Source organism: Rattus norvegicus, chromosome 9 (genome assembly GCF_021556685.1).
Source record: "Rattus norvegicus strain SHRSP/BbbUtx chromosome 9, alternate assembly SHRSP_T2T, whole genome shotgun sequence".
Taxonomy (NCBI): domain Eukaryota; kingdom Metazoa; phylum Chordata; class Mammalia; order Rodentia; family Muridae; genus Rattus; species Rattus norvegicus.
In genome coordinates this window covers 22,223,193-22,367,371 of record NC_141542.1, presented here as the reverse complement: position 1 = coordinate 22,367,371, position 144,179 = coordinate 22,223,193, and the positions used below count along the sequence as shown (strand labels likewise).

Below are 144,179 nucleotides of genomic sequence, written 5' to 3'. Positions count from 1 at the left end.
CAGGCCAGGAAAGAAGTCAGCCATCATTAGTAAAAGAGCAAGGGAAAAATTACATAGGAAAAACAAGTGGCTTAATCAGTAGAAAAGATCCTCAACTTCTAAGGCCCGCACATCTACACCCCTCTCTTCTGAGCTTTGTATAGTGATGTTGTATAACTCCAGATGGTAGTAAAAGGCAGAGTTCTTCCCAGAAAGGTCAGACATGATTTTCACTCTTACATCTCTGAGGTTGGGTGGCATTATAGCATTCAGGTGGGATTATAAAACCTAGGATAAGAAGACAGAATCCACATATCACAATGCCAAATGGACTCCCTCCAGAACTTATCGACCCATTGACAAAACCACTGCCTCTTGTGTACCATCTGGATGAAGTACCAAGTTCACAGACAGTTCTTCACAAACTTCTCAAAGCCAGCAAACTGGAGCATGAAGAAAGCCAAGTCCAAGGCATTCAAAACCAGCATCCTCACGAATGCACCCAGGAAAGGCTTTGTTAAAAGAAGGGAGGTACTGAGACAGTTGGCCCTCATACACTCAGAGAAGACTGTGCCAGGAGAATTGGGGAAGGATTGTGGGAGAGTAATCAGGTATCAGTAGTCAAGAAAAAGAAAAAAAATAGAAATAGAAATAAAAAAAGGTCTTTAACAAAATGGGACATAATGTATTGCTGAACTAACTCTACTCTGTTTACACTTGCACATGCTTTAACATCTACAGTCATTTACATATACTATGTATACAGCAAAGATTAATGTAGAAGAGAACAGGCAGATCAAAGATCCATTGTTCCCTCACATCTATGTGGCTCTGCTTCCCTTTATCAGGACTGTGGAGGCCTCTGCTCATCCAGGTCTCAGGGCTCAACCAAAATGCAGTCCCCTATGATCTCTGGCCAAGTGCTCTTCTGTTCCCAGTAGAACTCTGCCTCAGGCTGCAGAGGCACTGAAGGGTTCACCTTCAAGGTACAACCACTCTTTCAGTCTTTCCAGGCTCTCTGTTACTCAACTGGAGGCTTCAGCAGAGGCCTTTCATCTCAATAACAGAAGCTTACCTGATCCAAAACATTGGGAAGCCATCCTACACTCCTGATTGGCTGGTTACCTGAGACCAAACAACATAGCTCTCTTCTGTATGCCTGTTTTCCTGATTTGAAAGTAAATATTGTGTGCATCTGTGGTGTTATGGTAAGAAAAAATCCTTAACATGAATAACAGGACCATGCAGAGCATGGCTTTACATTCTATGTACAAATTGAATAGCTAGATGGAATTACCAAAGAAAACAATAAGAATCCTAACAACAATTACAGAAATAATGAAATGAAATAAAACAAAAACAAAAGCAAAAACAACAATACTTTGTGGGTGCTGGAATTTAAGGCACGTATTAATTTTGACCAGCTTTGTAGGTATTTCCAATAAAAAGCAAACAAACAAACAAACAGCCTTATTAAAAGTGCTGCAGGTGCAGGAGAGAAAGCTGGGAGATGTCCAGTGCTGCTGCCCCCATGCTGTGATTCTGCAGCAACAACTTCCTTGGGAATAGGAACCTGTATGCAGTGGGATCCCTTGCTGGGCCTGTCATCTCAAAAAGAGGGGCTTCCCTAATCCCAAACCTTGGAATCCAGTTGACTTCAGGCCAGGAATGAAGTCAACCATCATTAGGGAAAGAGCAGGGGAAAAATTACATAGGAAAAAATATGTGCCTTAATCAGAAATGATCCTCAACTTCTAAGGCCTCCACAATCTCCACCCCTCTCTTCTGAGCTGTGCATAGTGATGTTGTATAGCTCCAGATGGTAGTAAAAGGCAGAGTTCTTCCCAGAAAAGTCATACATGATTTTCACCCTGACATCTGTGAGGTGAGGTGGCATCGTATCACAGAGTCAGCACACCCGGGATAAGGACACAGAAGGCACAGATGACAATGCCAAATGGACTCCCTCCTGAACTTATGGACCCATTAAAATTGAGGTTTAGCCTAACCTTAGGCCATTCCACTCCCTGCCCATCCACCTGATTTTTATGTTTGCTCTGAGTAAAATATCAGCATGTAGCCCCAAATATCCTCAGGATTGGACTTGGAAATTCAGGAAGAACGATATTGGAGAAGGGATGGCTATGTGGTTACAATGTGGTAACACAAGGTCCAGGTTGACGTTTGCTCGCTGATGTCCGATTTCACTGTCTTGTTATATTTGAGAAAGGGAGGATGTCCAACTTAATATATAAAAGGTACAGAAATTTATTATTTTATATATGCCCTGTAGTTGATCCCTATGTTTCAAGAAAAAAGGAGTTTTTATTCTAAAAAAAATAAGATAATAGACCATTGATTTTGTGAAATACATGGATATGTAAATAAAAACAATGTCAACTGTCAAGACTGCACAGTAAGCAAATATTTCCAGGTTTTATACACTCAGAGGTCTAGAAGAAACATATTGGCCTCCATAAAAAGGAAAACCTTAGGAATCGAAATGTGTGTCACATGCATTGTCTCGAGTAGTAGATTTACTTTTAAGAAAAAACTTGGGGCTGGGGATTTAGCTCAGTGGTAGAGCGCTTACCTAGGAAGCGCAAGGCCCTGGGTTCGGTCCCCAGCTCCGAAAAAAAAAAAGAACCAAAAAAAAAAAAAAAAAAAACTCCCTCTTCCTTGGTCCCTAGAGATTTGGGTGCTAAGAAAAATCTGTTCTCTCATTCAGGTTGTAAGCAACCCTCCCCAGCAAAAGCACTGTTGAGTTCTAATGATGCACAGAGAAACATCTAGCTTAGCAATAGAGGTTGCCAAATGGTATTCCCAGTGATGTATGAGAGACTGGAGGAAAGGGTCCGCACAGAAATTGATCAATTTTTGGAGAGCTAGTTAGCAGGTAGGTCATAGAACTTCCCAGTGGCATCATCAGTAAGCCCTTCACTGGACAATCTATTGTATCTAAGAGATCCCTAGAATCTTCTGTGATGTCACCAGTGTTGTGGTGACACCAACTGCCTTTGGGATATTCCTTCAGTTCCCTTTGGGTTCACAAACAGGCATGTTTCGCCAGCCGCTCAGGCTATTTCAGAAGGAAAGTGTTGATCAAGGAGAGACCACACCAAGGCTGAAGGAAGATGACCTCCTCTCATCTTCCTTGGAAGGAAGGAAATCATTCTGGGGAAGGCTTGGTGAGTCCTGGGCAGAGTTGGGGAACATCCTCAAGGAGGTATGTTTGAGATGTGCCTTCTAAGATTAGGCCTTACAAGCAGGAGCCTTGGGATTTCTCAAAGGCAAACCAAGAGTCAGGAGTTCCTGATCTTTAATTTGAGAGAAAGCCAGAAAGTGGTAAGCCTTCAGTTTCTTTTCTGGAAGCGTTTTAATTGTGAGTGTCAATGCATGGCAGGAGGAGGCACAGTGAGATTAAAAATGTGACCATCCATGGTTGGGAGTTGAAGCATTTCTTCCTCTAGATTACTGTAGGTTACATAAGTCTCTGATGGTGAGAATAAGGAAGGATGCACCCTGAGAAATGAATTGAGTTCTCAGACACTTTGGGTGGAACACACATGATTAGAGCCTGATGGTGCTAAGCAGTATGAACTCCAGGATTAAATGAAACACATCTGATATGAGATAACAACGTCCCAGATGTTTATGTATCAGTCAGGTTATACTATTCAGGGTGAGGGGTCCTGTAATAGTGAATGTGGCACGTGTATGCCATTAGAGGTTGGGAAGAGGGACATAGCTTAAGAATCCACCTATAAGGGGATGGTGGATTTAGCTCAGTGGTAGAGTGCTTGCCTAGGAAGCGCCAGGCCCTGGGTTCGGTCCCCAGCTCCGAAAAAAAAAAAAAAATAAAAGAATCCACCTTTAAGAAAGCTTTTCTGTTCTTTAAGGGATTCACCCAGTCTCTACCATTTCCCCTTCCTCACCTCCTTTTCGGATTCAGAATGATCTTTTCTGCCCATGGGCCACCAAATATGCAAATTCACTTGGGTTTATCTATTTACAGGTTTTGGTAGGAAGGCATCATCCCAAAATGTCATCAGTAAGCAAGAGGAGTGTTTAAAGGAACTGGAGGAACTCAAATTTGAAATCCAGAAGTGTCAATTCGAGAGGGATGAATTTTATCAAATCCTGGACCTTTATATCTATGATGATTGGGACCACAGGTAGTCATTATGGCCAGTAACCTGTTCACTGTCTTGTGCTTTCTCTCTGCTAACCCAAGATTTCCTCTTAGCACAAGAGAGGTTTACCTCTCATCCTGGATTTTAAGGAGATTTGGAAGGCATTTGCTTGTGAGACAAGCTAGGTCCTGTGTGTTTAGGGTCAACCTCTTTTGTACTTGACCCTGAGCTCCTTGGATTAGCATTGGTTCTGTCAACAGCTAGAAGGACCTGGTCACACTTGCCGCCTCTAAGTGAGGGGATGAAATGCCTGCACGTCATCCCTCTTTTCCTCTAATTTTTTTCATTATACACTGATTCTATGGCACCTCCATGCATGTAGTTGGGATTCTGCTTGTGTTTGTATATTGATTGGTATGTAAGTATGTGAAAGTGTTTGTGGGTATTAAGCTCTCGGTCAGGGAGTCTGGGGAGTTTCGTGGGATCTTAGGATATGTCTGATGGACAGTTTGCAGGTCATGATAGTGGGGATGCCCACATTGATCAACTGAGCACTTTGCATCTTCTGTTTACTTAGGTGGTAGATAGGACCCTCCTGAGGGAAGGAGGGGTTACAAATCCTCTACCCTGTCAAAGTAGTTATTCCCTCTGGGAATTCATGGAACAATAGGAAACAAGGTTTGAGAATCCCTGTTTTCAAAACAAAAGAAATATCATCACAACTATCTGTTAGACCCAAGCCACTGCAGTACAGGTGGTCTTGGGGGAACCATATCTCCACAGTCTTAGAAAATGTCAGTATTTCAAAATAACTCTTTGCTGATTTGCGTAGAAATATTTCCTTGAAAGAATTGTTGTTGGAGTCTCACTGTTGTGTTTTTGCTCTGGTCTTTGTGTTTGCCACATTCTTCCCTCCCCCCACATTTCTTAAATTTCAATTTTTTATTGGGTTTTTTTAATTTACAATTCACTTAATTCTGAAATCCTGAGTTCAGATGGTTAATTTTTCTTGGGCCATGCCCCACAACAGGCTGGATGTCGAATTGCCAATACTTCAATCCGAACATGAGATGAGAATGATGGCTATGCAAATGATGACCAGTTCAATAAGTGAGGCCATGGAGAGGTACAAGGAGCTCATACAAGTGAACAGTTCCTACCGGTGAGTCGCTGACAGAGATGAGAACCCAGCACTAGGCAGGGAATGCTCCTGTCCTGTATGACATTGAACCAAAGTCAGGGCACTGGTTCTGTAGTGTCTGACTTTTAACAAGAAGCCTGCCTCCTGGCAAGGGTCTTATGTTTGTAGCTCTTGGACTCAGTTGTCCTACATGTGAAGGCTATAGAAGACCCTCCAATTGTTATTTTCCCCATTAAGGATCCTCTAGATAGAAAGTTTTGTACCGTGATGGGAATATCAATCAACTCTGAATCTCTAGGACTCTGACAGAAGATTTAAAGATCTGTGATCCATGAGAAACACATGGAAAGATTGTATAGCTATTGGGACTTCAATTACCCATCAATGTAACTGTCTATTGACTGATCCATGTCCTGACCTAGGTCTCATCCAAGTGTTCATTCATGTGATGGTTTACAAGGCTTTCTGTGGAGATAGCCCCTCTTCAGGAAACTGCATGTTTGGAAAGCGAATGTTCCTGCTCTTCGAGAATCTGCAGTTTATTAAGGGAGATGGGTTGATCACATATCACAGCACTACATGCCATGTGTGTGGAGGGTGCTATGTGGGAGCCCCTCTTTAGACTAGAACAGGGCTTTGAGGGATGAAGCAAAAGCCTGGAGCTCATTTTCGTTACAGGGATCTTGTGAGACTCAGGAAGTAAGTAGTTTTCAAGGAGGAGAGGCTGGTGGAAATGGCAAAGAACCGGTTCTCATTGTCATTTGTGGTGGCTTTTGTTCTTCCTCCCCTCTTCTCCCTGTATATGAAGATGGTGTCTTCATGCTTCATAGATCTTGGGTAACTACAGAGCCTGAGGAGCAGCATGTCAGTCCTGTCTTATTTGAGTGCTCCTGGAGAGTTCATATGTGGGCCTTACAATCTGAAGCTGGATAGAAGACCAAGGATGTGGAAAAGGTTTCTCAAAGGCTGAGGGTTGGCATGAGAGATTTGAGACTTCAAGAACAAAGTTACCCATATATACCCCCAATTCTCACCAAGAAAGGTGCATTGCTGTGCTGATCTGCATCTTAGGAAGCATGTGGGGAGGCCAGTTAATGACAAGCAATTTTGTCCAGTCATTATCCAACTTTGTCCTTTAAGCCTAGGTCTCTCAACAAACATGAAGCTTCCTTTTTTTGTGCTGTCCAGCAGTCTTTGCATCACCGGTCCAGTTCCAGGTGGAGCCCTGTCTCTTATTTGTCTCAACACATTCTTAAACCATTCAACTATTTTCAAAATAAGGATTAGATTTCTTCACTTTACCTGAACAGAGGTATCCCCCGGGAAGATTCTTGATTGTCTTATTGGCTTCACCATGATCTTGCATGGAATCCTAGAGTGCATCCCTCTGCTGACATTGCTTTGCTGACTATATCATGGGCATGGCATTCTTTAAGGATAGATTCCCTCTCAATACTGTACACAGTGCTGCATTTCAGAAAAGTCAGGGTATGTTATTTCTTTAGCCTCCTTCTGACTGACATTGAGGTTGTTTTAACATCACATGAACTCTAATGTGATGAAAAGTTCCTGGTAAATGACCATGAGTCCCTGTCTTCTCTGATGGTTCCAAGGTCTTCTATGAAGGAAACAGGGTAGTTTTAGTGAGGGGCCTATGATGAGTCAACATAGAGCTTGATGGAGTCTTTTCCTAGAATCTCTCTCTTGGGAATTTGATGTTGTATTGTTTAGGCTATCTGTGCAGAACATGTAACTTACTAGTAAAACCAACAAGTATCTGCATAGAAAGGTTTCCTGAAGTGGAAATGAGTACAGGCCAGGGCAGCACAGCCTGCTTGAGTCTAAGAGACTTGTACACAGCATAGCTCCCACTAATTCCTCACTCAACAGGAAATGTGCTGCACAAGATCAAAGTTTTCATTTGTGCGTGCAAGTGAGTATCTGTGTATTTCTGTGTGTTTGTGTGTGTTTGTGTTTGCAGTAGTGAATGTGTTTCCCTCTATTTCCAAGTTTCATGAGAAAAGTACTCTAAGAGTTCACTTTACATCCATGAAACATGAAATACAGCTGCCCAGTCATTTGGCATCTCCATCCAGCTCTGTACAGCAAAAGGACACTTAAGGTATTAATTTATTCTGTTTTCAAAAATACCGTAACAGAATTATCTCGTGAAGTCTGGGGGAGGAGTGGGAAATATGTTCAAGTGAGTCGTGTTTCACAGTGGTAACAAATGGTACAGGCCTGGAGCTTTCAGGTCCCTTTTAGTTATGGTGTAAAAGAAGGACAATAAAGTCCTGTAGAAATGCAACCCCCCAAAAAGAGGACACAAAAACACCTGTAAAGTTAGATTTTCAAGTGATTAGGGGTAAAACTACTGGTCTGCATTGAAATCCTTTGGAGCACATCAAAGGAAAGGAGTACAGGGAGGTAAGGGGGGCTTCTCTCTAAAATCCATGAGTTTATGTGGCTTCTCTGTTCTTTGTGAATGGTGAAAGCCCACTGGAAGGGTGTGTCACTCACTGTGTCTTCTCCAAGGTTGCTTTCCACATGGCCTGCTACCATTTCTCTCCAGCTACCTTGGCACACTACAGCTTCCGCTGGGAGTTTGGCTTGGATTTTATTCATTGAGAATTTGAGTTGCTTGGAGTTGTATTGTCATCCAGCAAAAGCCCCATAGCTATGCTGTGGTGCAAGAACAGGGCAGTGTCAGGAGCCCCTTTAGGTGCACAGATAATCTAAAGCGCTCCCCTATGTTATCTGTGTAGCATTCTGCAAGTGCTGTCAATCAACATCATTTTCTCTCCCTTAATTTCAGCCTCAATGGAGTTAGGAGAAATGATGAATTTCAGATGGGTCTGGGAGTGTAAGAACAGGTAGCCCTATGAGAAGCCATGTTCAGAAAGTGGAACAGAAGGTTTAGTTAACCCAGTGATTCCACAACAAGGAGTAGGTGTTGCCATTGCAACTAGGGCACATCAGTGTTGTAGTGGTCCCAGAGTAGCCCTGAAGGAGAATCTATCCAGACATCCATCAGCCAAGGAGTGAAAGTGTACCATAGGGTGGAGCCCTTGCATAGATTCTGATTCAGTCTTAGAAAATCCATGCAAGCTTTTACGTACTTACTCAAAATATCTGTGGCACAATCACATTACGGGGAGAAAAATTGTTGATTTGGATCCTGGTTATGGAGATTTCCTATGATTCAAGCTTTGGGCATGAAGTCACTCAGGCTATGGTAAAGACAGCTCAGATTAGAAGAAGCTGCACACTTTGGGGAAAGTCTGAAACAGTGAACAAGAACAAGAGTCTAGTACACCACCAACATATGATCCTTTGCTGGGGAACAAGACTGCTCTACACAGCCCTGGGAACTTGCAAAGCAAGATTGTTAATAGGGAAAGAACCCTGAGTCTATGTTGGTTAATGAGAGGACAGCACATCACTGACTGAGCTATCTATAGGCTCTATTCACTATGTACATATCCCACTCAACATTTGTTTTTATGCCTCCAGCGTATACTGGGGAGTCTTTACATTAAGCATTAATGTTCAGGTAGGAACACAGGCTGGAAGAAGCCATTTGAATATCCTTCCCTATATAAATACCCGTTTTGGGTGAATGACCACCTACATGGATTTCAGCCTCAGGCAGCTAAAGAGCTACTCAGAGTATAGTTCTGGTACAGTTCATGTGAATTTTGCCCATGAAACAATATATATGATCCTCTGGATTTCTTGCTATGTTCTACTCCTTTCTTCCTGTGATCTCTCTGGAAAAATTGAGGACATTTTCTCTTCTGTCCTCTCACAAATTGCCTTACACTAGCCATAGACTTACAGGGGTGCTGGTGTGTTTCTACATCACAATCACTTTTAATGTCCGTGTATACGCTGGGAAGATTTGCATGGAGCACATTCTCAGTGATTACAGGATCCATGCAATTCCCATGGATTTGATGTGAGATGGCTTCTCTGTGCATTTGCAGGTACAGTGCTTAAAATGGAACCTAGGCAGGTTCCTTCACTGCAAACATAATCAGAACTTTCACCTCAATTCTAGGCATCTTCTCCAGAAGGCATCCACATGGTATTCTAGGTTGCTCATCCCTCTCTTGAACTCAGATTCAGACATAGGTACAATGTTATTATTCAACATAATATATCTGGACCAGTGGAAAAATACGCTCATTTTTCTCTAAATTCCAATACAGTGTATAGTCCACAGTTCAAATTCTAGCAGTTTTAAAAGCTGAGATACAAATCCAAGAGCAGTTACTCTATGACACTTGGGGATGCAGGGACTGACCTCAGCTGACAGGTCATGCTGGATTGTCCAACTGAATAGAGCTGATGTAAGAGGGAGAGTTGAAAGACTGAACCCCCAGTGAACTAGACTGTGGGGGGGAGGGCAGCAATGGGGGGAGGGTTGGGAGGGGAACACCCATAAGGAATGGGATGGGGGAGGGGGATGTTTGCCCGGAAACCGGGAAAGGGAATAACACTCGAAATGTATATAAGAAATACTCAAGTTAATAAAAAAAAAAAAAAAAAGAGGGAGAGCTGAATTGAAAACCACTCACTAAACCTTTATTCCCTTGCTCTGCTAGGTCTGAAATTCTCCAGGAGAAACTCGAACAAGACACAAACCAGGGCAAGATCTCCCTTGGAGAGAAGTGCTACAGGAGGAGAACTAAGTGTGCACAGCAAATACACCACTATTGCATCTCATCTGTAATGTCCATAGCAATTGTGGACTGCATTTTCCTCCTTTAGTTTTATTTCTTTGGATTGAATAGGCCGTACTTTCACCTCCCCACCCTCCAGCAAGTGTAAACTTTTGGAGGGACTCAGAGAAGTGCTGATGCACATCAATCAAGAGGTGCTGGTCATCCAGAAAGACTGTGCAAGTGTAAATGTGTACTTGTCCTGGTGGGTCATCCAGAAGAGTTTCATGGAGATCAGTTCACAACATTGGAAAGACTTTGAGATAAAGTCTGTAACATCATTTCTACTCAGTATTGGATGGCTTTGTTCTTAATACCCCCACTCCAACAAAACAGACCTACTTCCACTCTTCTTGAAAAGATTATTACCATCAGTAACTGCTTGTCTACTGTGTCTCCAAGGAAAGACACAGGCTATAAATCTATTCTGCAAAAGGAGCAGCAAAAAATGCTTAGCGCAGCTCCTCTATTTAAAGTGTGGCTGAGTTTTGATTATTTTGGTTATTTGGTTTTCCTCCTATTCATTTGAAGTTTTGTTATTTATTTGTTGTTGTTTTGTTCATTTGGTTTTCTATTTTGATAAGGATATAGACTGTATATATTGACTACCTGCATCTGGTTACTATCATGTAAATTGGATGTATCCTGGTGAAAAAAAAGAGTAATCTCAAACTCTTCACTCTTAAGAACCTTCTTTATTGATCATTAGTGTCAACATCTGAAGTCCCACAGCTATCAGGGAGGGATGGATCTCTGCATTCTCATGGGGACTGGGCATCAAAATCACTTCCCAGTCAGACTGAGATTCAAAGGCAATTATACAGTCACTGTTCACTGTGTTCCAAACTCTGTGAATTTCAACTTCATATTGCATATATTACCCACTGTGTATGCTTACTGTCAAATATATAGTTACCTCTAAATTATACTCTGTGGATGAGAGTGTTGAACAAATTAATGGGATAAACATTAATTTCTCTGTAATATCTCCCAGGACATATAAACGTGGCATAAGGGAGTTTAAAGCAATCAGGAAGCCTGCACCCAAATCCCGTGGTGGAGAGTGCTGAACACCCAGGAATGCAGATACTCCTGATGCCACAGGACAGAAAGCCATTTCTGCCCAACTTTGCCCACATCTCTTGCCCAATATTAATCTGCATGATGCCTCTGGAAACAGGAATATAGGAGCAGTCAGTGGCAGGAACCTGCTTGGTTCAGCCTGGGCCCAGAACCAACCCAGGCCCTGAGCATATTTGAAGAAAACCAGAGGCATACAATTCTGTTTCCTGATTGTGGCTTTTTTTTATTTGAAGTTCTAAACACCATTTTGTTGTTTTTGAATTTTAATTGGATATTTTTCATTATGAATTCAAATGTTATTCCTTCCTTGTTTTCCAGAAATAAGTCTGAATACCATCGCCCTCCCCCTCTTCTATAAAGGTGTTCCGTTCACCATCCATCCACTTTCCCAGCCTAGGCAGGACCAAGGGCTGCTCATTCCATTTGTGCCCAAGAGGACCATCCTCTGATACACATGCAGATGGAGCCATGGCACAGTCCCTGTATAGTGATTGGGTAGTGGTTTAGTCTCTGGGAACTCTGCTTGGCAGGCATGGTTGTTCTTATGGGGTTGTTAGTCCATTCAGCTCTTCCAATCTTTCTGTAATTCCTCCAACTGAGGTCCAGTTCTCAGTTCAATGGTTTGCTGCTAGCATTCTCCACTGTATTTGACATGCTCTGGCTGTGCCTCTCAGGAGACATCTATATCCAGTTCCTGTCAGCCTGCACCTCTTAGCTTCATCCACCTTATCTAGTTTGAAGGCTGTATGTGTATAGGTCACTCGTGGGGTAGACTCTGAATGGCCATTCCTCCAGGCTCTGTTTTAAACTTTGTCTCCCTATCCCTTCAATAGGGATTCTTCTTCTCTTTTAAAGGAAGAAGTGAAGCATCAGTATTTTGGTCATCCTTCCTGAATTTGATTTGGTCTGTGAATCTTGGGGAATTCCAGCATTTGGGCTAATATCCACTTATCAATGAGTGCATACCATGTGTGTGTTTCTGTGATTGGGTTAACTCACTCAGGATGATATGTTTTAGTTCATTCTATTTGCCTATGAAATTCATGAAGTCATTGTTTTTGATATCGCTGTAGTACTCCATTGTGTAGATGTACCACACTTTCTGTTTCCATTCCTCTGTTGAAGGGCATCTGGGATCTTTTCATTTTCTGACTATTATAAATATGGCCGCTATGAACATAGTGGAGCATGTGCCCTCTTGTATGTTGGAGTATCTTGTGGGAATATGTGCAAGAGAGGTATAACTGGGTCGTCAGCTAGTGCAATGTCTAATTTTCTGAGGAACCTCCAGACTGATATCCAGAATGGTTGTACCAGTCTGCAATCTCACCAACAATGGAGGAGTGTTCCTCTTTCTCATATCCATGCAAGCATCTTCTGTTGCCTGAGTATTTGATCTTAGGCATTCAGACAGTTGTGAGGTGGAATCTCAGGGTTGTTTTGATTTGCATTTGCCTTATAACTAAAGATGTTGAACATTTCTTTTGGTGCATCTCAGCCACTCCATATTCCTCAGCTCTGAATTCTTTGTTTAGCTCTGAACTGCAATTTTTATTAGGGTTATTAGTCTCCCTACAGTCCAACTTCATGAGTTCTTTGTATATTTTGGATATTAGCCCTCTATCAGTTGTAGGATTAGTAAAGGTCTTTTCCCAATCTGTTTGTTGCTGTTTAGTCTTAACCACAGTGTCCTTTGCCTTACAGAAACTTTGTACCTTTATGAGGTCCCATTTGTCTACTCTTGATCTTAGAGCATAAGCCATTCATGTTTTGTTCAGGAAATTTTTTCCAGTATCCTTGTGTTCAAGATTCTTCTCCACTTTTGCTTCTCTTCGTTTGAGTGTATCTGGTTTGATGTAGAGGTCCTTGATCCACCTGGACTTAAGCTTTGTCCAGGGCAATTAGCAGGGGATGATTTGTACTCCTCCATATGCTGACCTCCAGTGGAACCAGCACCATTTGCTGAAAAAGCTATCTTTTTTCTACTGGATGGTTTTGTCTCCTTTGTCGAAAATCAAGTGCCCATAGCTGTGTGGGTTCATTTCTGGGTCTGCAATTCTATTCCACTGGTCTATCTTCCTGTCTCTGTACCAACACCATACAGTTTTTATCACTAATGCTCTGTAAACTGCTTGAGTTCAGGGATGGTGATTCCCAGGGAAGTCCTTTATTGTTGGGGATGGTTTTAGTGATCCTGTGTTCTTTTGTTATTCCAAGTGAATTTGTAAATTGTTCTGTCTAACCCTATGAAGAATTGGATTGGAATTTTGATGGGGATTGCATTGAATCTGTAGGTCACTTTGGGTAAAATGGCCATTTTTACTATCTTCATCCTGCCAACCCAGCATGGGTTGATCTTTCCATTTTCATCCTGCCAATCCAGCATGGGAGATCTTTCCATTTTCTGAGATCTTCTTCAATTTCTTTCTTCAGATCATGAAGTTCTTGTCACACAGATCTTTCACTTGTTTGATAAAAGTCACACTGTGGTATTTTTATATTATTTGGGACTGTTATGAAAAGTGTCATTTCCCTAATTTCTTTCTCAGCTTCTTTATCTTTTGTGTAGAGGAAGGCTACTGATTTGTTTGAGTTAATTTTATACCCAGGCACTTGCTGAAGTTGTTTATCAGGCTTAGGATTTCTCTGGTGTAACTTTTGGGGTGAATCAATTGTACTCTTCTGTCATCCGCAATAGTGATATTTTGACATCTTCCTTTCCAATCTGTATCCCTTTGACCTCCTCTTGTTGTCTGATTGCTCTAGCTAATGCTGGGGACAACATACAATGACAGGGACTGCAGGCAGTAGGCCGGGATGGAGACATCTCAGAAGCCTGCAGCAGCTCCTTGTAAAGTAGGGTGGCTTCTGGAACCCTGAGAAGCAGGAGACACATCTCTCCATGAACCCACCATCTGAAATAAGAGGCTGCCTGCAGCAGTCCGGGATGGAGACATCTCAGTAGCCCGCAGTAGCTCTTTTTAAAAACTGGTTGTTTCCATTTCTCCAAACCTTATCCCTGGACAAGGGCTGTATAGATTTCATTTGTGTGTGACTGCCTATCAGGTGGCCTTGGTGTGCACAATTATTCTATTATGTCTGACTTTCCTACGTCTTTCTACTTCTGCTCTGGTGAATTCTGTGAAACTAGATGTTCCTTGAGGTTATGATTCTTAGACAATTGGAAATTGATGCATAGGGGCACAGCACAGCATATCCCTAGCGGCCCAGGTGCATATTGTGTATTCTCATCTTGGAAAATATGTAATAACTGCACAATTGAAGTTCCAGATTAAGGTTTGACTTGCAAAGACAGCTTGAAGGAAATAAGAGAAAATGAATTAGAGTCAACAATCGGGCGCTAGGAAAGGAAAAGGTTATTGAAGTTAGGAAATAAGTCGTATATAATATTACAGACTAGTTAAGGAAATATAGAATATATAAAATTATATACTAGTAAACTAAGTCAAACTACTGGAACTCTTATGAGAGTCATTGTGTGCAAGGAACAGAAAGCTAGTGGAATTACTGTGCTAAGGGTTACCTTGATTCTTTCTGGCCACTGCCTGGCAGTTTTGCCCATGTCATTTATCATTAGAGAGTCTCAGGAAAATGCAATTAGCTGACCTCGGAGCTTTGGACTCTGAAGTATAAAAGTAAAGAATTAAAGTTTAAATAATGATAAGTTTACAATTATTATTATATTGGCCACAGGCCTGGGTATAGGGGAAGCCTGAAACTTTGGGGAACAGTTGCAATTCTTAGATCTTGGTGGGATGTAGTCATTCTTTGCATCTGATTTGGCAATGATTAAAAAATGTCATTTTTCTACCCGCTTTTGCATCATGAATAAAGGACTGGGGCAAGAGAAAGGCTACAGAACATGTGAAGAGTAAATGAGAGAGAGCATGCGGGAGTGAATGAGAGAGTAAATGACAGAGCAAATGTAAGAACAAATGTGAGAGCGAATGAGAGAGCATGAGAAGAGCATGTGAAGAGTGAGTGGAGTGAGAATGTGAAGAGTGAATGAGGGAGCTAATGAGGGAGCTAATGAGGGAGCAAGTCTGAGAACAAATGTGAGAGCCAGGGAGAGAGCATGAGGAGAGCATGTGAGAATGAGTGAGGAGAGAATGTGAGGTGTGTATGAAGATTGTGTGTGTGCGTGACAGGAGAGTGCATGTGGTGTGTGTGAGATATGTGTGAGGTGTGTATGAAGATTGTGTGTGTGCGTGACAGGAGAGTGCATGTGCTGTGTGTGAGATATGTATGAGGTGTGTATGAAGATTGTGTGTGTGCGTGACAGGAGAGTGCATGTGGTGTGTGTGAGATATGTGTGAGGTGTGTATGAAGACTGTGTATGTGCGTGACAGGAGAGTGCATGTGGTATGTGTGAGATATGTATGAGGTGTGTGTGAAGATTGTGTGTGTGCGTGACAGGAGAGTGCATGTGGTGTGTGTGAGATATGTGTGAGGTGTGTATGAAGACTGTGTATGTGCGTGACAGGAGAGTGCATGTGGTATGTGTGAGATATGTATGAGGTGTGCGTGAAGATTGTGTGTGTGCGTGACAGGAGAGTGCATGTGGTGTGTGTGAGATATGTATGAGGTGTATATGAAGATTCTGTGTGTGCGTGACAGGAGAGTGCATGTGGTGTGTGTGAGATATGTATGAGGTGTGCATGAAGAGTGTTTGTGTAAGTGACAGGAGAGTGCATGTGGTGTGTGTGAGATATGTATGAGGTGTGTATGAAGATTGTGTGTGTGCGTGACAGGAGAGTGCATGTGGTGTGTGTGCGATATGTGTGAGGTGTGTATGAAGACTGTGTGTGTGTGTGACAGGAGAGTGCATGTGGTGTGTGTGAGATATGTATGAGGTGTGTATGAAGATTGTGTGTGTGCGTGACAGGAGAGTGCATGTGGTATGTGTGAGATATGTATGAGGTGTGTATGAAGAGTGTGTGTGAGAATGAAAGGGTAATGAACAGACGTGTGCATGATCGTGGGAGTATGAGAAAAGAAAATTGCAATTAAAAAGGCAGAGTGCACAAAAGAATGTTAAGTGTGTGTAGCCACAAAATGTGTGTGTGTGTGTGTGTGTGTGAGAGAGAGAGAGACAGAGAGAGAGACAGAGAGAAAGACAGAGAGACAGAGAGAGAGACAGAAACAGAGAGAGAGAGAGAATGACTTTAAGCCTTGAAGTTGCCTGTCATTTTGTACCCAAAGAGTAGTCTGTGGATATGTATTATGTGCCTTCCAGATATTCCTGCTTCCAGGTGAGAACTCTGATCCTGTGAGAGGCCAGGAAGGGCTGAAAGAATGGCTGCAACCCTGAGGCCAGAGGATAAAACTTTTTGGCCTAGAACTCCTAATTTATCTTTTCATCTGAAGCCTTAATATTAAAATTTTCTTACTGGGAAAAGACTATGATCCTGGTGAGCGTCTTGTCTCTTGGATGCTCAAGCAGTTATTTGTTGTCACAGACTGTTTGAGCTTACTCCAGTCACTGGGACTTATTCACACCTTCAAATTTGGTGAACTTTTCAGATATCTAACATTTGTGGCAAACTGAGTGACAAATGCAATGAATGTTGAGCACTTCGCTGGGGTCCAGTGCATATGGAGCTATGGGTGTATGGATATAGTAAGTCCCTATGAGTTACTCTAAGAAAGTAGGACTGTGCTATTAGGACCTGTCCTGCGTGCGACTTTTCGCCAGCAAGGAGCACGCGGACATTTAGAAATCCTTACTGTGACCACTTTATTAATCTTAGAAGAGGAAAAACCATGCCGCGCCAACATGGCGCGCTTATAAAACCCTAGTGCGGCGCACCCACACCTGGTTGGTTGTTACCCATGATCTCATAAGGCACGCCCCGAGTGGGCAAAGACCTGGCACAAAGGCACTCTTGCACATGCGCACAGTTAACTTCCTGAAAGGGGGCCGGCTGGTGCGGCGAAGGCTGGCGCCATCTTGCAATGGCAGAGTCTATCCTAGCCTACCACCTGGGGCGCAGTGGAAGCCAGCGCCATCTAGTGCTGGCGAATGTTATTGCAGCCCTCTACATCTCACCCTTATAATTTATATAATTTATAGCAGTCATGATCACCCTATCGCGTGCAATGAGGAAACCTCAGCGATGTGCAAGGGCTGATCAAAGGAACACTGAGTCTCTCTCAATCCCAGTGCAATGGATCCACAGATCCATGGGGTGCAGGAGCAGAGAACTCAGATACAGTGAGAGTCCCTCTTCTCCCAGTGCAATGGACCCACAGATCCATGGGGTGCAGGAGAAGGGAACTCAGATACAGAGTAAATCCTGAACAAGATAACCAAATTCCAGGTGAGGCCCTTTGTACAATGGCCACAAGTGCTTGAGTGATAACGGCCTTGTCACGTTACTGTTGAGATCTGAGTTTGCAAACCAACCATGGTATGAATACTGATCCACAGCATAGGGCTGCATCAAACAGAGCCACTCCCGATAAGTAGTGGGCACCTCATATGGTCCTCCTCAGCTGTTACCAACAAGGACCGTAGTCAAGCCACTCCTATAAAATTTAGAACTCCCAATTGTTAGTAACTACTCCAGAAAGTTCACCCACTGTACTTGTCTAACAATAGATTGGGGGAGGATAACTCCAGACACTGCAGACACAATGTCTGTAGCAGTAAAGGCTGCTACAATAGCAGCGAAAGTGTCAAGGTCTTTTCCAGGACAGAGTTCTCCAGTCACTGTAGCTTTACACAGGTGGCTTTCTGTGAAGCTACAATCTGTAAAATGACAACACCAGTTACCAGTTAAGGCAGCAAGAGTCACCAGAGAAATGAAGGGACAGGGGTAACAGTTGGAGTCAGCAAGCAGCAGTGTACAGAGTCTGAGCGTAGGCCACAGTGGGACGGGAACACACGCAGCGGTAACACTGACTGCAGCAACGGCAAAATCTCTGTGATGACAAAGGATGAAGGGGAATCTTCTATCTTCCTCTCAGGGCAGAGGAATGACTCCAGGGACCTGAACCAGGAGACCTGAATAACCAGGATCAGCAAGTCTCAGCAACCACTCAGGCAGCTGGCACACTCTTGTAGCATCCTGTAGAAAAAACACAAACATTCCCTCTTCCCCATATAAAATATCTGGACAGGAACATGTCAATAAGTGGATCTCTCTATTTCACCTAGGCAGAAGTATGCCTAGTTGTAGGGTGCCATAAACTTTGGCATCCAAAATTTTAAAATTGAAATAAAAGGAGCATTATTTAGCATACAGGGATAACTCCTTCTTTTATTTATTAAGATATAGTAAAGATATTATTTATTAAGGTAAGTCCTCGAGGATTAAATTGAGGACACTGAGCACTTGTATTTATAAATTGACCTGTATACCAAATTATTGTCTCCAGCATAATTGTATTGGATATATAAAGAATGAGATTTTTTTACTAATTGTTCTTATGTAAGGACTATAATCTGTCTGGTATCTGTCCTCCCTTGCTAAAGAGCCCAGGCAATCCAGTTTGAGTTCTTAAATGTCCTATAAAGGAACAGTATTTAGTGCTCTTAACCACTAAGCCATTTCTCTAGCACCTCACAAACTTTATTTACCTAAACATAAGCATTAATTAGAAATGTCAAATCTTGTAAATATTGTCCAGATTCAGTCTTACTAGAAATCCCTGAGCTGGCAGGGTGAAGCTGGGAGTTGAAAGTAAGCAAATGTAGTCTTCCTCTTTTCGTGAGGGTGTGTTAGCAATTCTATTACCATTTTTAAAGTGCTGGGTCTATGGTTTTGTTTAGTTGTCTGAGCCAGAGCACTGAAGGGACAGTGAGTTGTCAGACATTTACACTGAAATCACTCACTGATTTCATGTAGAAAACTTGTCTCTAATAAAGCATTAAGTAATTGAAATCAATTGTAAACCACAAACCACACATTGGCTATCAGTATATGAATTGAAAGCTTGATTTTTTAACATTTTAAAAACAGCGGCTAAAGCATGGAATTTAATAATCTGTGCTGAAGCAGCAGAAACTCAAGAGAATAAACAAGTGATCTAATCATATATGTAGCCTTTTCATTAGATGAACCACCTATAAATGCACTAAGCGCATTTCCTATGGGTTGTACGCACAAATATGCAGGAAGTACAAAAGCATGTAAAGAGTAAAATTATCAATTTTGCCTGAAAAAGTTGTATATGTAATAGGCCAAATATCAGTATTTAGTAGTAACCAATTAACTGTTGTTTGGAATAAGATATGTTTTACCAGGTTTCTATTCAAAATACTTCCATGACTCTAGTCCACAACTCTGTACTAACACAGCTGAAGCTTTATCTCCAATGTGCATAACAAAGACCTAAGTCCTCTGGTAAGGTGAGGTACTTAGCCAATTGACATATCTTTAGAAGCTAAAATTAGCTTCAAATATTCTTATCTGGAGTAGTGTGACAGCTACTCCCCAAATATTAAAGCTCATTTTAAGAGCAAAGGTTTGTAGTAAAAATTACTATATACATTGAAAGATTTAAGTTCTAACTTCTTACACTGAAGAAGCAACAAAATTATCTAACATGAGGCTGTTAGCAATCCTCTAAATCTATCCAGAAATGGCAGTTGGAGTAAGTAAACTGGCTGTAATGCTCTCACAAGTTCCAAAACCTCATCAGTCCTTCGTAAATCTTGTAACAATCTCTACCTGTATGATTTTTCCTTAATTAAAAATATGTTTGAGTTAGTCAATGTAACACTGGCAATCTTAAATCACAATCTTTAAGTTCTCTTTGTAACACCAGAACACAGCCAGGAGGTCACCTGAGTTCTGAGTACGGGACTAGGCAGCTGTTCTCTGGGCAGTGGAAATTAGCATTAGAATACGGATAACTTCAGGGCAAGCCACAACTTTGGAAAGCAAAACTCAACCTCCAACAAACAATCTAGTCTCCAAGGCACCCCAGGTCTATCTATTATGTTACAACGTTTGACTGTCAATTCTTACATTTGGACGCACAATGGTGCGGTCTCCAATACCTCAAGGGACAATGTCCTAAATTCTTTTAGAAGCCTGGTTTCTAGGATAAGAGTTCCATAAAAATATTACCTCAATTTAGACCTGTTTCCCTAGGTTGGCTCATGTCACCTGTTATCTAGAATGACTCCATCCAGATTACCAGCTTTATGTCAACTTTCTGTTACCAATATTATACCTTTTTAACCGTATCCAATAACTTGAAAGCCAATAGTCCATAACCAAGGCAAGTAGAGCATATTTATACATTTAAAACCAATGAGAAACAAAATTGAAGTGGCTACACCTATCTTTAATATATAGACCAAACACCATTTTTACCCTTTTGTTATGATTTTAAGAGAAGCACCTTGTCACCTGTTGAGTCAATTAATCAGTCAGGGATTTTTCTAAGAGAAACAGCTATCAACTCTTGTATGAAGAAGCTGTTGGCGCTTTTAAGATCAGCTCCTGTAGACGCTTAGCTTCTGGGCAGCTTCTCTAGCTAATCTAGACACCTGGCTCTAGGCACAGGGCTTCAAAGACCTGATTAAAACTGTTTTTTATTCATTGTTCCCTTCTTGAAGCTAGTTAAAACCAAGTCAAGGTGCGCACGACCGGCAGATAAAGTTTTTACCATTTTTTTCTTTTGAACATGAAACATAAAACTTTTAGACAACGAGAAACAAAAACCACATACATACACTGACAGACATGGGGACATCCTGGTGTACCAGAGACAAACAATAGAGAAAGAGGGGAAAAAGCCAGATGGTGTTCACGGTGACTATCCATCGAGTGGAGCTGATATGGGCGATGGATTGTCTCAATTCCTGGACTAGTCCACCAACGTGTTGAAACCCAATTCTGTAAGACACTGAGAGATATCTGAGCAGTACGACCGATATTCGCCAATGGTATGGAAGTGAAACACAGCCCTGAGTATCTTTACTCACAACCCAATTACATTAACTCTATCAGGCTGTGCACGGGCACTGAGATGTCCTTTTGTTTGATTCTCCTGAATAAATTTTCAGGCGGTCTGCCTCTATCAAATCTGATCAGTATGACTCTGTAAAGCTGTCGCGTCAGCGCCCGGACGCCGCAGCGTCCCCAGAGTCGGCGCGGGAGCCTAATTACACATTTCATAAGCACTAAGACAAAGTTTTTCTCCCAAAATACTGTGTTCTGTTTATCTCCTTCCTTGTTCTCTCCCGGGGCGTTTTTTCCCCACTCTCTCTCTCCCTCGGATCTAAAGTCCTCGAGAGGGTCTCTTTTCTTAAGTGCACTTTTTCCCTTAAAACTCTTTAATTCGTTCTCTAACTCTGTTTCTGACGCACTGTCTCTCCCTGTCCCCAACGCTCTCCGCTTTGCTGTTACAGCTGGGCAGTTCCCACGCGACCTCTGACGCCGTTTGGTGGTAGCTAGAAACTCAAAGGTCAATAGAAAAAGCCCGAGGGTTGCCAGAGCAACCACAGCGGCACCTGCCGCGTCCGGCAGGGGACTGAGTTGGAGCAGATCAAGGCTAGCCATGGTCTCTCAGAGTTTTTTACCTGTATTCCATAGCTTCTGAATTTCTTCCGTGAAACGGAGGCCTCTCGTAGCACCAGCGATGTTTTTGTCCCGGGTTTCTCGGCACCAAATGTCCCACGCGAGACTTTCCGCCGGCAAGAAGCACGCGAGACATAGAAATTCTTGCTATGAGTGATACTTTATTCCTATCTCATGGAGAAGCCCCGCGCGTCGGCCAGGCACGCCTATTTAACCCTCGAGCACGCATCCACACCTGATTGGTTGCTTACTCATGATCTCATCAGGCACGCCCCGGAATGGGCAAAGACCTGGCAGGAAGGCACTCTTGCACATGCGCACAGTTAACTACCTGAAAGGGGGGGCCGGCTGGCGCAGCGAAGGTTGGAGCCATCTTGCAATGGCAGAGTCTATCCTGACCTACCACGTGGGGCGCAGTGGAAGACAGCGCCAACTAGTGGTGGCGAACGTATTGCAGCCCTCTACACAGAGCTTTGGACTCTGAAGTATAAAAGTAAAGAGTTAAAGTTTAAATAATGATAAGTTTACAATTATTATTATTATATTGGCTACAGGCCTGGGTATAGGGCAAGCCTGAAACCTTGGAGAACAGTTGTAATTCTTAGTTCTTGATGAAATGTAGTCATTCTTTGCATTTGATTTGGCAATGATTATAAATATCTTTTTTCTACCCACTTTTGGATTATTAATAAAGGACTGGGGCAAGAGAAAGGCTACAGAATATGTGAAGACTAAATGAGAGAGCATGAGGGAGTGAATGAGAGAGGAAATGACAGAGCTAATGTAAGAACAAATGTGAGAGCGAATGAGAGAGCATGACAAGAGCATGTGAAGAGTGAGTGGAAAGAGAATGTGAAGAAGGAATGAGGGAGCTAATGAGGGAGCGAGTCTGAGAACAAATGTGAGAGCCAGGGAGAGAGCATGAGGAGAGCATTTGAGAATGAGTGAGGAGAGAATGTGAGGTGTGTGTGAAGACTGTGTGTGTGCGTGACAGGAGAGTGCATGTGGTGTGTGTGAGATATGTGTGAGGTGTGTGTGAAGATTGTGTGTGTGCATGACAGGAGAGTGCATGTGGTGTGTGTGAGATATGTATGAGGTGTGTATGAAGACTGTGTGTGTACGTGACAGGAGAGTGCATGTGGTGTGTGTGAGATATGTGTGAGGTGTGTATAAAGAGTGTGTGTGAGAATGAAAGGGTAATGAACAGACGTGTGCATGATTGTGGGAGTTTGAGAAAAGAAAACTGCAATAAAAAAAGTGGAGTGCACAAAAGAATGCAGCGTGTGTGCAGCCTCAAGCTGAGAGAGAGAGAGAGAGAGAGAGAGAGAGAGAGAGAGAGAGAGAGAGAATGACTTTAAGCCTTGAAGTTGCCTATCAGTTTGTACCCAAAGAGGAGTCTGTGGATATGTATTATGTGCCTTCCAGATAACCCTGCTTCCAGGTGAGAACTCTGATCCTGTGTGAGGGCCAGCAAAGGCTGACAGAATGGCTGCTCCCCTGAGGGCAAAGGATAAAACTTTTAGGTCTATGACCTCCTAATTTATCTTTTCACCTGAAGACTTATTATTCAAATTTTCTTACTGGGATAAAACTATGATCCTGGTGAGGGTCTTGTCTCTTGGATGCTCAATCAGTTCTTTGTTGTCACAGACTGTTTGAGCTTACTCCAGTCACTGGGACTTATTCACACCTTCAATTTTCCTGAACTTTTCAGATTTCTAACGTTTGTGGCAAACTGAGTGGCAAAAGCAATGAATGTTGAGCACTTCCCTGGGGTCCAGTGCATATGGAGCTACGGGTGTATGGATATGGTAAATGTATGGCTAGCCTGCTGGATGTGGGCTCACAGCCAGGTCAGGATGCCTTCAGGTGAGGACAGCAGGTGGTGGCTTGCCCCTGCTGAGCCTGCCTAGGAGAGTGGCAACCACAATAGCCATGCCCAAGCATCCAGCCTGGGGCACCTGGAAGATCCGGAGGCTTTGGCCGCGGTTAGGTCACGGTGGGCCTGGGGGCCTCAGAAGCAGCCCTGGGCCTCCGCAGAGCCCTGAGGGGGACTGACAGGCCTGGGCACAGCCGGGAGCTAGGCACCAGGCGCCTCCGCGGGTCGCACTTCAGCGTGTTGCCTGCACCACGCAGTGGGCACACGTGTCCTTCCCACCCCGCCATTCGACCGCGCCCGAGCCGGGCCTCAGGGCACGCGGAGCTCGTGGGTGAGCGCGGGGCCTGAGGGGACGGGGAACGCGCGTTATATTTGGCGCCGGCAGCAGCGCGTGTGCCTGGGCGAGTTTTCCTTCCGCAGGTGCCAGCAGCCGGGGCGCCGCCGCCCAAGCTGACTCCTCTCTCTCCCTCTCTGACCCCGGCAGGGCCCAGAGGTGATTCTGCCTGCACGATGTCCTCCTTCCTGGAGCTCTTCGCAGGCGCCACGTCGCGAACAAAAAGAGAGAGAAAAAAAGAAAAGAAAAAGCAGAAGAAGAGACCAGGGAAGCGGGCCTTAGCGGCCTTGGGGTCACCTCGGCCCCGGGAGGGCGCGCTATGACAGCGGCGGTGTTTCCAACGGAGACTGCAGCCTCTCAGTGTCCAGGAAAGAAGCCCAGGCCAGGGGACCTCGAGGCGTGGAGCTCGCGCTGACCCTAGCCCGACCTCCGGTCTGGTCCCCAGGGACAGCAAGCAGCAAGCAGGGCGGGCTGCACCGCCAGAGCAACAGAATCAAGGTAGGTAGGAGACCCGCGTCTGTCCTTGGCTGGTTCTGGCCCCGCCCCCTCCCCTCCCCTCCCTCCCCTTCCCCCTGTCCTGGGAAAGCAGTGGCAGAAGGAGGCAGGGTAGGGGAAGGGAGGGTTCAGGGATGTATGGAGAGCTGAAGTAGGGATTGGAAAGCCCAAGGCATTGGGAAAGAATGGAGAGGTAATCTGGAGTGTGCTGTTAATGGACGGGGATCCTGGGAAAATATTTTCTTAAAACCTCAGGCAATGAATGTATTATTTAATAGATTTTTTCTGATCTACTTTGAAATTGGTTGCCCCTTGCAAGAGATTGTATTTGGAGGATGTAAAATACCCTCCTTCAATTACTCGGAGAAAGGGAACATAAACAGATTTCCTCTTTTTTAGCCTCCAGAGCTCTGAGAGATTACAGTTCTGCATAATTTAATTCTTTCCTGCCTGCCATGAGCAGGCCTCCAGATCAGCAAGTTCCTTTGGAATGGTTTTGCTTGTTTTTGTTTATTTTCCATGGTGCTGATTAGAAAGCCATGAATTGTTTTGTGAATTTTAAATTTCAAGAGGTGACACCCAGAGTTTATGGTGGTTTCCTTCACACATTGCAGTGTAGTTGCAGCATAAAAAAAATACTTCTTGTGACAAGAAGTGGAAAAAGAAAGTTGATGTGCTAAGAAAAGTAGAGCCTTGAGCCAGATCAACCATTTGGCTTCCTCAAATATGGAGCAAGCATGGAATGTGGCTTTTTCAGAATCGAGGGGGTTTTTAGGATAGGGCAGTGAATGCTGTCTGGTGCTAACCCGTCCCTTTTGTGGCTGACAACCCTTAGGAGAAGGTCAGAATGTGCCTACAGCACAGAGTGGGCACTGGTGGTGTTTGAACTCAGAAGTGCTCAGGAACTGTGAAAGTTTCTCTGTTATCACCCTGGAGCCATCTAGTGAAATAGACCACTGTGATGCTGTGTAAGAGGCCATTGTGAGGACTGGAGAGATGGCTCAGTGGGTAAGAGCACCAAGTGTTCTTCCAGAGGTCCTGAGTTCAAATGCCAGCAACCACATGGTGATTCACAACCATCTGTAATGAGTACTGATGCCCTCTTCTGGTGTGTCTGAAGACAGCTGCATTGTCTGACATATAAATAAATAAATCTTACAAAAGATTGTCATCTACTGCAGTTTCTATGTGGACAGGGCTTAAAGATCAAGTACATTGCCTGTCTTTAAAGATCAAGTGTATCACCTAACTTTCAAACCAAGAAATGTAGTGTCTTTTTTGCTGCTTGTGGAGCTTTTAGTGATGTATCTTTTCTCCTATTACGTCGTTTGTTTCCATGATAGTTGTTTTCAAGTGAATGTGATTATTGATCCTATTTGCAGAGCTATTCAATGTTTCTGTTTGAATCGGTTAAATATTTGTGGTGAATTTGCTTTGTGATATCAGTAAAATGTATGTGAAAATTTTAGAGAGTATATTGTTTGGGTAATTATAATAACTTTCCCCTCAAGTGGTGGCCTGTTTACACATTGAAAAGACTGGAATGTATTACCATCCATAGTAGGATTGATAGGGAAGCACAATGGACAGCGACAGTGTTGTTCCCTTTGACAGTTGTGGGAGCCAAGAATGAAGTGTGAGTTGCCTATTTGTGTCTTACAAAATTGAGACTGAGTATCATTACTGTAGAAGCCCATGGAAAAAATGATGAAGTTTTCAGAAATCACCAGTTAAAGAAATGGTGATATTGCTTATATTGAACTCTGAGTTTCAAAGTTATGTTTCATTTCTCTTTATTCCATAATGAAGCTTTTTATTAATTTTTTTATTCACCATTGCACCCTTAGATGCACAGGGCTAGGATTGTAGTAGGTGCTCAATAAATCTCTGACCATTTGGGAGGAGGAATGATAAGAAAGGATGTATTTTCTGTAAGTTCTGTTACTTTCGGGAACAGGTGGTTTTCGGCTTACCATTCATAGCTTGGTATCTTGTCCCACATACGACAACTTGTCAGAATCCCCTTTCTGGCCATTATGTTCAACTTATTTTTCTCTTAATCATTCTTGAAAATCATGGAAGTAGTGTGGAAACTTGATTGTACCTGCAGTATAGCAAAAGAGGCCAGTCTAGATAGGTAAGCAGTTAAGTTTCTCCATGAGGTGATGTCTTAAAACATCTAGACTTTAGGAATATAGTGTTGCGTTTTCTAAAGATACATCATACAGTACACAGATAACATGGTAATAGAATAAATGAATCTTTTGATTTAGCCTCAAATTCCATAAAGTAATGACTACTGCACAGTTCTCTTGGCCATATGAATAGCGGAAATTATATTTCACTTTTTTAAAAAAATAATGAAAGTACTTAATCTTAAGCAAAGCCCATGGGAAAAGTTTGCTGTGGTGTTTCTCTTTGGTTTCTTGTGCCCTTTCTAGAGGACGACTTTAAGAAGTCAGGGCGGTCAGGTGGTCAGCGTGGTCAGGCAGTCATGAGTAGATAGTTAAGCAATGTGCTAGGGCCCCATAGGCCAGTGAGCCAGGCTGAAGAGCAGAAGCTAGCCAGTGAGCCTGACTGAAGAGCAGAGGCTAGCCAGTGAGCCTGACTGAAGAGCAGAGGCTAGCCAGTGAGCCTGACTGAAGAGCAGAAGCTAGCCAGTGAGCCTGACTGAAGAGCAGAGGCTAGTCAGTGAGCCAGGCTGAAGAGCATAAGCTAGCCAGTGAGCCTGACTGAAGAGCAGAGGCTAGCCAGTGAGCCAGGCTGAAGAGCAGAGGCTAGCCAGTGAACCTGACTGAAGAGCAGAAGCTAGCCAGTGAGCCTGACTGAAGAGCAGAGGCTAGCCAGTGAGCCTGACTGAAGAGCAGAGGCTAGGCAGTGAGCCTGACTGAAGAGCAGAAGCTAGCCAGTGAGCCTGACTGAAGAGCAGAGGCTAGCCAGTGAGCCAGGCTGAAGAGCAGAGGCTAGTCAGTGAACCTGACTGAAGAGCAGAAGCTAGCCAGTGAGCCTGACTGAAGAGCACAGGCTAGCCAGTGAGCCAGGCTGAAGGCTGAAGAGCAGTGATTTTAACCTTTATTTCTAAGTTCTTCAGTTTTCCTAAAAGTTTCTACAAAGTTTTGCCTCCATAAAGTTTGGCTTAAAAGGTTCTCCTTGCTCTCTTCTTCTGATCTCCTTTCCTCTTGCTCTATGTCACAATAATTTCCTTACTCTCAATGCCTTACTCTCAACGCTATGCCTTTACTTCTAAGTTCTTCTTGAGTTCTGTCCTGTTCTGTTCTGTTCAGTTCTGTCTAAAAAGCTTTCTCTCTCTTTGTCCTCAGCATTTGTATATCTTTCTGAACACAGCATCACATGGTGAAAAGTTCACCACAAGTTTGCACAGGAATTCAAATCATAAGTTGGATAATCAGTTTACGACAGGGAATGTTTACATGCATATCCATGAAGAGTAATCATCAGGATAAACCATCACCATCTGTCACTAGTTCTGCACGTTCATGGAGAGTTAAAAGCTGTAATTTTTATGAGAAAAGAATAAGTGAAATTACATATAGGCAAATCCAGTCAATTATGTTAAGTCCTTGTACCTATAGGAAATCATTAGTTCTCTTTTTATGAACTTTGGTTAATTGGTTTACACCCTCTTAGGATGGGCTATAATTTGTAGATGCCTGCTTGGTATTGCAGAAGCAATTCACTCATGACACTTTAAGAATAGAAGAGATTTCAATGCAATTTTGATTATCAGATAAAACATAATAGCAGTCCTATTATAAAAGCTTAAAATTACTAATCTAATTTTAGGAATTCTTATAGAACCATCATAAGAATTAAGAAATCATCTATTTGTCTGTACATCATCACGCCAAGACAATACATCTTCGTTGCTCTGTGGTGATCTGCTCAAAAGAGTGGGGTAAAGAGCATGACAAATACAGAGGCAGATGCTTGCAGCCAACAATTCAGCTGAGATCAGGGTCCCCAATGGAGAAGTAAGAGAAAGAATTGAGGGAGCTGAAGGGCTGTACAGCCCCATAAGAACAACAGTAAGAAACAACCAGAGCTCCCAGGGCTGAAATCACCATCCAAAGAGTACACATGGACAGACCCATGGCTACAACTGCATATGTAGAAGAGGATGGCCTTCTTGGGTACAAATGGGAGGAGAAGCCCTTAGTCTTGTCAAGGCTTGATGGCCCAGCATAGGGGAAAACAGAACAGGGAGGCAGGTAGGCCTCGGTGTTTGGGTGGGTGTGGTAACACCCTCATAGTAGAAGGGGGAGGCATGTTATAAGGGGTTTTGTGGATGGGATACCAGGAAAAGGGATAACATTTGAAATGTAACAAAAGCACTCTCTGGGGGATGGACTGCGGCTAAGGTGCTCTGAGCCCCTACTTCCCTGCTGCCTCCCTTTGATCACGACTCTGGTGCCAGATGTCAGCCTGGGACACTCCATGGGCTGCTGCTGGCACTGGTCTTGGCGTTCAGGGCCAAAAGCATGATGGGCAAGGAGCACTTCGTTTGTCCCGATTCAGAGCAGGGCTAGTGGCCACCAGAGAACAAGCACAGCTTCCTGTACGATCATGAGGTCTTCCTGGGCAAGGAGGACTCCAAGACCTATGATAGCTAATCCTGGACGAGAGCAGGAGAGGCTGGGGAAAATTGTTGATCCAATTGACAGTGATGGAGGCGGCCTTGTTACTACTGAAGACCTGAAAGTTTGGGTCAAACAGGTACAGAAAAGATACATCTACCATAATGTGGCTAAACTCTGGAAGAATTATGATAGGGACATAGAGGAAAAGATCTCCTGGTAAGAATACAAGCAGCCACCTATGGCTACTACCTCGGAAACCTTGCTGAATTCCAAGATAGCTCTGATCATCACAACTTTAAAAAGATGCCTCCAGGGGAATCACTATCCCTGAATTCAAGCAGTATTACAGAGCAATAGTGATAAAAACTGCATGGTATTGGTACAGAGACAGACAGATAGACCAATGGAATAGAATTGAAGACCAAGAAATGAACCCACACACCTATGGTCACTTGATTTTTGACAAAGGAGCCAAAACCATCCAATGGAAAAAAGATAGCATTTTCAGCAAATGGTGCTGGTTCAACTGGAGGTCAACATGTAGAAGAATGCAGATTGATCCATGCTTATCACTCTGTACAAAGCTTAAGTCCAAGTGGATCAAGGACCTCCACATCAAACCTGATACACTCAAACTAATAGAAGAAAAACTAGGGAAGCATCTGGAACACATGGGCACTGGAAAAAATTTCCTGAACAAAACACCAATGGCTTATGCTCTGAGATCAAGAATCGACAAATGGGATCTCATAAAACTGCAAAGCTTCTGTAAGGCAAAGGACACTGTGGTTAGGACAAAACGGCAACCAACAGATTGGGAAAAGATCTTTACCAATCCTACAACATATAGAGGCCTTATATCCAAAATATACAAAGAACTCAAGAAGTTAGACCGCAGGGAGACAAATAACCCTATTAAAAAATGGGGTTCAGAGCTAAACAAAGAATTCACAGCTGAGGAATGCCGAATGTCTGAGAAACACCTAAAGAAATGTTCAACATCTTTAGTCATAAGGGAAATGTAAATCAAAACAACCCTGAGATTTCACCTCACACCAGTCAGAATGGCTAAGATCAAAAACTCAGGTGACAGCAGATGCTGGCGAGGATGTGGAGAAAGAGGAACACTCCTCCATTGTTGGTGGGATTGCAGACTGGTAAAACCATTCTGGAAATCAGTCTGGAGGTTCCTCAGAAAATTGGACATTGAACTGCCTGGGGATCCAGCTATACCTCTCTTGGGCATATACCCAAAAGATGCCCCAACATATAAACAAGACACGTGCTCCACTATGTTCATCGCAGCCTTATTTATAATAGCCAGAAGCTGGAAAGAACCCAGATGCCCTTCAACAGAGGAATGGATACAGAAAATGTGGTACATCTATACAATGGAATATTACTCAGCTATCAAAAACAACGGCTTTATGAAATTCGTAGGCAAATGGTTGGAACTGGAAAATATCATCCTGAGTGAGCTAACCCTATCACAGAAAGACATACATGGTATGCACTCACTGATAAGTGGCTATTAGCCCAAATGCTTGAATTACCCTAGATGCCTAGAACAAATGAAACGCAAGACGGATGATCAAAATGTGAATGCTTCACTCCTTCTCTAAAAGGGGAACAAGAATACCCTTGGCAGGGAAGAGAGAGGCAAAGATTAAAACAGAGACTGAAGGAACTCCCATTCAGAGCCTGACCCACATGTGGCCCATACATATACAGCCACCCAATTATACAAGATGGATGAAACAAAGAAGTGCAGACCGACAGGAGCCGGATGTAGATCGCTCCTGAGAGACACAGCCAGAATACAGCAAATACAGAGGCGAATGCCAGCAGCAAACCACTGAACTGAGAATAGGACCCCCGTTGAAGGAATCAGAGAAAGAACTGGAAGAGCTTGAAGGGGCTCGAGATCCCATATGTACAACAATGCCAAGCAACCAGAGCTTCCAGGGACTAAGCCACTACCTAAAGACTATACATGGACTGACCCTGGACTCTGACCTCATAGGTAGCAATGAATATCCTAGTAAGAGCACCAGTGGAAGGGGAAGCCCTGGGTCCTGCTAAGACTGAACCCCCAGTGAACTAGACTGTTGGGGGGAGGGCGGCAATGGGGGGAGGGTTGGGAGGGGAACACCCATAAGGCAGGGGAGGGGGAGGGGGATGTTTGCCCGGAAACCAAAGAATTATTATTAAGTATTAAATAAATTAAAAAAAACTGAAAACAACAAAAAATGTAAGTTAAAATTACCAATAAAAAGATTCAAAGCCAAAAAAAAAAAAAAAAGGTGCCTCCACGAGATGAAATGAGAGGAGGTTTAAGGCCTTGACGGTGACCTGACAGCTACTCAGGTCGGGTTCATTGCTTTTCTACACTAAGAGGATTTAAAGCATATGAAGGAGATTGTAGTTCTGGAAACCCTGGAGGATATCGACAAGAACGGGGATGGTTTTGTGGACCAGGATGAGTACATTTTGGACATCTTTTTCCCATGTGGACAATTCCCCTATGACAGACTGGGTTTTGTCTGGGGAGCAGTTCAATGATTTCCTAGATCTGAACAAGGATGGGAAACTGGATTAGGATGAGATTCACCATTGGATCCTCCCTCAGGACTATGACCATGCACAGGCTGAGGCCTGGCATCTGGTATATGAGTCTGACAAAAACAAGGATGAGATGCTAACCAAGGAGGAGATTCTAGACAACTGGCCCATGTTTATGGGAAGCCAAGCCACCAATTATGCGGAAGATCTTACCAAAAATCATGATGAACTTTGAAAGACATTCATCTTCGTGTGGCCAATGGTCACAGGCTTCCTGCGGATGTTCTGGGTTATTGCTATATTTGTAAAGTATATAGCAGTTGTGTCCCTAAACAATGAGAAACCTTTCTAAAGCTCAAAAAAAATCATATATTGCACCACAAACAATAATATTTGGAGATTTAAACACACCACTTTCATCAATGGACAGATCAAGGGAACAGAAATTAAACAGAGACATAGAAAGACTAACAGAAGTTATGAAACAAATGGATTTAACTTATATTTATAGAACATTCCATACTAAAACAAAAGGATATACCTTCTTCTCAGCATCTCATGGAACCTATTCCAAAATTGACCATATAATCAGTCACAAAACAAGCCTCAACAGGTACAGGAAGATAGAAGTAATCCCATGCATTTATCAAAAAACCACAGACTAAGGCTGCTGATCAATAACAACAAATAGGACAGAAAGCCCACATATACATGGAAGTTGAAGTCAATAACAACTTGTTCATTGGAGACATAAGAAAGAAATTAAAGACTTCTTAGAACTTAATGAAAGTGAAGATATAACATACTCAAACTTATGGGACACAATAAAAGCAGTGCAAATAGGAAAACTCACAGCTCTGAGTGCCTGCAAAAAGAAACAGGAGAGAGCATCTGTCATCAGCTTGACGGCACACCTAAAAGCACTAGAAAAAAATTAAATAAACCCTAGAGGAGTAGAAGGCAGGAAATAATCAAACTCAGGGCTGAAATCAAACAAGAAGAAACAAAACTGAGTATCAAAAGAATCAGCAAACCCAGGAACTGGTTCTTTGAGAAAATCAACAAGATAAATAAACACTTAGCCATACTAACCAGAGGTCACAGAGTGTATCCAAATTAATAAAATCAGAAATAAAAGGGAGACATACAACAAAATCTGAAGAAATTAAAAAGATCATCAGATCCTACTACAAAAACATATATTCAACAAAACTGGAAAATGTGAAGGAAATGGACAATTTTCTATACAGATACCAGGTACCACAGTTAAATCAGGAACAAATAAACCATCTAAACAACCCCATAACTCCTAAAGAAATAGAAACTGCTATTAAACATCTCCCATCCAAAAGGAGCCCAGGACCAGATGGATTTAGTGCAGAATTCTATCAGACCTTCCTAGAAGAGTTCATACCAATACTGTCCAAAATACTCCGCAAAATACAAACAGACAGAGCACTACCAAATTCCTTCCATGAAGCCACAATTACTCTTATACCTAAACCACCCAAAGATACAACAAACATAAAGAAAATCAGATCAGTTTGCTTCATGAATATTGATGCAAAAATGCTCAATAAAATTCTTGCAAATTGAATCCAAGAACACATCCAAATGATCATCCATCATGATCAAGTAGGCCTCATGGCAAGGATGCAGGGATGGTTTAATATACAGAAATCCATCAACGAAATTCACCATATAAACAAACTCAAAGGAAAAAAAACACATGATCATTTCATTAGATGCTGAGAAATCATTTGACAAAATTCATTACCCTTTCATTAATAAAGTCCTGGAAAGATCAGGAATTAAAGGCCCATATCTAAATATAGGAAAATGCAAAATACATCAAACCAGTACCTAACATCAAACTAAACTGAGAAAATTGAAGGAATCCCACTAAACCAGGAACTAGACACGGCTGACCACTCTTTCCCTACTTTTTCAATATGGTACTTAAAGTCCTAGCCATAGCAATCAAACAATGAAAGTAGGTCAAAGGGAAAAAATTAGAAGGGATGAAGTCAAAATACTAATATTTGAAGATGATATGATAGTCTACATAAGCACCACCAAAATTCCACCAGAGAATTACTTAACCTGATCAACAATTTCAGCAAACTGTCCGGGTATAAAATTAACTCAAACAATTCAGTACTCTTCCTCTACTCAAAGGGTAAACAGGCTGAGAAAGAAATTAGGGAAATGACAGCCTTCACAATAGTCCCAAATAATGTAAAATAACTTGCTGTTACTTGAACCAAGCAAGTAAAAAATCTGTATGACAAGAACTTCAAGTCTCTGAAGAAATTGAAGAAGATCTCAGAAGATGGAAAGATCTCCCATGCTCATAGATTGGCAGGATGAATATGGTAAAAAATGGCTATTTTGCCAAAAGCAATATACAGATTCAATGCCATCACCATCAATATTCCTACTCAATTCTTTATAAAGGTAGAAAGTGCAATTTGCCATCATTTGGTATACCATAAAACCCAGGATAGCAAAAACTATACTCAACAATAAAAGAACTTCTGGGGGAATCACCATCTCTGACCTCAAGCAGTATTACAGAGCAATAGTTTGTATGGTATTGGCATACAGACAGGCAGATCAGTGGAACATAATTGAAGACACAGAAATGAACCCACACACCTATGGTCATTTGATCTTTGACAAAGGAGTTAAATCATTAAATGGAAGAAACATAGCATTTTTAACAAGTGGTGCTTGTTCAACTGGAGGTAAGCATGTAGAAGAATGTAAGTTGACCCATCCTTATTGCCCTGGACAAAGATTAAGTCCAAGTGGATCAAGGGCCTCCACATCAAACCAGATACACTAAAATTAATCGAAAAAAAGTAGGGAAGAGTCCCGAAGACATAAGAACTAAGGAAAATTTCCTGAACAAAATACCAATAGCTTATGCTTTAAGATCAAGAATCGACAAATGGGCCCTCATAAAACTGAAAAGCTTCTGTAAGGCAAAGGACAGTGTCATTAGGACAAAAAGGCAACCTACAGATTGGGAAAAAATCTTGACCAATCCTGCATCTGATAGAGGACTAATATCCAAAGTATACACAAAACACAAGAAGTTAGAGTACAGAGAGCCAAACACCCCTGTTAATAAATGGGGTTCGGAGCTGAAGAAAACATTCTCAGCTGAGGAATATCGAACAGCTGAAAAGCACATAAAGAAATGCTCAACATCCTTAGTCATCAGGGAAATGCAAATCAAAACAACCCTAAGAATCCACCTCACACCAGTCAGGATGTCTAAGATCAAAAACTCAGGTGACAACAGATGCTGGCGAGGATGTGGAGAAAGAGGAACACTCGTCCATTGTTGCTGGGATTGCAAACTGGTACAAGCACTCTGGAAATCAGTCTGAAGGTTCCTCAGAAAATTGGACATTCCACTACCTGAGCACACAGCTATACCTGTCCTGGGCATATACTCAATAGATGCTCCAACATACAACAACAAACATGCTGCACTAAGTTCATAGCAGCCTTATTCATAATAGCCAGAAGCTGGAATGAACCCAGATGCCCTTCAACAGAGGAATGGATTTGAAAAATGTGGTACATCTACACAATGGAGTACCACTCAGCTATCAAAAACAATGACTACGTTCAATTCATAGGCAAATGGAAAGAACTAGAAAATATCATCCACAGTGAGGTAATCCAATCACAGAAAAACACACTTGGTATGCTGTTGGGAGCAATGGCCTTGAAGCCCTCCATTATTGATGTTATTATTATGGTTAGCATTAAGTATGACTGGGTTCATGGAAAATCCACAGCCACCTCAGAAGACTAATACAAATGTGGTGGTCAAGATGAATAATCATATGATAATGTGTGATGTTAAGATACCCAATGTCATGACCTGTAACCTTTCTGAAAAACCAACAGCCTGCTGACTAATAGATATGACAAACCTGTGATCTTTCTGACATCCTGTCAACATCAGCCAATTCCCTGACCACACGAATATTGTGTCCTTGGCGTGCGTAAATGTTTCTTACTTCACCCCTCTCTCTCTTACCTTTTTATGGTACAAATTCATCCTTGGGGAAAAATAAAATTGTCACCTTGATCAGACTCTTGTCTTGGCGTCCTTCTTCGCGTCTCTTGTCCCTCATTCTCTTCCAGGTACTCAGCACCCCTCATTGACAATATGCACTCATTGATAAGTGGATATTGACCAAAACCTCAAATTACCCAAGATGCAATCTACAGATCTCAGAAAACTCAAGAAGAAGGATGACCAAAGTGCAGATGCTCCCACTCCTTCTTAAAATGGGGAACAAAAATATCCACAGGAGGCCAAATCTAAAGCAGAGACCGAAGGAACAGCCATTCAGAGCCTGCCCCACATGTGGCCCATATATATACAGCCACCAAAACTAGGTAAGATTGATGAAGCTAAAAAGTGCTTACTGAAAGGGACCGGATATACATCTCCCCTGAGAGACACATCCAGAGCATGACAAATAAAGAGGTCAGTGCTGGCAGTAAACTACTGAACTGAGAACAGGACGCCCTTTATGGGAATTAGTGGAAGGATTCAAAGAGCTGAAGGGCTTGCAACCCCATATGAACAGCAATGCCAACCAAATAAACCACTAGCAAAAGACTATACATGGACTGACCCAGTGGTCCAACTGCATATGTAGGAGAGAATAGCCTTGTTGGGGCACCTGTGGAAGTGGAAGCCCTTGTTCTTAACAAGGTGGGACCCTCAGTGCAGGGGATTGTCCGGGAAGGGGTTTCTAAGTGGCGTGGATTGGGGGACCATACATATGGGAGAGGGCACGGCAGGGGGGCTTAAGGACCAAAAGCTGCAAAACGGAATAAGTTTTGAATAAAAAATGTATATATATTTAAAAAACTAAAATTTTAAATAATGATAATAATACTAAGAAATATTCAGAAAAAGAAACTGTGAATAAGAAAGAAATTTTAGGATTTGGAAAAAGATGAATGCCATGTATTTGAAAAACTGTATGATCGGGTTGGGGATTTGGCTCAGCTGTAGAGCACTTGCCTAGCAACCGCAAGGCCCTGGGTTCGGTCCCCAGCTCCAAAAAAAAAAAAAAAAAAGAAAGAAAAACTGTATGATCATGGTAAACACTTTAATATACATGAGAAATTTTTTTACATGTTAATGAACTGCATCTTTTGTTTAAATAGTGAATGGAAATCCAGTGCCTTCCTGGCTGTGAGTCTAGGTATCCAGATGTAGTGGAATTCATTATTTGTTGGTCCTGAATCTTTGAGTCTGCTTCTAACACAGCTTATGCCAAGGAAACTAGGCCAAGGTGATATCTAAGCCATTGACCAAACTATCTGGACTAACAATCACAGGTGAAATCCCACCTTGTAAATGGGAGGAGAGGAATAAAAGATACCTTTAAGGATTTAAAAAAGATGAAATGTACCCAAAAAAAATCCAATAAAAAAGTTTAAAATAAAAATAACTTAGGAAATACAAAATACTGGGGTGCCACTCCACAATCATGATGTGTTTCTTCTGTGATAGCTTACAGGTTAATTTACTTCTCTATGACTGTTTTCTTATTTCAAAGTAAGTAATGGCATCATCTGTGGAGTGGATGGTGAGAACAAAAGCTTTGCCTAACTTGAATAATCGATCCCTCCTGAGCATGTGCTTAACATTCTAAGCACACGGAAATTTCCTGAGGGGATTAAAAAACAAAATCCAAACATAAAACAGGAACGACAATGATGTAAAAACATTCTGCACTCTGGGTATGAAGGCATGTTGCAACTTTAATCAGCTTTGTAGGTATTTCTAATAAACACACAAAGAAACAAAAATCCTATCACAGTCCTAGCAGTTGCATCCAACAAAGAGAGAGCTGTGAGGTAGTGTGTGCTCCTTCTTTCCCCAGATACCCCTGGGCCTCAGGCCTGCACCCAGTGAATTGGACCAAGAGCAGCCAGGTTGAAATTCCTGCTGCCATGGCAGGATTCTGCAGGAACATTTCCCTTTGACAACAAGGAACCTGTGTGGAGGAGACCGCTTGGTGAGTCCTCAAGGACTCTACATGTCCTATTCTACAGGGAGAAGCCCTGCCAGGTCTTTGGCAAGGCCAGCCATTTGTATGGGGAAGTCTCTGGTCCTGTGGCAGAGAACGAGGAATGGCAGAAAGAATGGCAGCGCCACTGAGATCAAAGGATAACCCTTCTAGGCCTATGACCTCCTAAATAATTTATCTTTCACCCGATGCCCTATTCACATTTTCTTAATCTCATACAACTGTGATCTTGATGAGAACTGGGCTCTTGTTTTCTTAATCAGTTCTTTGTTGTAACAGACCTTTTTAACTTACTCCAGCCCCTGAGACTTATTCATACCTTCTGTATGCAGTAGGACCCTTGGTGGGACTGTCATCTCGAAAATAGAAGGTTCGGTAATCCAAAAGATTGGACTCCAGTTTACCTCAGGCCAGGAAAGAAGTCAGCCACCATTAATAAAAGAGCAAGGGAAAAATAACATAGGAAAAACAAGTGGCTTAATCAGTAGAAAAGATCCTCAACTTCTAAGGCCCGCACATCTGCACCCCTCTCTTCTGAGCTTTGTATAGTGATGTTGTATAACTCCAGATGGTAGTAAAAGGGAGAGTTCTTCCCAGAAAGGTCAGACATGATTTTCACTCTTACATCTCTGAGGTGGGCTGGCATTATAGCACACATTCATGTTGAATTATTATAACACCTATGATAAGAAGACAGAATCCGTATATCACAATGCCAAATAGACTCCCTCCTGAACGTATGGACCCATTAAAATTGAGGTTCAACCTGAACTCAGACCATTCCACTCCCTTCCCGTCCTCCTGATTCTTATGTTTGCTACAAGTAAAAGATCATGTTGTAGTCCCCAATATTCTCATGCCTAGACTTGTCTATTCACGGAGAAGGATATTGGAGAAGTGATGGTTATATAGTTACAATGTAGTAACACAAGGTCCAGGTTGACATTTGCTCACTGATGTCCAATTTAATTGTCTTGTTATATTTGAGAAAGGGAGGATGTCCTCCATAATATATAAAACAGACAGAAATTTATTGTTTTATATATGCTCTGTAGTTGATCCCTATGTTCCCAAGGAAAAGGAGTTTTTATTGCAAAAAAATAGGATTATAGACCATTGATTTTGTGAAATACATGGATATGTAAATGGAAACAAGGTCGGCTTTCAAGGACTGCACAGTAAGCAAATATTTCCAGGTTTTATACACTCAGAGGTATAGAAGAAATATATTGGCCTCCAGAAAAAGGGAAAAAGCTTAGAAATCGAAAAACATGTCACATGCATTGTCTCGAGTAGTAGATTTACTTTTAAGAAAAATCTCCCTCCTCCTTGGTCCCTAGAGATTTGGGTGCTAAGAAAAATCTGTTCTCCAATTCAGGGTTGTAAGAAACCCTCCGCAGCAAAAGCATTGTTGACTTCTAATGAAGCAGAGAGACATATCTAGCTTTGAAATAGAGGTTGCCAAATGGTATTCCCAGTGACACATGGGAGACTGGAGGAAAGGGTCCCCACAGAAATTCATCAGTGTGGGGAGAGCTGGTTAGTAGGTAGGCCATAGAATTTTCCAGTGACATCACCAGTAAGCCGTTCACTGGACACTCTATTGTATCTAAGAGATCCCTAGAATCTTCTGTGATGTCACCAGTGTTGTGGTGACACCAACTGCCTTTGGGATATTACTTCAGTTCCCTTTGGGTTCACAAGCAGGCATGTTTCGCCAGCTGCTCAGGCTATTTCGGAAGGAAAGTGTTGATCAAGGAGAGACCGCACCAGGTCAGAGGGAAGCTGACCCCCTCTCTAGTGAAACAGGAAGGAGGAAATCATTCTTGGGAAGGCTTGGTGAGTCTTGGGCAGAGTTGGGGAACATCCTCAAGGAGGTAGGTTTGAGAAGTGCCTTCTAAGACTAGGCCTTACAAGCAGGAGAGTTGGGATTTTTCAAAGGCAAACCAAGAGTCAGGAGTTCCTGATCTTTAATTTGAGAGAAAGCCATAAAGTTGTAAGACTTCAGTGTCTTTTCTTGAAGCTTTTTAACTATGAGTGTCAATGATTGGCAGGAGGAGGCACTGTGAGATTAACAATGTAACCATCCATGTTTGGGAGTTGAAGCACTTCATCCTCTAGATTACTGTACGTTACATAAGTCTTGATGGCGAGAACAAGGAAGGATGCACCCCTAGTCATGAATTGAGTTCTCAGACACTTTGGGCTGGACCACACTTGGTTAGAGCTTGATGGTGCTAAACATTATGAAGTCATTATGAACTCCAGGATTATCTGCACCACATCTGATATAACAATGTCGCAGATGTTTATGTCTCAGTCATATTATAACTTTCAGTGCCATGGGTTGTGTAATAGTGAGTGTGGCACGTGTATGGCATTAGAGGTTGGGAACAGGGACATAGCTTAAGAATCAACCTTTAAGAAAGCTTTTCTGCTCTTTCAGGGATTCACCCAGTCTCTACCATTTCCCCTTCCTCAACCTCCTTTTCGGATTCAGAATGATCTATTCTGCCCATTGGTTCAAATATGCAAATTCACTTGGGTTTATCTGTCTACAGGTTTTGGTAGGAAGGCATCATCCCAAAATGTCATCAGTCAGCAAGAGGAGTGTCTAAAGGAACTGGAGGAACTCAAATTTGAAATCCAGAAGTGTCAATTCGAGAGGGATGAACTTTATCAAATCCTGGATCTTTATATCTATGATGAGTGGGACCACAGGTAGTCATTATGCCCAGTAACCTGTTCACTGTCTTGCGCTCTCTCTCTGCTACCTCAAGATTTACTCATAGCACGAGAGAGTTTCACCTCTCATCCTGGATTTGAAGGAGATTTGGCAGGCATTTGCTTGTGAGATGAGCTAGGTGCTGTGTGTTTAGGGTCAACTTCTTTTGTACTTGACCCTGAGCCTCTTGGATTAGCATTGGTTCTGTCAACAGCTAGAATGACCTTGTCACACTTGCTGCAACTGTGTGTGTGAATGAAATGCCTGCACGTCATCACTCTTTCCTCTGAATTTGTTCATTATACACTGATTCTATGGCACCTCCATGGATGTAGTTGGAATTCTAAACGTGTTTGGATATGGGTTGGTGTGTATATATGTGGCAGTATTTGTTGGTGGTTTACTCTGGATCAGGACGTCTGGGACCTTTGAATGGGTCTGAGGATTTGTTTGATCAACAGTTTGCAGGTCATGATAGTGATTAGTACATGGAGGCCCACACTGATCAACACAGCACTTTGCTCCTTCTGTATACCTTGGTGGCACACAGGACTCTCCTGAGGGGAGGGGGTGCTATAAATCCTCTTCCCTGTCAAACATAGTTATGCCCTCTGGGAATTCATGTAACGATAGAAACCAAGGATTGAGTATACCTGCTTTCAAAACAAGAGAAATGTCATCACAGCTTTCTCTTGGGCCCAAAGCTGTGGCACAGACTGGAGGAATCTTCTTCCTGAACTAGTGAATTCCATCATGCTTACCTGGCCAGCTCTTGATGGTCAGGTCCCTCCAACTGGCACTGTGACTCTGTTGTCCTGTGCCCAGGATAATAAACTTAACCAGTACAAATACTTTGAAGGAGCAAGTATGTGGAACATACTGAGTTTAAGTAATAGAGAGAACAGTCTGATTTTACCTAATTTGTTTCACCTGCTTTGATCTTTAGTTTTTTTATTTTTTTAACTATCCAGGGATTGTTTATTGTGACCTAGAAATGGTCACTGTGGTCTTGACAGTTGTTATTCCCAAACAGGGAGCTCTCCGGCTCTGCCCCCTCCTATATAGTGAGTCTTTGCAGAACCATATCTCTCAGGATTCCAAGGAGTCCTTATTTCAAAACAAATGTTTGCTTATTTACATAGAAATATTTTCTGTGGATTGAGTCTCACTGTTGGGTTTTGGTCTGGTTTTTGAGTTTGCCATTTTCTTCCCTTCCACCATTCCTTGAATTTGAAATTTTTTATTATATATTTTTATTTACATTTCACCTAATTCTGAAATCGTGAGTTCAAAACATTATTTGTTCCTTTGGCCATGACCTAACCCAGGCTGCATGTCGAATTGCCAGTCCTTCAATCTGAACATGAGATGAGAATGATGGCTATGCAAATGATGACCAACTCAATAAGTGATGCCATGGAGAGGTACAAGGAGCTCATACAAGTGAACAGTTCCTACCGGTGAGTCGCTGACAGAGATGAGAACCCAGCACTAGGCAGGGAATGCTTCTGTCCTGTATGACTTTAACAAAAGTCAGGGCTCTGGTTCCATGGTGTTTGACTCTTAACAAGAAGGCTGCCTCCTGGCAAGGGTCTTAGATTTGTAGCTCTTGGACTCAGTTGTCCTACATGTGAAGGGTGTAGAAGACCCTCCAATTGTTATTTTCCCCGTTAAAGTTCCTCTAGATTGAAAAGGTTTGCACCATGATGGGAATATCAATCAACTCTGAATCTCTAGGACTCTGACAGGAGATTTAAAGATCTGTGATCCATGAGAAACACATGGAAAGAGTCTATATCTATTGGGTCTTCAACTACCCCTCAGAGAGGCTTTCCCCACAACGTGAAGATGGTTTCACCATACCATGGACATACGAGCTCCCTTATGGACCATCTCTTCTTCCTTGATTTATATAAACCGTCTTAGTGTCAGGATTTTCAGAAGTACTTTGCTTCATGTGGAATGTGGATTCTGGATTTGACCTCCTCTAATTGGTGCTAACTTGCATAGTGTGGCTCTATTCTGGGGATTTCTGAGGATGAGGACCCTTGAAGGGATGATTGGACTTGTAGGAGTGACAGGCAAATAGAAGCTGGCTGGGATTTACCATTTTTTGTTTGTGGTTCAGCATCAGGCACTCCCAGCTCCTGCGTGAACAAGCTCAATTGAAGAACAATATACAGATTTTGCTGAATGAGAAGAGAGAACTGCTGGTGGAGCAGACTGAACTGCCAGCATTCTCTGTGGAGACAAAAAGGCTCTGTGAAGAGGCCGGAATGAACATCTGTGACCCCAGTGCCACGCAACAGCAGGTAGGGTTAGGCCTCAGGGTCAGGTTGTCCTCTGGTCTTACCATAAACATAGACAAACCAATGTAACTGTCTATTGACTGATCCATGTCCTGACCTAGGTCTCATCCAAGTGTTCATTCATGTGATGGTTTACAAGGCTTTCTGTGGAGATAGCCCCTTTTCAAGAAACTGCATGTTTGGAAAGCAAATGCTCCTGCTCTTCGAGAATCTGCACTTCATTAAGGGAGATAGGTTGATCACACAGCAGAGCACTACATGCCATTATGGATGGAGGGTGCTATGTGGGAGCCCCTCTTTAGACTAGAGCAGGGCTTTGAGGGATGAAGCAAAAGCCCAGAGCCCATTTTCTTTACAGGGATCGTGTGAGACTCAGGAAGTAAGTAGTTTTCAAGGAGGAGAGCCTGGTGGAAATGCCAAAGAAATGGTTCTCATTGTCATTTGTGGTGGCTTTTGTTCTTCCTCCCCTCATGTCCCTGTATATGAAGATGGTGACTTCATGCTTCATAGATCTTGGGTAACTACAGAGCCTGTGTATCAGCATGTCAGTCCTGTCTTATTTGAGTGCTCCTGGAGAGTTCATAACTGGGCCTTAGAACCTGAAGCTGTTTAGAAGAGCAAGGATGTGGAAAAGGTTTCTCAAAGGCTGAGGGTTGGTATGAGAGACTTGAGACTTCAAGAACAAAGTTATCCATATGTACCCCCAATTCTCACCAAGAAAGTTGCATTGCTGTGCTGACCTGCATCTTAGGGAGAATGCGGGGAGGCCAGTTCATGACATGCAGTTTTGTCCAGTCATTATCTAACTTAGTCCTTTAAGCCTAGGTCTCTCAACAAACATGAAGCTTCCTGTTTTGTGCTGGCCAGCAGTCTTTGCATCATTCGTCCAGTTCCAAGATGAGCCCCCTCTCTTATTTGTCTCAACACATTCTTAAACCATTCAGCTATTTTAAAAATAAGGATTAGATTTCTTCACTTTACCTGAACAGAGTTATCCCCCGGGAAGATTCTGGATTGTCTTATTGGCTTCACCATGATATTGCATGGAATCCTAGAGTGCAACCCTCTGCTGACATTGCTTTGCTGACTATATCATGGGCACTGCATTCTTTCAGGATAGATTCCCTCTCAATATTGTACACAGTGCTGCATTTCAGAAAATTCACTGTATGTTATTTATTTAGCCTTTTTCTGACTGACATTGAGGTTGTTTTAATACCACAGGAACTCTAATGTGATCAAATGTTCCTGGGAACTGACCATGAGTCACTGTCTCCTCTGGTGCTTCCAAAGTCTTCTATGAAGGAAACAGAGTAGTTTTAGTGAGGGGCCTATGATGAGTCAGCATAGAGCTTGATGGAGTCTTTTCCTAGAAATCTCTCTTGGGGATTTGATGTTGTGTTGTTTAGGCTATCTGTGCAGAACATGTAACTTACTTGTCGGACCAGCAAGTATCTGCATAGAAAGGTTTCCTGAAGTGGAAATGAGTACAGGCCAGGGCAGCACATCTTACTTGTGTCTAAGAGACTTGTACACAGCATTGTTCCCACTAATTCCTCACTCAACAGGAAATGTGCTGCATAAGAGCAAAGTTTTCATTTGTGCATGCAAGTGTGTATCTGTGTGTCTGTGTTTGTGTGTGTGTTTGTGTGTGTGTGTGTGTGTGTGTGGTGTGTGTGTGGGTATATGTGTGTGTGTGTGTGTGTGTGTGTTTGCAGTAGTGAACGTATGTTTCCCTCTATTTCCAAGTTTCATGAGAAAAGTACTCTAAGCGTTCACTTTACATCCATGAAACATGAAATAGAGCTGCCCAGTCATTTGGCATCTCCATCTAGCTCTGTACAGCAAAAGGACACTTAAATTACTAATTTATTGTTTCCAAAAATTTCAGAATGAATTATCTTGTGAAGTCTGGGGGAGGAGTGGAAATATGTTCAAGTGAGTCATGTTTCACAGGGGTAACAAATGGTACAGGCGTAGAGCTTGCAGGTCCCTTTTTGTTATGGTGTAGAAGCAGGACAATAAAATCCTTTAGAAATGCAACCCCCAAAAAGAGGACACAAAAACACCTGTAAAGTTAGATTTTCAAGTGATTAGGGGCAAAACTACTGATCTGCATTGAAATCCTTTGGAGCACATCAAAGGAATGGAGTACTGGGAGGTAAGGGCAAGGCTTCTCTAGAAAAATCCATGAGTTTATTCTGCTTCTCTGTTCTTTGTGAATTGTGAAAGCCCACTGGAAGGTTATGTCACTCACTGTGTCTTCTCCAAGGTTGCTTTCCACATTGCCTGCTACCATTTCTTTCGAGCTACCTTGGCACACTACAACTTCCCCATGGAGTTTGGCTTGGATTTTATTCATTGAGAATTTGAGTTGCTTGGAGTTGTATCGTCATCCAGAAAAAGTCCCATAGCTATGCTGTGGTGCAAGAACAGGGCAGTTTCAGGAACCCCTTTAGGTGCACAGATAATCCAAAGTGCTCCTCTATGTTATCTGTGTAGCATTCTGCAACTGCTGTCGATCAACATCATTTTCTCTCAGTTGATTTCAGCCTCAATGGGTTAGGAGAAATGATGAGCTTCAAATGGGTCTGACAGTGTAAGAACAGGTAGCCCTATGAGAAGCCATGTTCAGAAAGTGGAACAGAAGTTTTAGTTAACCCAGTGATTCCACAACAAGGAGTAGGTATTGCCATTGCAACTAGGGCACATCAGTGTTGTAGTGGTCCCAGAGTAACCTTGAAGGAGAATCTATCCAGACGTCCATCAGCCAAGGAGTAAAAGTGTACCATACGATGGAGCCCTTCCATAGATTCTGATTCAGTCTGAGATAATCCATGCAAGCGTTTACTTACTTATTCAAATTATCTGTGGAACAATCACATTACGGGGAGAAAATTTGTTGATTTGGATCCTGGTTATGGAGATTTCCTATGATTCTAGCTTTGGGCATGAAGTCACTCAGGCTATGGTAAAGACAGCTCCGATTAGAAGAAGTTGCACACTTTGGGGAAAGTCTGAAAGAGTGAACAAGAACAAGAGTCTAGTCCACCACCAATATATGATCCTTTGCTGAGCAACAAGACAGCTCTACACAGCCTTTGGGACTTGCTAAGCCAGATTGTTAATGGGGAAAGAACCCTGAGTCTATGACGGTTTATGGGAGGACAGCACATCACTGACTGAGCTGTCTATAGGTCTGGCCACTATGTACATATCCCAGTCAACATTTGTTTTTATGCCTCCAGCGAATCCTGGGGAATCTTTACATTAAGCATTAATGTTCAGGTAGGAACACAGGCTGGAAGAAGCCATTTGAATATCCTTTCCCTATATAAGTACCCGTTTTGGGTGAATGACCACCTACATGGATTTCAGCCTCAGGCAGCTAAGGAGCTACTCAGAGTATAGTTCTGGTACAGTTCATGTGAATTTTGCCCATGAAACAATATATATGATCCTCTGGATTTCTTGCTATGTTCTACTCCTTTCTTCCTGTGATCTCTCCGGAAAGATCTGAGGACATTTTCTCTTCTGTCCTCTCACAAATTGCCTTACACTAGCCATAGACTTACAGGGGTGCTGTTCTGTTTCTACATCATAATCACCTTTAATGTCCATGTGTACGCTGGGAAGATTTACATGGAGCACATTCTCAGTGATTACAGGATCTATGCAGTGAGCATGAATTTGAAGTGAGATGGCTTCTCTGTGTATTTGCAGACTCAGTGGTTACAAATGGAAACTAGACGGGTTCCTTCAGTGCTAACATAATCAGAAATTTCACCTCAATTCTGGGCATGTTCTCCAGAAGGAATCCACATGGTATTCTACGTTGCTCATACCTCTCTTGAACTCAGATTCAGACATAGCTACAATGTTATTATTCAATGTCATATACCTGGACCAGTGGGAAAAAATGCTCATTTTTCTCTTAATCCCAGCACAGTGCATAGTCCACAGTTCAAATTCCAGCAGTGTTAAAAGCTGAGATATAAATCCAAGCGCAGGTACTCTATGTCACTTGGGGATGCAGGGACTGACCTCAGCTGACAAGTCATGCTGGATTGTCCAACTGAATAGAGCTGATGTAAGAGGGAGAGCTGAATTGACAACCACTCAATAAATCTTTATTCCCTTGCTCTGCTAGGTCTGAAATTCTCCAGCAGAAACTCGAACATGACACAGACCAGGATAAGATCTCCCTTGGAGAGAAGAGCTACAGGAGGAGAACTAAGTGTGCACAGCAAATACACCACTATTGTGTCTCATCTGTAGTATCCATAGCAATTGTGGACTGCATTTTCCTCCTTTAGTTTAACTTCTTTGGATTGAATAGGCCGTACTTTCACCTCAGCCTCTCCAACTAATGTGCACTTTTTGAGGGACTCAGAGAAGTGCTGATGCACATCAATCAAGAGCTGCTGGTCATCCAGAAAGACTGTGCATGTGTAAATTTGTACTTGTCCTGATGGGTCATCCAGAAGAGTTTCATGGAGATCAGTTCACAACATTGGAAAGACTTTGTGACAAAGTCTGTAATATCATTTATACTCAGTATTGGTAGGCTTTTTCCTTAATACCCCCACTCCAACAAAACAGACCTACTTCCACTCCTCTCGAAAAGATTGTTACCATCACTAACTGCTTGTCTACTATGTCTCCAAGGCAAGCCACAGGCTATAAGTCTATTCTGCAAAAGGAGCAGCAAAAGAATGCTTAGCGCAATTCTTCTATTTAAAGTTTGGATAATTTTTAATTGTTTTGGTTATTTGGTTTTCCTTCTATTCATTTGAAGATTTATTATTTATCTGTTGTTGTTGTTTTGTTCATTTGCTTTTCTATTTTGATAAGGATATAGACTGTATATATTTACTACCTGCATCTGTTTACTATCAAGTAAATTGGATGTATTCTGGTCAATAAAGGAGTAATCTTAAACTCTTCACTCTTAGGAACCTTCTTTATTGATCATTAGTGTCAACATCTGAAGTCCCACAGCTATCAGGGAGGGATGGATGTCTGCATTCTCATGGGGACTGGGCATCAAATCACTTCCCAGTCAGACTGAGATTCACAGGCATTTATACAGTCACTGTGCACTGTGTTTCCAACTCTGAATTTCAACTTCATCATGCATACATTACCCACTGTGTATGCTTGCTGTCAAATATATAGTTACCTGTAAATTATACTCTGTCGATGAGAGTTTTGACCAAATTAATAGGATAAACATTAATTTTTCTGTAACACCTCCCAGGACATATAAACATGGTATAAGGGAGTTTAAAGCCATTGGGAATCCTGCACCCAAATCCCGGGGCAGAAAATGCTGAACACCCAGGAATGCAGATAATCCTGAGACCACAGGAAAGAAAGCCACTTCTGACCAGCTCTGCCCACATCTCTGGCCCAATATTAATCTGCATGGTGCCTCTGGAAACAGGAATAGAAGAGCAGTCAGTGGCAGGAACCTGCTTGGTCCAGCCTGGACCCAGAACCTACCTGGGCCCTGAGCATATTTGAAGAAAACCATAGGCATACAATTCTCTGTTTCCTGACTGTGGCTTTTTTTGATTCGAAGCTCAAAATACCATTTTGTTGTTGTTGAATTTTAATTGGGTATTTTTCATTTTGAATTCAAATGTTATTCCTTCCTTGTTTTCCAGAAATAAGTCTGAATACCATCGCCCTCCACCTCTGCTATAAAAGTATTACCTTCACCAGCCATCCACTTTCCCAGCCTAGGCAGGACCAAGGGCTGTTCATTCCATTTGTGCCCAAGAAGACCATCCTCTGATACACATGCAGATGAGTCCATCGCACAGTCCCTGTATAGTGATTGGGTAGTGGTTTAGTCTCTGGGAACTCTGCTTGGCAGGCATGGTTGTTCTTATGGGGTTGCAAGTCCCTTCAGCTCTTTCAATCTTTCTCTAATTCCTCCAACTGAGGTCCAGTTCTCAGTTCAATGGTTTGCTGCTAGCATTCGCCACTGTATTTGACATGCTCTGGCTGTGCCTCTCAGGAGACATCTATATCCAGTTCCTATCAGCCTGCACTTCTTAGCTTCATCCACCTTATCTAGTTTGAAGGCTGTATATGTATAGGCCACATGTGGGGTAGACTCTTGAATGGACATTCCTCTAGGCTCTGTTTTAAACTTTGCATCCCTATCACGTCAATAGGGATTCTTCTTCTCCTTTAAAGGAAGGAGTGAAGAATCAGCATTTTGGTCATCCTTCCTGAATTTCATTTGGTCTGTGAATCTTGGAGAATTTGAGCATTTGGGCTAATATCCACTTATCAGTGAGTGCATACCATGTGTGTGTTTCTGTCATTGGGTTAACTCACTCAGGATGATATGTTTTAGTTCGTTCTCTTTGCCTATGAATTTCATGAAGTCATTGTTTTTGATATCTCTGTAGTACTCCATTGTGTAGATGTACCACACTTTCTGTTTCCATTCCTCTGTTGAAGGGCATCTGGGATCTTTTCATTTTCTGACTATTATAAATAAGGCTGCTATGAACATGGTGGAGCATGTGCCCTGTTGTATGTTGGAGCATCTTTTGGGTATATGTGCAAGAGAGGTATAGCTGGGTCCTCAGCTAGTGCAATGTCTAATTTTCTGAGGAACCTCCAGACTGATATCCAGAATGGTTGTAGCAGTCTGCAATCTCACCGACAATGGAGGAGTGTTCCTATTTCTCACATCCCTGCAAGTATCTTCTGTGGCATGAGTGTTTTATCTTAGGCATTCAGACTGGTGTGAGGTGGAATCTCAGGGTTGTTTTGATTTACATTTCCCTTATAACTAAAGATGTTGAACATTTCTTTTGGTCCTTCTCAGTCACTCCATATTCCTCAGCTATGAATTCTTTGTTTAGCTCTGAACTGCAATTTTTAATAGGGTTATTAGTCTCCCTGCAGTCCAACTTCATGAGTTCTTGTATATTTTGGATATTAGCCCTATATCAGTTGTAGGATTAGTAAAGGTCTATTCCCAATCTGTTGGCTGCTGTTTTGTCCTAACCACAGTGTCCTTTGCCTTACAGAAGCTTTGTAGCTTTATGAGGTCCCATTTGTCTATTCTTGATCTTAGAGCATAAGCCATTCGTGTTTTGTTCAGGAAATTTTTTCCAGTGTCCATGTGTTCAAGATTCTTCCCCGCTTTTGCTTCTATTAGTTTGAGTGATCTGGTTTGATGTAGAGGTCCTTGATCCACCTGGACTTAAGCTTTACACAGGGCAATAAGAAGGGGTTGATTTGTACTCCTCCATATGTTGACCTCCATTTGAACCAGCACCCTTTGCTAAAAATGCTATCCTTTTTCCACTGGATGCTTTTGTCTCCTTTGTCAAAAATCAAGGGACCATAGGTGTGCCGGTTCATTTCTGGGTCTGCAGTTCTATTCCACTGGTCTATCTTCCTGTCTCTGCACCAATACCATACAGTTTTATCACTAATGCTCTGTAAACTGGTTGAGTTCAGGGATGGTGATTCCCAGGGATGCCCTTTTATTGTTGAGGATAGTTTTAGTTATCCTGCGTTACTTGTTATTCCAAATGAATTTGCAAATTGTTCTGTCTAACCCTATGAAGAATTGGAATCGAATTTTGATGGAGATTGCATTGCAACTGTAGGTCACTTTGGGAAAATGGCCATTTTTACTATCTTCATACTGCCAACCCACAAGCATGGGAGATCTTTCCATTTTCTGAGATCTTCTTCAATTTCTTTCTTCATATCATGAAGTTCTTGTCACACAGATCTTTCACTTGTTTGATAAAAGTCACACTGAGGTATTTTTATATGATTTGGGACTGTTATGAAAGGTGTCATTTCCCTAATTTCTTTCTCAGCCTGTTTATCTTTTGTGTAGAGGAAGGCTACTGATTTGTTTGAATTAATTCTATACCCAACCACTTTGCTGAAGTTGTTTATCAGGCTTAGGAGTTCTCTGTTGTAACTTTTGGGGTGTCCCATGTATACTACCCTATCCTCTGCAACAGTGATATTTTGACTTCTTCCTTTCCAATCTGTATCCTTTTGACCTCCCTTTGTTGTCTGAGTTCTGGCTAATGCTGGGGACAACATACAATGGAGACATCTCAGTAGCCCGCAGTAGCTTTTTGTAAAAATTGGTTGTTTCCATTTCTCCAAACCTTAGCCCTGAACAACGGCTGTATAGATTCATTTGTGTGTGACTGCCTATCAGTTGGCCTTGGTGTGCACAATTATTGTATTATATCTGACTTTCCTACTTCTTTCTCCTTCTGCTCTGGTGAATTCTGTGAAACTAGATGTTCGTTGATGTTATGATTCTTAGACAATTGGAAATTGATGCATAGGGGCACAGCACAGCACAGCCCTAGTCGCCCTGGTGGATACTGTGTATTCTCATCTTGGAAAAAAATGTAATAACTGCAGAATTGTAGTTCTAGATTAGGGTTTTACTTGCAAAGACAGCTTGAAGAAAATAAGAGAAAATGAATTAGAGCCGACATTGGGACCCTAAGAAAGGAAAAAGTTATTGAAGTTAGGAAGTAAGTTTTACATAATATTATAGACTGGTTAAGGAAGTATAGAATATATAAAATAATATACTAGTAAACTAAGTCTAACTACTGGAACCCTTATGAGAGTCATTGTGTGCAAGGAACAGAACGCTAGTGGAATTAGTGTGCTAAGGGTTACCTTGATTCTTTCTGGCCACTGCCTGGCAGTTTTGCCTATGTCATTTATCATTAGAGTGTCACAGGAAAATGCAATTTGCTGACCTCAGAGCTTTGGACTCTGAAGTATAAAAGTAAAGAATTAAAGTTTAAATAATGATAAGTTTACAATTATTATTATATTGGCCACAGGCCTGGGTATAGGGGAAGCCTGAAACTTTGGGGAACAGTTGTAATTCTTAGGTCTTGGTGGGATGTAGTCATTCTTTGCATCTGATTTGGCAATGATTATAAATCTCTTTTTTCTACCCGCTTTTGGATTATTAATAAAGGACTGGGGCAAGAGAAAGGCTACAGAACATGTGAAGAGTAAATGAGAGAGAGCATGAGGGAGTGAATGAGAGAGTAAATGACAGAGCAAATGTATGAACAAATGTGAGAGTGAATGAGAGAGCATGAGAAGAGCATGTGAAGAGTGAGTGGAGAGAGAATGTGATAGTGAATGAGGGAGCTAATGAGGGAGCGAGTCTGAGAACAAATGTGAGAGCCAGGGAGAGAGCATGAGGAGAGCATGTGAGAATGAGTGAGGAGAGAATGTGAGGTGTGTGTGAAGACTGTGTTTGTGCGTGACAGGAGAGTGCATGTGCTGTGTGTGAGATATATGTGAGGTGTGTGTGAAGATTGTGTGTGTGCATGACAGGAGAGTGCATGTGGTATGTGTGAGATATGTATGAGGTGTTTACGAAGATTGTGTGTGTGCGTGACAGGAGAGTGCATGTGCTGTGTGTGAGATATGTATGAGGTGTGCATGAAGACTGTGTGTGAGTGACAGGAGAGTGCATGTGCTGTGTGTGTGAGATATGTGTGAGGTGTGTATGAAGATTGTGTGTGTGCATGACAGGAGAGTGCATGTGGTGTGTGTGAGATATGTACGAGGTGTGTATGAAGAGTGTGTGTGAGAATGAAAGGGTAATGAACAGACGTGTGCATGATTGTGGGAGTTTGAGAAAAGAAAACTGCAATAAAAAAATCGGAGTGCACAAAAGAATGCAGTGTGTGTGCAGCCTCAAGCTGAGAGAGAGAGAGAGAGAGAGAGAGAGAGAGAGAGAGAGAATGACTTTAAGACATGAAGTTGCCTATCAGTTTGTACCCAAAGAGGAGTCTGTGGATATGTATTATGCGCCTTCCAGATAACCCTGCTTCCAGGTGAGAACTCTGATCCTGTGACCCAGGGCCAGGAAATTCTGAAAGAATGGCTGCAACCCTGAGGGCAGAGGATAAAACTTTTAGGTCTAGGACCTCCTAATTTATCTTTTCACCTGAAGACTTATTATTCAAATTTTCTTACTGGGATACAACTATGGTCCTGGTGAGCGTCTTGTCTCTTGGATGCTCAATCAGTTCTTTGTTGTCACAGACTGTTTGAGCTTACTCCAGTCACTGGGACTTATTCACACCTTCAATTTTCCTGAACTTTTCAGATTTCTAACATTTGTGGCAAACTGCGTGGCAAAAGCAATGAATGTTGAGCACTTCCCTGGGGTCCAGTGCATATGGAGCTACGGGTGTATGGATATGGTAAATCCCTAGGAGTTACTCTAAGAAAGTAGGACTGTGCTCTTAGGACCCCTGCGTGACCTCACTTCACTTTGCCAGCTTTGTGGGCTTCTACACTGCTGCTCTGAGAAGAACTGAAAACTAAGGGAATAGATGTGTAGCCTCCCATTACCTTTGTTTTGTTAGGATATTAGTAGGATAGGTTTGATTGAAATATACTCTCAAAAATATTAACAAAACCATTGCCTCTTGTGTACCATCTGGATGAAGGACCAAGTTCACAGACATTTCTTCACAAACTATGAAAGCCAGAAAATTGGAGCATGAAGAAAGCCAAGTCCAAGGCACTCAAAACCAGCATCCTCACCAATGCAACCAGAAAAGGCTTTGGTAAAAGAAGGGAGGCAGTGAGACAGTTGGCCCTCATACACTCAGAGAAGACTGTGCCAGGAGAATTGGGGAAGGATTGTGGGAGAGTAATTAGGTATCAGTAGTCAGTGAGCAGAACGTAAAGTGAAAAAGAAAAAATATATAAATAGAAATAAAATAAAGTTCTTTAACAAAATGGGATACAATGTATTGCTGAACTAACTCTACTGTGTTTACATTTGCACATGCTTTAACAGATAGAGTGACTAGATGTGATAAAGTAGGATGCCCTTGTCATTTACATATACTATGTACACAGCAAAGATAAATGAGGTGGAGAACATGCAGTTCAAAGATCCATTGTTCCCTCACATCTATGTGGCTCTCCTTCCCTTTATCAGGACTGTGGAGTTCTATGCTCATCCAGGTCTCAGGGCTCAAGCAAAATGCAGTCCTCTATGATCTCTGGCCAAGTGCTCTTGTGTTCCCAAAATTACTCTGCCTCAGGCTGCAGAGGCACTGAAGGGCCAGCCTTCACCTTCAAGGTGCAACCACTCTTTCAGTCTTTCCAGGCTCTCTGTTACTCAACTGGAGGTTTCAACAGAGGCCTTTCATCTCAATAACAGAAGCTTACCTAACCCAAAACAATGGGAAGCCATCCTACACTCCTGATTGGCTGGTTACCTGAGACCAAACAACATAGCTCTCTTCTTTATGCCTGTTTTCCTGATTTGAAAGTAAATAATGTGATCATCTGTGGTGTTGGTGGTAAGAATAAAATTCTTAACATGAATAATAGGACCATGCAGAGCATGGGCTTCACATTCTAGGTACAGAGTGAATAGCTAGAGGGAATTACCAAAGAAAACAATAAGAATCCTAACAACAATTACAGAAATAATGAAATGAAATAAAACAAAAACAAAAGCAAAAACAAAAATACCTTGTGGGTGCTGGTATTAAAGGCATGTATTAATTCTGACCAGCTTTGTAGGAATTTCCAATAAAAAACAAACAAACAAACAAACAGCCTTATTACACTTGCAGCAAGTGCAGGAGAGAAAGCTGGGAGACATCATGTGCTGCTGCCCCCATGCTGTGATTCTGCAGCAACAACTTCCTTGGGAATAGGAACCTGTATGCAGTGGAATCCCTTGCTGGGCCTATCATCTCAAAAAGAGGGGCTTCCCTAATCCAAACCTTAGAATCCAGTTTACTTCAGGCCAGGAATGAAGTCAACCATCATTAGGGAAATAGCAAGGGAAAAATTATACAGGAAAAAATATGTGCCTTAATCAGAAAAGATCCTCAACTTCTAAGGCCTCCACAATCTCCACCCCTCTCTTCTGAGCTTTGCATAGTGATGTTGTATAACTCCAGATGGTAGGAAAAGGCAGAGTTCTTCCCAGAAATGTCATACATGATTTTCACCCTGACATATGTGAGTTGAGGTGGCATCGTATCATAGAGTCAGCATACCCGGGATAAGGACACAGAAGCCACAGATGACAATGCCAAATGGACTCCCTCCTGATCTTATGGACCCATTAAAATTGAGGTTTAGCCTAACCTTAGGCCATTCCACTCCCTGCCCATCCACCTGATTTCTATGTTTGCTCTGAGTAAAAGATCAGAGTGGAGCCCCAAATATCCTCATGATTGGACTTGGAAATTCAGGAAGAATGATATTGGAGAAGGGATGGCTATGTGGTTACAATGTGGTAACTAGTTTCTGACCAGGACCTCGTCCTTAGCCAATGGGGACTTTAAGGCGGGGCCTCCTGCTTGTTCCAGTGCAGGCTAAGACTTCAGTGTCAGGCCATCTCCTGAGCCCCACACAGGGCTGCCTACATACTCTTGTGACTGCATTAGAGCCAGAGTGCTCTCCACCCTATCCTCTTCTCTCCTCTTTGTCACAGCCATGGTCACCAAGAGCACTTGTCAAACACATTTATACATCTATCTCTATCTCAAAGTCAGGTTCCCAGAGAATCAATCCCCATAGCTGACCATAAATTAGGATTCACTGTGTGTGTGTATATATATAGTATTTTAGAACACAGAATGGGGATTCTTGGTGAAAGCTTCATGGACATGTATTGTAGAACTAGAGTTTTAAAAAGGTTACTCATTGTCAGAGTCCGGATGTTCAGGGCCGGATATGCCTGAGGGAGAGACAGAGATAGGACTTGCCAAACCAGCTACCAGCCCCAAGGACATTGACCATCAGTAGCCACCCCCTCCCCTTCCTTCACCCCCCTGAGTGAGATGAGCCACCCTACCTGCCTGCCGAGCTGCTAGAGAGCACATACTCCTTGCTGATGTAATTTCGTGTAAGTACCTGTGCACCATTTGAATTGACCAATCATGTGTAACCGCACGAATGCCCCTAACCTCCCCTATATAAACACCCGAGTTTGGAGGCTCGGGGTCGATTCCTCTCTCTCCTGTGTGAGATACGTGTCGACCCGGGATCCCGCTAAGACTTGGGGTCTCGTTTAATAAAGCTACCTCTTGCTGTTACAACAAGAATGGCTACTCGTGATTCCTGGGGGCACCCTAGCCCACGATCGGAGTGAGAGACGGGGCTCCCCGTTTTGGGGTATGATCTTTCATTTGGGGGCTCGTCCGGGATCTGAGCGTGACCCCCACCCCCCCCCGGAACCCCGAATGCCACTTGGAGGTACGTTAATGTGAGTGCTGGAAAGCGGCTGCTGTGTGTGAGTTTGTGTGAATTAAGTCTTGTAGTCTGTGTTTTTCAGTACCGGTTTAAGGTCTTGGTGCACTGTCTGGGCAGATGAAGGATTCCTGTCCTGTGCACGGGTGGAAGAAGGATTCCCACCCCGTAGAAAGCTAGCTTGAGGGTGCACTGTCTGGGCAGAAGGAGGATTCCTGCCCTGTGCACGGGTGGAAGAAGGATTCCCACCCTGTAGAAAGCTAGCTTGAGAGTGCACTGTCTGGGCAGAAGGAGGATTCCTGCCCTGTGCACGGGTGGAAGAAGGATTCCCACCCAGTAGAAAGCTAGCTTGAGAGTGCACTGTCTGGGCAGAAGGAGGATTCCTGCCCTGTGCACGGGTGGAAGAAGGTTCCCCACCCCGAATAGGCGCCTGTGAGTAGATGAAGGATTCCTACTCCGAATAGTCTTTTTTTTTTCTTTTTCCTTTGTAGAAAGTGCACAGGGGGACGCCCCAATCGCGCAGGTTCTGGGACGCATGAGACCGTTACACGAGCTGAATTTTGCAGGGAGGACCCGGCAACTGAGAGTCAAAAAGATCTGACTGTGTTTAAAATCTTGGACTGACGACTGTGTTTGAAATCATGTTTTGCTTTGTTCGTTGAAGAGTTTTACTTGGTCCCCTTAATGCTTAGTGAGTAAGAAACTTAATCTTATGGACCCTGCTCTAGTGGCGGTGTGTTGGTTGATAGCCAAAGTTAATTTTTAAAACAGTGTTTTCTCTGTGCTTGTGCTCGCAGCCAGCTGAGATAAGCTAGAGAAAGATTTAAATTTTGCTTGGGAGTAAGGAATCTTAAAGGCAGAGTGTCAGCCGTTTTGACACTTAGTGCGTAGCTGCCTAAAAGATCAGAAATGCTGTCAACAGGCTATCAAAAAAAAAAAAGAGAGAGAGAGAGACAGGCTGTGTTAGAAATGCTACAGGAGGAACTATCTGAAAAGGCTGAGAGCGAGGTGGGAGAGGACTATAAGGAAAACAAGAACAAGAAAGGAATTTCTGACATTTGCTCATAGTAGGAGAGCGCTCATTTAGAGAAGTTCTTTAAGGGAGCCTGCCTTATCAGGCGGTGGCCAAGGTCAGGATTAATGTTTTCTTTTCCATGGGCCTTTAAACCCAGTGAGACAGTTTGGTAAAGGGCTGCTACTGAGGTCCTGATAGCCCCAGGTGAATTGGTTACGATTCTTTTGTCAGCCACCTGTCATCTAGCACCCAGGTTCTAACCATCTCTCCATCCTTTGGTTATACTCCTTGAGGGAAAAATCTAAGTCTAGAGAGATAGTCGATAGCAGATCTGCTGCCTCTCTGCTCACCTTTCCGTTTCATAGACAAAGCTTGTGCTTATTTGTACAATGGCTTTTTGTCCAAGAAGGCCTGCTGGTTTAGCTGTGTGACTAAATGCTGTTTGCCCTCTTCATGCTTGTTAATAACTGTTACAGGTTTTCTTTACCACTGAGGAAAGACGGGATCCTACTAGAGGCCAGAAAAAATGTTCCAGACACGGATAGAAGGCCCTCACTTCTGCGTGCTCTCTTCAGACGCCTGAAGGTAGGGAGTGCTCCATGTCTGCCGCCAGGCTCCAAGGGTGGGTCTCTGAGGGGCTGGAAAATGCCCCACCAATCTGGCTAAGATAAGGAAAGGATATGAAGAGAAAGTTACAGAAACTTGAAGGGTTAAGCTAAGTCACTGAGAGAGTTATTGTAAGTTGCAGAGAAAAATAGCTGTAGAAGAAGGTGCAGACACGAGATTGAAAAAAAGAAAGAAAGAAAGAGGATAAAAAGAGTAGGAAGCTAGGGAAGAAAAGAGACAAAAAGAAGAAGAAGTTAGAGAGCTAAAGAGAGATAAAAGATGAGAGAGGAACATATACTGGCCACAGTAGTTAGGGAACCTAGGAAGATAGTACCTGGCAATAGAAGAGAATTCCTGGCTAAAGATCAGTGTGCCTAATGCAAAGAAAAAGGACACTGTGGCAGGGACTGCCCAAGAAAGAACAAGAGGGGCCACTGGAGAGCTTCTTGGTCCTAGAGTGCTGGAGAGGGACCCAATGCTCTGTGCTCCTATGCCCCCCAGTGGGCCAATATCCAAAAACCTTGAGTGCAAGGGGCTATTGGCAACGAACAATAGTTATGGACTGCCCGAAGAACAGTGGACCTTGGGGTGGGCCGGGTAACCCACCCACTAATTCATGGTCATCCCTGACTGCCCCTATCCCTACTCATGAGAAAATTGCTCTCCAAATTGGCTTGCGTGGGCTGAAATCGCTGGGTGAGGCCATGTGTATGCATATCTACAGACTGTGAATGTGGAGCTTAAGACCTGTCTCAGTGCACCAGTACCTGATGCTGGGAGGTGTGTGGCTTAGCGCTGTTCTGCTTGGAACACACCGTTCCTGCCAGCCGGGCACTGGCAATTATCACCCAATCCAGTACTTAAACTGTGATAGAGTGGCTGATGTTTTGCCTTTAAATAGAGTGTCCCAAAAGACGGGACCACTGGTCAGCTGCCATGGACTAGGTTCTCCAATGGTTGGGGACAATCTGGTCACCTTGCTGCCCAATCCAGACCTGGAGCCACCTCAGCACGAGTGTCAAGCACTGACAGAAGCCCATGGGTGGAGGAAAGACCTCTGCAACTGGCTGATTGACCCCTGCTGAAAGCCGAGGACCTTGTCCACACGAAGGGAACAGTTCTCTTCATGAATGAAGGTCAGAGACAAGTGGGTGCTGCCATGGTGGACAACACGATGTCATCTGGGATGGCTGAACTTCTAACCCCAGCACATCAGCACTTCAGATGCCTTTACCATCTCTTGGATGCCCTGGTGAAGCCAACAACTGCAAGAGATGGCCTCGATAGTCATCAAGAAGATACTGGAAGAAATCTTCCCCCAGTCTGGAGTACCCAAGGTAATCTGGTCAGACAACAGTCCTATTTTCGTTGCCAAGGTAAGCCAGGGTGTGGCCAAGTATTTAGAGGTCGATTGGAAATTACATTGTATCTACAGACCTCAAAGTTCAGGACAGGTAGAGTAAATAAATACAACTCTAAAAGAGACCCTGACCAAATTAAATTAACCATGGAGACTGGCACAGCCTGGGTGACACTCCTTCCCTCTTGCTCTCTTCAGAGCAAGAAATACCCCTTCCAGATTCAGCCTTACCCCCTTTGAGATCTTATATGAGGCCTCAGCCCCCCTGACTGTATTAGATGATGTTACTGAACCAACACGTCATAGTGCCATAGTAATAATGATTTGTGTGCCAGGCTAAAAGACCTACAGGTGATACAGAAAGAAATCTGCTCACAGCTGACAGCAGCCTATGCCCCGGAGACCCCTGAGACATCCCATCAGTTCCAGGTCGGAGACTGCAGCTACACTGAGCCCAGACACTTGAGCCTCGCTGGAAAGGACCATACCTGGTGCTGCTGACCACCCTGACAGCTGTCAATTCTCAGCCCTCACCAGTCGTGTACTAGCTGTTGGGGCTGAGAGCTGGGACCTAGAGGGAAATTCAGTCATGTTTGTCCCGGGTTCTATCAAGATAGGTGTGGGATAGGCTTGATTTCCATTACAAATGATGTAACACTGCATATGTTAGTACTCTTAATACTTCTTGGGACCGTGCCTCAGGGATCACAGTCTGTATAAGCTTAGAAGTTCTAAAAGCTAGTCATGACCTTGGTGTATAGGCTTAGATAGTGTCCAGATTAGAATCCTCATGTTAAGACAACAATACCAAGCTGTTATGCTAGATGAAGCTGAGTTCTCCATGAAGTTCTAAGATTAGAACTATTAACAAAAAAGGAGAAGGGAATGTAGAACTAGAGTTTTAAAAAGGTTACTCATTGTCAGAGTCCGGATGTGCAGGGCCGGACGTGCCTGAGGGAGAGACAGAGATAGGACTTGCCGGACCAGCTACCAGCCCCAAGGACATTGACCATCAGTAGCCACCCCGTCCCCTTCCTTCACCCCCCTGAGTGAGATGAGCCACCCTACCTGCCTGCCGAGCTGCTAGAGAGCACATACTCCTTGCTGATGTAATTTCGTGCCGAAAGTAACTGTGCACCATTTGAAGTGACCAATCATGTGTAACCCTGCGAATGCCCCTAACCTCCCCTATATAAACCCCCCAGATTGGAGGCTCGGGGTCGATTCCTCTCTCTCCTGTGTGAGACACGGATCGACCCGGGATCCCGCTAAGACCCGGGATCCCCTTAATAAAAGCTACCTCTTGCAGTTACATCAAGAATGGCTACTCGTGATTCCTGGGGGCACCCCAGCCCACGATCAGAGCGAGAGATGGGGCTCCCCGTTTTGGGGTACACTCTTTCAGTATCTTTGCTAGATGTCTTTGCACTGGAATCTTTCCACATGACTTAGATATCCTTTCCATGGGGTCATTACCCGTCACCTTGCCATTTCAATTTTGTGTTTCTTTTGGATGCTAACGCTGTTTGACATAAGATCCTAGGCTGAACATCCATACTGGGCTATGGTTTCAGACTTGATTTACAGCCATGTGGCCCTCGGGTTGCTTCCTTTTGATCCTAGAGTTTGATTAATCTTTCCAGCAAGGCTTCCAGTACTTGATAGGATTGTGCTACATGGTGTCAGAGCAGAGTTATACAGAATTCATATGCTGGCCTTCCTCTGACAGTGCTTACCCTTGACAAGTCCTCAAACAGGGCAGCGCTTGCAGAAAAAAAAACCCTGCAGGCAATAAATCATATATCTGGGTCTACCCCTGGCTCCTTGAGAAATGGAAGAGGAATATGGTCTTGGCTTACTGGAAGTCTTATCCCAAGACTAGGGAAGGGGACTCCAGAGAGCACTAAGCCTTCTCCTCATCCATCATAGTCTGTATAGCCTGTGGCTTTCATTTGGTCGGTGGGGTGACCTTAAAATGTTCTAGGTATTTCTGCCATGTTATGTCTCTATACCTACACATGACCTCAGATGTACAGTCACATGGAAATATACAAAGCCTTGCATATGAATTGTAAAATTCAATGTGTGTTATATTTAAAATACCACAATAATTGAGTGGCCATTGCTACAGTAAATATTATAAGGGGGTTTCTACCAGACCGTAGATCATTTTGTTCCCAAATAAAAGACACAAAACTTTTAGATTTATAATAAGCTTTAAAGTACTAGAACTGGGCAGACATCAACCTTCTGTGCTATTTTTTCTGCTTCCCTGTCAGTAACACTGAGGTATTGCTTGCCATGCTCTGCCTGGGCCACGCCTGTTCTAACAAAGTGGCCCTCATGGCAATACACTCATGATCCAACTACCCTATGGGGTGGTGTCTCCTTCCTTCTCCTCCATGTCCTTTCCCTCTCCTCGTGGACCCTGCCTGAGCCCCCAAGCCAAGGACAACTTTGCTCTGTCCCCTCTCTTCTTCCAAGCCCATGTTGTAGGGATTTTATTAACCAATCAGGGATAACTTAGGAGGCAAAAAAAAAATCTGGTATACATGAGGGTCTCCTTGTTTGAAGCAACCAGACCTTAGGGTACAGAATTTAGCATTTGAATATACAGCACCACAGGCCACCCCATTATAGGCCGATCTACTTTGTAGTTGGACTCAAAGCTTGGCTCTCACACTCTTTAGATGTTCAACTGTGGAGAAGTTATTTTACCTTGTGTGACTCAATTCCCTTATCTGCACAGTGAGGATGATAATGAGTGTTTAATTCACAGAGTTGTCTTGGGGACTGATGAGTTAATATATCTAGTATTTAAACATTAAATACCATCTACTTTGCATAATTAATAAAAGTCTGTGAAAAGGGCAGAGTAATAAAGCCAGAAGAACATTTGATTTGGAAATGGGGCCATATAACTACCTCTAGTAACAAACTGAGAATCAGGGAATGGTGGAAGACTAAGGCCAGAGAATTGGGAAATCAAGGCCAGCCTGGGCTGCCTAATAAGATCCTATCTCAAAATATCAAGCCAAGTCATGTTCGTAGGAATAATAAATCAAGAAATAGCCATTGTAAAGAATTTACAAAAAGCAAAGCAGTGGAGCAGAGTGGATGCTGTGTGTCAAATCCCTCTGCTGTCCATCTCTGGGATCAAGTATGCATCAGATCAGTGACAGGAATGGGGTGCTGAGAGCCTGGAGCAAAGGGATGCTGGCTGCATGGCCACATTTGAACAGCGCTAAAGCAGGACTAAATGCTAAGAAAAAAAAGCGATATGCAAACCATGTAAATTTTAATGTCCTCCAGAAAGACAACACCACAATAATTTTACTGTTTCTCAAGCTGCTTCTGTCACCAAACTTCTAATATTGGTAAGGATGTGGAAAACTCTTGTGATGCAAACCAGTTGCCAATAAGAAGAGCAACCACTGTCCTGACCAAGGTGACCTGGATGCTGTCAAATAGGCCGAGGCAGCCTGGACAGCCGTCAGAGTATGTTTAACACACAGATATCTGTCATTTCAAAACGGGGAAAATGTAGCCTGACTTTTCCCCCCTTTAAGCAAAACCAAGAATACTAAAGCATTGAGGATTACAAATAAAAATATGCCAAGAAACTTCATAGAATATACACTTCTCTTGTGTGTGCTCCTCAGAGTGTGTGATTTGTATGTGTTTTGTGTGTGTTTTATGTGTATGTGTGAGTGTGTGTGTATGTGTGTGTACTTGTGTGTGTGAGTGTCTGTGTGTCTCTGTGTGTATGTGTGTGAGTGTGTATGCATGTGTGAGTGTGTGTGTATGCGTGTGAGTGTGTGTTTTGTGTGTGTGTGCATGTGTGAGTGTGTGTATGAGTGTGTGTGTATCTGTGTCTGTGTCTGTGTGCACTAATGCTTCAATTATCCGCTATGGTGAATACTGTCCCCAACTCAATTATGAAGGTTAGTATTAAGCTGTGAGTAGTATGTGGAGAGTGGTCACAAAGAATATTTAGGAGTCCTCTTCTGTTAAGTTGTCTGAGACTTCCAAATGCTGCATAATGTGAGTGGGCCTCACATCTCAGCACACTAACTCTATTAAGTAAATTCCCGTGTGTTTTTCTTAAACAATTTTTATGAAAACCTTAATAATTTTTTCTCCCATTCATTTTTGGGGGGGGGGGGCGCAAGGGTCTTTGTTTGGTTTTTGTTTTCTTTTTGTTTTTTTTTTTGGTTTTCTTTTTGTTTGTTTGTTTGTTTTTTGCTTATTTTAGGTCCAGAGGATTTTCTGTAGCCTTGGAGGAAGTTCTAGACTTAGGACACTGGATCTGTACAGTTAAGGGAATTAACCAGTTCACTGAGCACATTTTTTGTTTGTTGGTTTCTGTTTTTCTTTTGAGATCTCACTGTGGGAGCAGAGGAAGTCCTGAGGAACTGAAGCCCTAAGTGGATATGTGCTGTAAACATGATATGACCATGCCTTGGACCCAAAGCCATTTATCCATGGGGAAAAGGCAAAGGCCCCCATGCCCCTTGAGGCTCAGAGACATGACAATGCCTTCTCAGGATGGTGTTGATAGTGTGTGCAGAAAAAGTCTACTCTACCTTTCTCCCTGGCCCCATCTGGATATTTACAGCCTGAAGACTGCTCCCTGCAGAGACTGCTCCTACTGAGATTAGCTAAATCTGCCCCTTGTCAGTTGCATATGCATAGTCCTCCCCTCCTTGTTTATCTGCATGTAATGCCCACCTCCTTGCTGCCCTGTGCAACAGCCCTGCTTCCTGGCCAACTCTATATAATAAACATGCTGAGCTTCTGGGATGCTGCATTTTCTCCAGCTCACGGACCCAGCCTTCCCCATGTATGTGTGTCCAATGTCATTCTTCATTTCCTCCTCACCCCTGGTCAGACCCAAGTCCCTGGAGCCACGCAAAGGACTTGGCAATCTCAGTCTGCTCCACTTCGAAGGAAGTGCTTTCTACACTGAAATCTAAAGCACACAGTGGGTTCAGCTCCCTCTCAAATGTCTTTGGTGAGGGTTGGGGTGGGTGTGAGACCAGTTGCATTATGACTATTGCAGAAGAGTAAAGGATTCACAGTTTGCTTTTGGTGAAGGTGAGCTCCCCAAGAGGCTATCATTGCCAATGTTTTCCCAAGTCACTTCTAGGAGGTCAACTGACTCCTAGGTGAGTCTTTGGTTACACTGCTTCAGTTTTCTGTGGCTACACTGTCCAAATGGCACCCACTGGTCACACATGGCTATTTGAGATGAACTAAACTTAGAACTAAAATCTGCCCCTTTAGTCACAGCAAGCAAACCAGGAGGCAAACAGCCAGCCAGAATCCATAGCCAGAAACACCGCAGATATAGAATATTTCTATCATCTAGAAATTTTTCCTGGACAGCAGTGGTCTAGGTTCTTGGTGTCTGGTTTTTCCTTCAGGGAGAATTATTTGCGGTACTAATATCAAAAGGTTTATTTTTAAAGCAACTTTACCAAAATGACTTACTCACCCCCAAATTAATCCAGTTTAAGTCTACAATGTAATGGTTCCCCATAAATCTATCTGAGTTCGACGGTAGACCACGGAACAAAAGAAAGACAGTTTATGCAGTTATGTAAAATGGTATGCATCAATATTGACCACTGCAAAATTATACTGTACTACTTTTGATTTCTTCAAAATTCAGGCCTTTTATTGATAGTTTTACAAAAATACATTATCCTAGAGTTGAGAAAATATTATACAATATTTCATCTGGGCTTTTTATTTCATTGAGACTTTAATATTTTTGCATCTTTTGCTAGTATTGTTAGATTCTTTATAAGAGTTTTATTTTGTGGATTTTTTTGCCGATCTGGTCACTATTTGATGCCATTTCAATGTTCTCAGGATTTTGATGACAATAATACCACAATGATAAAGTGATACTCATTTTCTTGAGCCATTTACATATGTATATACACACATGTGGGAAGTTATATATAACTATTTCTATGCTATACTGTGTAGAATACAATTCTATTATACGTCAACATATACAGTTTGCTCAATATGATTTCTGTGAATGTTATCAGTCATGGGGAAATAATAAGAGCCTGAATAAACATGGACAATATTTGCAGAATGCACATAAAATTGAAGATGGTATATAAGCAAAAGTGTGAAGTATATCACTTAGAGCTTTCATATCAAATGCACTTTAAAATTTTTAATAGATTAAAAAATTTAAATCATCTTTACCCAGTTTCATGTTTTTTTTTCACAATGTATCTCCTGGATGATTTGAATTATATATGCTGCTCAAGATCCTTTTAACAACAGTAACCTAATGCCTTACATGTGTTTCTGATATTTCTATTCACTTGATCACTGTTCAAAAATTGTACCAAGTTGATAACTGTAATTTTTTATGACTTTAAGAATGTAAATTTCATGTGTATGTATACACTTTTGATCCTAACTCTTTGGAGGCATAGGCAGGTGCATCTCTTTTTTGAGTCAACCTGGTCTACATAGAAAAACCCTATCTTAAAAAAATCAATCAATAAATAAGCAAATAAAAAAAGAATTTAAAACACTTGAAATTAATATGAACACAACCACATCTTTAACAACAATTGATTTTTTTATTGCAGATAATTCATATAATCCATTCACAAAATGTTATATAGTGTCATATGGGAAATCAATTTCATCGTAAAACAAACCTGCTTTTCTCTTTTAATTGGTTGCACTTAGTTAACATTTTCATGTACATATATAGTTTATTGTGATTATTCTCTCCCCCCACATCGTCTCAATCCCACCCCTATGACTTAAACTTATACAGTCTTCTAAATTTAGGCTTTCCAAATGTAGGATTTCTCTTTTATTTTTTATACATTCCTTTACTTTTCCATCTACAGTTTATGATATCTTAATAAGAAACCCATTCTGTCATTAGCATTATCTCAGTGCTTGGTAGGAGACATTCACATTCTTCAGTAGCTTGTCATCAGTGCAGGAAATGACATCGAGGTCTCTCTCTCTCTCTCTCTCTCTCTCTCTCTCTCTCTCTCTGTCTCTGTCACCCTCTCCGTCTTTCTCTGTTTTTCTGTCTCTCTGTCTCTGTCTCCCTCTCTGTCTCTTCTGTCTGTCTCTTCTGTCTCTCTGTCTCTCTGTCTCTCTGTCTCTCTCTCCATCCCCTCCCCAATTGTTTTGTTTTCTAATATAAGGTCTCACACTTTAGTCTAGCCTTGAACTCAAGGCAATCCACCTACCTCAGCCTTGTGAGTTTTGGGATTCCAGGTATACACCATCTTGCCCAGTGAATTTTGTGACTCTCGTACATCCCTTTACAATTTCTGAATTATTTTTAATATTGCTGTGACCCTTTTCTAGCTTCTAGATGTAGATACATTAACTGATTAGAAGGTTTAATTTTTAAAGATTTATTTATTTATGTAAATGAGCACTCTGTCTGCGAGTGTGCCTGCATGTCAGAAGAGAGCTTCAGACAGAAGAGGGCATTGGATCCCACTACAGATAGTTGTAGGTCACCATGTGGTTGCTGGGAATTGAACTTGGGAGCAATGGAGAAGCAGCACTCTTAACCACCAAGCCATCTCTCCAGCCTGATAAAAAAGATTTTAAATTTCATTCTTTTCGTGTTTGTTTGCATCTTTCTTCTTGAGAACACTGTGATGGAATGTCCAAATGGTAATTAGTGGCGGTTGGTAGAAGGAGCCATATGTGTGATGCTGCCATATGTGTGAGGGGATGGCAACAAGGTGCAGAGCCAAGACCATGGCCCTGTGCCCTGAGGCTCGCCTGCTGGACTTGGGCTCTCAGCCCCATCAGGATGCCTTCAGGTGAGGACAGCAGGTGGTGGCTTGTGCCCTGCTGAGCTGGCCTAGGAGAGTGGCAGCCACAATCACCCTGCCCAAGTCTCCAGCCTGGGGCAGCTGGAAGCTCCTGAGGCTTTGGCCACAGTTAGGTCAAGGTAGGCCTGGGGGCCACAGAAGCCGCCCTAAGCCTCCCCAGAGCCCTGAGAGGGGACTGACCCACCTGGACTGAGCCAGGAGCTCAGCACCACGCGCTTCCCAGTGTTGCGCCTCAACAGGTTGCCTGCACCTTGGAGTGGGCACACGTGTCCTTCCCACCCCGCCGTTCGACCGCGCCCGAGCCAGGCCTCAGGGCACGCGGATCTCGTGGGTGAGCGCAGGGCCTGAGGGGACCGGGCGCCCGCGTTATATTTGGCACCCGCAGCAGCGCGTGTGCCTGGGCGAGTTTTCCATCAGCAGGTGCCTGCAGTCAGGGCGCCGCCGCCCAAGCTGACTCCTCTCTCTCCCTCTCCAATCCCGGCAGGGCCCAGAGGTGATTCTGCCTGCACGATGTCCTCCTTCCTGGAAGCGAGCTCTTCGCAGGCGCCACGTCGCGAACAAAAAGAGAAAGACAAAAAGAAAAGAAAAAGCAGAAGAAGCAGCCAGGGAAGCGGGCCTTAAAGGCGTTGGGGGTCAGCTCGGCCTAGGGCAGGCGCGCTATGATAGCGGCGGGGTTTCAAACAGAGACTGCAGCCTTCAGTGTCCAGGGACGAAGCCCAGGCCAGCCCTGCCAGGGGACCTGGAGGCGTGGTGCTCGCGCGGACCCCTAGCCCGACCTCCGCTCTGGTCCCCAGGGACAGCAAGCAGCAAGCAGGGCGGGCTGCACCGCCAGAGCAGCAGAATCAAGGTAGGTAGGAGACCCGCGTCCCTACTTGCCTGGTTCTGGCTCCGCCCCCCCCCCCACCTGGTCCCCCTGTCCTGGGAAAGCAGTGGCAGAAGGAGGCAATGCAAAGTGAGTCCATTGGGTAGGGGAAGGGAGGGTTCAGGGATGTATGGAGAGCTGAAGCAGGGATTGGAAAGCCTATGGCATTGAGAAAGAGTGGAGAGGTAATCTGGAGTGTGCTGTTAATGGACGGGGATCGTGGGAAAATATTTTCTGAAAACCTCAGGCAATGAATGTATTATTTAATAGATTTCTTCTGATCTACTTTGTAATTGGTTGCCCCTTGCAAGAAATTGTATTTGGAGGATGTAAAATACACTCCTTCAATTACTGGGGGAAAGGGAACATAAACAGAGATTTCCTCTTTTTTAGCTTCCAAAGCTCTGAGAGATTACAGTTCTGCATAATTTAATTCTTTCCTGCCTGCTATGAGCAGGCCTCCAGATCTGCAAGTTCCTTTGGAATGGTTTTGCTTGTTTTTATTTATTTTCCATGGTGCTGATTAAAAAGCCACGAATTGTTTGGTGAATTTTAAATTTCAAGAGGTGACATCCAGAGTTTATGGTGGTTTCCTTCAAACATTGCAGTGTAGTTGCAGCATAAAAAAATACTTCTTGTGACAAGAAGTGGAAAAAGAAAGTTGATGAGCTAAGAAAAGTAGAGCCTTGAGCCAGATCAACCATTTGGCTTCCTCAAATATGGAGCAAGCATGGAATGTGGCTTTTTCAGAATTGATGGGGTTTTTAGGATTGGGCAGTGAATACTGTCTGGTGCTAACCCATCCCTTTTGTGGCTGACAACCCTTAGGAGACAGGTCAGAATGTGCCAACAGCACAGAGTTAGCACTGGTGGTATTTGAACTCAGAAGTGCTCAGGAACTATGAAAGTTTCTCTGTTATCAGCCTGGAGCCATCTAGTGAAATAGACCACTGTGATGCTGTGTAAGAGGCTGTTGTGAGGGCTGGAGAGATGGCTTAGTGGGTAAGAGCATCAAGTGTTCTTTCAGAGGTCTTGAGTTCAAATGCCAGCAACCACGTGGTGGCTCACAACCATCTGTAATGAGTACTGATGCCCTCTTCTGGTGTGTCTGAAGACAGCTGCATTGTCTCACATATAAATAAATAAATCTTACAAAAGATTGTCATCTACTGCAGTTTCTATGTGGACAGGGCACAGTTGAAGGGCTTAAAGATCAAGTACATTGCCTGTCTTTAAAGATCAAGTGTATCACCTAACTTTCAAACCAAGAAATGTAGTGTCTTTTTTGCTGCTTGTGTAGCTTTTAGTGATGTATCTTTTCTCCTAGTATGTCCTTTGTTTCCATAATAGTTGTTTTCAAGTATATATGATTATCGCTCCTATTTGCAGAGCTATTCAATATTTTCATTGGTTAAATATTTGTGGTGAATTTACATTGTGATATCAGTAAAATGCTATGTGAAAATTTTAGAGAATATACCGGTTTGGGTAATTTTAATAATCTTTGCCCACAAGTGGTGGCCTGTTTTCACATTGAAAAGACTGGAATTCATTACCATCCATAGCAGGATTGATAGGGAAGCACAATGGACAGCAACAGTGTTGTTCCCTTTGACAGTTGTGGGAGCCAAGAAAGAAGTGTGAGTTGCCTGTTTGTGTCTTACAAAACTGAGACTGAGTATCATTACTGTAGAAGCCCATGGAAAAAATGATGAGCTTTTCAGAAATCACCAGTTAAAGAAATGGTGGTATTGGTGGGGGAGGGCCCAGGAGCTGCAGGACCTCTGCGCCTGAGACACTGCTGGAACCTGAAGGGACAGACCGGATAAACAGTTCTCTGCACCCAAATCCCGTGGGAGGTAGACCTAAACGTTCAGAGAGGCAGAAACGCCTGGGAAAGCAGAAGAGACTGCACTCTGCACACATCTCTGACGCCAGAAGAAAACACCAAACGCCATCTGGAACCCTGGTGCACAGAGGCTCCCGGAAAGGGTGGCACAGATCTTCCTGTTTGCTGTCCCCGCGTAGAGCTTGTAGGCAGCACCCCATGAGCAAACTTGAGCCTTGGGACCACAGGTAAGACCAACCTTTCTGCTGCAAGTGACCTGCCTGGTGAACACCAGACATAGGCCCACAGGAACAGCTGAAGACCTGTAGATGGGGAAAACTACACGCCCGAAAGCAGAACACTCTGTCCCCATAACTGGCTGAAAGAAAACAGGAAAATAGGTCTACAGCACTCCTGACACACAGGCTTATAGGAGAGTCTAGCCACTGTCAGAAATAGCAGAACAAAGTAACACTAGAGATAATCTCATGGCGAGAGGCAAGCGCAGGAACCTAAGCAACAGAAAGCAAGACTACATGGCATCATCGGAGCCCAATTCTCCCACCAAAGCAAACACGGAATATCCAAACACACCAGAAAAGCAAGATCTAGTTTCAAAATCATATTTGATCATGATGCTGGAGGACTTCAAGAAAGACGTGAAGAACTAACTCCCTTAGAGAACAAGTAGAAGCCTACAGAGAGGAATCTCAAAAATCCCTGAAAGAATTCTAGGAAATCATAAATAAACAAGTAGAAGCCCATAGAGAGGAGTCACAAAAATCCCTGAAAAAATTCCAGGAAATCATAAATACACAAGTAGAAGGCCATAGAGAGGAGTCACAAAAATCCCTGAAAGAATTCCAGGAAAACACAATCAAACAGTTGAAGGAATTAAAAATGGAAATAGAAGCAATCAAGAAAGAACACATGGAAACAACCCTGGATATAGAAAACCAAAAGAAGAGACAAGGAGCTATAGATACGAGCTTCACAAACAGAATACAAGAGATGGAAGAGAGAATATCAGGAGCAGAAGATTCCATAGAAATCATTGACGCAACTGTCAAAGATAATGTAAAGCAGAAAAAGCTACTGGTCCAAAACATACAGTAAACCCAGGACTCAATGAGAAGATCAAACCTAAGGATAATAGGTATAGAAGAGAGTGAAGACTCCCAGCTCAAAGGACCAGTAAATATTTTCAACAAAATCATAGAAGAAAACTTCCCTAACCTAAAAAAAGAGATACCCATAGGCATACAAGAAGACTACAGAACTCCAAATAGTTTGGACCAGAAAAGAAACACCTCCCGTCACATAATAGTCAAAACACCAAACGCACAAAATAAAGAAAGAATATTAAAAGCAGTAAGGGAAAAAGGTCAAGTAACATATAAAGGCAGACCTATCAGAATCACACCACTTTTCGCCAGAAACTATGAAAGCCAGAAGATCCTGGACAGATGTCATACAGACCCTAAGAGAACACAAATGCCAGCCCAGGTTACTGTATCCTGCAAAACTCTCAATTAACATAGATGGAGAAACCAAGATATTCCATGACAAAACCAAATTTACACAATATCTTTCTACAAATCCAGCACTACAAAGGATAATAAATGGTAAAGCCCAACATAAGGAGGCAGGCTATATCCTACAAGAAGCAAGAGACTAATTGTCTTGGCAACAAAACAAAGAGAAGAAAAGCACACAAACATAACCTCACATCCAAATATGAATATAACAGGAAGCAATAATCACTATTCCTTAATATCTCTCAATATCAATGGCCTCAACTCCCCAATAAAAAGACATAGATTAACAAACTGGATATGCAATGAGGACCCTGCATTCTGCTGCCTACAGGAAACACACCTCAGAGACAAAGACAGACACTACCTCAGAGTGAAAGGCTGGAAAACAACTTTCCAAGCAAATGGTCAGAAGAAGCAAGCTGGAGTCGCCATTCTAATATCAAATAAAATTAATTTTCAACTAAAATTCATCAAAAAAGGTAAGGAAGGACACTTCATATTCATCAAAGGAAAAATCCACCAAGATGAACTCTCAATCCTAAATTTCTATGCCCAAATACAAGGGCACCTACATACGTAAAAGAAACCTTACTAAAGCTCAAAACACACATTGCACCTCACACAATAATAGTAGGAGACTTCAACACCCCACTCTCACCAATGGACAGATCATGGAAACAGAAATTAAACAGAGACGTAGACAGACTAAGAGAAGTCATGAGCCAAATGGACTTAACAGATATTTGTAGAATATTCTATCCTAAAGCAAAAGGATATACCTTCTTCTCAGCTCCTCATGGTACTTTCTCCAAAATTGACCATATAATTGGTCAAAAAACAGGCCTCAACAGGTACAGAAAGACAGAAATAATCCCATGCCTGCTATCGGACCACCAAGGCCTAAAACTGGTCTTCAATAACAATAAGGGAAGAATGCCCACATATACGTGGAAATTGAAAAATGCTCTACTCAATGATAACCTGGTCAAGGAAGAAATAAAGAAAGAAATTAAAGACTTTTTAGAATTTAATGAAAATGAAGGTACGACATACTCAAACTTATGGGACACAATGAAAGCTGTGCTAAGAGGAAAACTCATAGCGCTGAGTGCCTGCAGAAAGAAACAGGAGAGAGCATATGTCAGCAGCTTGACAGCACACCTAAAAGCTCTAGAACAAAAAGAAGCAAATAAACCCAGGAGTAGTGGAAGGCAGGAAATAATCAAACTCAGAGCTGAAATCAACCAAGTAGAAACAAAAAGGACCATAGAAAGAATCAACAGACCAAAAGTTGGTTCTTTGAGAAAATTAACAAGATAGATAATCCCTTAGACAGACTAATGAGAGGACACAGAGAGTGTGTCCAAATTAACAAAATCAGAAATGAAAAGGGAGACATAACTACAGATTCAGAGGAAATTCAAAAAATCATCAGATCTTACTATAAAAGCCTATATTCAACAAAACTTGAAAATCTGCAGGAAATGGACAATTTCCTAGACAGATATCAGGTACCAAAGTTAAATCAGGAATAGATAAACCAGTTAAACAACCCCATAACTCCTAAGGAAATAGAAGCAGTCATTAAAGGTCTCCCAACCAAAAAGAGCACAGGTCCAGACAGGTTTAGTGCAGAATTCTATCAGACCTTCATAGAAGACCTCATACCAATATTATCCAAACTATTCCACAAAATTGAAACAGATGGAGCACTACCAAATTCCTTCTATGAAGCCACAATTACTCTTATACCTAAACCACACAAAGACACAACAAAGAAAGAGAACTTCAGACCAATTTCCCTTATGAATATCGACGCAAAAATACTCAATAAAATTCTGGCAAACCGAATCCAAGAGCACATCAAAACAATCATCCACCATGATCAAGTAGGCTTCATCCCAGGCATGCAGGGATGGTTTAATATATGGAAAACAATCAACATGATCCATTATATAAACAAACTGAAAGATCAAAACCATATGATCATTTCATTAGATGCTGAGAAAGCATTTGACAAAATTCAACACCCCTTCATGATAAAAGTCCTGGAAAGAATAGGAATTCAAGGCCCATACCTAAACATAGTAAAAGCCATATACAGCAAACCAGTTGCTAACATTAAACTAAATGGAGAGAAACTTGATGCAATCCCACTAAAATCAGAGACTAGACAAGGTTGCCCACTCTCTCCCTACTTATTCAATATAGTTCTTGAAGTTCTAGCCAGATCAACCAGACAACAAAAGGAGGTCAAGTGTATAGAGATCGTAAAAGAAGAAGTCAAAATATCACTATTTGCAGATGATATGATAGTATATTTAAGTGATCGCAAAAGTTCCAACAGAGAACTACTAAAGCTGATAGACAACTTCAGCAAAGTGGCTGGGTATAAAATTAATTCAAATAAATCAGTAGCCTTCCGCTACACAAAAGAGAAACAAGCCGAGAAAGAAATTAGGGAAAGGACACCCTTCATAATAGACCCAAATAATATAAAGTACCTCGGTGTGACTTTAACCAAGCAAGTAAAAGATTTGTACAATAAGAACTTCAAGACTCTGAAGAATGAAATTGAAGAAGACCTCAGAAGATGGAAAGATCTCCCAAGCTCATGGATTGGCAGGATTAATATAGTAAAAATGGCCATTTTACCAAAAGCGATCTACAGATTCAATGCAATCCCCATCAAAATACCAATCCAATTCTTCAAAGAGTAAGACAGAACAATTTTCAAATTCATCTGGAATAACAAAAAACCCAGGATAGCTAAAACTATCCTCAACAATAAAAGGACTTCAGGGGGAATCACTATCCCTGAACTCAAGCAGTATTACAGAGCAATAGTGATAAAAACTGCATGGTATTGGTACAGAGACAGACAGATAGACCAATGGAACAGAATTGAAGACCCAGAAATGAACCCACACACCCATGGGCACTTGATTTTTGACAAAGGAGCCAAAACCATCCAATGGAAAAAAGATAGCATTTTCAGCAAATGGTGCTGGGTCAACTGGAGGTCAACATGTAGAAGAATGCAGATTGATCCATGTTTATCACCCTGTACAAAGCTTAAGTCCAAGTGGATCAAGGACCTCCACATCAAACCAGACACACTCAAACTAATAGAAGAAAAACTAGGGCAGAATCTGGAACACATGGGCACGGGATAAATTTCCTGAACAAAACACCAATGGCTTATGCTCTAAGATCAAGAATCGACAAATGGGATCTCATAAAACTGCAAAGCTTATATAAGGCAAAGGACACTGTGGTTCGGACAAAATGGCAACCAACAGATTCGGAAAAGATCTTTACCAATCCTACAACAGATAGAGGCCTTATATCCAAACTATACAAAGAACTCAAGAAGTTAGACCGCAGGGAGACAAATAACCCTATTAAAAAATGGGGTTCAGAGCTAAACAAAGAATTCACAGCTGAGGAATGCCGAATGTCTGAGAAACACCTAAAGAAATGTTCAACATCTTTAGTCATAAGGGAAATGCAAATCAAAACAACCCTGAGATTTCACCTCACACCAGTGAGAATGGCTAAGATCAAAAACTCAGGTGACAGTAGATGCTGGCAAGGATGCGGAGAAAGAGGAACACTCCTCCATTGTTGGTGGGATTGCAGACTGGTACAACCATTCTGGAAATCAGTCTGGAGGTTCCTCAGAAAATTGGACATTGAACTGCCTGAGGATCCAGCTATACCTCTCTTGGGCATATACCCAAAAGATGCCCCAACATATAAAAAAGACACGTGCTGCACTATGTTCATTGCAGCCTTATTTATAATAGCCAGAAGCTGGAAAGAACCCAGATGCCCTTCAACAGAGGAATGGATACAGAAAATGTGGTACATCTACACAATGGAATATTACTCAGCTATCAAAAACAATGACTTTATGAAATTCGTAGGCAAATGGTCGGAACTGGAAAATATCATCCTGAGTGAGGTAACTCAATCACAGAAAAACACACATGGTATGCACTCATTGATAAGTGGCTATTAGCCCAAATGCTTGAATTACCCTAGATGCCTAGAACACATGAAACTCAAGAAGGATGATCAAAATGTGAATGCTTCACTCCTTCTTTAAAAGGGGAACAAGAATACCCTTGGCAGGGAATAGAGAGGCAAAGATTAAAACAGACACAGAAGGAACACCCATTCAGAGCCTGCCCCACATGTGGCCCATACATATACAGCCACCCAATTAGACAAGATGGATGAAGCAAAGAAGTGCAGGCCGACAGGAGCCGGATGTAGATCACTCCTGACAGACAAAGCCAGAATACAGCAAACACAGAGGCGAATGCAAGCAGCAAACCACTGAACTGAGAATAGGACCCCCGTTGAAGAGAAAGAACTGGAAGAGCTTGAAGGGGCTCAAGACCCCATATGTACAACAATGCCAAGCAACCAGAGCTTCCAGGGACTAAGCCACTACCTAAAGACTATACATGGACTGACCCTGGACTCTGACCTCATAGGTAGCAATGAATATCCTAGTAAGAGCACCAGTGGAAGGGGAAGCCCTGGGTCCTGCTAAGACTGAACCCCCAGTGAACTAGATTGTTGGGGGCAGGGCGGCAATGGGGGGAGGATGGGGAGGGCAACACCCATAAAGAATGGGAGGGAGGAGGGGGATGTTTGCCCGGAAAGCGGGAAACAGAATAACAGAAATGTATATAAGAAATACTCAATTTAATTAAAAAAAAAAAGAAATAGCCATTGTAAAGAATTTACAAAAATCAATGCAGTGAAGCAGAGTGGACGCTGTGTGTCAAGTCCCTCTGCTGTCAATCTCTGGGACCAAGTATGTATCAGATCAGTGACAGGAATGGGGTGCTGAGAGCCTGGAGCAAAGGGATGCTGGCTGCATGGCCACATTTGAACAGCACTAAAGCAGGACTAAATGCTAAGAAAAAAAAGCCATATGCAAACCATGTAAATTTTAATGTCCTCCAGAAAGGCAAAACCACAATAATTTTACTGTTTGTCAAGCTGCTTGTGTCACCAATCTTCTAATATTGGTAAGGATGTGAAAAATTCTTCTGATGCAAACCAGTTGCCAATAAGAAGAACAACCACTGTCCAGACCAAGGTGACCTGGATGCTGTCAAATAGGCCGAGGCAGCCTGGACAGCCATCAGAGTCTGTTTAACACACAGATATCTGTCATTTCAAAAGGGGGAAAATGAAGCCTGACTTTTCCCCCCACTTTATGCAAAACCAAGAATACTCCAGCATTGAGGCTTACAAATAAAAATACACCAAGAAATTTCATAGAATATACATTTCTCTTGTGTGTGCTACTGAGTGTGTGTGTGTTTGGTATGTTTTGTGTGTGTGTATGTGTGAGGGTGTGTGTATGTGTGTGTGCTTGTGTTTGAGTGTGTGTGTATGTGTGTGACTGTATGTGTGAGGGTGTGTGAGTGTGTGTTTTTTGTGTGTGTGTTTGAGTGTGTGTGTATGTTTGTGAGTGTATGTGTGAGTGTGAGTGAGTGTGTGTGTTTTGTGTGTGTTTTGTGTGTGTGAGTGTGTTTGTGTGTGTGTGTTTTGTGTGTGTGTGTTTGTGTGTGTCTGTGTGTCTGTGTGCACTAATGCTTCAATTATCTGCTATGGTGAACACTGTCCCCAACTCAATTATGGAGGTTAGTATTAAGCTGTGAGTAGTATGTGGAGAGTGGTCACAACGAACATTTAGGAGTCCTCTTCTGTTAAGTTGTCTGAGACTTCCAAATGCTGCATGTTGTGAGTGGGTCTCACATCTCAGCACACTAACTCTATTAAGTATAATTCCCGTGTGTTTTTCTTAAACAATTTTCTATGAAAACCTTTAATAATTTTTTTCTCCCATTCATCTTTTGGGGGACGAAGGGTCTTTGGGTTTTTTTTTTCTTGCTTACTTTAGGTCCACAGGATTTTCTGTAGCCTTTGAAGAAGTCCTAGTTAGGACACTGGATCTGTATACTTTAGGGAATTAACCAGTTAACTGAGCACATTTTTTCTTTGGTTTCTGTTTTTCTTTTGAGATCTCACTGTGGGAGCAGAGGAAGCCCTGAGGAAGTGCAGCCCTGAGTGGATGTGTGCTGTAAACCTGATATGACCATGCCATGGACCCAATGCCGTTTATCCATGGGGAAAAGGCAAAGGCCCCCATGCCCCTTGAGACTCAGAGACAACAAAGCCTTCTCAGGATGGCATTGATAGTGTGTGCAGAAAAAGTCAACTCTACCTTTCTCCCTGGCCCCATCTGTATATTTACAGCCTGAAGACTGTTCCCTGCAGAGACTGCTCCTACTGAGATTAGCTAAATCTGCCCCTTGTCAGTTACATATGCATAGTCCTCCCCTCCTTGTTTATCTGCATGTAATGCCCACCTCCTTGCTTCCCTGTGCAACAGCCCTGCTTCCTGGCCAACTCTATATAATAAACATGCTGAGCTTCTGGGATGCTGCATTTTCTCCAGCTCACGGACCCAGCCTTCCCCATCTATGGGTGTCCAATGTCATTCTTCATTTCCTCCTCATCCCTGGTCAGACCCAAGTCCCCGGAGCCACGAAAAGGACTTGGCAATCTCAGTCTGCTCCACTTTGAAGGAAGTGCTTTCTAAACTGAAATCTAAAGCACACAGTGGGTTTAGCTCCCTCTCAAGTGTCTTTGGTGAGGGATGGGGTGGGTGTGAGACCAGTTGCATTATGACTATTGCAGAAGAGTAAAGGATTCACAGTTTGCTTTTGGAGAAGGTGAGCTCCCCAAGAGGCTATCAATGCCAATGTTTTCCCAAGTCACCTTCTAGGAGGTCAACTGACTCCTAGGTGAGTCTTTGGTTACACTGCTTCAGTTTTCTGTGGCTACACTGTTCAAATGGCACCCACTGGTCACACATTGCTATTTGAGATGAACTAAACTTAGAACTAAAATCTGCCTCTTTAGTCACAGCAGGCAAACCAGGAGGCAAACAGCCAGCCAGAATCCATAGACAGAAACACCGCAGATATAGAATATTTCTATCATCTAGAAATTTCTCCTGGACAGCAGTGGTCTAGGTTCTTGGTGTCTGGTTTTTCCTTCAGGGAGAATTACTTACCGTACTAATATCCAACGGTTTATTTTTAAAGCAACTTTACCAAAATATGGCTTACTCATCCCCAAATTAATCCAGTTTAAGTCTACAGTGCAATGGTTCCCCATAAATCTACCCGAGTTCATCACTAGACCACGGAACAAAAGATCAAGAGTGTTTGCAGTTATGTAAAATGGTATGCAACAGTATTGACCACTTTATAATCATACTGTACTACTTTTGAATTCTTCAAAATTCAGGCCTTTTATTGATATAGTTGTACAAAAATACATTATCCTAGAGTTGAGAAAATATTATACAGAATTTCATCTGGGCTTTATATTTCAATGAGTCTTTAATATTTTGCATCTTTTGCTAGTATCGTTAGATTCTTTATAAGAATTTTATTTTGTGGAGTTTTTTTTTGCCAATCTGGTCATTATTTGATGCCATTTCAATGTTCTCAGGATTTTAATGAAAATAATACCACAGTGATAACATGATACTCATTTTCTTGAGCCATTTACATACTCATTTTCTTGAGCCATTTACATATGTATATACATACATATGGGAAGTTATGTATACATATTTCTATGCTATACTTTGTAGAATACAATTCTATTATACGTCAACATATACAGTTTGCTCAATATGATTTCTGTGAATGGTATCAGTCATGGGGAAATATTAAGAGCCTGAATAAACATGGACAATACTTGCAGAATGCACATAAAATTGAAGATGGTATATAAGCAAAAATGTGAAGTATATCACTTACAGCTTTCATATCGAATGCACTTTAAAATTTTTAATAGATTAAAAAAATTTAAATCATCTTTACCCAGTTTCATGTTTTTTTTTCACTATGTGTCTCCTGGATGATTTGAATTATATATGCTGCTCAAGATCCTTTTAACAACAGTAACCTAATGCCTTACATGTGTTTCTGATATTTTTATTCACTTGATCACTGTTCAATAATTGTACCAAGTTGATAGCTGTAATTTTTGATCACTTTAAGAATGTAAATTTCATCTGTATGTATACTTTTGATCCTAACTCTTTGGAGGCATAGGCAGGTGGGTCTCTTTTTTGAGGTCTACCTGGTCTACATAGGAAAACCCTGTCTTAAAAAATTAATCAATAAATAAGCAAATAAATAAAAAGAATTTAAAACACTTGAAATTAATATGAACACAACCACATCTTTAATAACAATTGATTTTTTATTGCAGATAATTCATATAATCAATTTAAAAAATGTTATATAGTATCATATGGGAACTCAATTTCACCGTAAAATAAACCTGCTTTTCTCTTTTCATTGGTTGCTCTTAGTTAACATTTTCATACACATATATAATTTATTCTGGTTATTCTCTCCCCCACATCTTCTCATCCCCTCCCCTATGACTTAAACTTATACAGTCTTCTAAATTAAGGCTTTCCAAATGTAGGATTTCTCTTTTATGTTTTATACATTCCTTTACTTTTCCATCTACAGTTGATGATATCTTAATAAGAAACCCATTCTGTCATTAGGATTATCTCAGTGCTTGGTAGGAGACATTCACATTCTTCAGTAGCTTGTCATCAGTGCAGGAAATGACATCGATGTCTCTCTCTGTTTCTGTCTCTCTCTGGCGCTGGCTCTCTGTCTCTGTCACCCTCTCCGTCTTTCTCTGTCTTTCTGTCTCTCTGTCTCTCTGTCTCTCTGTCTCTCTGTCTCTCTCTCCATCCCCTCCCCAATTGTTTTGTTTTCTAATACAAGGTCTCACACTTTAGTCTAGGCTTGAACTCAAGGCAATCCACCTACCTCAGCCTTGTGAGTGTTGGGATTGCAGGTATACACCATCTTGCCCAGTGAATTTTGTGACTCTCGTACATCCCTTTACCCTTTCTGAATTATTTTTAATATTGCTGTGACCCTTTTCTAGCTTCTAGATGTAGATACATTAACTGATTAGAAGGTTTTATTTTTAAAGATTTATTTATTTATGTACATGAACACTCTGCGAGTGTGCCTGCATGTCAGAAGAGAGCTTCAGACAGAAGAGGGCATTGGATCCCACTACAGATAGTTGTCTGTCAGCATGTGGTTGCTGGGAATTGAACTTGGGAGCACTGGAGAAGCAGGGCTCTTAACCACCACGCCATCTCTCCAACCTGATAAAAAAGATTTTAAATTTCATTCTATTTCTGTTTGTTTACAATCTTTCTTCTTGAGAACACTGTGATGGAATGTCCAAATGGTAATTAGTGGCGGTTGGTAGGAGCCATATGTGTGATGCTGCCATATGTATGAGGGGCTGGCAACAAGGTGCAGAGCCAAGACCATGGCCCAGTGCCCTGAGGCTCGCCTGCTGGATCTGGGATCTCAGCCCCATCAGGATGCCTTCAGGTGAGGACAGCAGGTGGTGGCTTGCACCCTGCTGAGCTGGCCTAGGAGAGTGGCAACCACAATCACCATGCCCAAGCCTCAAGCCTGGGGCAGCTGGAAGCTCCGCAGGCGATGGCCGCGGTTAGGTTATGTTGGGCCTGGGGGCCACAGAAGCCGCCCTGCGCCTCCTCAGAGCACTGAGGGGGTCTGACGGGCCTGGGCGGAGCCCAGAGATTCACACCACACGCCTCCCCGTGTCCTGCTTCCCCGTGTTGCCTGCACCGTGGAGTGGGCACCCGTGTCTGTCCCACCCCGCAGCTCGACCGCGCCCGAGCCGGGCCTCAGGGCACGCGGAGCTCGTGGGTGAGCGCGGGGCCTGAGGGGACCGGGCGCCCGCGTTATATTTGGCGCCCTCAGCAGCGCGTGTGCCTGGGCGAGTTTTCCATCAGCAGGTGCCAGCAGCCGGGGCGCCGCCGCCCAAGCTGACTCCTCTCTCTCCCTCTCCAACCCCGGCAGGGCCCAGAGGTGATTCTGACTGCACGATGTCCTCCTTCCTGGAGGCGAGCTCTTCGCAGGCGCCACATCGCGAACAAAAAGAGAAAGAAGAAAAGAAAAGAAAAAGCAGAAGAAGCGGCCAGGGAAGGGGGCCTTAGCAGCGTTGGGCGTCACCTCGGCCACCGGAGGGCGCGCTATGACAGCGACGGGGTTTCCAACTGAGACTACAGCCTCGCAGTGTCCAAGGAAGAAGCCCAGGCCAGTCCTGCCAGGGGACCTCGAGGCCTGGCGCTCGCGCAGACCCCTAGCCCGACCTCCGGTCTGGTCCCCAGGGACAGCAAGGAGCAAGCAGGGCGGGCTGCACCTTAAGAGCAGCATCATCAAGGTAGGTAGGAGACCTGCTCCCCTCCTTGGACTGGTTCTGCCCCCCCCCGCCCCCCCGCGCCCTGGGAAAGCAGTGGCAGAAGGAGGCAATGCAAAGTGAGCCCATTGGGTAGGGGAAGGGAGGGTTCAGGAATGTATGGAGAGCTGAAGCAGGGATTGGAAAGCCCATGGCATTGAGAAAGAATGGAGAGGTAATCTGGAGTGTGCATGAGAGCTGTGCTCTGACATCCCCACAGCAACTTGGGGTTGTCACTCCTCTCCAGATGACTTGGAATTAAATGGCCTGTACCTGCCAGGGCAGGACAGGCTTTTCAGAGGCAGCTTAGCCTGGTGGCACATCCCTGTAATGTTTCTAATGTATGTTAAAGGCCTGGGATCAAGGGAAAATATTTTCTAAAAACCTCAGGCAGTGAATGTATTATTTAATAGATTTCTTCTGATCTACTATGTAATTGGTTGCCCCTTGCAAGAAATTGTATTTGGAGGATGCAAAATACCCTCATTCAATTACTTGGAGAAAGGGAACATAAACAGAGATTTCCTCTTTTTTAGCCTCCAAAGCTCTGAGAGATTACAGTTCTGCATAATTTAATTCTTTCCTACCTGCTATGAGCAGACCTTCAGATCAGCAAGTTCCTTTGGAATGGTTTTGCTCGTTGTTGTTCATTTTCCATGGTGCTGATTAGAAAGCCATGAATTGTTTTGTGAATTTTAAATTTCAAGAGGTGGCACCCAGAGTTGATGGTGGTTTCCTTCAAACACTGCAGTGTATTTGCAGCATAAAAAAATACTTCTTGTGACAAGAAGTGGAAAAAGAAAGTTGATGAGCTAAGAAAAGTAGAGCCTTGAGCCAGATCAACCATTTGGCTTCCTCAAATATGGAGCAAGCATGGAATGTGGCTTTTTCAGAATCGATGGGGTTTTTAGGATTGGGCAGTGAATGCTGTCTGGTGCTAACCCGTCCCTTTTGTGGCTGACAACCCTTAGGAGACAGGTCAGAATGTGCCAACAGCACAGAGTTGGCACTGGTGGTGTTTGAACTCAGAAGTGCTCAGGAACTGTGAAAGTTTCTCTGTTATCACCCTGGAGCCATCTAGTGAAATAGACCACTGTGATGCTGTGAAAGAGAGGCTGTTGTGAGGGCTGGAGAGATGACTCAATGGGTAAGAGCACCAAGTGTTCTTCCAGAGGTCCTGAGTTCAAATGCCAGCAACCACATGGTGGCTCACAACCATCTGTAATGAGTACTGATGCCCTCTTCTGGTGTGTCTGAAGACAGATGCATTGTCTCACATATAAATAAATAAATCTTACAAAAGATTGTCATCTACTGCAGTTTCTATGTGGACAGGGCACAGTTGAAGGGCTTAAAGATCAAGTACATTGCCTGTCTTTAAAGATCAAGTGTATCACCTAACTTTTAAACCAAGAAATGTAGTGTCTTTTTTGCTGCTTGTGTAGCTTTTAGTGATGTATCTTTTCTCCTAGTACGTCCTTTGTTTCCATAATAGTTGTTTTCAAGTATATATGATTATCGCTCCTATTTGCAGAGCTATTCAATATTTTCATTGGTTAAATATTTGTGGTGAATTTACATTGTGATATCAGTAAAATGCTATGTGAAAATTTTAGAGAATATACCGGTTTGGGTAATTTTAATAATCTTTGCCCTCAAGTGGTGGCCTGTTTTCACATTGAAAAGACTGGAATTCATTACCATCCATAGCAGGATTGATAGGGAAGCACAATGGACAGCAACAGTGTTGTTCCCTTTGACAGTTGTGGGAGCCAAGAAAGAAGAGTGACTTGCTTTTTGTGATTTACCAAATCAAGACTCAGTATCATTACTATAGAAGCCCATGGAAAAAATTATGAAGTTTTCAGAAATCACCAGTTGAAGAAATGGTGGTTTTGCTTATATTGAATTCTGAGTTTCAAAGTTATGTTTCATTTTTCTTTATTCCTTAATGAGGCTTTTTATTAAGTTTTTTTATTCACCATTACACACTTAGATGCACAGTGCTAGGATCGTAGTAGGTGCTCATTAAATCACTGACCATTGGGGAGGAGGTGTGATAAGAAAGTATGTATTTTCTGTAAGTTCTGTTAGTTTTGGGAACAGGTGGTTTTAGGTTTACCATCATAGTTTGGTATCTTGTCCCACATAAGACAACTTGACAGAACCCCCTTTCTGGCCATTATGTTCAACTTATTTTTCTCTTAATCATTCTTGAAAATCATAGAAGTAGTGTGGAAAATTGATTGTACCTGCAGTATAGCAAAAAAGCCCAGTCTAGATAGGAAGCAGTTATGTTTCTCCATGAGCTGATGTCTTAAAACATCTAGATTTTAGGAATTTGGTGTTGTGTTTTCTAAACATACATCTTACAGCATACAGATAACATCGTGAGAGAATAAAGGAATCTTTTGATTTAGCACCAAATTCCCTAAAGCAATGACTACTGCTCAGCTCTCCTGGCCATATGAATAGCCGAAATTATATTTCACTCTTTTAAAGAAATAATGAAAGCACTTAAGGTTAAAGCAGAGCCCATGGGAAAAGTTTGCTGTGGTGTTTCTCTTTGGTTTCTTTTGCTCTTTCTAGAGAATGACTTTAAGAAGTCAGGGCGGTCAGGTGGTCAGTGTGGTCAGGCAATCATGAGCAGATGGTTAAGCGATGTGCTAGGGGCCCATAGGTCAGTGAGCCCAGCTGAGATGCAGAGTCTAGCCAGTGAGCGTAACTGAATAGCAGAGGCTAGACAGTGAACCTGACTGAAGAGCAGAGGCTAGCCAGTGAGCCTAGCTGAAGAGCAGAGGCTAGCCAGTGAGCCTGACTGAAGAGCAGAGGCTAGTCAGTGAGCCAGGCTGAAGAGCACAGGCTAGCCAGTGAGCCAGGCTGAAGAGCAGAGGCTAGCCAGTGAGCCTGACTGAAGAGCACAGGCTAGCCAGTGAGCCAGGCTGAAGAGCAGAGGCTAGCCAGTGAGCCTGACTGAAGAGCAGAGGATAGCCAGTGAGTCTGACTGAAGAGCAGAGGCTAGCCAGTGAGCCAGGTTGAAGAGCACAGGCTAGCCAGTGAGCCTGCCTGAAGAGCACAGGCTAGCCAGTGAGCCAGGCTGAAGACTGAAGAGCAGTGATTTTAACCTTTATTTATAAGTTCTTCAGTTTTCCTAAAATTTCTACAAAGGTTTGCCTCCATAAAGTTTGACTTATAAGGTTCTCCTTGCTCTCTTCTTCTTATCTCCTTTCCTCTTGCTCTTATGACACAATAATTTCCTTACTCTCAATGCCTTACTCTCAACGCTATGCCTTTACTTCTAAGTTCTTCTTGAGTTCTGTTCTCTTCAGTTCAGTTCTGTCTAAAAAGCTTTCTCTCTCTTTGTCCTCAGCATTTGTATATCTTTCTGAACACAGCATCACATGGTGAAAAGTTCACCACAAGTTTGCACAGGAATTCAAATCATAAGTTGGATAATCAGTTTACGACAGAGAATGTTTACATGCATATCCATGAAGAGTAATCATCAGGATAAACCGTCACCATCTGTCACTGGCTCTGCATGTTCATGGAGAGTTAAAAGCTGTAATTTTTATGAGAAAAGAATAAGTGAAATTGCCTATAGGCAAATCCAGTCAATTATTTACGTTCAGTCCTCGCACCTATAGTAAATCATTAGTTCTCTTTTTATGAACTTTGGTTAATTGGTTTGTACCCTCTTAGCATGGGTTCTAATTTGTAGATGCCTGCTTGGTATTGCAGAAGCAATTCACTCATGAAACTTTAAGAAGGAAGAGTTCTCAATGCAATTTTGATTACCAGAGAAAACATAATAGCTGTCCCATTATAAAGGAGCTTAAAATTACTAATCTAATTTTAGGAATTCTTATAGAACCATCATAAGAATTAAGAAATCATCTATTTGTCTGTACATCATCACGCCAAGACAATACATCTTCATTGCTCTGTGGTGATCTGCTCAAAAGAGTGGGGTAAAGAGCATGACAAATACAGAGGCAGATACTTGCAGCCAACCATTCAACTGAGAGCAGGGTCCCCAATGGAGGAGTAAGAGAAAGGATTGAGGGAGCTGAAGGGGTTTACAGCCCCATAAGAACAACACTAAGAAACACCCAGAGCTCCCAGGGCCGAAACCACCATCCAAAGAGTACACATGGACAGACCCATGGCTACAGCTGCATATGTAGAAGAGGATGGCCTTCTTGGGCACAAATGGGAGGAGAAGCCCTTGGTCTTGTCAAGGCTTGATGCCCCAGTGTAGGGGAAACCAGAACAGGGAGGCAGATAGGCCTGGGTGTTTGGGTGGGTGTGGTAACACCCTCATAGTAGAAGGAGGAGGGGGTTTTATAAGGGGTTTTGTGGAAACCAGGAAAACGTATAACGTTTGAAATGTAACAAAAGCCCTCTCTGGGGAAGGGACAGCGGATAAGGTGCTCTGAGCCCCTACTTCCCTGCTGCCTCCCTTTGATCGCAACTGTGGTGCATGGTCTCAGCCTGGGACTGTCCATGGGCTGCTGCTGGCACTGGTCCTGGCGTTCATGGCCAAGAGCATGATAAGCAAGGAGCACATGGTTTGTCCCGATTCAGAGCAGGGCCAGTGGCCACCAGAGAATAAGCACAGCTTCCTGTACGATCATGAGGTCTTCCTGGGCAAGGAGGACTCCAAGACCTTTGATAGCTAATCCTGGACGAGAGCAGGAGTAGTTGGGGAAAATTGTTGATCCAACTGACAGTGATGAAGGCAGCCTTGTTACTACTGAGGATCTGAAAGTTTGGATCAAACAGGTACAGAAAAGATACATCAACCAAAATGTGGCTAAACTCTGGAAGGATTATGATAGGGACATAGATGAAAAATCTCCTGGGAGGAATACAAGCAGGCTACCTATGGCTACTACTACTTTCTGAATTCCAAGATAGCTCTGATCATCACAACTTTAAAAAGTTGCCTCCACGAGATGAGAGGAGGTTTAAGGCCTTGACGGTGACCTGACAGCTACTCAGTACGGGTTCATTGCTTTTCTGCACTAAGAGGATTTAGAACATATGAAGGAGATTGTAGTTCTGGAAACGCTGGGGAATATCGACAAGAACAGGGATGGTTTTGTGGACCAGGATGAGTACATTGTGGACATCTTTTTCTCACGAAGACAATTGCCCTGAGACCTACTGGGTTTTGTCTGGGGAGCAGTTCAATGATTTCCCAAATCTGAACAAGGATGGGGAACTGGATTAGGATGAGATTCACCATTGGATCCTTCCTCAGGACTATGACCATGCACAGGCTGAGGCCCAGCATCTGGTGTATGAGTCAGATAAAAACAAGGATGAGATGCTGACCAAGGAGGAGATTCTAGACAACTGGACCATGTTTGTGGGAAGCCATGCCACCAATTACAGAGAAGATCTTACCAAAAATCATGATGATCTTTGAAAGAAACTCATCCTCATGTGGCCAACAGTCACATGCTTTCTACGGATGTTCTGGGTGATTGCTATATTTGTCAAGTATATAGCAGTTGTGTCCCTAAACAATAAGAAACCTTTCTAAAGCTCAAAAAAATCATACATTGCACCACAAACAATAATAGTAGGAAATTTAAACACGCCACTTTCATCAATGTACAGATAAGGGAAACAGAAATTAAACAGAGACACAGAAAGACTAACAGGTTATGAAACAAATGGATTTAACATATATATATATAGAACACTCCACCCTAAAACCAAAGGATATACCTTCTTCTCAGCATCCCATTGTACCTTCTACAAAATTGACCATATAATCGGTCACAAAACAGGCCTCAACAGATACAGGAAGATAGAAATAACCCCATGCATCCTATCAAAAAACCACGGACTAAGGCTGCTGATCAATAACAACAAATAGGACAGAAAGCCCACATATACATGGAAGTTGAAGTCAATGACAACTTGGTCATTGGAGACATAAGAAAGAAATTAAAGACTTCTTAGAATTTAATGAAAATGAAGATACAACATACCAAAACTTATGGGACACAATAAAAGCAGCACTAAGAGGAAAACACATAGCTCTGTATGACTGCAAAAAGAAACAAGAGAGAGCATATGTCAGCAGCTTGACAGCACACCTAAAAGCTCTAGAAAAAATTAAATAAACCCTAGAGGAGTAGAAGGCAGGAAATAATCAAACTCAGGGCTGAAATCAAACAAGAAGAAACAAAACCTAGTATCAAAAGAATCAGCAAACCCAGGAGCTGGTTCTTTGAGAAAATCAACAAGATACATAAACGCATAGCTATATTAACCAGAGGTCACAGAGTGTATCCAAATTAATAAAATCAGAAATAAAAGGGAGACATAACAACAAAATCTGAAGAAATTAAGAAGATCATCAGATCCTACTACAAAAACATATATTCAACAAAACTGGAGAATGTGGAGGAAATGGACAATTTTCTATACAGATACCAGGTACCACAGTTAAATCAGGAACAAATAAACCATTGAAACAACCCCATAACTCATAAAGACATAGAAACTGCTAATAAACATCTCCCATCCAAAAAGAGCCCAGGACCAGATGGATTTAGTGCAGAATTCTATCAGACCTTCATAGAAGACTTCATACCAATACTGTCCAAACTATTCCGCAAAATAGAAACAGACAGAGCACTACCAAACTCCTTCTATGAAGCCACAATTACTCTTATACCTAAACCACACAAAGATACAACAAAGATAGAGAAATTCAGACCTATTTTATTTATGAACATTGATCAAAATGCTCAATAAAATTCTTGCAAACTGAATCCAAGAACGCATCCAAACAATCATCCATCATGGTCAAGTAGACCTCATGGCAAGGATGCAGGGATGATTTAATATACAGAAGTCCATCAACGAAATTCATCATATAAACAAAGCCAAAACCACATGATCATTTCATTAGATGCTGAGAAATTATTTGACAAAATTCATTACCCTTTCATTAATAAAGTCCTGGAAAGATCAGGAATTGAAGGCCTGAATCTAAATATAGGAAAATGCAAAATACATCAAACCTGTACCTAACATCAAACTAAACTTAGAATATTGAAGGAATCCCACTAAAATCAGGGACTAGACAAGGCTGCCCACTCTTTCCCTACTTTTTCAATATGGTACTTAACATCCTAGACATAGCAATCAAACAATGAAAGTAGGTCAAAGGGAAAAAAATAGAAGAGATGAAGTCAAAACACTAATATTTGAAGATGATATGATAGTCTACTTAAGCAACACCAAAATTCTACCAGAGAACTACTTAACCTGATCAACAACTTCAGCAAACTGTCCGAGTATAAAATTAACCCAAACAATTCAGTAGCCTTCCTCTACTCAAAGGGTAAACAGGCTGAGAAAGAAATTAGGGAAATGGCACCCTTCACAATAGTCCCAAATAATATAAAATAACTTGCTGTTACTTGAACCAAGCAAGTAAAAAATCTGTATGACAAGAACTTCAAATCTCTGAAGAAATTGAAGAAGGTCTCAGAAGATGGAAAGATTTCCCATGCTCATAGATTGGCAGGATGAATATGGTAAAAAATGACCATTTTGCCAAAGGCAATCTACAGATTCAATGCCATCACCAACAATATTCCTACTCAATTCTTTATAAAGGTAGAAAGTGCAATTTGCCGTCATTTGGTAGAACATAAAACCCAGGATAGCAAAACTATACTCAACAATAAAAGAACTTCTGGGGGAATCACCATCTCTGACCTCAAGCAGTATTACAGAGCAATAGTTTGTATGGTATTGGCATACCGACAGGCAGATCAGTGGAACATAATTGAAGACACAGAAAAGAACCCACACACCTATGGTCATTTGATCTTTGACAAAGGAGGTAAAACATCCAATGGAAGAAAGATAGTATTTTTAACAAATGGTGCTGGATCAACTGGAGGTCAACATGTAAAAGAATGCAAGTTGACCCATTCTTATTACCCTGTACAAAGCTTAAGTCCAAGTGGATCAAGGACCTCCACATCAAACCAGATACACTAAAAGTAATGGATAAAAAGTAGGGAAGAGTCTCGAAGACATAAGAACTAAGGAAAATTTCCTGAACAAAATACCAGTGGCTTATGCTTTAAGATCAAGAATCGACAAATGGGACCTCATAAAACTGAAAAGCTTTTGTAAGGCAAAGGACAGTGTCATTAGGACAAAAAGGCAACCCACAGATTGGGAAAAAATCTTTACCAATCCTGCATCTGATGGAGGGCTTATATCCAAAGTATACACAAAACAGAAGAAGTTAGAGTACAGAGAGCCAAACACCCCTGTTAATAAATGGGGTTCACAGTTAAAGAAAACATTCTCAGCTGAGGAATATAGAATAGCTGAAAAGCACCTAAAGAAATGCTCAATATCCTTAGTCATCAGGGAAATGCAAATCAAAACAACCCTAAGAATCCACCTCACACCAGTCAGGATGTCTAAGATCAAAAAATCAGGTGACAACAGATGCTGGCGAGGATGTGGAGAAAGAGGAACACTCGTCCATTGTTGCTGGGATGGCAAACTGGTACAAGAACTCTGGAAATCAGTCTGAACGTTCCTGTAAAATTGGACATTGCACTACCTGAGCACACAGCTATACCTGTCCTGGGCATGTACCCAAAAGATACTCCAACATACAACAACACATATGATCCACTATGTTCATAGCAGCCTTATTCATATTAGCCAGAAGCTGGAATGAACCCAGATGCCCTTCATCAGAGGAATTTATTCGAAAAATGTGGTACATCTACACAATGGAGTACCACTCAGCTATCAAAAACAATGACAACATTCAATTCATAGGCAAATGGAAAGAACTAGAAAATATCATCCACAGTGAGGTAACCCTATCACAGAAAAACACACTTGGTATGCTCTTGGGAGCGATGGCCATGAAGCCCTCCATTATTGATGTTATTATTATGGTGAGCATTAAGTATGCCTGGGTTCATGGAAAATCGCCAGCCAGCTGCAGAAGACTAATACAAATGTGGTGGTCAAGATGAATAATCATATGATAACGTGTGACATTAAGATACCCAATGTCATGACCTGTAACCTTTCTGAAAAACCAACATCCTGCTGACTAATAGATATGAAAAACCCGTGACCTTTCTGACAACCTGTCAACACCAGCCAATTCTCTGACCACACGAATATTGTGTCCTTAGCGTGGGTAAATGTTTCTTACTTCCCCCCTCTCTCTGTTACCCTTTTTATGGTACAAATTCAGCCTTGGGGAAAAATAAAATTGTCGCCTTGATCAGACACTTGTCTTGGAGTCCTTCATCACATCTCTTGTCCTTCATTCTCTTCCAGGTACTGAACACCCCTCGTTGACAGTATGCACTCATTGATAAGTAGATATTGACCAAAACCTCGAATTACCCAAGATGCAATCAACAGATCTCAGGAAACTCAAGAAGAAGGATGACCAAAGTGCATATGCTCCCACTCCTTCTTAAAATGGGGAACAAAAATATCCATAGGAGGGGATATGGAGGCCAAATCTAAAGCAGAGACTGAAGGAACAGCCATTCAGAGTCTGCCCCACATGTGGCCCATATATATACAGCCACCAAAACTAGGTAAGATTGATAAAGCTAAAAAGTGCTTACTGAAAGGGACAGATTATGCATCTCCCCTGAGAGACACATCCAGGGCATGTCAAATAAAGAGGTCAGTGCTAGCAGTAAACTAGTGAACTGAGAACAAGACGCCCTTTATGGGAATTAGAAGAAGTATTCAAAGAGCTGAAGGGCTTGCAACCCCATAAGAACAGCAATGCCAACCAAATAAACCACTAGCAAAAGACTATACATGGACTGACCCAGGGGTCCAACTGCATATGTAGGAGAGAATAGCCTTGATGGGGCACCTGTGGAAGGGGAAGCCCTTGTTCTTAACAAGGTGGGACCCTCAGTGCAGTGGAATGTCCGGGAAGGGGTTTCTAAGTGGCATGGATTGGGGGACCATACATATGGGAGAGGTCATGGCAGGGGTGCTTATGGACCAAAAGCTGGGAAAGGGAATAACGTTTGAATAAAACATATATATCTAGTAAAAAAACTGTAATTTAAAAAAATGATACTAATACCAAAAAATAATCAAAAAATGTGAATAAGAAAGAAATTTTAGGTTTTGGAAAAAGATGAATGCCAGGTATTTGAAAAACTGTATGACCATGGTAAACACTTTAATATACTTGAGAAATTTTTTACATGTTAATGAACTGCATCTTTTTTTAAATAGTGAATGGAAATCCAGTCCCTTCCTGGCTGTGAGGCTAGGTATCCAGATGTAGTGGAATTCATTATTTGTTGGTCCTGAACCTTTGAGTCTGCTTCTAACTCAGCTTATGCCAAGGAAACTAGGCCAGGGTGATGTCTAAGACATTGACCAAACCATCTGGACTAACAATCACAGGTGAAATTCCACCTTGTAAATGGGAGGAGAGGAATAAAAGATACCTTTAAGGATTTAAAAAAGATGAAATGTACCCAAAAAAATCCAATAAAAAATTTAAAATAAAAATAACTTCGGAAATACAAAATACTGGGGTGCCATTCCACAATCATGATGTGTTTCTTCTTTGATAGCTTACAGGTTAATTTACTTCTCTATAACTGTTTTCTTATTTCAAAGTAAGTAATGGCATCATCTGTGGAGTGATGGTGAGAACAAAAGCTTTGCCGAACTTGAATAATCGATCCCTCCCAAGCATGTGCTTAATATTCTAAGAACAGTGAAATTTCCTGAGGGGATTAAAGAACAAAATCCAAACATAAAACAGGAACAACAACGATGTAAAAACATTCTGCACGCTGGGTATGAAGGCATGTTGCAACTTTAATCAGCTTTGTAGGTATTTCTAATAAACACACAAAGAAACAAAAATCCCATCACAGTCCTAGCAGTTGCATCCAACAAAGAGAGAGCTGTGAGGTAGTGCGTGCTGCTTCTTTCCCCAGATACCCCTGGGCCTCAGGCCTGCACCCAGTGAGCTGGACCAAGAGCAGCCAGGTTGAAATTCCTGCTGCCATGGCAGGATTCTGCAGGAACATTTCCCTTTGACAACAAGGAACCTGTGTGGAGGAGACCTCTTGGTGAGTCCTCAAGGACTCTATGTGTCCTATTCTACAGGGAGAAGCCCTGCCAGGTCTTTGGCAAGGCCAGCCAGTTGTATGGGGAAGTCTCTGGTCCTGTGGCAGAGGGCGAGGAATGGCAGAAAGAATGGCAGCTCCACTGAGAGCAAAGGCTACCCTTCTAGGCCTGTGACCTCCTAATTAATTTATCTTTTCACCTGATGCCCTATTCACATTTTCTTACTATCATACAACTGTGATCTTGATGAGCAGCTGGACTCTTGTTTTCTTAATCAGTTCTTTGTTGTCACAGACGTTTTTAACTTACTCCAGCCCCTGAGACTTATTCATAACTTCTGTATGAAGTAGGACCCTTGGTGGGACTGTCATCTCAAAAATAGAAGGTTCAGTAATCCAAAAGATTGGAATCCAGTTTACCTCAGGCCAGGAAAGAAGTCAGCCACCATTAGTAAAAGAGCAAGGGAAAAAGTACATAGGACACATAAGTGCCCTAATCAGAAGAAAAGATCCTCAAATTCTAAGGGCCGCACATCTGCACCCCTCTCTTCTGAGCTTTGTATAGTGATGTTGTATAACTCCAGATGGTAGTAAAAGGCAGAGTTCTTCCCAGAAAGGTCAGACATGATTTTCACTCTTACATCTGTTAGGTGGGGTGGCATTATAGCACACATTCATGTTGAATTATTATAACACCTATGATAAGAAAACAGAATCCATATATCACAATGCCAAATGGACTCCCTCCTGAACTTATGGACCCATTAAAATTGAGTTTCAACCTGAACTCAGGCCATTCCACTCCCTTTCCATCCTCCTGATTCTTATGTTTGCTACACGTAAAAGATCATGGTGTAGTCCCCAACATCCTCATGCCTAGACTTGTCTATTCAGGAAGTATGATATTGGAGAAGTGATGGCTATATAGTTACAATGTAGTAACACAAGGTCCAAGTTGACATTTGCTCACTGATGTCCAATTTAATTGTCTTGTTATATTTGAGAAAGGGAGGATGCCCTACTTTATATATAAAACGGACAGAAATTTATTATTTTTATATGCCCTGTAGTTGATCCCTATGATCCCAAGGAAAAGGAGCCTTTATTGGAAAAAAAATAGGATTATAGACCATTGATTTTGTGAAATACCTGGATATGTAAATGGAAACAATGTCAGCTGTCAAGGACTGCACAGTAAGCAAATATTTCCAGGTTTTATACACTCAGAGGTATAGAAGAAATATATTGGCCTCCAGAAAAAGGGAAAAGCTTAGGAATCGAAGTACATGTCACATGCATTGTCTCGAGTAGTAGATTTACTTTTAAGAAAAATCTCCCTCCTCCTTGGTCCCTAGAGATTTGGGTGCTAAGAAAAATCTGTTCTCCAATTCAGGGTTGTAAGCAACCCTCCCCAGCAAAAGCATTGTTGACTTCTAATGAAGCAGAGAGGCATATGTAGCTCTGAAATAGAGGTTGCCAAATGGTATTCCCAGTGACACATGGGAGACTGGAGGAAAGGGTCTCCACAGAAATTCATCAGTGTGGGGAGAGCTGGTTAGTAGGTAGGCCATAGAATTTTCCAGTGACATCACCAGTAAGCCCTTCACTGGACACTCTATTGTATCTAAGAGATCCCTAGAATCTTCTGTGATGTCACCAGTGTTGTGGTGACACCAACTGCCTTTGGGATATTACTTCAGTTCCCTTTGGGTTCACAAGCAGGCATGTTTCGCCAGCTGCTCAGGCTATTTCGGAAGGAAAGTGTTGATCAAGGAGAAACCACACCAGGTCAGAGGGAAGCTGACCCCCTCTCTAGTGAAACAGGAAGGAGGAAATCATTCTGGGGAAGGCTTGGTGAGTCATGGGCAGAGTTGGGGAACATCCTCAAGGAGGTAGGTTTGAGATGTGCCTTCTAAGACTAGGCCTTACAAGCAGGAGAGTTGGGATTTTTCAAAGGCAAACCAAGAGTCAGGAGTTCCTGATCTTTAATTTGAGAGAAAGACATAAAGTGGTAAGACTTCAGTGTCTTTTCTTGAAGCTTTTTAACTGTGAGTGTCAATGATTGGCAGGAGGAGTCACTGTGAGATTAACAATGTGACCATCCATGGTTGGGAGTTGAAGCACTTCATCCTCTAGATTACTGTAGGTTACAGAAGTCTCTGATGGCGAGAACAAGGAAGGATGCACCCCTAGTCATGAATTGAGTTCTCAGACACTTTGGGCTGGACCACACTTGGTTAGAGCTTGATGGTGCTAAGCATTATGAAGTCATTATGAACTCCAGGATTATCTGCACCACATCTGATATGAGATAACAATGTCGCAGATGTTTATGTCTCAGTCAGATTATACATTTCTGTGCCGGGGTTTGTGTAATAGTGAGTGTGGTACGCATATGGCATTAGAGGTTGGGAAGAGGGACATAGCTTAAGAATCAACCTTTAAGAAAGCTTTTCTGCTCTTTCAGGGATTCACCCAGTCTCTACCATTTCCCCTTCCTCAACCTCCTTTTCGGATTCAGAATGATCTATTCTGCCCATTGGTTCAAATATGCAAATTCACTTGGGTTTATCTGTGTACAGGTTTTGGTAGGAAGGCATCATCCCAAAATGTCATCAGTAAGCAAGAGGAGTGTCTAAAGGAACTGGAGGAACTCAAATTTGAAATCCAGAAGTGTCAATTCGAGAGGGATGAACTTTACCAAATCCTGGACCTTTATATCTATGATGAGTGGGACCACAGGTAGTCATTATGCCCAGTAACCTGTTCACTGTCTTGCGCTCTCTCTCTACTACCTCAAGATTTACTCATAGCACGAGAAAGTTTCACCTCTCATCCTGGATTTTAAGGAGATTTGGCAGGCATTTGCTTGTGAGATAAGCTAGGTGCTGTGTGTTTAGGGTCAAACTTTTTGTACTTGACCCTGATCTCACTGGATTAGCTTTGGTTCTGTCAACAGCTAGAAGGACCTTGTCACACTTGCTGCAACTGTGGGAGTGAATGAAATGCCTGCATGTCATCACTCTTTTACTCTGCATTTGTTCATTATACACTGATTCTATGGCACCTCCATGGATGTAGTTGGCATTCTAAGTGTGTTTGGATATGGGTTGGTGTGTATATATGTGGATGTATTTGTTGGTGTTTTACTCTGGATCAGGACGTCTGGGACCTTTGATGGGGTCTGAGGATTTGTTTGATCAACACTTTGCAGGTCATGATCATGATGAGTACGTGGAGGCCCACAGTGATCAAAAGAGAACTTTGTTCCTTCTGTATACCTTGGTGGCACCCAGGACTCTCCCGAGGGGAGGAGGTGCTATAAATCCTCTTCCTGGTCAAACTTATTTATGCCCTCTGGGAATTCATGTAACGATAGAAACCAAGGATTGAGTATACCTGCTTTCAAAACAAGAGAAATGTCATCACAGCTTTCTCTTGGGCCCAAAGCTGTGGCACAGACTGGAGGAATCTTCTTCCTGAACTAGTCAATTCCATCATGCTAACCTGGCCAGCTCTTGAAGGTCAGGTCCCTCCAACTGGTACCGTGGCTCTGTTGTCCTGTGCCCAGGATAATAAACTTAACCAGTACAAATACTTTGAAGGAGAAAGTATGTGGTACATACTGAGTTTAAGTAATCGAGAGAACAGTCTGATTTCACCTAATTTGTTTCACCTGCTTTGATCTTTAGGTTTTTATTTTTTTAACTATCCAGGGATTGTTTATTGTGACCTAGAAAGGTCACTGTGGTCTTGACAGTTGTTATTCCCAAACAGGCAGCTCTCAGGCTCTGCCCCCTCCTATATAGTGAGTCTTTGCAGAACCATATCTCTCAGAATTCCAAGGATCCTTATTTCAAAACAAATGTTTGCTTATTTACATAGAAATATTTTCTGTGGATTGAGTCTCACTGTTGGGTTTTGGTCTGGTTTTTGACTTTGCCAATTTCTTTCCTTCCACCATTCTTTGAATTTGAACTTTTTTATTATATATTTTTATTTACATTTCACCTAATTCTGAAATCGTGAGTTCAAAACATTATTTGTTCCTTTGGCCATGACCTAACCCAGGCTGCATGTCGAATTGCCAATACTTCAATCTGAACATGAGATGAGAATGATGGCTATGCAAATGATGACCAACTCAATAAGTGATGCCATGGAGAGGTACAAGGAGCTCATACAAGTGAACAGTTCCTACCGGTGAGTCGCTGACAGAGATGAGAACCCAGCACTAGGCAGGGAATGCTTCTGTCCTGTATGACTTTAACAAAAGTCAGGGCTCTGGTTCCATGGTGTCTGACTCTTAACAGGAAGCCTGCCTCCTGGCAAGGGTCTTAGATTTGTAGCTCTTGGACTCAGTTGTCGTACATGTGAGGGGTGTAGAAGACCCTCCAATTGTTATTTTCCCCGTTAAAGATCCTCTAGATAGAAAAGGTTTGCACCATGATGGGAATATCAATCAACTCTGAATCTCTAGGACTCTGACAGGAGATATAAAGATCTGTGATCCATGAGAAACACATGGAAAGATTGTATAGCTATTGGGTCTTCAACTACCCCTCAGAGGGGCTTTCCCCACAACGTGAAGATGGTTTCACCATACCATGGATATACGAGCTCCCTTATGGACCATCTCTTCTTCCTTGATTTATATAAACCGTCTTAGTGTCAGGATTTTCAGAAGTACTTTGCTTCATGTGGAATGTGGATTCTGGATTTGACCTCCTCTAATTGGTGTTAACTTGTATAGTGTGGCTCTATTCTGGGGATTTCTGAGGATGAGGACCCTTGAAGGGATGATTGGACTTGCAGGAGTGACAGGCAAATAGAGGCTGGCTGGGATTTACCATTTTTTGTTTGTGGTTCAGCATCAGGCAATCCCAGCTCCTGCGTGAACAAGCTCAATTGAAGAACAATATACAGATTTTGCTGAATGAGAAGAGAGAACTGCTGGTGGAGCAGACTGAACTGCCAGCATCCTCTGTGGAGGCAAAGAGGTTCTGTGAAGAGGCCGGAATGAACATCTGTGACCCCAGAGCCAAGCAACAGCAGGTAGGGTTAGGACTCAGGTCAGGTGGTCCTCATGTCTTACCATAAACATAGACACACCAATGTAACTGTCTATTGACTGATCCATGTCCTGACCTAGGTCTCATCCAAGTGTTCATTCATGTGATGGTTTACAAGGCTTTCTGTGGAGATAGCCCCTTTTCAAGAAACTGCATGTTTGGAAATGAAATGCTCCTGCTCTTTGAGAATCTGCACTTCATTAAGGGAGATAGGTTGATCACACAGCACAGCACTACATGCCATTATGTATGGAGGGTGCTATGTGGGAGCCCCTCTTTAGACTAGAACAGGGCTTTGAGGGATGAAGCAAAAGCCTGGAGCTCATTTTCTTTACAGGGATCCTTGAGACTCAGGAAGTAAGTAGTTTTCAAGGAGGAGAGCCTGGTGGAAATGCCAAAGAAATGGTTCTCATTGTCATTTGTGGTGGCTTTTGTTCTTCCTCCCCTCATGTCCCTGTATATGAAGATGGTGACTTCATGCTTCATAGATCTTGGGTAACTACAGAGCCTGTGTATCAGCATGTCAGTCCTGTCTTATTTGAGTGCTCCTGGAGAGTTCATAACTGGGCCTTAGAACCTGAAGCTGTTTAGAAGAGCAAGGATGTGGAAAAGGTTTCTCAAAGGCTGAGGGTTGACATGAGAGACTTGAGGCTTCAAGAACAAAGTTATCCATATGTACCCCCAATTCTCACCAAGAAAGGTGCATTGCTGTGCTGACCTGCATCTTAGGGAGCATGCGGGGAGGCCAGTTCATGACATGCAGTTTTGTCCAGTCATTATCTAACTTAGTCCTTTAAGCCTAGGTCTCTCAACAAACATGAAGCTTCCTGTTTTGTGCTGGCCAGCAGTCTTTGCATCATTCGTCCAGTTCCAAGATGAGCCCCCTCTCTTATTTGTCTCAACACATTCTTAAACCATTCAGCTATTTTAAAAATAAGGATTAGATTTCTTCACTTTACCTGAACAGGTTATCTCCCGGGAAGATTCTGGATTGTCTTATTGGCTTCACCATGATCTTGCATGGAATCCTAGAGTGCAACCCTCTGCTGACATTGCTTTGCTGACTATATCATGGGTACTGCATTCTTTCAGGATAGATTCCCTCTCAATATTGTACACAGTGCTGCCTTTCAGAAAAGTCACTGTATGTTATTTATTTAGCCTTTTTCTGACTGACATTGAGGTTGTTTTAATATCACAGGAACTCTAATGTGATGAAATATTCCTGGGAACTGACCATGAGTCACTGTCTTCTCTGATGCTTCCAAAGTCTTCTATGAAGGAAACAGGGTAGTTTTAGTGAGGGGCCTATGATGAGTCAGCATAGAGCTTGATGGAGTCTTTTCCTAGAAATCTCTCTCTTGAGGATTTAATGTTGTGTTGTTTAGAGTATCTGTGCAGAACATGTAAATTACTTGTCGGACCAGCAAGTATCTGCATAGAAAGTTTTCCTGAAGTGGAAATGAGTACAGGCCAGGGCAGCACAGCCTGCTTGAGTCTAAGAGACTTGTACACAGCATTGTTCCCACTAATTCCTCACTCAACAGGAAATGTGCTGCATAAGAGCAAAGTTTTCATTTGTGCATGCGAGTGTGTATCTGTGTGTCTGTGTTTGTGTGAGTGTTTGTGTGTGTGTGTGTGTGTGTGGTGTGTGTGTGTGTGTGTGTTTGCAGTAGTGAACGTGTGTTTCCCTCAATTCCAAGTTTCATGAGAAAAGTACTCTAAGCATTCACTTTACATCCATGAAACATTAATAGAGCTGCCCAGTCATTTGGCATCTCCATCTAGCTCTGTACAGCAAAAGGACACTTAAATTACTAATTTATTCTGTTTCCAAAAATTTCAGAACAGAATTATCCTGTGAAGTCTGGGGGAGGAGTGGAAATATGTTCAAGTTAGTCGTATTTCACAGGGGTAACAAATGGTACAGGCCTAGAGCTTGCAGGTACCTTTTTGTTATGGTGTAGAAGCAGGACAATAAAATACTTTAGAAATGCAACCCCCAAAAAGAGGACACAAAAACACCTGTAAAGTTAGATTTTCAAGTGATTACAGGCAAAACCACTGATCTGCATTGAAATCCTTTGGAGCACATCAAAGGAATGGAGTACTGGGAGGTAAGGGCAAGGCTTCTCTAGAAAAATCCATGAGTTTATCCTGCTTCTCTGTTCTTTGTGAATTGTGAAAGCCCACTGGAAGGTTGTGTCACTCACTGTGTCTTCTCCAAGGTTGCTTTCCACATTGCCTGCTACCATTTCTTTCCAGCTACCTTGGCACACTACAACTTCCCGTGGGAGTTGGCTTGGATTTTATTCATTGAGAATTTGAGTTGCTTGGAATTGTATCGTCATCCAGAAAAAGTCCCATAGCTATGCTGTGGTGCAAGAACAGGGCAGTTTCAGGAACCCCTTTAGGTGCACAGATAATCCAAAGCGCTCCCCTATGTTATCTGTGTAGCATTCTGCAAGTGCTGTCAATCAACATCATTTTCTCTCAGTTAATTTCAGCCTCAATGGGTTAGGAGAAATGATGAGCTTCAAATGGGTCTGACAGTGTAAGAACAGGTAGCCCTATGAGAAGCCATGTTCAGAAAGTGGAACAGAAGTTTTAGTTAACCCAGTGATTCCACAACAAGGAGTAGGTATTGCCATTGCAACTAGGGAGCATCAATGTTGTAGTGGTCCCAGAGTAGCCCTGAAGGAGAATCTATCCAGACGTCCATCAGCCAAGGAGTAAAAGTGTACCATACGATGGAGCCCTTCCATAGATTCTGATTCAGTGTGAGATAATCCATGCAAGCTTTTACTTACTTATTCAAATTATCTGTGGAACAATCACATTACGGGGAGAAAAATTGTTGATTTGGATCCTGGTTATGGAGATTTCCTATGATTCTAGCTTTGGGCATGAAGTCACTCAGGCTATGGTAAAGACAGCTCCGATTAGAAGAAGTTGCACACTTTGGGGAAAGTCTGAAAGAGTGAACAAGAACAAGAGTCTAGTCCACCACCAATATATGATCCTTTGCTGAGCAACAAGACAGCTCTACACAGCCTTTGGGACTTGCTAAGCCAGATTGTTAATGGGGAAAGAACCCTGAGTCTATGACGGTTTATGGGAGGACAGCACATCACTGACTGAGCTGTCTATAGGCTCTGGCCACTATGTACATATCCCACTCAACATTTTTTTTATGCCTCCAGCGAATCCTGGGGAATCTTTACATTAAGCATTAATGTTCAGGTAGGAACACAGGCTGGAAGAAGCCATTTGAATATCCTTCCCTATATAAATACCCTTTTTGGGTGGATGACCACCCCACCTGGATTTCAGCCTCAGGCAGCTAAGGAGCTACTCAGAGTATTGTTCTGGTACAGTTCATGTGAATTTTGCCCATGAAACAATATATATGATCCTCTGGATTTCTTGCTATGTTCTACTCCTTTCTTCCTGTGATCTCTCCGGAAATATCTGAGGACATTTTCTCTTCTGTCCTCTCACAAATTGCCTTACACTAGCCATAGACTTACAGGGGTGCTGTTCTGTTTCTACATCACAATCACATTTAATGTCCGTGTGTACGCTGGGAAGATTTGCATGGAGCACATTCTCAGTGATTACAGGATCTATGCAATTCCCATGGATTTGATGTGAGATGGCTTCTCTGTGTATTTGCAGATACAGTGGTTACAAATTGAACCTCCGCAGGTTCCTTCAGTGCTAACGTAATCAGAAATTTCACCTCAATTCTGGGCATGTTCTCCAGAAGGAATCCACATGGTATTCTAGGTTGCTCATACCTCTCTTGAACTCAGGTTCAGACATAGCTACAATGTTATTATTCATTGTCATATACCTGGACCAGTGGGAAAAAATGCTCATTTTTCTCTTAATCCCAGTACAGTGCATAGTCCACAGTTCAAATTCTAGCAGTGTTAAAAGCTGAGATATAAATCCAAGCGCAGGTACTCTATGTCACTTGGGGATGCAGGGACTGACCTAGGCTGACAGGTCATGCTGGATTGTCCAACTGAATAGAGCTGATGTAAGAGGGAGAGCTGAATTGACAACCACTCAATAAATCTTTATTCCCTTGCTCTGCTAGGTCTGAAATTCTCCAGCAGAAACTCGAACATGACACAGACCAGGACAAGATCTCCCTTGGAGAGAAGAGCTACAGTAGGAGAACTAAGTGTGCACAGCAAACACACCACTATTGCGTCTCATCTGTAGTGTCCATAGCAATTGTGGACGGCATTTTCCTCCTTTAGTTTAACTTCTTTGGATTGAATAGGCTGTACTTTCACCTCAGCTCTCTCCAACAAGTGTGCACTTTTTGAGGGACTCAGAGAAGTGTTGATGCACATCAATCAAGAGCTGCTGGTCATCCAGAAAGACTGTGCACGTGTAAATTTGTACTTGTCCTGATGGGTCATCCAGAAGAGTTTCATGGAGATCAGTTCACAACATTGGAAAGACTTTGTGACAAAGTCTGTAATATCATTTATACTCAGTATTGGTAGGCTTTTTCCTTAATACCCCCACTCCAACAAAACAGACCTACTTCCACTCCTCTCGAGAAGATTGTTACCATCACTAACAGCTTTTCTACTATGTCTCCAAGGCAAGCCACAGCTATAAGTCTATTCTGCAAAAGGAGCAGCAAAAGAATGCTTAGCGCAATTCTTCTTTTTAAAGTTTGGTTAATTTTTAAATGTTTTGGTTATTTGGTTTTCCTTCTATTCATTTGAAGATTTATTATTTATCTGTTGTTGTTTTGTTCATTTGCTTGTCTATTTTGATAAGGATATAGACTGTATATATTGACTACCTGCATCTGGTTACTATCAAGTAAATTGGATGTATTCTGGTCAATAAAGGAGTAATCTCAAACTCTTCACTCTTAAGAACCTTCTTTATTGATCATTAGTGTCAACATCTGAAGTCCCACAGCTATCAGGGAGGGATGGATCTCTGAATTCTCATGGGGACTGGGCATCAAATCACTTCCCAGTCAGACTGAGATTCACAGGCATTTATACAGTCACTGTGCACTGTGTTTCCAACTCTGAATTTCAACTTCATCATGCATACATTACCCACTGTGTATGCTTGCTGTCAAATATATAGTTAACTCTAAATTATACTGTCGATGACAGTTTTGACCAAATTAATAGGATAAACATAAATTTTTCTGTAACACCTCCCAGGACATATAAAAAAGGTATAAGGGAGTTTAAAGCCATCGGGAATCCTGCACCCAAATCCCGGGGCAGAAAATGCTGAACACCCAGGAATGCAGATAATCCTGAGACCACAGGAAAGAAAGCCACTTCTGACCAGCTCTGCCCACATCTCTGGCCCAATATTAATCTGCATGATGCCTCTGGAAAGAGGAATAGAGGAGCAGTCAGTGGCAGGAACCTGCTTGGTTCAGCCTGGACCCAGAACCTACCTGGGCCCTGAGCATATTTGAAGAAAACCATAGGCGTACATTTCTCTGTTTCCTGACTGTGGCTTTTTTTGATTCGAAGCTCAATATACCATTTTGTTGTTGTTGATTTTTAGTTGGATATTTTTCATTTCGAATTCAAATGTTATTCCTTCCTTGTTTTCCAGAAATAAGTCTGAATACCATCGCCCTCCACCTCTGCTATAAAAGTACTCCCTTCACCAGCCATCCACTTTCCCAGCCTAGGCAGGACCAAGGGCTGTTCATTCCATTTGTGCCCAAGAAGACCATCCTCTGATACACATGCAGATGAGGCCATGGCACAGTCCCTGTATAGTGATTGGTACTGGTTTAGTCTCTGGGAACTCTGCTTGGCAGCCATGGTTGTTCTTATGGGGTTGCAATTCCCTTCAGCTCTTTCAATCTTTCTGTAATTCCTCCCACTGAGGTCCGGTTCTCAGTTCAATGGTTTGCTGCTAGCATTTGCCACTGTATTTGACATGATCTGGCTGTGCCTCTCAGGAGACATCTATATCCAGTTCCTGTCAGCCTGTACTTCTTAGCTTCATCCACCTTATCTAGTTTGAAGGCTATATATGTATAGGCCACATGTGGGGTAGACTCTGAATGGCCATTACTCTTTACTCATAAACTTTGCATCCCTATCCCTTCAATAGGGATTCTTCTTCTCCTTTAAAGGAAGGAGTGAAGAATCAGCATTTTGGTCATCCTTCCTGACTTTCATTTGGTCTGTGAATCTTGGAGAATTTGAGCATTTGGGCTAATATCCACTTATCAATGAGTGCATACCATGTGTGTATTTCTGTCATTGGGTTAACTCACTCAGGAGGATATGTTTTAGTTCGTTCTCTTTGTCTATGAATTTCATGAAGTCATTGTTTTTGATATCTCTGTAGTACTCCATTGTGTAGATGTACCACACTTTCTGTTTCCATTCCTCTGTGGAAGGGCATCTGGGATCTTTTCATTTTCTGACTATTATAAATAAGGCTGCTATGAACATGGTGGAGCATGTGCCCTGTTGTATGTTGGAGCATCTTTTGGGTATATGTGCAAGAGAAGTATAGCTGGGTCCTCAACTAGTGCAATGTCTAATTTTCTAAGGAACCTCCAGACTGATATCCAGAATGGTTGTACCAGTCTGCAATCTCACCAACAATGGAGGAGTGTTCCTCTTTTTCACATCCGCAAAAGCATCTTCTGTCACCTGAGTGTTTTATCTTAGCCATTCAGACTGCTGTGAGGTGGAATCTCAGGGTTGTTTTGATTTGCATTTCCCACATAACTAAAGATGTTGAACATTTCTTTTGGTGCTTCTCAGCCACTCCATATTCCTCAGCTATGAATTCTTTGTTTAGCTCTGAACTGCAATTTTTAATAGGGTTACTAGTTCCCTGCAGTCCAACTTCATGAGTTCTTTGTATATTTGGGATATTAGCCCTCTATCAGTTGTAGGATTAGTAAAGGTCTTTTCCCAGTCTTTTGGTTGCTGTTTTGTCCTAACCGCAGTGTCCTTTGTCTTACAGAAGCTTTGTAGCTTTATGAGGTCCCATTTGTCTATTCTTGATCTTAGAGCATAAGCCATTTGTGTTTTGTTCAGGAAATTTTTTCCAGTGTCCATGTGTTCAAGATTCTTCCCCGCTTTTGCTTCTATTAGTTTGAGTGATCTGGTTTGATGTAGAGGACCTTGATCCACCTGGACTTAAGCTTTACACAGGGCAATAAGAAGGGGATGATTTGTACTCCTCCATATGCTGACCTCCATTTGAACCAGCACCCTTTGCTAAAAATGCTATCCTTTTTCCACTGGATGCTTTTGTCTCCTTTGTCAAAAATCAAGGGACCATAGGTGTGCTGGTTCATTTCTGGGTCTGCAGTTCTATTCCACTGGTCTATCTTCCTGTCTCTGTACCAATACCATACAGTTTTATCACTAATGATCTGTAAACTGCTTGAGTTCAGGGATGGTGATTCCCAGGGAAGTCCTTTTACTGTTGAGGATAGTTTTAGCTATCCTGCGTTACTTGTTATTCCAAATGAATTTGCAAATTGTTCTGTCTAACCCTATGAAGAATTGGAATCGAATTTTGATGGAGATTGCATTGCAACTGTAGGTCACTTTGGGAAAATGGCCATTTTTACTATCTTCCAACTGCCAAGCCATGAACATGGGAGATCTTTCCATTTTCTGAGATCTTCTTCAATTTCTTTCTTCATATCATGAAATTCTTGTCACATAGATCTTTCACTGGTTTGATAAAAGTGACACTGAGGTATTTTTATTTGATTTGGGACTGGTATGAAAGGTGTCATTTCCCTAATTTCTTTCTCAGCTTGTTTATCTTTTGTGTAGAGGAAGGCTACTGATTTGTTTGAGTTAATTTTATACCCACCCACTTTGCTGAAGTTGTTTATCAGGCTTAGGAGTTCTCTGTTGTAACTTTTGGGGTGTCCCATGTATACTACCCTATCCTCTGCAACAGTGATATTTTGACTTCTTCCTTTCCAATCTGTATCCTTTTGACCTCCCTTTGTTGTCTGAGTTCTGGCTAATGCTGGGGACAACATACAATGGAGACATCGCAGTAGCCCGCAGTAGCTTTTTGTAAAAACTGGTTATTTCCATTTCTCCAAACCTTAGCCCTGGACAACGGCTGTATAGATTTCATTTGTGTGTGACTGCTTATCAGTTGGCCTTGGTGTGCACAATTATTGTATTATATCTGACTTTCCTACTTCTTTCTCCTTCTGCTCTGGTGAATTCTGTGAAACTAGATGTTCCTTGATGTTATGATTCTTAGACAATTGGAAATTGATGCATAAGGGCACAGCACAGCACAGCCCTAGTGGCCCAGGTGGTACTGTGTATTCTCATCTTGGAAAAAATGTAATAACTGCAGAATTGTAGTTCTAGATTAGGGTTTTACTTGCAAAGACACCTTGAAGAAAATAAGAGAAAATGAATTAGAGCCGACATTGGGACCCTAAGAAAGGAAAAAGTTATTGAAGTTAGGAAGTAAGTTTTACATAATATTATAGACTGGTTAAGGAAGTATAGAATATATAAAATAATATACTAGTAAACTAAGTCTAACTACTGGAACCCTTATGAGAGTCATTGTGTGCAAGGAACAGAACGCTAGTGGAATTAGTGTGCTAAGGGTTACCTTGATTCTTTCTGGCCACTGCCTGGCAGTTTTGCCTATGTCATTTATCATTAGAGTGTCACAGGAAAATGCAATTAGCTGATCTCGGAGCTTTGGACTCTGAAGTATAAAAGTAAAGAGTTAAAGTTTAAATAATGATAAGTTTACAATTATTATTATTATATTGGCCACAGGCCTGGGTACAGGGCAAGCCTGAAACTTTGGAGAACATTTGTAGTTTTTAGTTCTTGGTGTGATGTAGTCATTCTTTGCATTTGATTTGGCAATTATTATAAAATCTCTTTTTTCTACCCGCTTTTGGATTATTAATAAAGGACTGGGGCAAGAGAAAGGCTGTAGTTCTGTAGAACATGTGAAGAGTAAATGAGAGGGAGCATGAGGGAGTGAATGAGAGAGTAAATCACAGAGTTAATGTAAGAACAAATGTGAGAGCCAGGGAGAGAGCATGAGAGGAGAATGTGAAAATGAGTGAGGGGAGAATGTGAGGTGTGTATGAAGATTGTGTGTGTGCGTGACAGGAGAGTGCATGTGGTGTGTGTGAGATATGTGTGAGGTGTCTATGAAGAGTGTGTGTGAGAATGAAAGGGTAATGAACAGATGTGTGAATGATTGTGGGAGTTTGAGAAAAGAAAACTGCAATAAAAAAGGCAGAGTGCACAAAAGAATGCAGAGCGTGTGCAGCCTCAAGCTGAAAGAGAGAGAGAAAGAGAGAGAGAGAGAGAGAGAGAGAGAGAGAGAGAGAGAGAGAGAGAGAATAACTTTAAGCCTTGAAGTTGCCTGTCAGTTTGTACCCAAAGAGTCGTCTGTGGATATGTATTATGTGCCTTCCAGATATTCCTGCTTCCAGGTGAGATCTCTGATCCTGTGAGAGAGCCAGGAAAGGCTGACAGAATGGCTGCAACCCTGAGGGCAGAGGATAAAATATTTGGCCTAGACCTCCTAATTTATCTTTTCACCTGAAGCCTTATTATTAAATTTTCTTACTGGAATAGGACTACGATCCTGGTGAGGGTCTTCTCTCTTGGATACTTAATCATTTCTTCGTTGTCACAGACTGTTTGAGCTTACTCCAGTCACTGGGACTTATTCACACCTTCAAATTTGCTGAACTTTTCAGATTTCTAACATTTGTGGCAAACTGAGTAAAAAAGCAATGAATGTTGAGCACTTCACTGGGGTCCAGTGCATATGGAGCTACGGGTGTATGGATATGGTAAGTCCCTAGGAGTTACTCTAAGAAAGTAGGACTGTGCTCCCCTAGGACCCCTGCGTGACCTCACTTCACTTTGCCAGCTTTGTGGGCTTCTACACTGCTGGTCTGAGAAGAACTGAAAACTAATGAAATAGATGTGTAGCCTCCCATTACCTTTGTCATTGTTAGGATATTAGTAGGAGAGGTTTGATTGAAATATACTCTCAAAAATGTTAACAAAACCACTGCCTCTTGTGTACCATCTGGATGAAGTACCAAGTTCACAGACAGTTCTTCACAAACTTCTCAAAGCCAGCAAACTGGAGCATGAAGAAAGCCAAGTCCAAGGCATTCAAAACCAGCATCCTCACCAATGCCCCCAGGAAAGGCTTTGGTAAAAGAAGGGAGGTACCGAGACAGTTGGCCCTCATACACTCAGAGAAGACTGTGCCAGGAGAATTGGGGAAGGATTGTGGGAGAGAGTAATTAAGTATCAGTAGTCAGTGAGCAGAACGTAAAGTGAAAAAGAAAAAATACATAAATAGAAATAAAATAAAGTTCTTTAACAAAATGGGACACAATGTATTGCTGAAATAACTCTACTGTGTTTACACTTGCACATGCTTTAACATCTAGAGAGACTAGATGTGATAAAGTAGGATGCCCTTGTCGTTTACATATACTATGTACACAGCAAAGATAAATGAAGTGGATAACATGCAGATCACAGATCCATTGTTCCCTCGCATCTATGTGACTCTGCTTCCCTTTATCAGGACTGTGGAGGCCTCCTCTCATCCAGGTCTCAGGGCTCAAGCAAAATGCAGTCCCCTATGATCTCTGGCCAAGTGCTCTTGTGTTCCCAAAATTACTCTGCCTCAGGCTGCAGAGGCACTGAAGAGCCAGCCTTCACCTTCAAGGTGCAACCACTCTTTCAGTCTTTACAGGCTCTCTGTTACTCAACTGAAGGTTTCAGCAGAGGCCTTTCATCTCAATAACAGAAGCTTACCTAATCCAAAACATTGGGAAGCCATCCAACACTCCTGATTGCCTGCTTACCTGAGACCAAACTACATAGCTCTCTTCTTTATGCCTGTTTTCCTGATTTGAAAGTAAATATTGTGTTCATCTGTGGCATTGGTGGTAAGAATAAAATCCTTAACATGAATAAGAGGACCATGCAGAGCATGGCTTTACATTCTACTTGCAAATTGAATAGCTAGAGGGAATTACCAAAGAAAACAATAAGAATCCTAACAACAATTACAGAAATAATGAAATGAAATAAAACAAAAACAAAAGCAAAAACAAAAATACCTTGTGGGTGCTGGTATTAAAGCCATGTATTAATTCTGACCAGCTTTGTAGTAATTTCCAATAAAAAACAAACAAACAAACAAACAAACAAACAAACAAACAGCCTTATTACACTTGCAGCAAGTGCAGGAGAGAAAGCCCGGAGACATCCTGTGCTGCTGCCCCCATGCTGTGATTCTGCAACAACAACTTCCTTGGGAATAGGAACCTGTATGCAGTGGGATCCCTTGCTGGGCCTGTCATCTCAAAAATAGGGGCTTCCCTAATCCAAAACCTTGGAATCCAGTTTACTTCAGGCCAGGAATGAAGTCAACCATCATTAGTGAAAGAGCAAGGGAAAAATTATACAGGAAAAAATATGTGCCTTAATCAGAAAAGATCCTCAACTTCTAAGGCCTCCACAATCTCCACCCCTCTCTTCTGAGCTTTGCATAGTGATGTTGTATAACTCCAGATGGTAGGAAAAGGCAGAGTTCTTCCCAGAAAAGTCATACATGATTTTCACCCTGACATATGTGAGTTGAGGTGGCATCGTATCACAGAGTCAGCTCACCCGGGATAAGGACACAGAAGCCACAGATGACAATGCCAATGGACTCCCTCCTGAACTTATGGACACATTAAAATTGAGGTTTAGCCTAACCTTAGGCCATTCCACTCCCTGCCCATCCACCTTATTTTTATGTTTGCTATGAGCAAAAGATCAGAGTGGAGCCCCAAATATCCTCATGATAGGACTTGGAAATTCAGGAAGAATGATAATGGAGAAGGGATGGCTATGTGGTTACAATGTGGTAACTGGATTCTGACCAGGAACCTCGTCCTTAGCCAATGGAGACTTTAAGGCCGGGCCTCTTGCTTGTTCCAGTGCAGGCTAAGACTTCAGGGTCAGGCCAGCTCCTGAGACCCACACAGGGCTGCCTGCATACCCTTGTGACTGCATTAGATCCAGAGTGCTCTCCGCCCCATCCTCTTCTCTCCTCTTTGTCACAGCCATGGTCCCCAAGAGCACTTGTCAAACACCTTTATACATCTATGTCAATCTCAAGGTCAGGTTCCCAGAGAATCAATCCCCATAGCTGACCATAAATGAGTATTCTTTGTGTGTGTATATATATAATGTTGTAGAACACAGAATAGGGATTCTTGGTGAAAGCTTCCTGGACATGTGTCTTTGCACTGGGATCTTTCCACATGACTTAGATATCCTTGCCATGAGGTCATTACCAGTCACCTTGCCATTTCATTTTCGTTTTTCTTTTGGATGCTAACGCTGTTTGATGTAAGATCCAAGGCTGAACTTCCATACTGGGCTATGGTTCCAGACTTGCTTTAGAGCCATATGGCCCTCGGGTTGTTTCCTTTTGATCCTAGAGGTTGATTAATCTTTCCAGCAAGGCTTCCAGTACTTGATAGGTACATGCTGTCAGAGCAGAGTTATACAGAATTCATATGCTGGCCTTCCTCTGATGGTGCTTACCTTTGCCAAGTCCTCAAACAGGGCAGCGCTTGGAAAAAAAAACCCTGCAGGCAAAGAAATCATATATGTGGGTCTACCCCTGGCTCCTTGAGAAATGAAAGAGGAATATGTCTTGGCTTACTGGTAGGCTTATCCCAAGTCTAGGGAAGGGGACTCCCAGAGAGCACTAAGCCTTCTCCTCATCCATCATAGTCTGTATAGCCTGTGGCTTTCATTTGATTGGTGTGGTGACCTTAAAATGTTCTAGGCATTTCTGCCATGTTCTGTCTCTATACCTAGACATGACCTCAGGTGTACAGTCGCATTGGAAACATAAAAAGCCTTGCATCTGAATTGTGAAATTCAATCTGTGTTATATTTAAAATACCACAATAATTGAGTGGCCATTGCTACAGTAAATATTATTAGGGGGTTTCTCCCCCACCGTAGATCATTTAGTTCCCAAATAAAAGACACAAAACTTTTAGATTTAGAATAAGCCTTAAAGTACTAGAGCTGGGCAGACACAACCCTCTGTGCTATTTTTTCTGCTTCCCTGTCCATAACCCCGAGGTATTGCTTGCCATGCTCTGCCTGGGCCACTCCTGTTCTGACAGGCTGCCCCTCATGGTAATACACTCACGATCCACCTACCCTATGGGGTGCTGTCTCCTTCCTTCTCCTCCATGTCCTTTCCCTCTCCTTGTGGACCCTGCCTGAGCCCCCAGGCCCAGGGAAACTTTGCTCTGTCCCCTCTCTTCTGCCCAGCCCATGTTGTAGGGATTTTATTAACCAATCAGGGATAACTTAGGAGGCAAAAAAAAAAAGACAGAAAAAAAGAAAGAAAGAAAGAAAGAAAGAAAGAAAGAAAGAAAGAAAGAAAGAAAGAAAGAAAGAAAATCTGGTATACATGAGTATCTCCTTGTCTTGGAGCAACCAGACCTTAAGGTACAGAATTTACCATTTGAATATACAGCAGCAGCAGACACATTATAGGCCGATCTACTTTGTAGTTGGACTCAAAGCTTGGCTCTCACACCCGTTAGATGTTCAACCTGGAGAAGTTATTTTACCTTTGTGTGACTCAATTCCCTTATCTGCACAGTGAGGATGATAACGAGTGTTAATTCACAGAGTTGTCTTGGGGACTGACGAGTTAATATATCTAGTATTTAAACATTAAACACCATCTACTTTGCATAATTAATAAAAGTCTGTGGAAAGGGCAAAGTCATAAAGCCAGAAGAACATTTGATTTGGAAATGGGCCCATACAACTACCTCTAATAACAAATTGAGAATCAGGGAATGGTGGAAGACTAAGGCCAGAGAATTGGGAAATCAAGGCCAGCCTGGGCTGCATAATAAGATCGTATCTCAAAATATCAAGAAAAGTCAGGTTCATAGTAATAATAAATCAAGAAATAGCCATTGTAAAGAATGTACAAAAAGCAAAGAAGTGGAGCAGAATGGATGCTGTGTGTCAAGTCCCTCTGCTGTCCATCTCTGGGACCAAGTATGCATCAGATCAGTGACAGGAATGGGGTGCTGAGAGCCTGGAGCAAAGGGATGCTGGCTGCATGGCCACATTTGAACAGTGCTAAAGCAGGACTAAATGCTAAGAAAAAAAGCCATATGCAAAACATGTAAATTTTAATGTCCTCCAGAAAGGCAAAACCACAATAATTTTACTGTTTGTCAAGCTGCTTGTGTCACCAAACTTCTAATATTGGTAAGGATGTGAAAAACTCTTGTGATGCAAACCAGTTGCCAATAAGAAGAGCAACCAGTGTCCTGACCAAGGTGACCTGGATGCTGTCAAATAGGCCGAGGCAGCCTGGACAGCCATCAGAGTATGTTTAACACACAGATACCTGTCATTTCAAAAGGGGGAAAATTAAGCCACACTTTTCCCCCCACTTTTTGCAAAACCAAGAATACTCCAGCATTGAGGCTTACAAATAAAAATATGCCAAGAAACTTCATAGAATATGCATTTCTCTTGTGTGTGCTCCTGAGTGTGTGTGTTTTGTTTGTGTTTTGTGTGTGTTTTGTGTGTGTGTATGTGTGAGTGTGTGTATGTGTGAGTGTGTGTGTGAGTGTGTGTTTTGTGTGCATGTGTGTATGACTGTGTGTATGTGTGTGAATGTGTGTGTGTGTTTTGTGTGCATGTGTGTGTCTGTGTGTATGTGTGTGAGTGTGTGTGTGAGTGTGTGTGTTTTGTGTGCATGTTTGTGTGTGTGTGTGTGTGTGTGTGTGTGTGTGCACAAATGCTTCAATTATCTGCTATAGTGAATACTATCCCCAACTCAATTATGAAGGTTAGTATTAAGCTGTGAGTAGTATGTGGAGAGTGGTCACAAAGAATAATTAGGAGTGCTCTTCTGTTAAGTTGTCTGAGACTTCCAAATGCTGCATGCTATGAGTGGGCCTCACATCTCAGCACACTAATTCTATTAAGTACAATTCCCGTGTGTTTTTCTTAAACAATTTTCTATGAAAACCTTTAATAATTTTTTCTCCCATTCATTTTTTGTGGAGGGGACAAGGGTCTTTGTTTTTTTTTTCTTCCTTTTTTCTTTTTTTTTTTCTTGCTTATTTTAGGTCCACAGGATTTTCTGTAGCTTTTGAGGAAGTCCTAGACTTAGGACACTGGGTTTGTATAGTTTAGGGAATTAACCAGTTCACTGAGCACATTTTTTCTTTGTTTGGTTTCTGTTTTTCTTTTGAGATCTCACTGTGGGAGCAGAGGAAGTCCTGAGGAACTGCAGCCCTAAGAGGATGTGTGTTGTAAAAATGATATGACCATGCCATGGACCCAAAGCTATTTATCCATGGGGAAAAGGCAAAGACCCCCATACCCCTTGAGGCTCAGAGACATGACAAAGCCTTCTCAGGATGGTGTTGATAGTGTGTGCAGGTAAAGTCTACTCTACCTTTCCCCCTGGTCCCATCTGGATATTTACAGCCTGAAGACTGCCAGCTGCAGAGACTGCTCCTACTGAGATTAGCTAAATCTGCCCCTTGTCAGTTACATATGCATAGTCCTCCCCTCCTTGTTTATCTGCATGTAATGCCCACCTCCTTGCTGCCTGGAGCAACAGCCCTGCTTCCTGGCCAGCTCTATATAATAAACATGCTGAGCTTCTGGGATGCTGCATTTTCTCCAGCTCATGGACCCAGCCTTCCCCATGTAAGTGTGCCCAATGTCATTCTTCATTTCCTCCTCACCCCTGGTCAGGCCCAAGTCCCTGGAGCCAGTCAAAGGACTTGGCAATCTCAGTCTGCTCCACTTTGAAGGAAGTGCTTTCTAAATTGAAATCTAAAGCACACAGTGGGTTCAGCTCCCTCTCAAGTGTCTTTGGTGAGGGTTGGGGTGGGTGTGAGACCAGTTGCATTATGACTATTTCAGAAGAGCAAGGATTCACAGTTTGTTTTTGGTGAAGGTGAGCTCCCCAAGAGGCTATCAATGCCAACGTTTTCCCAAGTCACCTTCTAGGAGGTCAACTGACTCCTAGGTGAGTCTTTGGTTACACTGCTTCAGTTTTCTGTGGCTACACTGTCCAAATGGCACCCACTGGTCACACATGGCTATTTGAGATGAACTAAACTTAGAACTAAAATCTGCCTCTTTAGTCACAGCAGGCAAACCAGGAGGCAAACAGCCAGCCAGAATCCATAGCCAGAAACACAGCAGATATAGAATATTTCTATCATCTAGAAATTTCTCCTGGACAGAAGTGGTCTAGGTTCTTGGTGTCTGGTTTTTCCTTCAGGGAGAATTACTTGCCATACTAATATCCAACGGTTTATTTTTAAAGCAACTTTAACAAAATACGACTTACTCATCCCCAAATTAATCCAGTTTAAGTCTACAGTGCAATGGTTCCCCATAAATCTACCTGAGTTCCCCATAAATCTACCGGAGTTCGTTGCTAGACCACGGAACAAAAGAACGAGAGTGTATGCAGTTATGTAAAATGGTATGCAACAGTATTGTCCACTGCATAATTATACTGCACTACTTTTGAATTCTTCAAAATTCAGGCCTTTTATTGATAGTTGTACAAAAATACATTATCCTAGAGTTGAGAAAATATACAGTATTTCATCTGGGCTTTTTTTTTTCATTGAGACTTTAATATTTTTGCATCTTTTGCTAGTATCGTTAGATTCTTTATAAGAGTTTTATTTTTTGGAGTTTTTTTTTTTTTTTTTTTTTTGTTTTTTTTGTTTTTTGCCAATCTGGTCAGTATTTGATGCCATTTAAATGTTCTGAGGATTTTGATGAAAATAATACTACAATGATAAAGTGATACTCATTTTCTTGAGCCATTTACATATGTATATACACACATATGGGAAGTTATGTATACATATTTCTATGCTATACTGTGTAGAATACAATTCTATTATACGTCAACATATACAGTTTGCTCAATATGATTTCTGTGAATGTTATCAGTCATGGGGAAATATTAAGAGCCTGAATAAACATGGACAATATTTGCAGAATGCACATAAAATTGAAGATGGTATGTAAGCAAAAATGTGAAGTATATCACTTACACTTTCATATCGAATGCACTTTAAAATTTTTAATAGATTAAAAAATTTAAATCATCTTTACCCAGTTTCTTGTTTTTTTTCGAAATGTGTCTCCTGGATGATTTGAATTATATATGCTGCTTAAGATCCTTTTAACAACAGTGACCTAATGCCTTAAATGTGTTTCTGATATTTCCATTCACTTGATCACTGTTCAATAATTTTACCATGTTGATAACTGTACTTTCTTTTTTATCACTTTAAGAATGTAACTTTCATGTGTGAATATACACTTTTGATCCTAACACTTTGAAGGCATAAGCAGGTGGATCTGTTTTTTGAGGTCGACCTGGTCTATATAGGAAAACCCTATCTTAAAAAAAATCAATCAATAAATAAGCAAATAAATAAAAAGAATTTAAAACATTTCTAATTAATATGAACACAACCACATCTTTAATAACAATTGATTTTTATTGCTGATAATTCATATAATCAATTTACAAAATGTTACATAGTGTCATATGGGAACTCAATTTCATCGTAAAATAAACCTGCTTTTCTCTTTTCATTGGTTGCTCTTAGTTTCCATTTTCATACACATATATAATTTATTCTGATTATTCTCTCCCCCACATCGTCCATTCCCTCCAGGTGACTTAAACATATACAGTCTTCTAAATTTAGGTTTCCGATGTCTGATTTCTCTTTTATTTATTATACATTCCTTTACTTTTCATCTATAGTTTATGATATCTTAATAAGAAACCCATTCTGTCATTAGCACTCTCTGTGCTTGATAGGAGACATTCACATTCTTCAGTAGCTTGTCATCAGTGCAGGAAATGACATCAAGCTCTCTCTCTCTCTCTCTCTCTCTCTCTCTGTCTCTGTCTCCCTCTCTGTCTCTTCTGTCTCTCTGTCTCTCTGTCTCTCTCTCCATCCCCTCCTCAAGTGTTCTGTTTTCTAGTACAAGGACTCACACTTTAGTCTAGCCTTGAACTCAAGGCAATCCACCTACCTCAGCATTGTGAGTGTTGGGATTGCAGGTATAAACCATCTTGCCCAGTGAATTTTGTGACTCTCGTACATCCCTTTACTATTTCTGAGTTATTTTTAATATTGCTGTGACCCTTTTCTAGCTTCTAGATGTGGATACATTAACTGATTAGAAGGTTTTATTTTTAAAGATTTATTTATTTATGTACATGAGCACTCTGTTTGCGAGTGTGCCTGAATGTCAGAAGAGAGCTTCAGACAGAAGAGGGCATTGGATCCCACTACAGATAGTTGTGGGTCACCATGTGGTTGCTGGGAATTGAACTTGGGAGCAATGGAGAAGCAGCGTTCTTAACCACCAAGCCGTCTCTCCAGCCTGATAAAAAAGATTTTAAATTTCATTCTTTTCGTGATTGTTTGCATCTTTCTTCTTGAGAACACTGTGATGGAATGTCCAAATGGTGATTAGTGGCGGTTGGTAGAAGGAGCCATATGTGTGATGCTGCCATATGTGTGAGGGGCTGGCAACAAGGTGCAGACCCAAGACCATGGCCCTGAGCACTGAGGCTCGCCTGCTGGATGTGGGCTCTCAGCCCCATCAGGATGCCTTCAGGTGAGGACAGCAGGTGGTGGCTTGTGCCCTGCTGAACCGGCCTAGGAGAGTGGCAACCACAATCGCCATGCCCAAGCCTCCAGCCTGGGGCACCAGGAAGCTCCGGCTGTGATGGCCTCAGGTTGGTCACAGTGGGCCTGGAGGCCCGAAGAAGCCGCCCCGGCCTCAGCGGGCCCTGAGAGGGGACTGACGGGCCTGAGCGGAGCCCGGAGCTCCACACCACGCGCCTCCCCTTGTCCTGCCTCCGGGTGTTGTCTGCGCCACGGAGTGGGCACACGTGTCCTTCCCACCCCGCAGCTCGACCGCGCCCGAGCCGGGCCTCAGGGCACGCGGAGCTGGTGGGTGAGCGCCGGGCCTGAGGGGGCGGGGCGCTCGCGTTATATTTGGCGCCGGCAGCAGCGCGTGTGCCTGGGTGAGTTTTCCTTCCGCGGGTGCTGGCAGCCGGGGCGCCGAAGCCCAAGCTGACTCCTCTCTCTCCCTGTCCGACCCCGGCAGGGCCCAGAGGTGATTCTGCCTGCACGATGTCCTCCTTCCTGGAGGCGAGCTCTTCGCAGGCGCCACGTCGCGAACAAAAAGAGAAAAGAAAAAAATGAAAAGAAAAATCAGAAGAAGCTGACAGAGAAGGGGGCGGTAACGGCGTTGGGGGTCACCTCGGCCACGGGAGGGCGCGCAAAGACAGTGGCGGGGTTTCCAACGGCGACTCCACCCTTGCAGTGTCCAGGGAAGAAGCCAAGGCTAGTCCTGCCAGGGAACCTGGAGGCCTGGCGCCCGCGCGGACCCCTAGCCCGACCTCCGGTCTGCTCCCCAGGGACAGCAAGCCTCAAGCAGGGCGGTCTGCACCTTAAGAGCAGCATCATCAAGGTACCTAGGAGACCCGCGTCCCTCCTTAGGCTCCTTCTGGGCCGCCCCCACCCCAGCCCTGGGAAAGCAGTGGCAGAAGGAGGCAATGCAAAGTGAGCCCATTGGGTAGGGGAAGGGAGGGTTCAGGGATGTATGGAGAGCTGAAGCAGGGATTGGAAAGCCTATGGCATTGGGAAAGAATGGAGAGGTGATCGGAGTGTGCATGAGAGCTGTGCTCTGACATCCCCAGAGCAACTTGGGGCTGTCACCTCTCTCTAGATTGACTTAGAATTAAATGACCTGTACCTGCCAGGGCAGGACAGGCTTTTCAGAGGCAGCTTAGCCTGGTGGCACACTCCCTGTAATGTTTTCATTCTATGTTAAAGGATGGGGATCGTGGGAATATATTTTCTTAAAACCTCAGGCAATTTATGCAGATTACAGTTCTGCATAATTTAATTCTTTCCTGCCTGCTATGAGCAGGCCTCCAGATCAGCAAGTTCCTTTGGAATGGTTTTCTTGTTTTTGTTTATTTTCCATGGTGCTGATTAGAAAGCCATGAATTGTTTTGTGAATTTTAAATTTCAAGAGGTGACACCCAGAGTTTATGGTGGTTTCCTTCAAACACTGCAGTGTAGTTGCAGCATAAAAACATACTTCTTGTGACAAGAAGTGGAAGAAGAAAGTTGATGAGCTAAGAAAAGAGGAGCCTTGAGCCAGATCAACCATTTGGCTTCCTCAAATTTGGAGCAAGCATGGAATGTGGCTTTTTCAGAATCGAGGGGGTTTTTAGGATTGGGCAATGAATGCTGTCTGGTGCTAACCCGTCCCTTTTGTGGCTGACAACCCTTAGGAGAAGGTCAGAATGTGCCAACAGCACAGATTGGGCACTGGTGGTGTTTGAACTCAGAAGTGCTCAGGAACTGTGAAAGTTTCTCTGTTATCACCCTGGAGCCATCTAGTGAAATAGACCACTGTGATGCTGTGTAAGAGGCCATTGTGAGGGCTGGAGAGATGGCTCAATGGGTAAGAGCACCAAGTGTTCTTCCAGAGGTCCTGAGTTCAAATGCCCGCGACCACATGATGGCTCACAACCATCTGTAAGGAGTACTGATGCCCTCTTCTGTTGTGTCTGAAGACAGCTGCATGGTCTCACATATAAATCAATAAATCTTACAAAAGATTGTCATCTACTGTAGTTTCTGTGTGGACAGGGCACAGTTGAAGGGCTTAAAAATCAAGTACATTGCCTGTCTTTAGAGATCAAGTGTATCACCTAACTTTCAAACCAAGAAATGTAGTGTCTTTTTTGCTGCTTCTGTACTTTTTAGTGATGTAACTTTTCTCCTATTACGTCATTTGTTTCCATGATAGTTGTTTTCAAGTATATATGATTATCGCTCCTATTTGCAGAGCTATTCAATATTTTCATTGGATAAATATTTGTGGTGAATTTACATTGTGATATCAGTAAAATGCTATGTGAAAATTTTAGAGAATATACGGTTTTGGGTAATTTTAATAACCTTTCCCCTCAAGTGGTGGCCTGTTTTCACATTGAAAAGACTGGAATTCATTACCATCCATAGCAGGATTGATAGGGAAGCGAAATGGACAGTGACAGTGTTGTTCTCTTTGACAGTTGTGGGAGCCAAGAAAGAAGTGTGACTTGCTTTTTGTGACTTACAAAATCAAGACTGAGTATCATTACTGTAGAAGCCCATGGAAAAAATGATGAAGTTTTCAGAAATCACCAGTTAAAGAAATGGTGGTTTTCTTATATTGAATTCTGAGTTTCAAAGTTATGTTTCATTTTTCTTTATTACTTAATAAGGCTTTTTATTAAGCTTTTTATTCACCATTACACCCTTAGATGCACAGTGCTAGGACCGTATTAGGTGCTCAATAAATCACTGACCATTGGGGAGGAGGAATGATAAGAAAGTATGTATTTTCTGTAAGTTCTGTTAGTTTTGGGAACAGGTGGTTTTAGGTTGACCAGTTATAGCTTGGTATCTTGACCCACATAAGACAACTTGACAGAACCCCCTTTCTGGCCATTATGTTCAACATATTTTACTCTTAATCATTCTTGAAAATCATGGAATTAGTGTGGAAAATTGATTTTACCTGCAGTATAGCAAAAAAGGCCAGTCTAGATAGGTAAGCAGATATGTTTCTCCATGAGCTGATGTCTTAAAACATCTAGATTTAGGAATTTAGTTTTGTGTTTTCTAAACATACATCGTACAGCATACAGATAACATCGTAATAGAATAAAGGAATCTTTTGATTTAGCACCAAATTCCCTAAAGCAATGACTACTGCACAGCTCTCTTGGACATATAAATAGCCTAAATTATATTTCACTCTTTTAAAGAAATAATGAAAGCACTTAAGGTTAAGCAAAGCCCATGGGAAAAGTTTGCTGCGGTGTTTCTCTTTGGTTTCTTGTGCTCTTTCTAGAGAATGACTTTAAGAAGTCAGGGCGGTCAGGTGGTCAGCGTAGTCACGCAGTCATGAGCAGATGGTTAAGCAATGTGCTAGGGCTCCATCGGCCAGTGAGCCCAGCTGAAGAGGAGAGTCTAGCCAGTGAGCCTGACTGAGGAGCAGAGGCTAGCCAGTGAGCCTGACTGAAGAGCAGAGGCTAGCCAGTGAGCCAGTCTGAAGAGCAGAGGCTAGCCAGTGAGCCTGACTGAAGAGCAGAGGCTAGCCAGTGAGCCTGAATGAAGAGCAGAGGCTAGCCAGTGAGCCTGACTGAAGAGCAGAGGCTAACCAGTGAGCCTGACTGAAGAGCAGAGGCTAGCCAGTGAGCCAGGCTGAAGAGCAGAGGCTAGCCAGTGAGCCTGAATGAAGAGCGGAGGCTAGCCAGTGAGTCTGACTGAAGAGCACAGGCTAGCCAGTGAGCCTGACTGAAGAGCAGAGGCTAGCCAGTGAACCTGACTGAAGAGCACAGGCTAGCCAGTGAGCCTGACTGAAGGCTGAAGAGCAGTGATTTTAACCTTTATTTCTAAGTTCTTCAGTTTTCCTAAAAGACAAAAGTTTCCCTCCATAAAGTTTGACTAAAGAGGTTCTCCTTGCTCTCTTCTTCTTATCTCCTTTCCTCTTGCTCTTATGACACAATAATTTCCTTACTCTCAAGGCCTTCCTCTCAATGCTGTGCCTTTACTTCTAAGTTCTTCTTGAGTTCTGTTCTCTTCAGTTCAGTTCTGTCTAAAAAGCTTCTCTCTCTTTGTACTCAGTATTTGTATATCTTTCTGAACACAGCATCACATGGTGAAATGTTCACCACAAGTTTGCACAGGAATTCAAATCATAAGTTGGATAATCAGTTTACGACAGAGAATGTTTACATGCATATCCATGAAGAGTAATCCTCAGGATAAACAGTCACCATCTGTCACCAGCTCTGCACATTCATGGAGAGTTAAAAGCTGTAATTTTTATGAGAAAAAAATAAGTGAAATTACCTATAGGCAAATCCAGTCAGTTATTTATGTTCAGTCCATGCACCTATAGTAAATGATTTGTTCTCCTTTTATGAACTTTGGTTAATTGGTTTATACCCTCTTAGGATGGGCTCTAATTTGTAGATGCCTCCTTGGTATTGGAGAAGCAATTCACTCATGACACTTTAAGAATAGAAGAGATCTCAATGCAATTTTGATCACCAGAGAAAACATAATAGCAGTCCTATTATAAAAGCTTAAAATTACTAATCTAATTTAGGAATTCTTATAGAACCATCATTAGGAATTAAGAAATCAACTATTTGTCTATACATCATCACGCCAAGACAATACATCTTTGTTGCTCTGTGGTGATCTGCTCAAAAGAGTGGGGTAAAGAGCATGACAAATACAGAGGCAGATGCTTGCAGTCAACCATTTAGCTGAAAACAGGGTCCCAAATGGAGAGTTAAGAGAAAGGATTGAGGGAGCTGAAGGGGTTTACAGCCACATAAGAACAACAGTAAGAAACACCCAGAGCTCCCAGGGCCTAAACCACCATCCAAAGAGTACACATGGACAGACCCATGGCTACAGCTGCATATGTAGAAGAGAATGGCCTTCTTGGGCACAAATGGGAGGAGAAGCCCTTGGTCTTGTCAAGGCTTTATGCCCCAGTATAGAGGAAACCAGAACAGGGAGGCAGGTCGGCCTGGGAGTTTGGGTGGGTGGTAACACCCTCACAGTAGAAGGGGGAGGCGTGTTATAAGGGGTTTAGTGGATGGGAAATCAGGAAAAGGGATAACATTTGAAATGTAACAAAAGCCCTCTCTGGGGATGGACAGCGGCTAAGGATGCTCTGAGCACCTCCTTCCCTGCTGCCTCCCTTTGATCACGACTGTGGTGTATGGTGTCAGCCTGGGACTCCCCATGGGATGCTGCTGGCACTGGTCCTGGTGTTCAGGGCCAAGAGCATGATGAGCAAGGAGCACATGGTTTGTCCCGATTCAGAGCTGGGTGAGTGGCCACCAGAGGATTAGGACAGCTTCCTGTACAATCATGAGGACTTCCTGGGCAAGGAGGACTCCAAGACCTTTGATAGTAAGCCTGGACGAGAGCAGGAGAGGCTGGGGAAAATTGTTGATCCAATTGACAGTGATGGAGGTGGCCTTGTTACTACTGAAGACCTGAAAGTTTGGATCAAACAGGTACAGAAAAGATACATCAACCATAATGTGGCTAAACTCTGGAAGGATTGGGATACATATACGAAAAGATCTCCTGGGAAGAATACAATCAGGCCAACTATGGCTACTACCTGGGAAACCTTGCTGAATTCCAAGATAGCTCTGATCATCACAACTTTAAAAAGTTGCCTCCATGAGATGAGAGGAGGTTTAAGGCCTTGACGGTGACCTGACAGCTACTCAGGACGGGTTCATTGCTTTTCTACACTAAGAGGATTTAGAACATATGAAGGAGATTGTAGTTCTGGAAACCCTGGAGGATATCGACAAGAACGGGGATGGTTTTGTGGACCAGGATGAGTACATTGTGAACATCTTTTTCTCACGAGGACAATTGCCCTGAGACAGACTTGGTTTTGTCTGGGGAGCAGTTCAATGATTTCCCAGATCTGAACAAGGATGGGAAGCTGGACTAGGATGAGATTCGCCACTGGATCCTCCCTCAGGACTATGACCATGCACAGGGTGAGTTCTGGCATCTGGTGTATGAGTCAGATAAAAAAAGATTCTTACCAAGGAGTAGATTTTAGACAACTGGACCATGTTTGTGGGAAGCCATGCCACCAATTACAGGGAAGATCTTACCAAAAATCATGATGATATTTGAAAGACACTCATCCTCATATGGCCAACGGTCACAGGCTTTCTACAAATGTTCTGCGTGATTGCTATATTTGTCAAGTATATAGCAGTTGTGTCCCTAAACAATGAGAAACCTTTCTAAAGCTCAAAAAAATCATACTTTGCACCACAAACAATAATAGTAGGAGATTTAAACACCCTACTTTCATTAATGGACAGATCAGGGAAACAGAAATTAAACAGAGACATAGAAAGACTAACAGAAGTTATGAACCAAATGTATTTAACATATATTTATAGAACACTCCACCCTAAAACCAAAGGATATACCTTCTTCTCAGCATCCCACAGTATCTTTTCCAAAATTGACCATATAATCGGTCACAAAACAGGCCTCAACAGATACAGGAAGATAGAAATAATCCCATGTATCCTATCAAAAAACCACGGACTAAGGCTACTGATCAATAACAACAAATAGGACAGAAAGCCCACATATACATGGAAGTTGAAGTCAATGACAACTTGGTTGGTCATTGGAGACATAAGAAAAAAATTAAAGATTTCTTAGAAGTAAATGAAAATGAAGATACAACATACTGAAACTTATGGGACACAATAAAAGCAGCGCTAAGAGGAAAAATCATAGCTCTGAGTGCCTGCAAAAAGAAACAAGAGAGAGCATATTTCAGCAGCTTCACAGCACACCTAAAAGCTCTAGAAAAAATTAAATAAACCCTAGAGAAGTAGAAAGCAGGAAATAATCAAACTCAGGGCTGAAATCAAACAAGAAGAAACATAACCGAGTATCAAAAGAATCAGCAAACCCAGGAGCTGGTTCTTTGAGAAAATCAACAAGATAAATAAACGCTTAGCCATACTAACCAGAGGGCACAGAGAGTGTATCCAAATTAATAAAATCAGAAATAAAAGGGAGACATAACAGCAAAATCTGAAGAAATTAAAAAGATCATCAAATCCTACTACAAAAACGTATATTCAACAAAACTGGAAAATGTAGAGGAAATGGACAATTTTCTATACAGATACCAGGTACCACAGTTAAATCAGGAATAAATATACCTTCGAAACAAACCCGTAACTCATAAAGACATAGAAACTGCTATTAAACATCTCCCATCACACCAGTCAGGATGGCTAAGATCAAAAACTCAGGTGACAACAGATGCTGGTGAGGATGTGGAGAAAGGGGAACACTCCTCCATTGTTGCTGGGATGGCAAACTGGTACAAGCACTCTGGAAATCAGTCGGAAGGTTCCTCAGAAAATTGGACATTGCACTACCTGAGCACACAGCTATACCTGTCCTGGGCATATACCCAAAAGATACTCCAACATAAAACAAACACATATGATCCACTGAGTTTATAGCAGCCTTATTCATAATAGCCAGAACCTGAAGTGAACCCAGATGCCCTTCAACAGAGGAATGGATTCGAAAAATGTGGTACATCTACACAATGGAGTACCACTCAGCTATCAAAAACAATGACTACGTTCAATTCATAGGCAAATGGAAAAAACTAGAAAATATCATCCACAGTGAGGTAATCCAATCACAGAAAAACACACTTGGTATGCTCTTGGTAGCGATGGCCTTGAAGCCCTCCATTATTGATGTTATTATTATGGTTACCATTAAGTATGACTGGGTTCATGGAAAATCCCCAGCCAGCTGCAGAAGACTAATACAAATGTGGTGGTCAAGATGAATAATCATATGATAACGTGTGACGTTAAGATACCCAATGTCATGACCTGTAACCTTCCTGAAAAACCAACATCCTGCTGACTAATAGATATGACAAACCTGTGAACTTTCTGACAACCTGTCAACATCAGCCGATTCCCTGACCACATGAATATTGTGTCCTTGGCGTGGGTAATTGTTTTTTACTTCTCTCCTCTCTCTGTTACCCTTTTTATGGTACAAATTCAGCCTTGGGAAAAATAAAATTGTCGCCTTGATCAGACTCTTGTCTTGGAGTCCTTCGTCACGTCTCTTGTCCCCCATTCTCTTCCAGATTCTCAGCACCCCTCATTGACAGTATGTACTCATTGATAAGTGGATATTGACCAAAACCTCAAATTACCCAAGATGCAATCTACAGATCTCAGGAAACTCAAGAAAAGGATGACCAAAGTGCAGATGTTCCCACACCTTCTTAAAATGGGGAACAAAAGTATCCATAGGAGGGGATATGGAGGCCAAATCTAAAGCAGAGCCTGAAGGAACAGCCATTCAGAGCCTGCCCCACATGTGGCCCATGTATATACAGCCACCAAAACTAGGTAAGATTGATGAAGCTAAAAAGTGCTTACTGAAAGGGACTGGATATACATCTCCACTGAGAGACACATGCAGAGCATTTCAAATAAAGAGGTCAGTGCTGGCAGTAAACTAGTGAACTGAGAGCAGGACGCCATTTATGGGAATTAGAGGAAGGATTCAAAGAGCTGAAGGGCTTGCAACCCCATAAGAACAGCAATGCCAACCAAATAAACCACTAGCAAAAGACTATACGTGGACTGACCCAGGGGTCCAACTGCATATGTAGGAGAGAATAGCCTTGTTGGGGCACCTGTGGAAGGGGAAGCCCTTGTTCTTAACAAGGTTGGACCCTGAGTGCAGGGAAATATCCGGGAAGGGGTTTCTAAGTGGCATGGATTGGGGGACCATATATATGGGAGAGGGCACGGCAGGGGGGTTTATGGACCAAAAGCTGGGAAAGGGAATAACGTTTGAATAAAACATATATATCTATTAAAAAAACTAAAATTTAAAAAAATGATACTAATGCCAAAAATAATCAAAAAATGTGAATAAGAAAGAAATTTTAGGATTTGGAAAAAGATGAATGCCAGGTATTTGAAAAACTGTATGATCATGGTAAACACTTTAATATACTTGAGAAATTTTTTTACATGTTAATGAACTGCATCTTTTTAAATAGTGAATGGAAATCCAGTCCCTTCCTGGCTGTGAGGCTGGGGATCCAGATGTAGTGGAATTCATTATTTGTTGGTCCTGAATCTTTGAGTCTGCTTCTAACTCAGCTTATGCCAAGGAAACTAGGCCAAGGTGATATCTAAGCCATTGACCAAACTATCTGGACTAACAATCACAGGTGAAATTCCACCTTGTAAATGGGAGGAGAGGAATAAAAGATACCTTTAAAGATTTAAAAAAAATGAAATGTACCCCAAAAAATCCAATAAAAAAGTTTAAAATAAAAATAACTTAGGAAATACAAAATACTGGGTTACCATTCCACAATCATGATGTGTTTCTTCTGTGATAGCTTACAGGTTAATTTACTTTTCTATGACTGTTTTCTTATTTGAAAGTAAGTAATGGCATCATCTGTGGAGTGATGGTGAGAACAAAAGCTTTGCCTAACTTGAATAATCGATCCCTCCAGAGCATGTGCTTAACATTCTAAGCACAGGGAAATTTCCTGAGGGGATTAAAGAACAAAATCCAAACATAAAACAGGAACAACAATGATTTAAAAACATTCTGCATTCTGGGTATGAAGGCATGTTACAACTTTAATCAGCTTTGTAGGTATTTCTAATAAACACACAAAGAAACAAAAATCCTATCACAGTCCTAGCAGTTGCATCCAACAAAGAGAGAGCTGTGAGGTAGTGTGTGCTGCTTCTTTCCCCAGATACCCCTGGGCCTCAGGCCTGCACCCAGTGAGCTGGACCAAGAGCAGCCAGGTTGAAATTCCTGCTGCCATGGCAGGATTCTGCAGGAACATTTCCCTTTGACAACAAGGAACCTGTGTGGAGGAGACCTCTTGGTGAGTCCTCAAGGACTCTACATGTCCTATTCTGCAGGGAGAAGCCCTGCCAGGTCTTTGGCAAGGCCAGCCAGTTGTCTGGGGAAGTCTCTGGTCCTGTGGCAGAGGGCGAGGAATGGCAGAAAGAAGGGCAGCTCCACTGAGAGCAAAGGATAACCCTTCTAGGCCTATGACCTCCTAATTAATTTATCTTTTCACCTGATGCCTATTCACATTTTCTTACTATCATACAACTGTGATCTTGATGAGCAGCTGGGCTCTTGTTTTCTTAATCAGTTCTTTGTTGTCACAGACGTTTTTAACTTACTCCAGCCCCTGAGAATTATTCACACCTTCTGTATGCAGTAGGACCCTTGGTGGGCCTGTCATCTCAAAAATAGAAGGTTCAGTAATCCACAAGATTGGACTCCAGTCTACCTCAGGCCAGGAAAGAAGTCAGCCACCATTAGTAAAAGAGCAAGGGAAAAATTACATAGGAAAAACAAGTGGCTTAATCAGAAGAAAAGATCCTCAACTTCTAAGGCCCGCACATCTGCACCCCTCTCTTCTGAGCTTTGTATAGTGATGTTGTATAACTCCAGATGGTAGTAAAAGGCAGAGTTCTTCCCAGAAACGTCATACATGATTTTCACTCTTACATCTGTGAGGTTTGGTGGCATTATAGCACACATTCAGGTGGGATTATAAAACCTAGGATAAGAAGACAGAATCCACATATCACAATGCCAAATGGACACCCTCCAGAACTTATGGACCCATTAAAATTGAGCTTCAACCTGACCTCACGCCATTCCACTCCCTTCCCGTTCTCCTGATTGTTATGTTTGCTAGAAGTAAAAGATCATGGTGCAGCCCCCAATATTCTCATGCCTGGACTTGGCTATTCAGGAAGAATGATATTGTAAAAGTGATGGCTACGTAGTTACAATGTAGTAACACAAGGTCCAGGTTGACATTTGCTCACTGATGTCCAATTTAATTGTCTTGTTATATTTGAGAAAAGGAAGATATCCTACATAATATATAAAAGGGACAGAAACTTATTCTTTTATATATGCCCTGTAGTTGATCACTATGTTCCCATGGAAAAGGAGTTTTTATTGCAAAAGAAATAGGATTATAGACCATTGATTTTGTGAAATACATGGATATGTAAATGGAAACAATGTCGGCTGTCAAGGACTGCACAGTAAGCAAATATTTCCAGGTTTTATACACTCAGAGGTATAGAAGAAATATATTGGCCTCCAGAAAAAGGGAAAACCTTAGGAATGGAAATGTGTGTCACATGCATTGTCTCAAGTAGTAGATTTACTTTTAAGTAAAGTCTCCCTCCTCCTTGGTCCCTAGAGATTTGGGTGCTAAGAAAAATCTGCTCTCAAATTCAGGGTTGTAAGCAGCCCTCCCCAGCAAAAGCATTGTTGACTTTTAATGAAGCAGAGAGACATATCTAGCTTTGAAATAGAGGTTGCCAAATGGTATTCCCAGCGACACATGAGAGACTGGAGGAAAGGGTCCCCACAGAAAATCATTAGTTTGGGGAGAGCTGGTTAGTAGGTAGGCCATAGAACTTTCCAGTGACATCACCAGTAAGCACTTCACTGGGCAATCTATTGTATCTAAGAGATCCCTAGAATCTTCTGTGATGTCACCAGTGTTGTGGTGACACCAACTGCCTTTGGGATCTTTCTTCAGTTCCCTTTGGGTTCACAAGCAGGCATGTTTCGCCAGCTGCTCAGGCTATTTCGGAAGGAAAGGGGAGATCAAGGAGAGACCATACCAGGTCAGAGGGAAGCTGACCCCCTCTCTAGTGAAACAGGAAGGAGGAAATCATTCTGGGGAAGGCCTGGTGAGTCCTGGGCAGAGTTGGGGAACATCCTCAAGGAGGTAGGTTTGAGATGTGCCTTCTAAGGCTAGGCCTTACAAGCAGGAGCCTTGGGATTTCTCAAAGGCAAACCAAGAGTCAGGAGTTCCTAATCTTAAATTTGAAAGACATAAAGTGGTAAGCCTTCAGTGTCTTTTCTTGAAGTTTTTTAACTGTGAATGTCAATGAATGGCAGGAGGAGGCACTGTGAGATTAACAATGTGACCATCCATGGTTGGGAGTTGAAGAACTTCATCCTCTAGATTACTGTAGGTTACATAAGTCTCTATGGTGAGAACAAGGAAGGATGCACCCCTAGTCATGAATTGAGTTCTCAGACACTTTGGACTGGAACATAGATGATTAGAGCTTGATGGAGCTAAGCATTATGAACTCCAGGATTAACTGCACCACATCTGATATGAGATAACATTATCCCAGATGTTTATGTCTCAGTCAGGTTATAACTCTCAGTGCCAGGGGTCCTATAATAGTGAGTGTGGCACGTGTATTGCATTAGAGGTTGGGAAGAGGGTCATAGCTTAAAGTCCAGCTTCAAAATAGCTTTTCTGCTATTTTGGGATTCACCCAGTCTACCATTTCATCTTCCTCAACTGCCTTTTGGTATTCGGAATGGTCTTTTCCTCCCATGGGCCATCAAATATGCAAATTAACTTGGGTTTATCTATCTACAGGTTTTGGTAGGAAGGCATCATCCCAAAGTGTCATAAGTCAGCAAGTGGAGTGTCTAAAGGAACTGGAGGAACTCAAATTTGAAATCCAGAAGTGTCAATTCGAGAGGGATGAACTTTACCAAATCCTGGACCTTTATATCTATGATGATTGGGACCACAGGTAATCATTATGTCCAGTAACCTGTTCACTGTCTTGTGCTCTCTCTCTGCTAACCCAAGATTTCCTCATAGCACGAGAGAGTTTCACCTCTCATCCTGGATTTTAAGGAGACTTGGCATGCATTAGCTTGTGAGATAAGCTAGGTGCTGTGTGTTTGGGGTTAACCTGTTTTGTAGTTGAGCCTGAGGTGGTTGGAGATGCATTGGTTCTGTCAACAGCTGGAAAGACCTGGTCACACTTACTGCAAGTGTGTGTGTGAATGAAATGCCTGCAGGTCATCACTCTTTTCCTCTGAATTTGTTCATTATACACTGATTCTATGGCACCTCCATGGATGTAGTTGGCATTCTAAATGTTTTTGGATATGGGTTGGTATGTATATATGTGGATGTATTTGTTGGTGTTTTACTCAGGATCAGGACGTCTGGGACCTTTGATGGGGTCTGAGAATTTGTGTGATGGACAGTTTGCAGGTCATGATAGTGATGAGTACGTGGAGGCCCACATTGATCTACAGAGCACTTTGCTCCTTCTGTATACCTTGGTGGCACACAGGACTCTCCTGAGGGGAGGAGGTGCTATAAATCCTCTTCCCTGTCAAACATATTTATGCCCTCTGAGAATTCATGTAACAATAGAAACCAAGGATTGAGTATTCAAAACAAGAGAAATGTCATCACAGCTTTCTCTTGGGCCCAAAGCTGTGGCACAGACTGGAGGAATCTTCTTCCTGAACTAGTCAATTCCATCATGCTCACCTGGCCAGCTCTTGAAGCTCAGGTCCCTCCAATTGGTCCCTTGGCTCTGTTGTCCTGTGCCCAGGATAATAAACTTAACCAGTACAAATACTTTGAAGGAGCAAGTATGTGGTACATACTGAGTTTAAGTAATCGAGAGAACAGTCTGATTTTACCTAATTTGTTTCACCTGCTTTGATCTTTAGTTTTTTATTTTTTTAACTATCCAGGGATTGTTCATTGTGACCTAGAAATGGTCACTGTGGTCTTGACCGTTGTTATTCCCAAACAGGCAGCTCTCAGGCTCTGCCCTCTCCTATATAGTGAGTCTTTGCAGAACCATATCTCCCCAAGATTCCAAGGAGTCCTTATATCAAAACAAATGTTTGCTTATGTACATGGAAATATTTTCTGTGGATTGAGTCTCACTCTTGGGTTTTGGTCTGGTTTTTGAGTTTGCCACTTTCTTCCCTTCCACCATTCCTTGAATTTGAACTGTTTTATTATATATTTTTTATTTACATTTCACCTAATTCTGAAATCATGAGTTCAAAATGTTATTTGTTCCTTTGGCCATGACCTAACCCAGGCTGCATGTCGAATTGCCAGTCCTTCAATCCGAACATGAGATGAGAATGATGGCTATGCAAATGATGACCAACTCAATAAGTGATGCCATGGAGAGGTACAAGGAGCTCATACAAGTGAACAGTTCCTACCGGTGAGTCGCTGACAGAGATGAGAACCCAGCACTAGGCAGGGAATGCTTCTGTCCTGTGTGACTTTGAACCAAAGTCAGGGCTCTGGTTCTGTAGTGTCTGACTCTTAAAAAGAAGCCTGCCTCCTGGCAAGGGTCTTAGATTTGTAGCTCTTGGACTCAGTTGTCCTACATGTGAAGGGTGTAGAAGACCCTCCAATTGTTTTTTCCCCATTAAAGATCCTCAAGATAGAAAAGGTTTGCACCATAATGGGAATATCAATCAACTCTGAATCTCTAGAACTCTGACAGGATGTCTATGATCCATGAGAAACACATGGAAAGATTATACAGCTATTGGATCTTCAACCACCCCTCAGAGGGGCTTTCCCCACAACGTGAAGATGTTTTCAGCATACTATGGACATATAAGCACCCATATGGACCATTTCTTCTTCCTTGATTTATATAAACCGTCTTAGTGTCAGGATTTTCAGAAGTACTTTGATTCACAAGGAATGTATCCTCTGGATTTGACCTCCTCTAATTGGTGCTAACTTGTATAGTGTGGCTCTATTCTGGTGATTTCTGGGGATGAGGGCCCTTGAAGGGATGACTGGACTTGCAGGAGTGACAGGCAAATAGAAGCTGGCTGGGATTTACCATTGTTTGTTTGTGGTTCAGCATCAGGCAATCCCAGCTCCTGCGTGAACAAGCTCAATTGGAGAACAATATACAGATTTTGCTGAATGAGAAGAGAAAACTGCTGGTGGAGCAGACTGAACTGCCAGCATCCTCTGTGGAGACAAAGAGGTTCTGTGAAGAGGCCGGAATGAACATCTGTGACCCCAGAGCCAAGCAACAGCAGGTAGGGTTAGGCCTCAGGGTCAGGTTGTTCTCATGTCTTACCATAATCATAGACAAACCAATGTAACTGTCTATTGACTGATCCATGTCCTGACCTAGGTCTCATCCAAGTGTTCATTCATGTGATGGTTTACAAGGCTTTCTGTGGAGATAGCCCCTTTTCAAGAAACTGCATGTTGGAAAGCAAATGCTCCTCCTCTTCGAGAATCTGCACTTCATTAAGGGAGATAGGTTGATCACACAGCACAGCACTACATGCCATTATGTATGGAGGGTGCTATGTGGGAACCCCTCTTTAGACTAGAACAGGGCTTTGAGGGATGAAGCAAAAGCCTGGAGCTCATTTTATTTTCAGGATCATGTGAGACTCAGGAAGTAAGTAGTTTTCAAGGAGGAGAGCCTGGTGGAAATGCCAAAGAAATGGTTCTCATTGTCATTTGTGGTGGCTTTTGTTCTTCCTCCCCTCATGTCCCTATATATGAAGACGGTGACTTCATGCTTCATAGATCTTGGGTAACTACAGAGCCTGTGTATCAGTATGTCAATCCTGTCTTACTTGAGTGCCCCTGAGAGTTCATAACTGGGCCTTACAACCTGAAGCTGGTTAGAAGAGCAAGGATGTGGAAAAGGTTTCTCAAAGGCTGAGGGTTGGCATGAGAGACTTGAGACTTCAAGAACAAAGTTATCCGTATGTACCCCCAATTCTCACCAAGAAAGGTGCATTGCTGTGCTGACCTGCATCTTAGGGAGCACGCGGGGAGGCCAGTTCATGACATGCAGTTTTGTCCAGTCATTATCTAACTTAGTCCTTTAAGCCTAGGTCTCTCAACAAACATGAAGCTTCCTGTTTTGTGCTGGCCAGCAGTCTTTGCATCATTCATCCAGTTCCTAGTGGAGCCCCCTCTCTTATTTGTCTCAACACATTCTTAAACCATTTAGCTATTTTAAAAATAAGGATTAGATTTCTTTACTTTACCTGAACAGAGTTATCCCCCGGAAAGATTCTGTATTGTCTTATTGGCTTCCCCATGATCTTGCATGGAATCCTAGAGTGCAACCCTCTGCTGACATTGCTTTGCTGACTATATCATGGGCACTGCATTCTTTCAGGATAGATTCCCTCCCAATATTGTACACAGTGCTGCATTTCAGAAAATTCACTGTATGTTATTTATTTAGCCTTTTACTGACTGACATTGAGGTTGTTTTTATATCACAGGAACTCTAATGTGATCAAATGTTCCTCGGAACTGACCATGAGTTACTGTCTTCTCTGGTGCTTCCAAAGACTTCTATGAAGGAAACAGGGTAGTTTTAGTGAGGGGCCTATGATGAGTCAGCATAGAGCTTGATGGAGTCTTTTCCTAGAAATTTCTCTCTTGGGGATTTGATGTTGTGTTGTTTAGGCTATCTGTGCAGAACATGTAACTTACTTATCGGACCAGCAAGTATCTGCATAGAAAGGTTTCCTGAAGTGGAAATGAGTACAGGTCAGGGCAGCACATATTGCTTGAGTCTAAGAGACTTGTACACAGCATTGTTCCCACTAATTCCTCACTCAACAGGAAATGTGCTGCATAAGAGCAAAGTTTTCATTTGTGCATGTGAGTGTGTATCTGGGTGTCTGTGTTTGTGTGTGTTTGTGTGTGTGTGTGTCTGTGTGGTGTGTGTGTGTGGGTATATGTGTGTGTGTGTGTGTGTTTGCAGTAGTGAACGTGTGTTTCCCTCTATTTCCAAGTTTCATGAGAAAAGTACTCTAAGCGTTCACTTTACATCCATGAAACATGAAATAGAGCTGCCCAGTCATTTGGCATCTCCATCTAGCTCTGTACAAGAAAAGGACACTTAAATTACTAATTTATTGTTTCCAAAAATTTCAGAACAGAATTATCTTGTGAAGTCTGGGGGAGGACTGGAAATATGTTCAAGTGAGTCATGTTTCACAGGAGTAACAAATGGTACAGGCGTAGAGCTTGCAGGTCCCTTTTTGTTATGGTGTAGAAGCAGGACAATAAAATCCTTTAGAAATGCAACCCCCAAAACGAGGACACAAAAACACCTGTAAAGTTAGATTTTCAAGTGATTAGGGGCAAAACTACTGATCTGCATTGAAATCCTTTGGAGCACATCAAAGGAATGGAGTACTGGGAGGTAAGGGCAAGGCTTCTCTAGAAAAATCCATGAGTTTATTCTGCTTCTCTGTTCTTTGTGAATTGTGAAAGCCCATTGGAAGGTTATGTCACTCACTGTGTCTTCTCCAAGGTTGCTTTTCACATTGCCTGCTACCATTTCTTTCGAGCTACCTTGGCACACTACAACTTCCCCTGGGAGTTTGGCTTGGATTTTATTCATTGAGAATTTGAGTTGCTTGGAATTGTATCGTCATCCAGAAAAAGTCCCATAGCTATGCTGTGGTGCAAGAACAGGGCAGTTTCAGGGACCCCTTTAGGTGCACAGATAATCCAAAGCGCTCCTCTATGTTATCTGTGTAGCATTCTGCAAGTGCTGTCAATCAACATCATTTTCTCTCAGTTAATTTCAGCCTCAATGGGTTAGGAGAAATGATGAGCTTCAAATGGGTCTGACAGTGTAAGAACAGGTAGCCCTATGAGAAGCCATGTTCAGAAAGTGGAACAGAAGTTTTAGTTAACCCAGTGATTCCACAACAAGGAGTAGGTTTTGCCATTGCAACTAGGGAGCATCAATGTTGTAGTGGTCCCAGAGTAACCTTGAAGGAGAATCTATCCAGACGTCCATCAGCCAAGGAGTAAAAGTGTACCATACGATGGAGCCCTTCCATAGATTCTGATTCAGTGTGAGATAATCCATGCAAGCTTTTACTTACTTATTCAAATTATCTTTGGAGCAATCACATTACGGGGAGAAAATTTGTTGATTTGGATCCTGGTTATGGAGATTTCCTATGATTCTAGCTTTGGGCATGAAGTCACTCAGGCTATGGTAAAGACAGCTCCGATTAGAAGAAGTTGCACACTTTGGGGAAAGTCTGAAAGTGTGAACAAGAACAAGAGTCTAGTCCACCACCAATATATGATCCTTTGCTGAGCAACAAGACAGCTCTACACAGCCTTTGGGACTTGCTAAGCCAGATTGTTAATGGAAAAAGAACCCTGACTCTATGACGGTTTATGGGAGGACAGCACATCACTGACTGAGCTGTCTATAGGCTCTGGCCACTATGTACATATCCCACTCAACATTTTTTTTTATGCCTCCAGCGAATCCTGGGGAATCTTTACATTAAGCATTAATGTTCAGGTAGGAACACAGGCTGGAAGAAGCCATTTGAATATCCTTCCCTATATAAATACCCTTTTTGGGTGGATGACCACCCCACCTGGATTTCAGCCTCAGGCAGTTAAAGATCTACTCAGAGTATTGTTCTGGTACAGTTCATGTGAATTTTGCCCATGAAACAATATATATGATCCTCTGGATTTCTTGCTATGTTCTACTCCTTTCTTCCTGTGATCTCTCCGGAAAGATCTGAGGACATTTTCTCTTCTGTCCTCTCACAAATTGCCTTACACTAGCCATAGACTTACTGGGGTGCTGTTCTGTTTCTACATCACAATCACCTTTAATGTCCATGTGTACGCTGGGAAGATTTGCATGGAGCACATTCTCAGTGATTACAGGATCTATGCAATTCCCATGGATTTGATGTGAGATGGCTTCCCTGTGTATTTGCAGACTCAGTGGTTACAAATAGAAACTAGACGGGTTCCTTCAGTGCTAACATAATCAGAAATTTCACCTCAATTCTGGGCATGTTCTCCAGAAGGAATCCACATGGTATTCTAGGTTGCTCATACCTCTCTTGAACTCAGATTCAGACATAGCTACAATGTTATTATTCAATGTCATATACCTGGACCAGTGGGAAAAAAATGCTCATTTTTCTCTTAATCCCAGTACAGTGCATAGTCCACAGTTCAAATTCTAACAGTTTGAAAGGTGAGATATAAATCCAAGCGCAGGTACTCTAGGACACTTGGGGATGCAGGGACTGACCTCAGCTGACAGGTCATGCTGGATTGTCCAACTGAATAGAGCTGATATATGAGGGAGAGCCGAATTGACAACCACTCACTAAACCTTTTTTTCCCTTGCTCTGCTAGGTCTGAAATTCTCCAGCAGAAACTCGAACATGACACAGTCCAGGACAAGATCTCCCTTGGAGAGAAGAGCTACAGGAGGAGAACTAAGTGTGCACAGCAAATACACCACTATTGCATCTCACCTGTAATTTCCATAGCAATTGTGGACTGCATTTTCCTCCTTTAGTTTGATTTCTTTGGATTGAATACCCTGTATTTTCACCTTGCCTCTCTCCAGCAAGTGTACACTTTTTGAGGGACTCAGAGAAGTGCTGATGCACATCAATCAAGAGCTGCTGGTCATCCAGAAAGACTGTGCACATGTAAATTTGTACTTGTCCTTGTGGGTCATCCAGAAGAGTTTCATGGAGATCAGTTCACAATATTGGACAGAATTGGGACAAAGTCTGTAATATAATTTCTACTCAGTGTTGGATGGCTTTTTCCTTAATACCCCCACTCCAACAAAACAGACCTACTTCCACTCCTCTTGAAAAGATTATTACCATCACTAACTGCTTGTCTACTATGTCTCCAAGGCAAGCCACAGGCTATAAGTCTATTCTGCAAAAGGAGCAGCAAAAAATGCTTAGTGCAATTCCTCTATTTAAAGTTTGGTTAATTTTTAATTGTTTTGGTTATTTGGTTTTCCTTCTATTCATTTGAAGATTTGTTATTTATCTGTTGTTGTTGTTTTCTTCATTTGCTTTTCTATTTTGATAAGGATATAGACTGTATATATTGACTACCTGCATCTGGTTACTATCAAGTAAATTGGATGTATTCTGGTCAATAAAGGAGTAATCTCAAACTCTTCACTCTTAAGAACCTTCTTTATTGATCATTAGTGTCAACATCTGAAGTCCCACAGCTATCAGGGAGGGATGGATCTCTGCATTCTCATGGGGACTGGGCATCAAATCACTTCCCAGTCAGACTGAGATTCACAGGCATTTATACAGTCACTGTGCACTGTGTTTCCAACTCTGAATTTCAACTTCATCATGCATACATTACCCACTGTGTATGCTTGCTGTCAAATATATAGTTACCTCTAAATTATACTCTGTCGATGAGAGTTTTGACCAAATTAATAGGATAAACATTAATTTTTCTGTAACACCTCCCAGGACATATAAACATGGTATAAGGGAGTTTAAAGCCATCGGGAATCCTGCACCCAAATCCCGGGGCAGAAAATGCTGATCACCCAGGAATGCAGATAATCCTGAGACCACAGGAAAGAAAGCCACTTCTGACCAGCTCTGCCCACATCTCTGGCCCAATATTAATCTGCATGATGCCTCTGGAAACAGGAATAGAGGAGAAGTCAGTGGCAGGAACCTGCTTGGTTCAGCCTGGGCCCAGAACCTACCTGGGCCCTGAGCATATTTGAAGAAAACCAGAAGCATACAATTCTCTGTTTCCTGACTGTGGCTTTTTTTGATTCGAAGCTCAAAATACCATTTTGTTGTTGTTGATTTTTAGTTGGATATTTTTCATTTCGAATTCAAATGTTATTCCTTCCTTGTTTTCCAGAAATAAGTCTGAATACCATTGCCCTCCACCTCTGCTATAAAAGTATTCCCTTCACCAGCCATCTACTTTCCCAGCCTAGGACCAAGGGCTGCTCATTCCATTTGTGCCCAAGAAGACCATCCTCTGATACACATGCAGATGGAGCCATGGCACAGTCCCTGTATAGTGATTGGTATTGGTTTAGTCTCTGGAAACTCTGCTTGGCAGGCATGGTTGTCCTTATGGGGTTGCAAGTCCTTTCAGCTCTTTCAATCTTTCTGTAATTCCTCCAACTGAGGTCCAGTTCTCAGATCAATGGTTTGCTGCTAGCATTTGCCATTGTATTTGACATGATCTGGCTGTGCCTCTCAGGAGACATCTATATCCAGTTCCTATCAGCCTGCACTTCTTAGCTTCATCCACCTTATCTAGTTTGAGGCTGAATATGTATAGGCCACTCGTGGGGTAGACTCTGAATGGCCATTCCTCCAGGCTCTGTTCTAAACTTTGCCTCCCTATCCCTTCAATAGGGATTCTTCTTCTCCTTAAAGGAAGGAGTGAAGAATCAGCATTTTGGTCATCCTTCCTGAATTTCATTTGGTCTGTGAATCTTGGAGAACTTGAGCAATTGGGCTAAATTCCACTTATCAGTGAGTGCATACCATGTGTGTGTTTTTGTGATTGGGTTAACTCACTCAGGATGATATTTTCTGGTTCATTCTCTTTGCCTATGAATTTCATGAAGTCATTGTTTTTGATATCTCTGTAGTACTCCATTGTGTAGATGTACCACACTTTCTGTTCCCATTCCTCTGTTGAAGGGCATTTGGGATCTTTTCATTTTCTGACTATTATAAATAAGGCTGCTATGAACATGGTGGAGCATGTGCCCTGTTGTATGTTGGATCATCTTTTCGGTATATGTGCAAGAGAGGTATAGGTGGGTCCTCAGCTAGTGCAATGTCTAATTTTCTGAGGAACCTCCAGACTGATATCCAGAATGGTTGTACCAGTCTGCAATCTCACCAACAATGGAGGAATGTTCCTCTTTCTGACATCCGTGCAAGCATCTTCTGTCGCCTGAGTGTTTTATCTTAGCCATTCAGACTGGTGTGAGGTGGAATCTCAGGGTTGTTTGATTTGCATTTCCCACATAACTAAAGATGTTGAACATTTCTTTTGGTGCTTCTCAGCCACTCCATATTCCTCAGCTATAAATTCTTTGTTTAGCGCTGAACTGCAATTTTTAATAGGGTTATTAGTCTCCCTGCAGTCCAACTTCATGAGTTCTTTGTATATTTGGGATATTAGCCCTCTATCAGTTGTAGGATTATAAAGGTCTTTTCCCAATCTGTTGGTTGCTGTTTTGTCCTAACCACAGTGTCCTTTGTCTTACAGAAGCTTTGTAGCTTTATGAGGTCCCATTTGTCTATTCTTGATCGTAGAGCATAAGCCATTCGTGTTTTGTTCAGGAAATTTTTTCCAGTGTCCATGTGTTCAAGATTCTTCCCTGCTTTTGCTTCTATTAGTTTGAGTGATCTGGTTTGATGTAGAGGTCCTTGATCCACCTGGACTTAAGCTTTACACAGGGCAATAAGAAGGGGATGATTTGTACTCCTCCATATGCTCACCTCCATTTGAACCAGCACCCTTTGCTAAAAATACTATCCTTTTTCCACTGGATGCTTTTGTCTCCTTTGTCAAAAATTAAGGGACCATAGGTGTGCTGGTTCATTTCTCGGTCTGCAGTTCTATTCCACTAGTCTATCTTCCTGTCTCTGTACCAATACCATACAGTTTTATCACTAATGCTCTGTAAACTGCTTGAGTTCAGGGATGGTGATTCCCAGGGAAGTCCTTTTATTGTTGAGGATAGTTTTAGCTATCCTGCGTTACTTGTTATTCCAAATGAATTTGCAAATTGTTCTGTCTAACCCTATGAAGAATTGGAATCGAATTTTGATGGAGATTGCATTGCAACTGTAGGTCACTTTGGGAAAATGGCCATTTTTACTATCTTCATACTGCCAGCCATGAACATGGGAGATCTTTCCATTTTCTGAGATCTTCTTCAATTTCTTTCTTCATATCATGAAGTTCTTGTCACACAGATCTTTCACTTGTTTGATAAAAGTCACACTGAGGTATTTTTATATGATTTGGGACTACTATGTAAGGTGTCATTTCCCTTATTTCTTTCTCAGCTTGTTTATCTTTTGTGTAGAGGAAGGCTACTGATTTGTTTGAGTTAATTTTATACCCAACCACTTTGCTGAAGTTGTTTATCAGGCTTAGGAGTTCTCTGTTGTAACTTTTGGGGTGTCCCATGTATACTACCCTATCCTCTGCAACAGTGATATTTTGACTTCTTCCTTTCCAATCTGTATCCTTTTGACCTCTCTTTGTTGTCTGAGTTCTGGCTAATACTGGGGACAACATACAATGGAGACATCTCAGTAGCCCGCAGTAGCTTTTTGTAAAAACTGGTTGTTTCCATTTCTCCAAACCTTAGCCCTGGACAACGGCTGTATAGATTTCATTTGTGTGTGACTGCCTATCAGTTGGCCTTGGTGTGCACAATTATTGTATTATATCTGACTTTCCTACTTCTTTCTCCTTCTGCTCTGGTGAATTCTGTGAAACTAGATGTTCCTTGATGTTATGATTCTTAGACAATTGGAAATTGATGCATAGGGGCACAGCACAGCACAGCCCTAGTGGCCCAGGTGCATACTGTGTATTCTCATCTTGAAAAAAATGTAATAACTGCAGAATTGTAGTTCTAGATTTGGGTTTTACTTGCAAAGACAGCTTGAAGAAAATGAGAGAAAATGAATTAGAGCCAACATTAGGACCCCAAGAAAGGAAAAAGTTATTGAAGTTAGGAAGTAAGTTTTACATAATATTATAGACTGGTTAAGGAAGTATAGAATATATAAAATAATATACTAGTAAACTAAGTCTAACTACTGGAACCCTTATGAGAGTCATTGTGTGCAAGGAACAGAATGCTAGTGGAATTAGTGTGCTAAGGGTTACCTTGATTCTTTCTGGCCACTGCCTGGCAGTTTTGCCTATGTCATTTATCATTAGAGTGTCACAGGAAAATGTAATTAGCTGACCTCAGAGCTTTGGACTCTGAAGTATAAAAGTAAATGGTTAAAGTTTAAATCATGATAAGTTTACAATTATTATTATTATATTGACCACAGGCCTGGGTATAGGGCAAGCCTGAAACTTTGGGGAACAGTTGTAATTCTTAGTTCTTGGTGGGATTTAGTCATTCTTTGCATTTGATTTGGCAATGATTATAAAAGCTCTTTTTTCTACCCGCTTTTGGATTATTAATAACTACAGAACATGTGAAGAGTAAATGAGAGAGTGCATGAGGGAGTGAATGAGAGAGTAAATCACAGAGCAAATGTAAGAACAAATATGAGAGCCAGGGAGAGAGCATAAGAGGAGAATTTGAAAATGAGTGAGGAGAGAATGTGAGGTGTGTATGAAGATTGTGTGTGTGCGTGACAGGAGAGTGCATGTGCTGTGTGTGAGATATGTATGAGGTGTGTATGAAGATTGTGTGTGTGCGTGAAAGGAGAGTGCATGTGGTGTGTGTAAGATATGTATGAGGTGTGTATGAAGAGTGTGTGTGAGAATGAAAGAGTAATGAACAGACGTGTGAATGATTGTGGGAGTTTGAGAAAAGAAAACTGCAATAAAAAAGGCAGAGTGCACAAAAGAATGAGAGTGTGTGCAGCCTCAAGCTGAGAGAGAGAGAGAGAGAGATTGAGAGAGAGAGAGAGAGAGAGAGAGAGAGAGAGAGAGAGAATAACTTTAAGCCTTGAAGTTGCCTGTCAGTTTGTACCCAAAGAGTCGTCTGTGGATATGTAATATGTGCCTTCAAGATATTCCTGCTTCCAGGTGAGAACTCTGATCCTGTGAGAGGCCAGGAAAGGCTGACAGAATGGCTGCAACCCTGAGGGCAGAGGATAAAATATTTGGCCTAGATATCCTAATTTATCTTTTCACCTGAATCCTTATTATTAAATTTTCTTACAGGAATAGGACTACGATCCTGGTGAGGGTATTCTCTCTTGGATACTTAATCATTTCTTCGTTGTCACAGACTGTTTGAGCTTACTCCAGTCACTGGGAGTTACTCACACCTTCAAATTTGCTGAACTTTTCAGATTTCTAACATTTGTGGCAAACTGAGTGACAAAAGCAATGAATGTTGAGCACTTCACTGGGGTCCAGTGCATATGGAGCTATGGGTGTTTGGATATGGTAAGTCCCTAGGAGTTACTCTAAGAAAGCAGGACTATGCTCTTAGGACGCCTGCGTGACCTCACTTCACTTTGCCAGCTTTGTGGGCTTCTACACTGCTGGTCTGAGGAGAACTAAAAACTAATGAAATAGATGTGTAGCCTCCCATTACCTTTGTCATTGTTAGGATATTAGTAGGAGAGGTTTGATTGAAATATACTCTCAAAAATATTAACAAAACCACTGCCTCTTGTGTACCATCTGGATGAAGTACCAAGTTCACAGACAGTTCTTCACAAATTCTCAAAGCCAGCAAACTGGAGCATGAAGAAAGCCAAGTCCAAGGCATTCAAAACCAGCATCCTCATCAATGACCCCAGGGAAGGCTTTGTTAAAAGAAGGGAGGTAGTGAGACAGTTGGCCCTCATACACTCAGAGAAGACTGTGCCAGGAGAATTGGGGAAGGATTGTGGGAGAGAGTAATTAAGTATCAGTAGTCAGTGAGCAGAACGTAAAGTGAAAAAGAAAAAATATATAAATAGAAATAAAATAAAGGTCTTTAACAAAATGGGACACAATGTATTGCTGAACTAACTCCACTGTGTTTACACTTGCACATGCTTTAACATCTAGAGAGACTAGATGTGATAAAGTAGGATGCCCTTGTCGTTTACATATACTATGTACACAGCAAAGATAAATGAAGTGGATAACATGTAGATCACAGATCCATTGTTCCCTCCCATCTATGTGACTCTGCTTCCCTTTATCAGGACTGTGGAGGCCTCCTCTCATCCAGGTCTCAGGGCTCAAGCAAAATGCAGTCCCCTATGATCTCTGGCCAAGTGCTCTTGTGTTCCCAAAATTACTCTGCCTCAGGCTGCAGAGGCACTGAAGGGCCAGCCTTCACCTTCAAGGTGCAACCACTCTTCTAGTCTTTCCAGGCTCTCTGTTACTCAACTGAAGGTTTCAGCAAGGGCCTTTCATCTCAATAACAGAAGCTTACCTAATCGAAAACATTGGGAAGCCATCCAACACTCCTGATTGCCTGCTTACCTGAGACCAAACTACATAGCTCTCTTCTTTATGCCTGTTTCCCTGATTAGAAAGTAAATATTGTGTTCATCTGTGGCATCGGTGGTAAGAATAAAATCCTTAACATGAATAACAGGACCATGCAGAGCATGGGCTTCACATTCTAGGTACAGAGTGAATAGCTAGAGGAAATTACCAAAGAAAACAATAAGAATCCTAACAACAATTACAGAAATTATGAAATGAAATAAAACAAAAACAAAAGCAAAAACAAAAATACCTTGTGGGTGCTGGTATTAAAGGCATGTATTAACTCTGACCAGCTTTTAGGTATTTCCAATAAAAAGCAAACAAACAAACAAACAAACAAACAAACAAACAGCCTTATTACAGTTGCAGCAGGTGCAGGAGAGAAAGCTGGGAGATATCCTGTGCTGCTGCCCCCATGCTGTGATTCTGCAGCAACAACTTCCTTGGGAATAGGAACCTGTATGCAGTGGGATCCCTTGCTGGGCCTGTCATCTCAAAAATAGGGACTTCCCTAATCCAAAACCTTGGAATCCAGTTTACTTCAGGCCAGGAATGAAGACAACCATCATTAGGGAAAGAGCAAGGGGAAAATTACATAGGAAAAAATATGTGCCTTAATCAGAAAAGATCCTCAACTTCTAAGGCCTCCACAATCTCCACCCCTCTCTTCTGAGCTGTGCATAGAGATGTTGTATAACTCCAGATGGTAGGAAAAGGCAGAGTTCTTCCCAGAAAAGTCATACATGATTTTCACCCTAACATCTGTGAGGTGAGGTGGCATCGTATCACAGAGTCAGCTCACCCGGGATAAGGACCCAGAAGCCACAGATGACAATGCCAATGGACTCCCTCCTGAACTTATGGACACATTAAAATTGAGGTATAGCCTAACCTTAGGCCATTCCACTCCCTGCCCATCCACCTGATTTTTATGTTTGCTATGAGCAAAAGATCAGAGTGGAGCCCCAAATATCCTCATGATAGGACTTGGAAATTCAGGAAGAATGATATTGGAGAAGGGATGGCTATGTGGTTACAATGTCGTAACTGGGTTCTGACCAGGAACCTCGTCCTTAGCCAATGGAGACTTTAAGGCCGGGCCTCCTGCTTGTTCCAGTGCAGGCTAAGACTTCAGGGTCAGGCCAGCTCCTGAGACCCACACAGGGCTGCCTGCATACCCTTGTGACTGCATTAGAGCCAGAGTGCTCTCTGCCCCATCCTCTTCTCTCCTCTTTGTCACAGCCATGGTCCCCAAGAGCACTTGTCAAACACCTTTATACATCTATGTCAATCTCAAAGTCAGGTTCCCAGAGAATCAATCCCCATAGCTGACCATAAATGAGTATTCTTTGTGTGTGTGTATATATAATGTTGTAGAACACAGAATAGGGATTCTTGGTGAAAGCTTCGTGGACATGTGTCTTTGCACTGGGATCTTTCCACATGACTTAGATATCCTTGCCATGAGGTCATTACCAGTCACCTTGCCATTTCAGTTTCGTTTTTCTTTTGGATGCTATCGCTGTTTGATGTAAGATCCAAGGCTGAACTTCCATACTGGGCTATGGTTTCAGACTTGCTTTACAGCCATGTGCCCCTCGGGTTGTTTCCTTTTGATCCTAGAGGTTGATTAATATTTCCAGCAAGGCTTCCAGTACTTGATAGGTACATGCTGTCAGAGCAGAGTTATACAGAATTCATATGCTGGCCTTCCTCTGATGGTGCTTACCTTTGCCAAGTCCTCAAACAGGGCAGCACTTGGAAAAAAAACACTGCAGGCTAAGAAATCATATATGTGGGTCTAACCCTGGCTCAGTGAAAATGAAAGAGGATTATGGTCTTGGCTTATAGGAAGTCTTATCTCAAGACTAGGGAAGGGGACTCCCAGAGAGCACTAAGCCTTCTCCTCATCCATCATAGTCTGTATAGCCTGTGGCTTTCATGTGGTCGGTGTGGTGACCTGAAAA

General features: G+C 42.3%; 4 protein-coding genes and 3 pseudogenes across 14 annotated transcripts; all 7 read left to right on the top strand.

Moving 5' to 3' along the window:
• Positions 1-2,973: 2,973 nt before the first annotated feature.
• LOC148003503 (uncharacterized) lies at positions 2,974-10,446 on the top strand. The gene is made up of 4 exons (XM_087568809.1): positions 2,974-3,167; positions 3,995-4,154; positions 5,143-5,274; positions 9,861-10,446. Exons 1-4 carry the CDS (start codon positions 3,038-3,040, stop codon positions 10,024-10,026), a joined length of 588 nt encoding a protein of 195 aa, XP_087424935.1. The 5' UTR covers positions 2,974-3,037; the 3' UTR covers positions 10,027-10,446.
• A 13,029-nt stretch (positions 10,447-23,475) lies between these two features.
• Positions 23,476-31,719, top strand: LOC148003502 (reticulocalbin-1-like; annotated as a pseudogene).
• Positions 23,924-47,533, top strand: LOC148003501 (disks large homolog 5-like). Of its 4 annotated transcripts, XM_087568850.1 has the most exons (6): positions 23,924-24,327; positions 37,415-37,549; positions 40,123-40,282; positions 41,615-41,746; positions 42,415-42,598; positions 46,746-47,533. In XM_087568850.1, the coding sequence occupies exons 4-6, from the start codon at positions 41,655-41,657 to the stop codon at positions 46,749-46,751; spliced, it is 282 nt and encodes a 93-aa protein (XP_087424976.1). In that variant the 5' UTR covers positions 23,924-24,327; positions 37,415-37,549; positions 40,123-40,282; positions 41,615-41,654; the 3' UTR covers positions 46,752-47,533. The 4 variants fall into 4 exon arrangements, with proteins under 4 accessions (XP_087424976.1, XP_087424974.1, XP_087424977.1 ...); XM_087568848.1 differs by lacking the exon at positions 37,415-37,549; XM_087568852.1 differs by lacking the exons at positions 23,924-24,327; positions 37,415-37,549 and adding an exon at positions 39,186-39,400.
• A 19,869-nt stretch (positions 47,534-67,402) lies between these two features.
• On the top strand, positions 67,403-102,407 carry LOC148003499 (disks large homolog 5-like). Of its 7 annotated transcripts, none has more exons than XM_087568757.1 (5): positions 67,403-67,551; positions 95,018-95,177; positions 96,507-96,638; positions 97,307-97,490; positions 101,613-102,407. In XM_087568757.1, the coding sequence occupies exons 3-5, from the start codon at positions 96,547-96,549 to the stop codon at positions 101,616-101,618; spliced, it is 282 nt and encodes a 93-aa protein (XP_087424883.1). In that variant the 5' UTR covers positions 67,403-67,551; positions 95,018-95,177; positions 96,507-96,546; the 3' UTR covers positions 101,619-102,407. The 7 variants fall into 7 exon arrangements, with proteins under 7 accessions (XP_087424883.1, XP_087424882.1, XP_087424881.1 ...); XM_087568756.1 differs by lacking the exon at positions 67,403-67,551 and adding an exon at positions 90,652-90,920; XM_087568758.1 differs by lacking the exon at positions 67,403-67,551 and adding an exon at positions 92,405-92,438.
• Positions 85,833-87,927, top strand: LOC148003500 (reticulocalbin-1 pseudogene; annotated as a pseudogene).
• A 14,565-nt stretch (positions 102,408-116,972) lies between the features above and the next one.
• Positions 116,973-135,851, top strand: LOC148003497 (uncharacterized). 2 transcript variants are annotated; one of them, XM_087568816.1, is made up of 5 exons: positions 116,973-117,135; positions 128,782-128,941; positions 130,268-130,399; positions 131,060-131,243; positions 135,385-135,851. In XM_087568816.1, exons 3-5 carry the CDS (start codon positions 130,308-130,310, stop codon positions 135,388-135,390), a joined length of 282 nt encoding a protein of 93 aa, XP_087424942.1. In that variant the 5' UTR covers positions 116,973-117,135; positions 128,782-128,941; positions 130,268-130,307; the 3' UTR covers positions 135,391-135,851. The 2 variants fall into 2 exon arrangements, with proteins under 2 accessions (XP_087424942.1, XP_087424941.1); XM_087568815.1 differs by lacking the exon at positions 116,973-117,135 and adding an exon at positions 124,438-124,705.
• On the top strand, positions 121,412-122,439 carry LOC148003498 (reticulocalbin-1 pseudogene; annotated as a pseudogene).
• Positions 135,852-144,179: the final 8,328 nt, after the last annotated feature.

Excerpts from the sequence above, each read along its gene's own strand:
- LOC148003497 (XM_087568815.1), top strand. The coding sequence starts at position 124,615 with ATGGAGGCCAAATCTAAAGCAGAGCCTGAAGGAACAGCCATTCAGAGC. Across the intron at positions 124,706-128,781 it reads TATACAGCCACCAAAACTAG|GTTTTGGTAGGAAGGCATCA; the intron begins GTAAGATTGATG and ends ATCTATCTACAG. Across the intron at positions 128,942-130,267 it reads TATGATGATTGGGACCACAG|GCTGCATGTCGAATTGCCAG; the intron begins GTAATCATTATG and ends GACCTAACCCAG.
- LOC148003499 (XM_087568760.1), top strand. The coding sequence starts at position 94,160 with ATGTTTCGCCAGCTGCTCAGGCTATTTCGGAAGGAAAGTGTTGATCAA. Across the intron at positions 94,290-95,017 it reads ATCATTCTGGGGAAGGCTTG|GTTTTGGTAGGAAGGCATCA; the intron begins GTGAGTCATGGG and ends ATCTGTGTACAG. Across the intron at positions 96,639-97,306 it reads CAAGTGAACAGTTCCTACCG|CATCAGGCAATCCCAGCTCC; the intron begins GTGAGTCGCTGA and ends TTTGTGGTTCAG.
- LOC148003501 (XM_087568852.1), top strand. The coding sequence starts at position 39,271 with ATGTTTCGCCAGCTGCTCAGGCTATTTCGGAAGGAAAGTGTTGATCAA. Across the intron at positions 39,401-40,122 it reads ATCATTCTTGGGAAGGCTTG|GTTTTGGTAGGAAGGCATCA; the intron begins GTGAGTCTTGGG and ends ATCTGTCTACAG. Across the intron at positions 40,283-41,614 it reads TATGATGAGTGGGACCACAG|GCTGCATGTCGAATTGCCAG; the intron begins GTAGTCATTATG and ends GACCTAACCCAG.
- LOC148003503 (XM_087568809.1), top strand. The coding sequence starts at position 3,038 with ATGTTTCGCCAGCCGCTCAGGCTATTTCAGAAGGAAAGTGTTGATCAA. Across the intron at positions 4,155-5,142 it reads TATGATGATTGGGACCACAG|GCTGGATGTCGAATTGCCAA; the intron begins GTAGTCATTATG and ends GCCCCACAACAG. Across the intron at positions 5,275-9,860 it reads CAAGTGAACAGTTCCTACCG|GTCTGAAATTCTCCAGGAGA; the intron begins GTGAGTCGCTGA and ends TTGCTCTGCTAG.